General features: G+C 41.8%; 8 protein-coding genes, 1 long non-coding RNA gene and 1 other non-coding gene across 23 annotated transcripts; 5 read left to right on the forward strand and 5 right to left on the reverse strand.

Moving 5' to 3' along the window:
- Positions 1 to 930: 930 nt before the first annotated feature.
- Positions 931 to 18,387, reverse strand: slc30a2 (solute carrier family 30 member 2). Of its 2 annotated transcripts, XM_054762542.1 has the most exons (8): positions 18,219 to 18,387; positions 13,113 to 13,324; positions 12,898 to 13,044; positions 12,180 to 12,333; positions 11,874 to 12,096; positions 7,922 to 8,027; positions 7,707 to 7,841; positions 931 to 5,881 (listed from the first exon to the last, which is right to left on the reverse strand). In XM_054762542.1, the coding sequence occupies exons 1-8, from the start codon at positions 18,299 to 18,301 to the stop codon at positions 5,736 to 5,738; spliced, it is 1,206 nt and encodes a 401-aa protein (XP_054618517.1). In that variant the 5' UTR covers positions 18,302 to 18,387; the 3' UTR covers positions 931 to 5,735. The 2 variants fall into 2 exon arrangements, with proteins under 2 accessions (XP_054618517.1, XP_054618516.1); XM_054762541.1 differs by lacking the exon at positions 931 to 5,881 and having other exon boundaries at positions 7,331 to 7,841.
- Positions 18,388 to 18,635: 248 nt separating this feature from the next.
- On the forward strand, positions 18,636 to 43,615 carry si:ch211-243j20.2 (uridine-cytidine kinase-like 1). 6 transcript variants are annotated; one of them, XM_054761769.1, is made up of 16 exons: positions 18,640 to 20,057; positions 20,847 to 21,098; positions 21,358 to 21,566; positions 25,654 to 25,760; positions 29,018 to 29,188; positions 31,292 to 31,363; positions 34,871 to 35,060; positions 35,931 to 35,992; positions 36,204 to 36,220; positions 37,789 to 37,887; positions 37,975 to 38,068; positions 38,151 to 38,213; positions 40,110 to 40,221; positions 40,333 to 40,440; positions 42,302 to 42,458; positions 42,538 to 43,615. In XM_054761769.1, exons 2-16 carry the CDS (start codon positions 20,959 to 20,961, stop codon positions 42,539 to 42,541), a joined length of 1,605 nt encoding a protein of 534 aa, XP_054617744.1. In that variant the 5' UTR covers positions 18,640 to 20,057; positions 20,847 to 20,958; the 3' UTR covers positions 42,542 to 43,615. The 6 variants fall into 6 exon arrangements, 4 of the variants coding, with proteins under 4 accessions (XP_054617744.1, XP_054617742.1, XP_054617743.1 ...); XM_054761767.1 differs by having other exon boundaries at positions 18,643 to 20,057; positions 40,110 to 40,232; positions 42,538 to 43,611; XM_054761770.1 differs by lacking the exon at positions 18,640 to 20,057 and adding an exon at positions 21,209 to 21,267 and having other exon boundaries at positions 20,949 to 21,098; positions 40,110 to 40,232; positions 42,538 to 43,610.
- Positions 43,616 to 43,819: 204 nt separating this feature from the next.
- mpv17 (mitochondrial inner membrane protein MPV17) lies at positions 43,820 to 51,607 on the forward strand. 2 transcript variants are annotated; one of them, XM_054761772.1, is made up of 8 exons: positions 43,820 to 44,360; positions 44,511 to 44,588; positions 46,606 to 46,721; positions 46,811 to 46,903; positions 46,993 to 47,088; positions 49,355 to 49,387; positions 49,455 to 49,507; positions 51,468 to 51,607. In XM_054761772.1, the coding sequence occupies exons 1-8, from the start codon at positions 44,267 to 44,269 to the stop codon at positions 51,535 to 51,537; spliced, it is 633 nt and encodes a 210-aa protein (XP_054617747.1). In that variant the 5' UTR covers positions 43,820 to 44,266; the 3' UTR covers positions 51,538 to 51,607. The 2 variants fall into 2 exon arrangements, with proteins under 2 accessions (XP_054617747.1, XP_054617746.1); XM_054761771.1 differs by lacking the exon at positions 51,468 to 51,607 and having other exon boundaries at positions 49,455 to 51,461.
- A 2,407-nt stretch (positions 51,608 to 54,014) lies between these two features.
- uts1 (urotensin 1) lies at positions 54,015 to 55,141 on the forward strand. The gene is made up of 2 exons (XM_054761773.1): positions 54,015 to 54,164; positions 54,394 to 55,141. Exon 2 carries the CDS (start codon positions 54,396 to 54,398, stop codon positions 54,780 to 54,782), a length of 387 nt encoding a protein of 128 aa, XP_054617748.1. The 5' UTR covers positions 54,015 to 54,164; positions 54,394 to 54,395; the 3' UTR covers positions 54,783 to 55,141.
- Positions 55,142 to 56,196: 1,055 nt separating this feature from the next.
- On the reverse strand, positions 56,197 to 74,958 carry trim54 (tripartite motif containing 54). Of its 3 annotated transcripts, none has more exons than XM_054761884.1 (8): positions 74,880 to 74,958; positions 70,918 to 71,130; positions 70,577 to 70,755; positions 63,102 to 63,285; positions 57,995 to 58,393; positions 57,894 to 57,916; positions 57,699 to 57,823; positions 56,197 to 57,452 (listed from the first exon to the last, which is right to left on the reverse strand). In XM_054761884.1, the coding sequence occupies exons 2-8, from the start codon at positions 71,122 to 71,124 to the stop codon at positions 57,400 to 57,402; spliced, it is 1,170 nt and encodes a 389-aa protein (XP_054617859.1). In that variant the 5' UTR covers positions 71,125 to 71,130; positions 74,880 to 74,958; the 3' UTR covers positions 56,197 to 57,399. The 3 variants fall into 3 exon arrangements, with proteins under 3 accessions (XP_054617859.1, XP_054617860.1, XP_054617858.1); XM_054761885.1 differs by lacking the exon at positions 74,880 to 74,958 and having other exon boundaries at positions 57,995 to 58,228; positions 58,298 to 58,393; positions 70,918 to 71,943; XM_054761883.1 differs by lacking the exon at positions 74,880 to 74,958 and having other exon boundaries at positions 70,918 to 71,943.
- LOC129172300 (uncharacterized) lies at positions 74,905 to 82,099 on the forward strand. Its single transcript, XR_008566973.1, has 3 exons — positions 74,905 to 75,130; positions 81,266 to 81,446; positions 81,710 to 82,099. It is a non-coding gene; the product is annotated as an uncharacterized LOC129172300 (long non-coding RNA).
- dnajc5ga (DnaJ (Hsp40) homolog, subfamily C, member 5 gamma a) lies at positions 75,437 to 88,223 on the reverse strand. Of its 5 annotated transcripts, none has more exons than XM_054761889.1 (7): positions 88,056 to 88,223; positions 83,596 to 83,729; positions 83,303 to 83,516; positions 83,069 to 83,228; positions 82,732 to 82,910; positions 78,577 to 78,613; positions 75,437 to 77,522 (listed from the first exon to the last, which is right to left on the reverse strand). In XM_054761889.1, the coding sequence occupies exons 2-5, from the start codon at positions 83,718 to 83,720 to the stop codon at positions 82,735 to 82,737; spliced, it is 675 nt and encodes a 224-aa protein (XP_054617864.1). In that variant the 5' UTR covers positions 83,721 to 83,729; positions 88,056 to 88,223; the 3' UTR covers positions 75,437 to 77,522; positions 78,577 to 78,613; positions 82,732 to 82,734. The 5 variants fall into 5 exon arrangements, with proteins under 5 accessions (XP_054617864.1, XP_054617863.1, XP_054617861.1 ...); XM_054761888.1 differs by having other exon boundaries at positions 75,437 to 77,518; positions 83,596 to 83,735; XM_054761886.1 differs by having other exon boundaries at positions 83,596 to 83,735.
- A 743-nt stretch (positions 88,224 to 88,966) lies between these two features.
- Positions 88,967 to 109,373, reverse strand: cad (carbamoyl-phosphate synthetase 2, aspartate transcarbamylase, and dihydroorotase). The gene is made up of 44 exons (XM_054762323.1): positions 108,955 to 109,373; positions 108,379 to 108,518; positions 108,190 to 108,319; positions 107,978 to 108,120; positions 107,752 to 107,893; positions 107,492 to 107,663; positions 106,549 to 106,734; positions 106,352 to 106,461; positions 106,122 to 106,264; positions 104,261 to 104,392; positions 103,954 to 104,187; positions 103,614 to 103,835; positions 100,560 to 100,748; positions 100,354 to 100,478; positions 99,280 to 99,413; positions 98,562 to 98,674; positions 98,298 to 98,462; positions 98,136 to 98,221; positions 97,802 to 98,048; positions 97,634 to 97,732; positions 97,340 to 97,564; positions 97,084 to 97,266; positions 96,783 to 97,001; positions 96,544 to 96,711; positions 96,281 to 96,463; positions 94,808 to 94,912; positions 94,487 to 94,732; positions 94,337 to 94,418; positions 94,085 to 94,251; positions 93,841 to 94,005; positions 93,624 to 93,755; positions 93,342 to 93,543; positions 93,075 to 93,265; positions 92,749 to 92,889; positions 92,605 to 92,682; positions 92,368 to 92,509; positions 92,102 to 92,295; positions 91,955 to 92,029; positions 91,650 to 91,862; positions 91,449 to 91,574; positions 91,223 to 91,378; positions 91,040 to 91,141; positions 90,798 to 90,892; positions 88,967 to 89,461 (listed from the first exon to the last, which is right to left on the reverse strand). The coding sequence occupies exons 1-44, from the start codon at positions 109,055 to 109,057 to the stop codon at positions 89,362 to 89,364; spliced, it is 6,705 nt and encodes a 2,234-aa protein (XP_054618298.1). The 5' UTR covers positions 109,058 to 109,373; the 3' UTR covers positions 88,967 to 89,361.
- Positions 109,374 to 111,327: 1,954 nt separating this feature from the next.
- On the reverse strand, positions 111,328 to 113,292 carry LOC129172417 (dynein regulatory complex subunit 4-like). The gene has a single exon (XM_054762110.1). The coding sequence runs from the start codon at positions 113,214 to 113,216 to the stop codon at positions 111,393 to 111,395; it is 1,824 nt and encodes a 607-aa protein (XP_054618085.1). The 5' UTR covers positions 113,217 to 113,292; the 3' UTR covers positions 111,328 to 111,392.
- A 242-nt stretch (positions 113,293 to 113,534) lies between these two features.
- trnaa-ugc (transfer RNA alanine (anticodon UGC)) lies at positions 113,535 to 113,606 on the forward strand. Its single transcript has one exon. It is a non-coding gene; the product is annotated as a tRNA-Ala (tRNA).
- Positions 113,607 to 116,882: the final 3,276 nt, after the last annotated feature.

A 116,882-nucleotide genomic window follows, 5' to 3' on the forward strand; every position in this document is an offset into this window, starting at 1 on the left:
CAGCACTTCATGAGGATGCCACCAGCCCGCATGCGCAGAACGCCGCTCTATCAACGCTCGCGTCACCGCTAAACCAACGTTCGCTACCGTTAAACCAACGCTAAAGCAACGCCGGCTTCAGCGGTGCACCGCTAGGACAACGCCCGTGTTTTCGATTTTTTTTTCCCATTTTGTGTGCGGTTACGAGCGGTGATGAATTTTTTTCACCGCTCCGCGAACGCTAAAGCAAAGTTCAGGTGGTGTGACCGGGCACACATGGTGGATGTGGCATGGCGACAAAGCTTCTGCCTTTACCACTGACCGTCGAAGTGTCATCATTTCCAGGTCTACACAGCACTTTAAATGTGAAGTATGACCTTTCATCATACGTCATATATCAGTGATCCCCAACCCCCAGTCATTTGGTACCGGCCTGCACAGAAAGAAAAATAATTTCTATGTTGTTTTATTTTGAAAAGTGGCCAGATTCTGTCTGTTACAGCTGTCTCACTTGACGCATGTCCATTGTGCATGTGCTAACTTTCTCTCATGCCGCACAGATAGACTTTTTAGACTGTATTTTTACCATTTTTCTTTCACCTCATATTTGGTGTCAAATGCTGATACTATGTGGGAATGCATAAAGGTAAGTTTTGATGACTTATTGAGTGCTAATGTGCACATTTGTCTCAAGTTAATTCATGCTAGCAACACTGCCTTTTACCACACACGTCAAACAGCCATGGAATAATCTCTCTGGAAAAACCCCAGAGATAAGTGTGATAAGTGTCAATAAAACGTTGACTATTACTTGTAACATGTTGAAAGGTGACATGTTTGTGGTTATTATTTATATTATCGCTCCATGTTCTTAAGTTAAGGTGCCACAAAACGTTTGATTTGGTCAAACTACCAACCATCAGTGTCAAGTAGACAGATTCAGAGTCGGTCCAACATCTTTTATTTGCAAGTTTACAAAAAGTCACGCAGCGTCACGCACAAAGACAGTCTCGGTATTTACACGTGTACACGGGCGACAACGACACGGAGCATTCTCAAACATGAAAAAGCACACATTGCTCATCATTACATTCAGAATATTTACGCAAGGTTCCTCCTCCACCTGGCGCTGCAGCACGATATACACTCACAGCTAACAAGCATGCAAGCACTTGGACCAGAACCAGTCACGAATCTACACGCGATCCTCGATCCCGCAAGCAACGGCATGTTCAAAGTGGCTTCACTTCCTGTTCCACGCACATGGATGATGGCAGTGATGTCGGAATACTGGCGGAGACTTTACAACGGGGCAGGCTTGTGCAAAATTCCCAACTGAACTGAGAATGTCTTTGACATTACATGAATTGGAATTGAATTTTAGTTGAGGTTGCAAACAGGAAGCAGTATTGCAAATCAAACTGAAATTCCAATTGATCGTTATGATGTCTTCCAGACCAGGGGTGTCCAAACGTTTTCCAGCGAGGGCTGGATAGCGAAACATGGCCCCTTTGATATTTTGTGCCGATATGGAAACAAGTTATATATATTTCAAGAAAAAACTAAAAGCAGCTGACAAAAGCCAACTTTCTTCATAAATGACCTCCATAAATTTTCATCTTGTAACATTATGACTTAATTCCCGTAATATTTTGACTTTATTCTAGCGATGTCCGATATTGGCTTTTTTGCCAATATCCGATATGCCGATATTGTCCAGCTCTCAGTTTCTGATTCCGATATCGACAGATACCGATACGTGTCACGTGTATCTCCTGTCGTGGAATTAACACATACAGTATCGGAAACTAATGGATACAGCATCAGTTATTATTAGCTTCCTGACGTGGCTGTAAACATCTCGCATCAGCAAACTATCGTGTCTGCCTGACGCTATTTCTGCGTTTTTTTACATTCCCGCTACACTATAAACATAAGAACGAATGAATGGCGTGCAGGAATACAGTGTTTTCCACAACGTCGGCAAATTATGCTCTGAAAACGATGTTATAATGGCCAAATCATGCAGTCTATGGGCCAAATACTATCAAAGGTAATTGTTAAGTCTTTCCTGTGAAATGTTATTCCCTGGGATTTGGTTTGCAGCACATGAATGAGGCATCTTCTCCGCTCCGACTCTGGCCACACCCAATATGGCGGTGACGTTGACGTACGGCTCATCACTCGATGCGGCATCCACGACTGTTATGGCGACAGCAATGTTGCTTGTGGCGCTTAAAGGGCTATATCGGTTTGCATTATAAGGAAAAAAACGATACAATGACGTGTGTATTCTTGATTCTCCCGGTGCTTTGTCTTCTACGTTTGTTTACTTGTACACCCAAGTCCACGCACAACTACTTGCGTGTGAAAATGTGACTTTATAAGCTTATTATCCATATTCTTCATGTTTCATTTTATTAATTGTTAGCAGCGACGGACTGGTAATCTGTAAATTCTGGAAAAGTCCCGAACAGCCGTCCAGTCTACGGACTATAATTGGTCTTTTTTTTTTTCCGGTCGACCCGCCCTGTCCAACAGTGTAACACCTAGGCCTACCAGCAGATGGCGCTGTAACGATCATTTGTCAATCAAACACAGGCCTACATTCTGTCAAAAAGCCAACAAAGAAGACACGAGTGTTTTGGAAATGGTGAGCAGAAAATGCAACAAAAAAGGTGGATGGCAGAAATTAAAAGAGAAAAAAACAAAGTTATTGGAGAATAAAGCTTCAAAATGTAGGAAGACTGAAAAAAATAGTATGTGTGGGTTTTCAATTATTTCAAAATCATATAGAAACCTCCACCCCCCATCCCCCCAAAAAACGGCGCGCCTCGGTTGGTGGGTGGGCCTATTTGGGGAAAAAGTCCAGGGCCTTTTTTTGGTCCCAGTCCGACCGTGATTGTTAGGAATGGAATATTTTCCCTCCGCGATCAACATGCCTTCAATATGTCAAAGCAAGAGGGAAAATATTCAATTCACTAACACAGTATAAAGTAAGCTTTACTTTAAAAAGAAATTATGAAAAAGACTGTTTTCCATTTTTTTAGTGTTGCTTTCAAATGGAAAAACAAGTGAAGGAATTCTACACGGATTTGAGTTTACTCTGAACCGCACGTGCAGATTTGTAAATATTTGAACCACAGCAGTTTTTCACGGACAATTCAGAATAAAAGCATCTTCTGTAAAACGCATCATTTGATTTCATGTATTCGAACGTTCAAATGATGGAGAAATACTTCCTTTCCCAGGGCGCTTTATGAAAAGTTTATTATTTACCGCAGTTTTGCGCCATTTGTTCATTTTCACATGATAGGAATGTGACGCATTACTCCAAATGAAGGGAATTTGTTTTTAATTTTAGCGCATGTCAAGTATTTTTTTTGTAGTTAAGTCAAAACGTTTGTCAAATTTGACAAATTCTTGCTGGTACCTGCCTGTAAGGAATTTGAAATGAATTGAATTCCACTTCCTGTCATTCCAATCCCACATCCTGGGTATTCAATTCAAATTCCAATGCTTCAAATTAATTGAAATGCCAAATTTGGACTTTTGCACGAACCTGCGACACAAGTGACCAAACTTCTTTCAGCGTGATTCATTTTGATACGTTTGAGTACATTAGAGATGCTATTCAGTGTAGGTCAATATATGCTAAGCTATCTGAACAAAACATCTTAGCTGTGTCTTATAGGTGACAAAGCAAATCAGGCACTACGTTTACATCCAGTCAATACTCCGGTTTCTGAAACATTCGGAAAAACCCTTTTACATGCGTGAGGGAGAAAAAAAAAAAACAACAAAACCGGACGGACAATGTTTGGACGCACGGTAAACGTCACGACGTTTCCGCTTCTTTTTCCTGGATAAAACAACACCGGCACGGCGGAAAATGAACGCCTTTCTTTGCCTTTTGGTGCTGGTAGTGACCCACCACCAGTACTTGACACTATTCTGTCTCACTTTCTACATTAATGGAAGGCGAGAACGTGAAGAAATAGGAAATGGAGTCGCAGCTGTGCCATCCATATCCATGCTATATAACCCCCCCGGACACTTTTGAAGTGTATCTTCTTGCTCACCTTCGAATAGATTTCGCTATTGCCGTACTTTGTACCGTCAATAAAAGACATAATGTTCCTTGTTTCCTCCCGGCTCCACAAGTGTGGGGTTTTGCATGTCGGGATGTTCACAAGTAATTCCTGCCAAAGACACAAGATTCCTTTCGAATAGAACATGCGCAGAACACAAATGAATGTTCCTTTTGATCGGGATATCCCGATAGGCGCATACATGACCCGATTTTCGGGTTCGAAAAGGAGTAACCCAGGGGTAATATTCGTGTTTTTAAAAACCGGATTATGAGCACATTCCAGTTTTTTAAAAGGGTTGTTGGTGTTTACATGGGCGTGCGCAACCGGGTTATTGCTAATATTCCGGTTATGATAGGGTTATTTGACTGCATGTAAACGTACTCACAGTAATGTCTCATAATATATAAAAAAAAAAAAACTAATCAAAAATCAAATTTAAAAATAAAATGTTTCAAAAAATGTGTAATATATATATTTAGTGTTATTTTTTGTACACTTGTTTGCTTTTACCTTGTAAAGCATCTTTAGTGCTGTATAAACAACACTGATTATTGTATCTTATTAATAATCATTTTCAGACTATGATAAGGGCCAAGACAAATACACCAAAATAAATCAAATCTATTTGACAAATAAAAAAATACGATACATTTTTTGACTATTTTTCTATTTTTGTGCACTCATGCTTGTTTGCTTTTAACTTGTAAAGCATCTGAGTTATTGAAAAGTGCTCTGTGAATAACAGTATATCGAATAAATAATCGCTTATTTTCAGAATATGCCGAGGGCTGATACAAATACAACAAAAATCTAAATTTGAAAAATTAAATTCGGAAAATGAAAGTACAATTTATATATAGGTAAGTATTTTTTTTACTGTTATATTTTTGGACACCCCTACTGTAGCGGGAGGATGATGATAATGATGATTGCATCATGTTACGCAATCAGCTGTGATGGTCATGTGATCCACTTGATGGCATCCAACACAAAAAGACACAACCAACAACATGCTGTCACACAACACAACACAACAAACACTGACTGCAAGCTTCAATTGCACTTGTGGACAAACGGTATCACGTGGCATCCGAACCGTAGTTATTTTTTTCTACACACACACTGGACACTTGTTTTAGTAGCGTCATGTGTCGGATCTCGTGAGATGGTGTTCCTAATGAAGTGGCCGGTGTGTGTATTCAACGTGAAATGGCCGAGCTGTGCCTTTGGTGATCAACAAATGTGTTTTTCTTAAGGAGACGCAGCCCTTTTCAATGGATGACGAGCTTTAAAGACGGCAGTGAGCTTGTCTGTCGTTCCGAGGACGTGTTAGGCAGTGAGTTCACCTTCCAATCAGTCGTATTGATCAGATCATTAAGAGTATCGGGACAGCGAGCCTCGAAGTGGACCCGCTTCATCACACAAGCGCCACAACATGTTCCGCATCCATGACTTGATCATGAAGGGGGCGTGGCTTCATGTGTTTCTTTTAAGGTGGTACGATGAGATCAGGCCAGGTGCAGCACTTAAGGTGGACTGGAGCCTCCCACGTGACGTGAATGCTTCTATTTTTGGTTTTGGGGGGGAATGTTGGTGGAAACTCCGGGCCGGGCGCCTCCTGCGCTCTTCCGGGGGTGGGGGCGTGGGAATGTAGGGGGCGTGTCAGTCGCAGGGGTCCTGGCAGAGGTGGCAGTGCCTCATGTCGTCCGAGTAGCGCTCCACCTGGATGGTGACGCTGTGGAAGCCAAACTTGGCGTGGAGAAGCTCGGCGGCCTCCTGCAGGACCGACTGCGTGTCGGCGTCCTCGTCTGGGAAGGCGGAGTCACATGGTCAGTGTTTGTTACCACTTTTTCATACTTAAAAATGAAAGGATGGGGGGGGGGGGGATCACATTGCTCCCCTTGGCACACCTCTAGGACCTAACTGACCCATTAAAAGCTATTTTTATACCGTTTGATTGAACCTGGTGTTCTAAAAATGACTTCAGTTTTCGTTGAACCTTTTGGAACAAAAACCGTGGGACCATGGTATATGCTCTACCAGGGGTGTCCAAAGTGCAGCCCAGTGGCCATTTGCAACCCACGGCTGTTTTTTATTGTCTCCAGGCACATTCATAAAAAATGATTTTACATTGAAATGTTTTTAGAAAAAAGCAGTAAAAATTTAAAAAAATCATAACGATCCAGTGAGAAAAACTTGTAATTTTATGGGGATGTCTTAATACGAGGATAAATAAAATTTTAGTAGCATAAAGGTAAAATATGAAAGATTATATAAGTTGTAATATTCTGAAAAATAAAACGAAGTTGTCATTTTTGTAAAGTTAGGTTGTGGAAAAAAATATGTTACAAGAATGAAGTCAAAATATGGGAATAAAGTCATCCATCCATCCATTTTCTATACCGCTTGACCTCATTAGGGTTGCGGGGGCATGCTGGAGCCTATCCCAGCTGACTTTGGGTGACAGGCGGGGTCCACCCTGGACTGGTTGCCAGCCAATGGCAGGGCACATACAGACAAACAACCATTCACACTCACATTCATACCTATGGACTATTTAGAGTCGCCAATTAACCTAACATGCATGTTTTTGGAATGTGGGAGGAAACCGGAGTACCCGGAGAAAACCCACACACACACACCCAACCCAAAACTCCACACACTCCACAACGGAGAATCGAACCACTAGACCACAATAAAGTCGTATTCTAATGTGAAAAAAAGTTGCAATTTTACAATAATTTTTAAAAGTTGTAATATACAAAAACAAAAAAATTAAGTTGTAATTTTTTCAAAATTAGGGAAAATGTTATCAGCTCAAGATATTATGGGAATAAACTAAAAATATTACGGGAATAAATAAAGTCACGATATGAAAGGAAAATTTACAAAGATCATTTAAGGAAAAAGTAGAAAATTTTAAAAACAGCAGAAATGGCAAAACCAGCTGTAATTGTACGATAATAAAGTCGTATTCTAATGAGAAAAAAGTTGCAATTTTACTAGAATTTTTAAAAGTTGTAATATACGAAACAAATTTTTAAAATTAAGTTGTCATTTTTTTTAAAATTAGGTTGGGGAAACTGTTATCGGTTCAAAATATTACGGGAATAAATAAAGTCATAACATGAAAGGAAAATTTACAAAGATCACTTAAGAAAAAAGTTGAAATATATGAAAAAAAATGTTAAAAACAGCAAAAATGTGAAAAAAGTCAAGCTTTTTTACATATATGACAAAGATGATGCAGTATTTTCTTGAAGTATATATAACTTGTTAGCGTATCGACGTGTGTTATCAGCATTTTAAATAAAATATCAAGGTGGCAAAGTTGCATCCTTTCATTTTGCTAAACTGAATAAAACAATCTTGGCTTTGTATTAAGCTGATAAAGTCAATGAGTGTAATAGCTAATAATCAATGTCATTAATTACAATTATTACGGTATTTTTACTGCAATTGGCTGGCGACCAGAGGATAAACGGTACAGGAAACGAATGAATGTAATTTTACCAATATGCCGAGGGCCAATACTGTACAAAATGAGCTGTGAGCCAGAAATGGTCCCCAAGCCGCGCTTAGGACACCCCCACTGTACAGCTGCTGCTGATGCATGTTGATGTTGGTTTTTACCGACAGCGAGGTGGACGGAGACCAGCGCCTGGCCCAACGTGAGAGCCCAGAGGTGCAGCGAGTGCGCGGACCTGACGGCCTTCACGGACATCAGAACCTCCTTGACGGAGTTGAACTCGATTCCTTTAGGGGAACCTGCAGGCAAACAAACGTGACGTAAGTTTGACTTATTCCCAGTTTACATGCAAGCTTTTGTGTGTTTCCAAGATGGCCACCTTCCATGAGGATGCGGAAGACGTCCCTGAGGATGGTGACGGTGGTGCACAGGACGAAGATGGAGAACAGGAAGGTGCAGATGGGGTCCGCCACTTTGTACTCGGGCTGCGAGGGAGGAAGGAGACCGGTGAGTGCACACACGTCGACGTTGTTTTAAATTCCAGGTTACGCTAAAACGCTCCTCATTGCTTCCACTGCACTGTGTGCACAATTATTAGGCAAGGCAGTATTTTGACCATATTTTCCAACCCCAAGCTGAAGAAACTTGAATGCTTATTGGGTTTAAGCATACCAGGTGATGTGCATGTGTGTACCGAGAGAGGGTGTGCACAGTTATTTGGCAGCTTCTCTTCCTCTGGCAAAATGGGCCAGAAAAGAGACTCTTAAAAGTCAAGAACTCTAAAACATCTTTCGTAGGGTTGCAGCACTCTTGAAATTGCCGAAATTGCCAAGATATTAGGACGTGACCACAGAACCATGAAATGTTTTGTTGCAAGTGCACAAAAGGGTCACAAGAAAAGAGAAAAACATGCAAATTAACTTGCAAATATTTGAAAAAAATCAAACGTGAAGCTCCCAGGAACCCGTTATCCTCCAGCGCTGTCATATTCCAGAAGTGTAATCCACCTGGGGTGTCCAGAAACACGGTCCATGGTGAGACATGGCCAAGGTAAGAAAGGCTGAAACCCGACCATCACTGAACAAGACACACAAGTTGAAAGGCTACGACTTGGCCAAGAAATATCTGAAGACAGATCTTTCAAAGGTGTTGTGGACTGATGAGATGAGAGTGACTCTTGATGGACCAGATGATGGGCCCGTGGCTGCATCAGCAATGGGCAGGGAGCTCCACTCCAACTCAGACGCCAGCAAGGTGGAGGTGGGGTACTGCTACGGGCTGGGATAATTAAAAGATGAGCTTGTTGCGCCTTTTGAGGTTGAAGATGGACTCAAACTCAACTCCCAAGCGTACTGCCACTTTTTTCCACACAGTGGGACAGGAAAAAGTGTACATCTTTCAAGAAGACCATGACTTTTATGCAGGACAATGCTCCATCTCGTGCATGCAAGTACTCCACTGCGTGGCTAGCTTGTAAAAGTCTTAAAAAGGTCTTTAAAAAAATAAATCCTTGCTCACCTGACCTAAACACTAGTCCTTAAACGGAAGATTTACAGTGAAGAAAAAAGGTACACCTCTCTGAACAGTGTCTGGGAGGCTTTGGTTGCTGCCGCACAAAAAGTTGCTGGTCAAATGATCAAGAAACTGACAGACTCCACGGATGGAAGGCTTTTCCGTGTTATTGAAAAGGAGGGTGTTTATATTGGTCACCGATTTATTTTTGGAAATGTCAGAAATTTTAATTTGTAAAGTTTGTGTTGTTTGTTTATCATTGTGACTTAAAAAAAAATGAAAATAAGCAGTGAGATGGGAATATTCATGTTATTCTTCGAGTCGCCTAATAATTGTGCACACGGAGATGCTCTCAACAAAAGCCAAAACCTCACTTTCACTTCCTTAAATATTCAACTTTGAGGTTTATTAACATTTTGGATTGGCTAAATTATGCAGGTGTCATTTAGTTTTGTGTGTGTGTGTTTCTTGCATAATAGTAGTAGAATTGTAATTCCGACAATATGTTCTTATTGTCATAACTGAATTAAAGGTTAAACCATATTGGTAAATTAGGTTTTGTGTTAACTGTATAATATTAGTGGTATTTTCATTCCAGCAGTGTTATTTTCATGGCTGAATTTGATCTGAATCTATCCATCCATTTTTTATGCCGCTTATCTGGGGTACGCTGGAGCCTACCCCAGCTGACTTCGGCCGAGAGGCAGGGTACACCCTGGACTTAACCATTCACACTCGCATTCATACCTATGGACAATTTAGAGTCTCCAATGAACCTAACATGCATGTTTTTGGAATGTGGGAGGAACCCGGAGTACTCGGAGAAACCCGGAGTACCTGTATAATATTAGTAGTAACGTATCTTAATTCCAACAATGTGTTATTATTGTCATCATTTAATTCATGGCTACATTGTATCTGAATCATAAACGCATATTTTCCCCATGTTTCCTGCATAATATTAGTATTTTAATATTATTATTGTCGTCATTTAATTAGTGAGTAAATTATATCCAAAATTTGTTTTCTTCTTCCCTGTATCACATTAGTAGCACTTGGGGATGTAACGATCCATCCGCAACATCGATGTATCGATTTATTGTGTATTCCTATGATCCAACTACTGTACATCGATCTGTGTTCAGCAAGTTGCCATTTCGGACGACATATATCGATCTGACATCGTTTAAAAGGTAATCAATCGATTTGAATCGATACTAGGAAATAAAGCATTGGATTTCAGCACGGCAGGCTTTATATGGACGTGTGTTTATTTAGCACTTTTAATGATAAAGACGTTAAACGTTACTCGTGTAACAGTTGGGCGTAAGTTGATGAGTCATGCCTGTTGAGTGGGGCGCACGGATGACGTCATGTCAAGGCGACAGAGCCGACACGTCCTCTTGTTGTACAGTAGTGTGGCATGGAAACGAATACAGCGTGCTGCTGCACTGCGCTATGAAATTTGCTCTAACTTCTTTAATACTTGGGGTAGAAAAGCGAATGAGGTGTCAAATTAAAGTTCAGGTCACGTTTTATCAGATAGAATTAATCCCAGACTTGATTTAATTCAACCTGTTCATTCATTCATTGTTAATTCAGCTTGGAGTGTTGGTTGCACTTGATTTAAATACAGTGTGAATGCATTGGCTATTAATTGCTGTTTACTCGTTTGTTTTACATCCATCATTCATTTATATCCGATTCCCTGACAAAAAAAACAACAGGAATCTAGGAAACTTCACCTGCGCTGTCCTGTATCCAGGTATTTATTTCACCGTCACACTGGTTGAATTTTTGGCTAAAAACTTACTGAATCGATTTAAAGTTACAGAATCGTTTCGGATCGCGTCGTTCTAAATGAACGGATATTGTCCTCGAATCGTATCGGCAACCACGAATCGTGATACGAATCGAATCATTATTAAAATGAATCTGTAGTATTTTAATTCCAGCAATGTTATTATTGTCGAATTCATGGATAAATGATATCTTAATCATGTATTGATATTCTTCCCGTGTCTCCTGTAAAATATTAGTCGTATTTTATTGTTATTTGTCACAGTTTGCACTCTGTCTGTGCCCTTTGCACTTCCCTGTCTTCTCCTGGGTGTGTCCTCTGTTGCAGGAGCCCGGTCACCGGCTGGAGGCGGGACTACTGGGCGCACCTGCCCCTGATGATCTCCAGCCTCATTTAAGATGAGGGATTACACCTGGGAGACGCTGGATTATTCTCTATGGTTTGTGTCACATCTACGGACTAGTCTGCTCTGACTTCTCTTCCATTACACCCTTGTTGCAGCAAGGGGAACTCTCCTTTCCCTCCTGAGGACCCATCCGTTCCCGGCGTCTCCCAGGGTGTGCGCCCCGTGCTCCCGGCTCTCCAGCTGGAAACCCCAGGTCTCCTCCAAGTCAGGTTTTCATGGTGCATTTATGTTCAGCCTTTTTTGCCACGCACCATCGCCCTCTGTTTAGTTAAAAGACATTATTAAAGACATTCTTACCTGCACACCTGTCTCCTGCCTCTGCATCTGGGGTCCCACGCCTACCACGCGTAACAGTTATTATTGTCATCATTTAATTCATAGCTACATTATATCTGTAATTTTTTGGTGTGTTTCCTGTGTAAAAATAGTGGTATTTAATTCCAACAATGTTATTGTCATACTTTCATTCATGGCTAAATTATATCTGAATAATAAACCATAAATTGATATTTTTCTTGTGTTTCCTGTATAATATTATTAGTATTTTCATGTTATTAAATGTAAATGGCGCCCCCTGTGTACAACCCCGGTAGCGTTCAATGAGCATCTGACCCGGAAGTAGATGATGGTGGCCGCCACCGTGACGCCGACGCTCTGCAGCAGGTCGCCGACCACGTGGATGAACGCGGCGCGGACGCTGGTGTTGCCGTGGGCGCCAAAGAGCAGATGGGCGTGGCCGTGAGATGCGGGACTCTGAGCGGCGTCCTCGTCGATGTGACGGTAGCCGCGGCCGTGAGCGTGGAAGGTGGTGGAGTGGTGGAGGATGTACGCCATGCTGTTCGATCATCACAAAGTAGACTTTATCAGTTCTCAAAAACGAATCAACATTCATCAACCCAGCCTCGCTCTTCAACTCACACGATGTTCACGATGACGGCAAAGGCCGAGGTGACCAGCATCACGTGACCCTCAATCTCGTAGTCGTCACGCACAATCCTCTCGATGGCCAAGTAGACCAGAACCCCCGTCACCATCCAGATGGACATGACGGACAGGAAGGCCCCCAGGATCTCTGCGGGTGCACAACAAGAACGTCACCTCATCTGAGGAATGTTCCGCCATCTAACGTCATGTCTCATAACATTACTGATGCCTCGTGACCACAATACCACATACAATAACAGGCCACAGTCAGCCACCAAGCCGCAATCATTTATTCAGGCCCACAGCAAGCTAAAACTCAACTCTGAACCCCCGACGTCATTTCCTGTCCGCCACCTACTCTGTTCCCCTACAAGGTAAGCTGTTTTTTGTCTGTATATATACTACAGTGAATGTGAATGTAAAGGTGACTATAGGGGTGTTACTTCATGTCTCGAGGGCTCTAATAATGTTATAAATCGTATAAATTTCTGTGCTCTAACTACCGATATATTCCTTTTATTAATATTGAATCCTACATTGCGGTCGGGTCTGGAACCAGTTAACCGGCATAGACGAGAGATTACTGTGCTTGAAACAAAAGTAAGTACTGTACTCAAGTAAAAGTGCAATTTGATGGTTTGAGTGCACTTTCTCCTAATAGTGGATGTCAGTCATCAGGTGTACCTAATAAAGTGTCCCCTGGGGCTCTCACCTGATCTGTGCCAGCCATAGTTCATGGTCTTGGTGGGCGGCCGGGAGGAGATCCAGAGGGAGAAGATGCTGACCATCATGCTGCCAAAGTCGGTCAGCAGGTGAGCTGCGTCCGTCATGATGGCCAGGCTGTGTGCCAGGTAGCCTCCTGTGTGGAGACACAGGTGCAGGTGACCTCTCCTTCTTCTTCTTCATGAAGTGGTCTGTGGACGTTACCTATGACCTCTCCTATCATGAAGACTAGGCAGACGGCTGAGGCGATGTAAAGTTTCTTCTTGGCCAGCAGCTTGTCCACTCCGTCCTCACGCGCCGAGGCCTTGGCGCGGTGGCAGTGGACGCCCACGGGGCGTTGGAGCTCCATGGCGCCCGACATGCTGCCATTCTTAAAGGGGAAGTCTGGGAACTGCTGAGTGGGGTCTGGAAAGGAGCTAAAGGTGGACAAAGGTCAGTGACGATTTGGAGGCCATTCCCCCCATAGGAACCAATAGGAAGATAAATAGTCTGTTACAGCGTCAAACTGTGGCCATCATAAACGCTTTATAAGTTCAACACAGGCAATTTAACACATTTTAACATTCCTAAGTGTCAAACAATTGTAATAAGAAGTGAAGCAGTTAACTTTTCTAGCAAGCGAGGGCGCAAATCACATGATCGGACATTTTGAGCTAACATGCTAATGCTAAAGATGCAATACAATGTTCCTCTGTGTCTTGTCTGCAGCTACACAGCCTGAAAACCATCCTTGGAGCGCCTCTCTCACACACACACACACACACACACACACACACGCATACATACAGATACTGCCATGTGCAGGGGGGGCGGGGCAGAGCAGGGGGGGTCTTTCTGCAATGATGTGTCTAACGAGGTGGAAGAAACCTAATTTGGACTCACTTGAGATAACCACACACACACACATTTCATGTCACACACTTCATGTGTATAGGCGCTGTCTGTGATAACGCTTTATCGCGCACGCACACACACACACACACACACACACACACACACAGAGGAGGAGGATGTCCACTCTGAAGAAAAGCAGTGGAATGGAAAAAGAGATTGTGTTCAATGACACCACTGGGACCAGGATCACACACATACACACACACACACACACACACACACATGAATAAATACTGTTTGTAGCCTTAGTTAAATTCTAATGAAAGCAAAAATATCAATGTTTTTATTTATGGATGAACAAAACAGCTTTAAAGGAAAACTGCCCTTTTTGGGGGGAATTTGGCCCATCATCCACAATCCTTAAGTGAAACATGAACACAAGTCTGTCTCTTTTCTGGGTGTTCTATAGATATAAAAACAGCTAAGAAAAAAAAAGAGGCAGGTACAGTAAGTAATGCGAGTAAAGGGACACCTATTCCGCCTAGAACGCCCGCTATTAAAACACCTCCAAAAACCTCCAACAAGGTTTAATGGTTTCCTGTCACGCTCTGTGAGTTTCGTTTCGCTTATGTTGACTTTCCTGCTTTTGTTCGGGTTTTATGCTCTTATTTTTTATTACTTCCGGTTTTGCCCTGCTCTGTTTTCTGCACGCATTACTTTCGTGTTCTCACGCACCTGCCGCTAATTTGTGTTTCTTAGTATTTAGTTCCGCCGGCGTGCTTGTTCCTTTGTCGGAGCAACATGTGTTTGATACTGCTCTTTGCAGCCAGAAGCTTTGCCCTGCTCTGCAGCTTTTGAAAAATAAACATTTTTCCCTGCAGGTGGGTCTTGCTCCCTGCATCCTGGGGTCGCCGCCACAACACCAACATGCCAATACGTGACAGTTAATCACATGTAATACTTAGTATTTTGGTCACTTTAAGTATTAGCAGAACTTCCTTCCTGGACGCATTGATTTCACATAGAAACATAGAAAGGAACGCTACACTTGGCATTAACCTCTGCAAAGTCAAAAATAAAAACACAGCAGCAAGGGCGGCAGCTCCAATATGTAGCGTCACTTTTTTTCTCGTGGCATTGTGAGCGAGTGTGTGGTGACGCTAGCCGGCTTGTAGCTAGCCGGTGAGATGTGGCGAGGTGTCACTATGCCAGAAACATGGTTCTTGGGCGTAACAATGTTCATAATAATAATAACAATGTTGCTGTAGCATGGTTAATACGCAGTTCACAATATGTAAATGGTGAGTTGTTTGCATTTTTGGAGTTTTTTTCAGAAGGCTTTACAGGCCAGAACAGTTGCGTTCTATTATGTGTGTTCTCAGCTGTCTAAAAAAGCGCACTTTTCCTTTAATGTCAATATTATGAAGCACTATGTAGTTGTACATCAAGTACACAATAATAATTGTATTGTTTCATGACAACCTTTCTGAAGTCAACATTTTATCACCGTGAAATGTGAATGCTTGTATTGATTCTCGTTGCCCACATTTCCATCATGTAGTTTTCATTATTAAGGTTGGCCAGGTTGGGGTTTATCGCTTTCTTCTATCATTTGCTGCTATCCGGTCTACAGTCGTCCCTCGCAATATTGTTTTTTTTTTTTTAGAAGTTAATTAATTAATTAACGATGGCTATTTTGTGGTAGACTTTGGTCTATTATTAGTCAAAACTTATTGAAATAGAAGCTTTAAGTAGTATTCTGGTCACTAGGAAGGGAGTAATGACACAAAACATTGATGAGACATTACCTTACATTACATTACCTTAACACTGCATCAAGTCAGCCAGAGTGGAAAAAAGTTATCCTCCCATTCAGTGTGGAAGTGGTAAGTTTTTGGCTTCTTAAGTTGAGAAGAAATAAATTAGCTTGGTAGCTACCAGCCGTCTCGAGTCCTTGCAGCATAAGCGTTGCGCAATATGATGTAAACAGTGAATAATATAGTGTGAAGGTGATTTTAAGCGTGTTATTTCATGTCTACAGGGGTGTAATAATGTTTTTTTTCAATTATTTAGAAAGTCAGAAACAGGTTTTCTGTGCTCTAACTGCTAGTGTTGTGAACAATAAACCAATGCAATATCTGGTTTCGCAAGCGAGAGATGGGGCTGCATCGGTAGCAGCCTTCTGGATGGATAGGAATCAGCCAGGAATCAACCGCTCGCATCTACAGTACTTCCGCGACGGAGCGCCGCGGCCATCTTGTTTGCGTGTTGTGTTCCACAGCGGAAGAAGATGCGAGTGTCTTCGTCACATTCACGTGAACGCACAGGCGACAGTGCCCAGGGATACGGCGGGAGACAGACATAACGCCGAGCGTTTTGTGAGGTTTGAGTTTTTTGAGAAGACATTTTTGTTATGCAAATGTTTTAATATTTTGAACGCGTGTTGTTGTGAGAAGCCAAACTCTTCACTTAATTGTCCCCAGCAACTAAGTGGAACTACGTTCTTCATCACAGAAATCTGACCAGAACTGGACTAAGGAGACCAAGTGTTAGGTGGGTAAGTCGCTAATGATGGGGATGTCATACAACTTCATGTAAAAAAATCTGAACTATGCCTTTAAAGAGGGTACTGCAATGCAATATGGGGAAAACTGATTTCCTTGAAGGGAAACTGTATTCTTCCAACATGAACGTATGCGCTAATGTGACTGACCTATGCAGGCGAGTTTTCAGGTGCCTGATCAAATTCTATGTGGTTGATCCAGCGTCCTTAATCATGGTACTGCCGTCTTGCTTGAAGTTTTTATAACCAGACCTAATTACGAAGGGTACAGCAGCAGCTGCGTGTGTCGGTCGCCATAGTGTCATCTGAGGTACTAATGCGTGGGGCAGCTAGCTACGCACCCGATGCGTAATATGGTTACTAGGGTTACCATATCATTATCATCAGACGTGCTTCTGAAGTCTTTTGAGTACGAGTCCAAGTCAAGTCTGAAATCTCTCTGTGTACTCGAGTCCCCATCTCTGGTTTCTGTCAGTGTAAACATGACATTTACCTTTGGTATCATGCATTAAAAAATAAAAGACATAATCGGAATATTATCAACACGTGAAATTCATCATTTTCTTTCTTTCTTTCGTACTTAACAGAGTGCCATCTTCTCAAGTGTGGCCACTGTGGACATTTACCGGTGGAATAATTCACCAAACACTAGGAAATGACACCAAATTAGCAGCAATAATAAGATGTCAAATGTCTTTCCATCAGAGAAAACAAAACAAAAAACAACAGCAACAGCAACAACATGCACTCCCAGCTGCAGGCAAAAAAAAAAAACCTGAAGGCAGACCGTAAACGCGCGCACGCGCCGTGCACGTCACAAATGATGCGTGAAATCCCAAATGTTGAACCATATGCACACACACACGCAGTCCCAAACTCGTCTTTTTTTTTATAAAAGAAACCCTGCAGAATAATTACTCACGTGCAAGGTGAAATAAGTATGTGTATAAAAGAGAATATATTGCCATTCTCTTTATTTAGGCCTATAATGATATTGTAAATAAATAACATTTTATTTATTATTTACAGGAGAGCGGGGTCCACTTAAAAAAACATGGAAAAATGTGAGCGTTGTTATTTTTCTTTTGCATCGTTGAGGGTCAATCAAGCCTAGTAAGAAAAATAATAATCATAAAGGAGAAGACAAGGCCTTTCCATGCGGACTTTGCATTCCAGCTCCCGTTTTCCTCGCGTTAAATTCATATGTCGACCTGTCTTCGCGTTTAGAAACAAACAATCTCTATTCGCTGTTTCAGGATGAAGTTTAAATGAATCATACTGAAATGTCAGATTTTTTTTAGGCCACAACATTGTGAAATATTCCCACTTTAACTCATATGGCCATAATACTCTCGAATAAATGTAACATCATCTCATAATGATGACTTTTGATGGACACCGTCAGAGAATATTCATTTAATGAACAATATGTTTATTATGGTGGTGTACTTTGCAGTGGTTGTGCGACGGCGCTGCAGGGGTGTACCTAATATTATGGGCTGGACAAAATATAAAATGGAGCATTTGAGTGCCGAATGAGTGCATATAGTTCATATAAATCCCACTAAACTAATTCATAGTCATTCAAGACATTTTTACACCATTGTTACTAAATGTTTTTTTTTATTTTTTATTTTCTTGCACAGGTAATGCCAATGCATGTGTTTTATCTTTTGAAATTATTATTGTTTGTCGGGCGCAAGCAGACTACACGTGCACGCGTGGAGGCAGCTTTGCTCAGTGAAGTGTCCATGCACGAGGACGCGCCCGCCATTTGTCACGCAGGTTGTCAACGAGCGAGCCATGCGTGGAAATGAATTTGCTCATCGGCATAAAACACTCTTCTGCATGATGGAGGGGCTCGAAGAACAAACGTGCACTTCTGAGTGTGTGTGTGTGTGTGTCTCCCCCACCTGTGCACGCGCTCACAGTACGTCCTGTGGTTCTTGTCGTGGATCAGCTGAGACTTCTCGGAACTTGCAGCCTTTACATCCATGAGGAAGAGGAGGTGATAGAGGTGCTGAAGGAGGTCCGGATGCTGCTGATACTGAGGAGGAGGAGGAGGAGGAGGTCCAGTCAGGTTCAGTGTTGGTGAAAAAGTGGAAGCAGGGGGGAAAAAAGCTTCATTGCGGAGTTTGGAGGCAGGGGAGGGAGGGGGAGCGTCAAGAGTGAGGGAGGGTCTTCTTCCTCTTTATTTTTTGTAAATTAGTCTCCAACATGCAGCGACACTGCAGGACACAATAAATACACTCAAAAATGACCCCGTTTTTTTTAAATACACACGTTGAAAAGGAATAAACTGGATTTAAATCACACCTATGGAATTCATGTCATATAAAATGCACCATCAGCGCTTTCAATTTGTCTCACACTTTCCTAATTGCTCATTATACAACACTCAATTCCCCAAAATTGCAAGGGAATTGGACTGCTGCACAAATGAACAATAAATAAGGCAACAAATGAGACATTCATTAAGCACAAACTGTACAACTAACATGACAAATCCATTTATTATAGTGGAACATTTCTCCCATAGTATGATGCAGCAAATATTTACATTAAATATATATACTTTGCAGGAATAAGGTACAATTGACTTAAACAAAACAGTAACAATACCTTATCCTCATATTTGAACATGCTCCAACATTATTACTTTAATATATTATTATGATATTTGACTTCTTTCTCTGCACCGAGCATGACAACAAATGCATGGATGAGATATGAAATATTGTGGTCAGCATCGGTGCGGTAGAACATTCTAATGGGAGTAGCTATTGGAAATCAATGCATGTACACTTGTACATTAGTGCACGCCTCTGTGGCGCGTGTACATGCACATTTTACACACACGTTTAAAAAAAAGCACGTTTTTGTAAAACAAAATAATAAAATCTTTGTCTCCATAGAAAAATGCAAAGATTCATAATAGATACTGTTACACAGGACGCATGATTACTGTAAAGTCAGTTTGCATGAATGTGTTGAATACAAAAGCCTTTACGTTTATTTTTCAGTTGCACACTTGCTGTTTTATTACTGGAATGCATGTAAAACACGAGCGCTGATGTAACTAAACTACCATATTCGCTGCAAACCGCCATTATAAACATTTTTACCTCTCTGGCGGTTTCTATTAACGGTGAGCATTGTTTATTTTATGTCTTAATGTACAATTTATTACGGCACAGATGAAGTATAGCGTAAAAATATTTTATTATTTTCAAAAAGGTGCTGCATACGTGTGAGGTATAGTAAAAAAATAATATATATTAACATATATATTTATATAAAAATACATACACCAACAGAAACCTGAAAAAATTGTATTACAGTATAATTTTATTGAACGTAGCAGTAAAGTTGTAAGTCGACAGGTGTCAGGTTGTGGTGCGTTCAGGGTATCCGAAGTGAATTGTACATTTGAGAAGCCATGCTTAGCGCCTGTTAAAAACCGTCTTTGCCTTGTCAAGTACAAGTTGTCATGTGACCTGTCATGCGTGATCTGTCATGCGTGCCCTGCTGCCAACACACGACGTGTGCTATTCAAGTTGACTGTGGAATACACGTACACGAAACAAAACCACGCTCCCTATTTACGCGCCCTGACGTCATGACGTCATCCCCGTTTGGTTTCCCCCGCCTCGCCATTACCCGGCAGACATGAGCACATTGAGCTCGACGGACCAGGATGGGCAGCCGGCCGACAGTGGCAGGGAGCCCGACAGAATGTTCCGTTCCGACAGGTAAGGACGACCTGCGGGGAGGTGTTTGTTGTTTGGGTTCGAGCGCTGTGGCGCCAAAATGTAGCGGAGTCTGGCAACGGCAGCTAGCAGGCTAACTCTGCAAGGCTAGCTGCCTGCGCCTTGCTAGCAGCAGTGAAGAAACAAAAGAGACGTGATACTTTTAAGTTACAATAACTTTCAAAGAGAGTAGCTTCCACGCACATTATTACGTTAATTCTCCTCAAGGGTGCACTTTTTGTTTTGATTTATTTGGAGATAGTGCTACTTTTACAAACGTTACAGTATATGTCATGTGTAGTCACTTAAATGAAAATTCTGTACAGTATTTTCTCATGTAATTATATTTTCAGTTCCCACTGAATCGACATGTGTTACAAATAACCTTGTAATTTCATAAACGTGCTGTAGGAGAGGGGCACCTCTCATAGTCTGAGAAAATGTTTGTTTTGGAACTACACTATAGAAGCATAACACACACTGTCATGGTTATTTCAGATCCTTTCAGCCAAACCTTGCAAAGCTAGTCGGAAATACAGTATATACTGCATCCCAAACTTAGCTCAAAATGCTGTTTTTTTCTCTCTCATGTAATATTTTCAAGCACATTGCCCATATAAAACAATACTTAAAATGAATATATGGTCAAATTTGCCTATATTCATAAATATGTGCTGGAGTGAAGGATTGTGTGAGAAAATGTTTGTTTTGGAAGTACAGTAGCATATTATGCACTGTCATCCAAAACCTTGCACAGCTAGGCGATAACACAGTGCATGTACTGCCTCCCAGGTATGCAGGGCTTGAAAGAAGCCATTCATTGATTGTCCATGGCGTCGCAGACCAGGAAGTCCTTGCTTGTTAGCTGGTGTTTCTGCTACGTGATGACAGCCTTACTCATGCGATGGCGGCCCCGCACGTCAGCTGCCTCCATCGGGCATCGTTGCGTATTCCTGGGGAGGGTCGGCATCTCTCACCGCCCTCCCCCTCAAGCGCACCGACAGCAGAGCAGAGCCACTGTGGGGGTTGGAGGGGGATCCTAAAGTGAGTGGACTCCTTATCACCTCCACAAGACAGTGGGGGCGACTGCAGGTCCCACAAAGTTTTAATAAGACAATTATTAATTTATTTTTCACTCTTTGTGGACCTTGTAGTGGCCTCCCCCATGACAAAAATGCCCTGAAAGGAGCAGCATGGGGTCGACAGTGAGCACGTAGGCATCTCTGATGGCACTCACACTAACTGGGTATTGTTAAAACTCAAGCGCTGTTGCTAGCATGACTGCTTTTTGCCTTATCTTCAGCGAGAGTGGAGAAGATTCCTTGCATGGCCTCCCAAACTGTATCCCTCGATGCCCATTGACCCCATCCTTGTCGCCACAAAAACGAAGCACGAGCCAATCCAAGACAGAGCCCCCGCTGCTGAGGACCAACAAAAGGACCATCTACACAGCTGGGCGGCCCCCCTGGTACAATGTTACCGGGACCACCTTCAAGGAGGCCTTCGTCATCGGTGAGAGAACCAGAGAATTATTACTTTTCTTTAGTAGGCTTGATTCTTGTTAGCTTTTCATGCTCAAATTATCCCAGGCCAATGTGCCCCAGCAGAGCTGATGATGCTAATGTATGATAATGTCCTCCTCGTGTCCCCCCCTTCCAGCTGGTCTCATGTGCTTAAAAACAGCACAAACAGTTTGATGTTTGCGCACACACACACACACGCTTGTCACACTTCATTTGGCAGCTGCTGAGACTGGTCCTCAGGCGGACGTTGAACTGTGTTCATTCGCGTGGGGGGTGGGGTGGGAGGCCTGCAGTGAAGCTGGAGCTTCATCAAGCACAAAATCCCTTTTTATCGCAAATAATGTTTATATTGCAAATAATAATAAACTCCAGGCTAGTCGGGAAAGATAACCTTTGTTTCTCCTCCCAGATCAACTTGTAACAGTGCACGGAATCCATGACCCCCTAGCATTCATTAGCATTCAGTCATTTTTCTCCTTAAAGGGATAGTTTGGATTTTTTGACATGGAGTTTTAAGATTCAAGATTCAAGAGTTTTATTGTCATATGCACAGTAAAACAGGCAGTTATACTATGCAATGAAATTCTTATTCTGTTCATTTTCCCAAGAAAAGAAAGAAAACACAAGAAAAAGAATAAGAACATAAACATAAATACCATCATAAGAAACATAAATACCAATAAATGAAGCAACAACAACAGAAGAGACATTAATTATGACATCCCCATCAACAGTGGACTATATCAACAGACCTCAGACCTCACAAATCGCTTGTCTCCCGGCGTGTCCCTGCGCACCGTCGCCCCTGCATTTGCGTGTATGCAATGAAGACGCTCGTATCTTGTGTGGAACACACGCAAACAAAATGGCCGCGGCGCTCCGTCGCGGATGAAGATGCATCATCACATACACACGAATGGAGAGGCGACGGTGTACAGGGGCACGGCGGGAGACAAATATAACGCAGAGCGATTTGTGAGGTCTGATTTTTTTTTTGAGGAGGAGGAATTTTGGTTTTTATGATGTTCATTTTCACTTTCATCGTGATGGCTTTCCTTTTCTTTGGCGGAGACATAATGAAGTGCAAAACGCTAACTCCAAAGTGTGGCCTGCGGCTGTTTTTGTATTGGCCCGTGGCACATTTTAAAGATATGATTTAGATTCCAATGTTAGCAGTTCCTTGTTTTTTCTTCTGAATAGCTGACTTCCAGCGTACTTCCTTGCAGCTTTAAATGGCTTTATACTCTTATTACGAGGGTCCTATGATTTCCGTGTTAACGGAACCGCGGACGGAATCGCAGAATTTGCCAATAAAAACGGAATTTACTGTTAAACTCCTAATCTCGCCATAATTGACATAATGTGAATGAAATGCTGTCATCGTGAGGTGAAGGAACGGCAAGTATTTCCCTGATGGATGGCTCACTCGTGGTGGAATCCCATTACACACACTAAACCGCCCCCTCCCCTGTATATGTTGAAGTGGTGACCTAAAACACCGGCAAAAGTGGGCGGAACCTCCTCTTACGGAGTATGACTGGAAGCTTGCGGTGTTAGCTTAGTGTTAGCTTAGCATGCGAGTGCAGTTGTGTGTGTGCAACCCGGGTTGGATGAGCATATCTCCATCGTATTGTGTTTTACCGCTTTAGTGCAAGGAGCGTTTTACAGTGCCACATGACAACGTGCAGGTTCTGAGTCAAAACAGATGAGAAACACGTTTTTTTTCATGCAACCAGCTGGTCTTAACCGTCAACAGACATTCTCAAAACACACAGAACACACTTCTAGCTTTCAGAATAAGACTGCCGTTTGCCCCATGTCTCTCCAAACAAAATAAGCGTGTCATAAAACATATCTTACATATGCAGTTGGAATTGCATCGATGACTACATCTTCCTTAATCACAAGCATTGCAGTTAGTTGAAGATTTTTTAGCAATGTGTGCAGAGGCTGACATCCCATTAGAAAAGTTTGCCAAGCGACATCAATATCCGAATTACTGGGAATAATTGCCCATTGATGTATGGCATCAATAAATATCAGGATTTTTGCATTAAATTAATTCACTAACCCAAAAAGCACAAACTCTATGCTGGTAAAATAAGAATACACTAGGTCCCCAACTTACGAACACCCGACTAGCAAACACTCGCGGATACGAACACAAGCCGACTGGTCTATATTTTATTTTATTTTGCCTTGTAGTCAGTCGCTCAATCAGTATTTATACTGCTACTGTACATGCTTGACCAGTAGAGGGCACTGTGACACTGCTAATGCAGCCTTAGAGCTAATGAGACCAACAGAGAAAGAGTTAGACGCTGGGGAGATAAAGCTTAATGGAAAGCTAAATTATACAACCCGGACAGAGCGTGTGATTAAAGTTTATGAAGAGTTAATAGGCCTGCTTAATTCTACACCACCCACAGAACACTACCTCTTTTAGAAGAGTCTAACCACGACGACCATTTGTCCTTTTTTCAATAACTCCTCCTCCAACTCCACCACAACGACGTATGCTCGACCACTCCTCTTCAAAGGTAAATAACATTTATCATTACGTATTATTATATCACTTTTATTATTGTTTTTTCATTAATTATCCTCGTTTAATATTACTACTGCATCCAAAATCATATTTACATACATACGCATATACTGCATATGTATACACGTACATGTAGTACCTATATCATTGGTAATATTACCTTTTCCCCTACTTAAGAACAATTCAACATAAGAACGGTCGTCTGGAACCAGTTGTGTTTGTTAGTTGGGGACTTAGTATAAAGTGTAAAAAAGGGAATTCTAAAAAATTTAATCTGAAAAAACGTAATTTTGAAAAAAAATTAAACTAAATTTGGGGAAAAATACAACGAATTTCATATTACCCAAAATAGTAGACAGAATAAGAGTAAATAAAACTCCTGCTGGAGCAGTGTCACAGTAAGAACTTCAGTGACCAGTCTGTTGCCTGGCTCACAGAGCACTGACACCTAGTGGCCAATGTAGAATACAGTATTACATTCACAATTACAGTGTTTCTTCTGCCCTATTTTTGTATTTTACCGTGCTTCATTTAGTTAGATCATTTAGCCATTATGCTTGAAAAAGCTTCATTTAGGCCACACATACTGTAAGTACAATTTGCTTAAATATGCATATTTTTTGTTTTACTAATAATAGGCCGTATTCAACCACAAAGCTGTCATCATTTAGTAATTTTGTTAAAAACCCGATATAGCGAGGGAGTGATAATTGAGGCTTTTTCATCTATGTAACAAAGCTGAGATGCAGTTGTTTCTTGAAACGTATACAAGTATAACTTATTAGCATGTCTACTGTACATGACAAAATATCAAAGTGTCCCTTGCATCCTTTCATTCTTCACTATGTGGCCCTCGCTGTCATAAGCAATGTTAGTGAGTGTGACTGTGCAGGCACACAATGTGACAACAAGGCTAATTGATATTTACGTAGCGTACTTCCTCAAAGGCCTTCCTTTTATTGAATGCTGTTCCCTGGTGCATCGTCCACGTCCTTTTCCCATGAGGACAAACATACATTCCCAGGTGCACAGTCATGGATAGTGGATCAACAGAGACCTTATGATTGTAAATGACAATTCGAATTTGAGCCGCAGTGTTGTTCTTCCCAGTCAGCAGTTTGCTTGACGGAGATCGGCGTGCGCACAATGCATAGGGAGCTCAGAGAGCCGTTGGTGCTCTTGGCACGTGCACGTCTGCGCACAGCAATATACATTGTGGTCACAGTCTGCTGGCACACTTCCCGGGAGCGTTGCCCTGAAGGATGGCCTCTGCGCTCGGCCACCCGCAGGCTCTACTTTGTATTTACATCTCCACCGTGTGTGTTTTATTTCGTTGGCAGCCCGACTGAACTCTGCTGCCTTGGATTCAACTTCATCATTCACTAAATGACTTGATGAGTGATGACAGTTGATTTACGCATCAAGTCTGTCCATGCATGCGATTGTGAAAGCGTGTTGGGTGACTTTACATATGATTTTTGTGTTTTTAATTTGTGTTCCATTGAAGCCAGTGTGGGTCTTCTTGCAGGTCTGTGCGGAGGAAGCGCTTCGGGAAAAACCACAGTCGCCAATAAGATCATTGAGGCGCTGGATGTTCCCTGGGTGGTTCTTCTCTCCATGGACTCCTTCTACAAGGTGATGCTACAGACTGATATTGATGTTTTTGTCAAATGTGCAGGCCAGAAATTCCACTTTCCTTTTCAGTTTTTAACTTCTTTATGGGTCAACACTTCACAGCTCCTTTAGGGGGCGCCACAGTAATCCCTGCTATTCGCAGACTTTGTGACTTGAGACCACAACGCCAGGAATTCAGACATTAAACTGTCTATTATAGCTCCTCTTACTTTGATTTCGGATCAACTTTTGCAATAAGAACGACTCTTGTAATGATTAGATTAGATTCAACTCCAAAAACCCTCCACATCTCTCTTCAATTGCTGTTGTTCACTCGCGACAAACGGCGCTATCGAGTGCAGGGGTGTCCAAGGTGCAGCCCGGGGGACATTCTAAAAACACAATTAAACAAGTAAATAACATAAAATGGGAAAAAACAGCAGTCATTTTATGAGGAAAAAAAATGTCATTTTATAATATTAGGAAAGAAGTAATTTTTGAAAAAGCATAAATTTGAAATATTAAAGAAAAAGATGTTATTTTCTCAAGTCGTAACATTATGAGAGATATAACAAAGAATGAAGTTGCACATTTTGGAAAATTAGGTTGGGAAAAAGTTACAATATTACAAGAATAAACTCAAAAGAAAAAAGAAAATGTAAACATTTTGGGGAAAAACAACAAAAATGGAAAAAAACAAACAAGAAAAGTAATTTAAACAGAAAAAGTTAATACAGTAATCCCTTGTTTTTCGCGGTTAATGGGGACCAGAACCTCCCGCAAAAGATGAAAAACCGCAAAGTAGGGTTTGCCCACCCAGGAATTTTCATGTACTTGTATATGGGTACCAGAATGTTTAAAATATGTAAACAGTATTTATACTTAACATATTTGAGACAAAGATTACAACAGTACATGTATTAAATCTTTAACTAAAAAAGCTTATACAGTAATTAACATTCATGAACATTCCCTTCTGAGAGAGGCAATGTGTTGGTGGCGGAGGAGTGGCTCTCACTTTACTCGTAGAGGCTTTAGGTTCACTCGGAGACTTGAGGAGGCGAATCACTCCTGGCAGCGTTAGTACTGGCTTGAGGTTCGTCAGCATCTTCTTCAGCCTCTTCATTGTCGCCATCGGGCAAGATTTGATCGTAGAGAGCTTTTGCCTTTGTCCCGATCATATTAGTGTCCAAACTCACTGTCTTTTTCCTGCAATCAGCAATCCACAATGCCAATGCAGCTTCCATTTTCACAATTCTCCTATTACGCTGAGTTACCATACGTTTCGCTTCCGTATTGAAGGTTATTGAAGCGACATTGTAAAGGCTTAACTAATCAAAAAAAGTTATTGTAAACACAACACCAAGATACAGTATGCTAGCCAGTCAACAGCGTGGATGAAACTGGTGAGACACAACAAGGGAAGCTGCTTGTCTGAGTGCCCGTGGCATGTACAGTACAGTACAGTACAGTACAGGCATTTACAAAGCCTCTGAGTCAACTCATCTCTGTGTTTGGCACGAAGGGAAACCTCCTCTCTCACGCAGCAACACGAAACAACGCCTTTTTCCGCAATATGGCTGCTGATATGGCTGTAATTTTTCCGTTTTTATTTTTGGATGATTTTGGTTTTTTTCCTATGAATATTTTGGAAAAACCCGCGAAGCACTGAAGCCGCAAAATGTGAAGCGCGAAGTGGCAAGGGATTACTGTAATACACTTTTTCACACATATCACAAAGCCGAGATGCAGGCTGTTTTTTCTTTAAATATTTGAATTAAATTAATTTTATTTTAAATTGTAAAATAACTAACGAATGATAATAGAGGATGAGGATGATGAAGTCCAAGAAGACCTCTCCTGCAGCAACATGTCTCATCTGTGTAACATTACTGACATCTAGTGGCCAAAATACTACATAGACTGTAGCTTGTCTTTCAATATTTTTTTGACTAATAGGCCATAGTCAACCACAAAACAGCCATCATTTATTTACTAATTGATTTTGTAGCGAGGGACAACTGCATGCGTTCATCTGTGGCAAATAAAAGTCAGAAAGCATGTAGCACAGGGGTGCTGAGTCCTTTCAAAGTAAAGTGTATCTAGATGTCCTTTCAAACTAAAACCCTCTGTGACATTCTTTGAACAATCAGTCAGTCTCCCCAACTTTGAGAAACTCCACCTTAATGCTTCCTCTCCACACAAACTGCCTTTTAGATGTAAATGTCCTTTCAAATTAAAAGCTCCTTTCCAAGGTAAAATGACTATTGCCAGAATAGTTCGACATTTTCCTCATCCTAATTTTTCAAAAATGACAACTTTATTTTCTTTTGTTTGTTTCTCATATTACGACTTTAAAAAAAAAACATGTTTTTTCTTTAACATTTCAACTCAATGCTACTGAAATGACATTTTTTTCTCATAATTTTACAAGTTTATTATCGTAAAACAGGGCTGTCAAACTCATTTTCATTGAGGGCCACATTGCAATTACGGCTGCCCTCAGAGGGCCACTTGTAACTGTCAGTTTTTATGAATCTAAATATGAATATAACCTCATAATATTATTACACAGTTGCCCATGCATTAGATTATTCTATTTTTACTAACAAATTGATGGATAACTTGCTTCAAAATGAGAAGTGAAGTGAGAATGTCATGGTGACAAGCAGACATTCAAGTATTTGTTTTTGAAAAATGCTTGGAATATCTTGCTGCATGATTAGATAATACTGACGTTTAGAAGAACCGCATGCAGTACAAATTTTCTGTCAAAATGACGTATCAAATACATTTAGAAGGGCAGAGGTAAAGTGCATTATTGACATGCATTATTCCAAGGGCTTCGCGGGCCGCATAAAATGATGTGGCGGGCCACATCTGGCCCCCGGGCCTTGTGTTTGATACCTGTGTCGTAAAACATAATATTGTATATAATATCTAATATTGTTTTTTCATTTCTGCTGTTTTTTTTTCTCCCAACTAACTGAACTATCTTCTTGTACATTTTCTTCTCGTAAATGACTTTATTCACACAATATTTTGACTTTATTCTTGCAGCTTGTTCTCCAACCTAATAAACAACTATGCATTGTTTTGTTTTTCATAATATTACAACTTTAAAAAAAAAATCTTTAATATTTCAATGTTTTGTTACTCAAATGACATTATTTTTCCTGATGATAATATTACAGTGTTATTCTCACAAAATTCAGACTTTTTCTTGCATTAACTTTTCAAATGGTGGCTAAATGCATGCATGATTGTGTGCGTGCAAGGTGCTGGATGAAGACCAGCAGGAGCTGGCGGCAAAGAACGAGTACAACTTCGACCACCCCGATGCCTTCGACTTTGAGCTGCTGGTCAGTGTCCTCCGCAAACTGAAGAAAGGAAAAAGCATCAAAGTTCCCGTCTACGACTTCACGTCTCACTGCAGACGCAAAGAATGGGTAGGTGATCAAAACCCGCGTATTCAAGTCTGCGCATTGTGCACTAAAATATCACCGAAATGTAGGAGAAAAAAGTGCCTTTCGTTTATCCAAATTTTGTAATCATGCTTTTTGGTGTCAACTTTACATTATAATAAGCAATGACCGCAAGCTAGCTCTTTTAAAATATATTACAAGGGTTAAAGGAGAGTCAGTATTGTCATGAATGTGCTATCGCAGCATGTCATCCAGTGTGTGTAGGCGCTGCTGTGGTTGACATCATTAAAAGCACTTCCATTGATGTGATAGCTGTGCTAATTATTAAAACTTAACCACAAACACCCCCACACTGAGCAATCAATCCAGCGGCGACAACTGTTCCCTATTTCTTTGCGGTGTAATTTTATGGCTGAGAGGCGCAAAGCCACATGGGAAATGGCCTGCCGCCACTCACAAATCCTTTTATGGGCCTTTTGCACCGGCTGCTTGTAATTAAAAGCCCTCTGCACCCTTCTACTTGGCGGGGGGGATGCTGAGGTCTGCACACACACAGCTAGAGTGTGCCTTCTCCTGCTGCTGCTGCTGTGGTTCATCAGGAAGCCACCTTCAGTCTCCAGGCGGCCGCACTTGAACATGTTGACTAACCTTAAATCAACTCTTAGGAGAGGACACCGAAATTACCAAATCGATAAACACTCATCTGTTTCTTTACAAGTCACAGCCCTCTCCTCTCCTCTCCTCTCCTCTCCTCTCCTCTCCTCTCACTCCTTCTTCTCCTTCTTTCCCTCTCCCTCTACCCTCCTGCTGCACTCGCTTTGTCTCTGTGCCAGCTCCAGATCAATGGAGCAATGTCCTTTTTATTGACTTTTACGCGATGCTGATGGAGAGACTGGAAAAATGAAGCTGCGCCATTTTGTCTCTCGGTGCTCCAAGTTTAGTATTTGTAAAGTCACCGTTATTCACATGGCACCATTCCATCTTAAAAATAGTGCTGGAGCAGCGCTGCTTTGTGCGTATAGTTATACACAGTGGAACCTCCATTTTTGGTTTTCATTAAAAACATTTAGAACAATATTGCACGTGACAAATTAGAGCGTTTGCTCCATACTGTATCATAAAGCAAAATGGAGTGGCCATGCAAAGCACCCTTCACCGACTCTCCGTCTGTGCATGTTTTATTGAGTGCAACTGCTAAATAACCCACCATGGGGCCAAAGAAAGTTGTGTGTGGCCGTTGTTTCTCAACTTCCTCGTCAAACACGATTGAATTCAGTCTCACCAGGATGTACGGGAAGTCTGCATCATCAATAACTTTCATCCATTCCTCATTTTTAATAGTTTTGTGTATGTAAAACTATACTTATTCTATCCATGAAATAAATAAATAGTGAAATAATTATACGCATTTTTACATTAAATGAAGTGATATTTTAATTTACACATTATTTAATTCCAATTTGAATTAATTGTCACATTTAAGTAATTATTGTGTGTTTATGAATTGAATTAATGGCACATTTAATAACATTTATGCATTTGATTCCAATTCTGTTGAATTAATGATACATTGAAGTAGTTATGTAATGGTGTATTTATTTATGAATTGAATTAATGGCACATTTAGTAACACAATTATGCATTTAATTTGAATTTTAGTTCATGTCAGATTTAAGTAATTATTTACTGGTGTATTTATTTATGTATTGAATTAATGGCACATTTAATAACACATTTATGTATTTGATTCCAATTTTCTTAATGTAATGAGACATTTAAGTAATTTAAAGATGTATTCATTTCTTCTTTTTCTATCATATCAGAGGCATTTATTTAACAATGTTTAATATGTTATGCTTGTGCAAGTGTACTGTACCATACAGAGAGCTGTCTCTCATGTTTTAACACTCGCATATCGCTAAATAAGATTACCAAAATATTAGAAACAGTTGTCAGTGTGACAGAGTCAATGAAAACTGAGTATTATTATCTTTGAAAAGACGAACCAAATGATGTAGCAGCAGCCACACACATTGACCACCGTGGCGCTCTTTTGCTATGATTGTTTTAGCTCGCAAACTGTATCATTCATTTGTAAACAAACCAAATGTGTACTCTTTTGAACAGAAAACTGTATATGGGGCCAATGTTGTCATCTTTGAGGGCATCCTGGCCTTTGCCAACAAGGAGCTGCTGAAGGTGAGTTTGCATGTAATGTTTTTGACTTGTAAATATTCCAAGGTTCTTAAAGATGTACATTTTGAGGGAAGTTCCCGCACAGCAGACTATCCCGCATCACTGCGCTTTCACCTGAGAGAGAGCTGGGCCGTGGCGATAAGGGCCGGCAGCCACCCCGGGAGCTTCCTGTGACACTGTTACTAATGGCCGCTGTCGCCACGGTGATTAATTGCGTTTGGTTGAGTCCATCCTTGCTACTCCCAATGATATGCTAATGAGGTGCGCCGCTGGGACATGGGGAATATTGGTGCTCAGGGGCCACTAGCCTGTAGTCTATTGGCCGCACATCAGGGGTCAGAGATGTGCAAAGTGTGCTATTTTAAAAATCTAATGAATTGATACCCCGCCTGTCGCCCGAAGTCAGCTAGGATAGGCTCCAGCATGCCCCCGCAACCCTAAAGAGGAGAAGCAGTATAGAAAATGGATGGATGGATGATTATTCATGAGATATAAGATATTAAACTTATTTGCTTTGTCGTCTATCGCACAAAGCTAGTACAAAATGTACTCGGTGGCACACTGCATCCTTCAATTATTATGTTGAAGTTGGCTCTGCAGCACTTGCGTTGTTTTTGGAGAAGCTGAGCAGTGGGCTTCTCCCACAAGCTGCCATCTTTTGGTTGGCGGCTTGGGGAGATTTACAGCAGGTGACGCTTCTGCCTCGTTGTGCCACTGAGTTATACGCTGGACTAAATCACACACCAACACCTTTTCATCTCATCACTCGTCAATAGGTCCTTTTTGTCGGCGCCGCCTCGTTGTTCTCCTTCGTCGCCGGGATGCGTCCACATTGATTTTTTCTGCTTTTTGCTGAGTGGATGCTTAGTGGCAGAATGGACGGTCCACTTTTTTCTTTTTTCTTTTTTTTTAAGAGGCAGTGACACCCGACGCCTGCACTTCTGTGTGGAAATAAATACACTCTATTAATCCATTTCAAAGGGTCCCTCAAAAACTGAATCATTTTTTTCCCATAGGAAATAATGTCAATCCAGTTAATGTGTTTTGGACACCCCAAAATATTCACACAGAGCACATTCTATAGAGCAGTGGTTCTCAACTGGTGGGTCGGGACCCAAAGGTGGGTCGCAGGTTCATTCTGGGTGTATTGCAGGCGGTGTCCAAACTTTGAAAAGATGAATGGTCCACTTTTTCATTTTCTAAACCGTCCCAAGTAGATAAGCCAAGACGACAAAGTACAGTATTAGTACAGTATGAGTTTTTTCTCCTTTCTCCTCATTTTTTTGCTGTTTTTTTTTTTAAATAACTCTTGACTTTCTTGTAAATTTTTTTCTGTTAATGTTTTTATTCTCATGATATTTAGACTTTATTATTGTAACATTATAGCTTTTACCCAACCAAATTTTCCTAAAATTGCAACGTCATTCTTTTTGTTTCTCATAATATTACGCTAAGTCCCCAACCAACGAACACTATTGGTTCCAAACGACCGTTCTTAAGTGGAATTGTTCTTAAGTAGGTAATATTACCAACGATACAGGTACTTCATGTACGTGTATACATATACCGTATATGTGTATGTATGTAAATATGAGTTTGGATGCAGTAGTAATATTAAACCAGGATAATTAATGAAAAAAACAATAATAAAAATGATATAATAATATGTAATGATAAATATTTATCTTTGAAGAGGAGTGGTCAAGCATACGTCGTCGTTGTGGTGGAGGAGGAGTTATTGGAAAAAAAGGACAAATGGTTGTCGTGGTTAGACTCTTCTAAAAGAGGTAGTGTTCTGTGGGTGGTGTAGAATTAAGCAGGCCTATTAACTCTTCATAAACTTTAATCACACGCTCTGTCCGGGTTGTATCATACAGCTACAATTTAGCTTTCCATTTAGCTTTCTCTACCCAGGCTTCCTGTACCTGTTTGTCCCATTAGCAGTGTCACAGTGCCCTCTAGTGGTCAAGATGTAGAAGTATAAATATGGAGTTACAGTACTAAAAGGCAAAATACATGAAAAAATAGACCAGTCGGCTTGTGTTTGAATCTCCGAAAGTTCGCATGTCGGATGTTCGTAAGTTGGGGACCTAGTGTACACCTTTAAAAAATAAATAAATAAAAATAAAAAGTTTAATATTTTGGCTTTATTTTTTTCTGTTATAATGACTATTTTTAATATTGTCTTTATTCTCGTAAAATGAGTAGTATAAGCTTTATCTTCTAACATTTACTTTTTTTGCAGTTTTTTTTACAACTACTTTACATTATTTTCTACTTATATTATGTCTTTATTTTCGTTACATTTTGCCTTAACTCATTCAATACCAAAGACGTGTTTGTACATTTTTATAAACCCGAACGCCTGATCCCAAAGACATATTTACATGCATTTTACGTTTTTTTGCACAAGAGGCAAAAAGAGTTGATGACGCAATTGCACAGCAAAAGATTTTTAAAGCACTTTTAAAGCAGTTTTAAGCCATAAAAACGGCCACAATGTGGCAGAAGTGCATTTGAAAAGAGCTTGGCATGGATCGTTTTTTTCATTTCTAGTTTAATTGTATTTTTTGAATCTGCCGAGGGCCAATACATTTAATTTTTTTATATTAAACTTGTATTTTTTTTTATTTTATTTTCAAGTACAATTGAGCAATATTTTAGTTATTTTCATCTGTGCTGTCTAAACATTGCACAGTTCTAAGTGAAATTAATCAGCTTGTATACATGCAGTTAGCATGTTCCTCTGCATTTCCTTAGTAAAATGCCTTATATGGTCTTCCAAATGCACTTTGAATATGTGATGTGTATTTGTGTTTTAAAAGATTACCGTCCAGTTAAAAAGAAAACAATTGTATTTGCATTCTTCAACTTAAATAAAAGTGGGTCTCGACTTAATGAGCCTTGAGAAATTTGACAACCTCTGTTATAGGGAATTATAGTTTTACATGCACTAACAGTGCAAAATAGATATAAATGAACATGTAACATCACATCGACTCAACATTAACATTGACGCTTGTTGGCGAAGACGGCGATAAGCGGGGAGAGTGGAAGGGAGAGCCACCCGGACACCACCTTCCTGTTTTGCTATGACTTTTTCTTGAATCCAACAACCTTTTCTCACTTTTCTTATCAAAATGCTGGCACTTGCGATGTTCTTTGGCCCCATGGTGGGTTATTTTGCTCAATGGAAAAAAAGAAACTTGTGGCGTAAGTGTGTTAGCAAAGAACTACAGAGTCAACCACTGATGACGTCCGAGAGGGGCAAGGGACCTGGGGGCCAATGACTTCTGGGTGGGAGTTTTGTGATAAAGGCACGTTAGGATGACGGTTGGACTCGGGCAAGACTGACTCACCGACGCTTGGGATGTTTTGTTTGGGCACGCGGACACATGACTAGTTTGTTAGGCGCAATATTTGGCAGTGTGATAACTGACATATTTTTGGCAATTATTTTCGTCGAAAAGCGACTGTATGGTCTGACCTTGGAGTCTCTTCTCCTGGCAGCTACTGGATATGAAGGTGTTTGTGGACACGGACTCGGACATTCGGCTCATCCGCAGGCTGAAGAGGGACGTTTCTCAGCGTGGGCGGGACATCGGCGGCATCATCAAGCAGTACAACAAGTTTGTCAAGCCGGCCTTCGAGCAGTACATTGAACCCACCGTGCCACTGGCAGACATCGTGGTGCCCAGAGGTCCGCCACGCCCTCTAAAGCAGGGGTGTCCAAACTTTTTCCTGCGAGGGCCACATAGTGAAAAATAAAAGGGTGCAAGAGCTACTTTGATATTGTGTAAAGCTATGCTAAAAAGTCATATATAATTTCAAGAAAAAAATACATCTCAGCTTTGTGAACTTTGGTCTTTGCTCATTTTTTTAAAACCCATTTTTGCCTCGGTCTTTTAATTATTTTTTTTTAATATTTCTACTTTTTTCTTAAATAATCTTCATAAATTTTCTTCTCTTAATATTATGACTTTATTCCCAGAATATTTTGACTTTTTTCCTTTAATAGAATAACTTTTTCCCCAACCTAATTTTTCAAAAATGACAACTTTTTCTTTTGTTTGTTTCTCATATTATGACTTTTAAAAAACAAATATATTTTTTGTTTCATATATCACCTCTATGCTACTAAAATGAAATATATTACGTGTCTATTCTTTTAAAATTGAAACTTTTTTCTTGTTAGAATGACTTTTTTATATATATATATTTTTTTACTATTTCTGTGGTAGTTCTAAAAAATAAAAAAAAAAGTTTTCAACTATTTCAGCTTTCATCTTGTAAATTTTCTTCTCGTAATTTTTCTTTGTAATATTACGTCGGTATTCTTGTAAAATTACAACTCTCCTAATATTCTTTCTCCTAATATTTTGACTTGTAATCTTATGCAGCTGTTTTTGTTTTTGATAATTATATTTAATATTATATATATATTAAATTATATTTTTAGTATGTGCCGCCAACCACATATGGCCCCGGGCCCACTTTGGACACCCCAGCTCTAAAGTCAGATTGTGGCCACCTTTAATGGATGCTCCAGCGAGCTGTTGTCTGTCAACAGGTGGAGACAACTTTGTGGCGTTGGATCTGATCGTTCAGCATGTTCACAGTCAGCTGGAGAAGGTAACTAATCATTCTCCACTACATGTACTTCCTCTTACTTCCTCACACCATCAACAGAGCTCCGGTACCAGATGAATAACATCTTGTAGCTTTTTCATCACACACACACACACACTTGTCTTGAAGGACTTTCTATAACGTGTGTGTGTGTGTCTTTGTGCGTGCCCCACCGTCCCACTTCGCCGGGCTGAATGCTGTGTAATCATTCCAGCGCGAGATCAATGTGAGGTATGAACGTTTTTACAACTTTACAACACCTCCCTTTCAAAGTAAAGTGTGTTTAGACATTCTTTTAAACTAATATCATCTGACATCCTTGTGTTGTCCTTTGGACAATCACATTCACTGTCTCCCTAAATTTCTGTCGCTCTTTCCACATTAATGCTTCCTCTCCACCCAATTGTCCTTTCAAATTAAAAGTGCCTTTCACAGGTAAAAGGAGCTTTGTCTTTTAACCCTCTTTAAGGGGTGTCCACATTTTTTCCAGCGAGGGCCGCAGTGAAAAGGGCAACTTTGATGTTTTGTAAATATAAGAAGTTTATGTATGTTTCAAGAAACTTGGTGATATAGGTGAAAAAGCCTATTATTACGTAGTTTTAGTATTTTTTTTTTAAGTCGTTTCCAAATATTTGAACTTTTCTTTTAAATAATCTTTGTAAATATTCTTCTTGTAATATTATGACTTTATTACCATAATATTTTTATTTTATTTCCATAAAATTATAACATTTTCCCCCACCTCATTTTCCAAAAATTATAACTTTAATTTTGTTTTGTTTCTGACATTACAACTTTTAAAATGTTTTTAATGTTTCAACTCTATGCTGCTAAAATCATTTTTGCTCATAATATTACGACTTTTTTTCTAGTTTGAATACGTTTTTCTTGTGATATTTTCACTTATTCCAATAAAATGGAAAAAAGAGATGTCATTTTCTCATTAAGTTATGACTTTTTATTGTTAGATTACAACTTCTTTTCTCTTCATATTTTGAAAAATGTAAAATTTTTGCTGCTTTGTTTTTTGTAGTTATTAAACTATATTTTTAGAATGCTTCCAATAAATAATTTAAAAAAAAGTCTGCAGCCTCGCCTGCTGTAGCGTAATGGAAGTACATATGTTTGTACAAATCTTGCATTTTGCTGACACAACCAAGCCACCAGACCAGTTGATATTTCACTCGTAAATAAGAGACAAAGACGTGTCATGTTTCTATTTCAGCTGCGTCGATTTGATTTGTAGGATTCATGGTCTTCTTTTAGCGTGGATGAGTGGAAAAACATTTCTTCTTCTGTCTCCCAACGGTGTCGCCACTTCCTCCTGTCGTGACCTCCTTCAGGGGGAGCTGCGCTGGGATATGTGAGGCAACTTGTTGCCCTCTTTGTTTGCTCTGAATTTTGACCCCCGCTCCCTTAAAGCTAGTGTGCTACTCTACTGATATGTAATAACACCAACATACATCCTGTGTTCAAGCAACTGTGTGCGTGTGTGTGTGGCTGCTCACACTGTCAGCATGTTTCCGCTGTCATTTGTCAACATGTACCTGCTTCTTGCCTTCAAGCTAACCTGCTAATTTTAAGTCTGACTGTGGTTTTGCATCTCCCTTCTGTGTACTCAGTAACAATGCAATCGACTCATCTTACTACAGCTGAGAATTGCACTGAAAGACACTCAGCGCCACCCGCTGGCGAAACAAAAAATAATTTAATGTATCAGTGCACATGTTAGCTGTGTGTGATAACTCCGTGTTGCCAAGGTAACAGCAGGCTCCTGATGATGCTCGTGTTGCTGGCAGGTCGGCACTGGCCTCGGCCCACCAGGGTCAACCTTTACCCGAGACCCTGAGCGTCCTGAAGAGCACGCCGCAGGTGCGCGGCATGCATACCATCATCAGGTTGGCATCGTTAAAAAAATCCCACTGATAAAAACATCAAATGTCATCATCACTACCACCGCCACCGTCGTCTGTGCTCTTGATTAGGAACAAGGAGACAAGCCGTGACGAGTTCATCTTCTACTCCAAAAGATTAATGAGGCTCCTGATTGAACACGCCCTCTCCTTCCTGCCCCTCAAGGTCTGCAAACCCAACTTAAACTCCACTCAGGCGTCTTGTTGTAAACAGCAGGGCTCCCTTTTTTTCTTCCTCTTCTGTGCAGCCCGTATCTGTGGAGACGCCGCAGGGTGATGTCTACGATGGCAGGGGGCTGAACGGTAAAAGAGTACGTCTGTTTTCTTCTTGCTGTTTAGTCTGTGCAGTCTACTGGTAAACATCAATGGTAAAATAAACAGTCGATCGCCTCTATATAGAGTATATATGAGAGGGGTCCCTACACAACATCTTCACTTCGATCTGATACCGCAGCCTTGAATATCTGACGATATCGATCTGATATCAGCATGACTTACACTTTTATGACACATTTTGTCATGTGGAATGTTACAAAAGGCTTCATCACGTGATATTACTCAGAACAATAATCAGCAACAGTAGGTATGAATGAAACAAACGCATTTACTTGTTGCATGCAGGGCATAGTTTTATCAACACGTAGTGGCGGCTAGTCATAACATAGCAAGGTTCGAGGTGCTGAACTAAGCTTTTAAACCGGACTCAACCCCAACAGGGGCTGGTCATCTTTTCTGTTGCAGCTAATGACCTCTCGTCGTCGTGAGAGTTTCCCATGTGATGTTACTTCAAATGAGTTTGGTAATATTCAACTTCGCCGGTTCTGTGCTACCACGGGAAACTTGTGCATGACAAGTTTTGTACTCGGCCGCAACATCTTTTTCAGACATTAATGACAAATACACACAGCCGGCAGCACTCCTACTCCTTGCTTAAGGCGGTAGCACACGCTGCTGGATAGACATGCTGGGGCAGAGTCTGGAATCGACTGCTTGTATCGGAGTGGCAATATCGGAGATTTTAGATGCAGGCCGCTATAATCCAATACAGTCTTCCCTCGCAATATCGCGGTTTGATTATCGCTCTCTTTCTCTATCACAGTTTTTCAAAAATTAAACTCTCTTTTTGCTGATATCGGTCCTATAATATCAATATCAGATCGGGACACCCCTAGTGTATATGACACACCCATTAAAATGTCTTACTTTTGACACTCTTTTTCCCAACAAGAGTCTCCGATAAAGGTAAAAGTGATGTTAAATGTTCATTTATCCATTTCATTCCTCATAATTAGTAGGAGAACCGCAGGATCAAAACGTAATGAGATTTCCCGTTTGGAGAAACGTGCAGGCATTTTGTCCCCGCAGCGGTACGCAATTTTGTAAATTGGTGTCAAGTGTGTGTAAACTGTGCGGGGCTGCTTACCACGGTGCAAAGAAAATTTTTAAATTTAATGTGAACTAGTTGTGACTGCAATGTGAAACCACAGCAAACGCACCGCAAACTATGTGCAAACAATGCGTGCGGTGCCTATCAAAGCGTGCCTCTGCGTGTCTTACTCACATGAATGGGTTAACTTTTCCACCACCTCTTGGAGCAAGTCGGGGGGAAATTCTCAAGTAATTTCAGTAGTCTGTTGGATTTTCCCTGTGAATTTATGTTAAGTGATCGATTAGCCCAAAGTCTTCTAGTCAGAAATTCCCTCTCCCACACTGTCGGTGTCTCTTTTCTTGATTTATTTTTTATTTTATTCTGAAAGAAAATATAGACTTACCTCTCTTTACTGCATGAGCTTCTTCTCTGGAGTTCAACGTCATGTAGGTTCCATGCATACATGGAATGAAGCTCGGGGTGATGCCTGCTGTTGCGTGGCATCACGCGGGACCAAATAATGCCTGCGGGGGAAAAAACTGCCTGTTTACAGAGTGAAAATAAATACATTTTAAAAAGACATTTTTGGAACAAAAATCCACAAATGATTTGGAACATTTTCTAACTGTGCTTACATGCACCAGTAATGCTGTCTTCTTCCATTTTGTCATGTGCCAACTAGGCAGAGCACGTGCACTTGACTTTAAATACATAAGACAATCCCGGCCATGTCCGGAGGGTTACCTTGTGGTCATCTGCTGTCATCATCGTACTTATGTGGAGTAGAACGGGAGATTGAATCTTTGTGTGGAGCTCTCCCTACTCATATTTGTTTTAGATCACAGGCGTGTCCATACTGAGAGCAGGAGAGACCATGGAGCAAGCGCTCATGGCCGTGTGCAAAGACATCCGACTGGGAAAAATCCTCATCCAGACCAACCACGACACAGGTGAACCCGAGGTACGCCGACCGGCAACGTGGCTACTCTCATTCGACACAGAAGGCGTGTCACGTTCAGAGTAACGCTGTGTTTTTGTTTTTTTTTGCTTTGTCGCTGTAGCTGCACTACCTGCGACTGCCCAAAGACATCAGCGAGGACTACGTCATCCTGATGGACAGCACCGTGTCCACAGGCGCTGCTGCTCTCATGGCCGTCAGAGTGCTGCTGGTGAGCATTCAAGCAAATACTTTCCATCAGTACACTTCAAGAAGTATACTGTCCCACATCCATAACGCCCGTACTTAGCGGTAATGACAATCTCAATATTTGCCTTCTTCTTTTCTCCCTTTTAATGGTGAATTGCAACCACTTGGTCGCCTGATAAAATATTTGCCGGATCTTTTTCGCCCTACTTCTCGATTTGATCAGTAATTAATAATGAATTTATTACTGTTTCTCGCTTGCGTCTACACAATTTTGAGAGCATAATCTGTGTACCTTAATCCCTCGAACTTTGCGGCCGCGCTCACCGTTTTTCAAAAATATATTGATAAATGAGGCTGTTTAATGGTTGAATACGGCCTATTAGTCAAAACATGCTCTGATTGATCTGTATCGGCCGATTTCCATGAAAAAGCATGGTATCAGCATATCCCGATAATTGCATTTAAACGCCGACCCCCTTCACCGATCAGCTCCGCCTCCATTGCAAAAGCCAGCCTATAGAAGACCGTCTCCCACCCACTTTCCCTTCACAAAGCCAAAACAAGCATATCTGCCATGTAGGGCGTCCTGTTGTGAGAGCGATATAAGTTTTGCACATTGCAAAACACGCTTTAAAACTCTTGACTTTGGTGCGGCATTTGGGAGACGAGCAATTGGGTGGTGAGTTTTCGTGGCTCGCGCTGTGATCGTTGGTCGGGCGGCGGCTTATTAGCCAAAACGCACGACACTCGCCCGTGATAGCCCGAACAGTGGTTGGATTCATCCGACTGGATGGCCGGACGTCGGTGGCGGTGGAAACTGGGTTTGCAACCTGCCTCGGGTCCTGCTGGAGCGCCATCAAGCTGCTCTTGCATCCAAAGTCTCCTGAAAGAAGACCCCTAATTCGCTAAGTTTCACCAGTGATTTTGAAAAAATAAGTCAAATATGTTTTTGTCTCAATTTTATGGTTCCCCTTTCATATGATTATAGCGCAGGGGTCACCAACGTGAGCCCCACACGACCACATGAGGCGCCTGCAAGCCTGCTTTTTCATTCAGGTTTTCAGTTAATAATGTGAGAACAGTAGAAAGAAATGCATTCTGAAATACAAACAAAATGTGAGCTGTGGATACCAGCATTTTGTTAATGTTCTGGTAAAACAAACGTATCCGCTTTGTTTGGCTTGAAATAAGCTATGAAAATACATGTTTTGAAAATTGTTTTTCATTTAAAAAATTTACATTTAATGTAATCACTATTGGTGTCCGTATCGGCTGATTTCACTCAAGGATGATTGGTATCTGTATCAGCAGCATAAACACCTGATGGGAGCATCCCTAATAAATAATATTGTCTGGTTCTCAATTTTTCTTCAAACCAGGGGGTGCTTGGGAAAAAAAAAAAAAGTCTCCCCTAAGTCATCTTCACTGGAGGTACTACCTCAAGTGGTTGCAATTCACAGTTAAAAAGGAGAGAAGAAGAAAAAGCGGATAAATACTGCGATCATCATTTGTGTTAAGAGTAACAACAGCACAGATCCCTGCACATTTGCGATTCGGCCTACATGGCCCCAACAAATTCACAGAATTTTGGTTTTAAAAAATTATTTTTTTCATGAAAATAGACCTTTTTTTGCAGAAAACACATCTCATTTATCATAAGTTGATCTTTTATAAATACTTGATAATACAGGTAAAATATACAGCATACATGTACCACTGTTAAAGAGCAACGTTTATGTCTTGATGCTTCCATTTCCACCACACTGCTCTTTGTACGGTGGTCCTTGAACGCACCCTACTTATTTGCTATGGAAGCACCAGCTTCCACAATCATAAGTCCTCATTCAAAAATAAAAAAGTGTGTTTTGTGTTGACGTGTGAAGGACCACGACGTGCCGGAGGACAAGATCTTCCTGTTGTCGTTGCTGATGGCAGAGATGGGCGTCCACTCGGTGGCCTACGCCTTCCCCAACGTGAGAATCATCACCACTGCCGTGGACAAGGAAGTCAACGAGCACTTCCACATCATCCCGGGCATCGGTGAGCATGATCTTCATATGCCGGGGGGGAAAAAAACCCACCACACAGCTTCAACCCTCCCTCTTGTTTGGCCGTGCAGGTAATTTTGGCGACCGTTACTTCGGCACAGACGCACCGTCGGACTGGTGTGAAAGTGACGACAGCGTGGATTTTTGATGAGACACGTGTGTCTCTAGGAACGCTTTGTGCGTGGACATGAGGTCAGAGGGCTCCTTGTTGCCCCGTCCTGTGTGCTGCTTGGGCACAAACACATGTGCCACCAAATACTTGATGACTTTGCATCAGCACTAAAGAGAGCATTTGTGTTTTTATCACTTTTTAAACCTCAGTGACACTTCTCTCCTATAGGGAGAACCCACAGCTCTTATTTCATTCCTTCTAAGGAGAGATTGACTTGAATCCTTGTTTATTTGTTGTCTTGTGTACAAGTTTGTATGACAATGTTGTTCCAACTTTCCATAAAATGACAATTGTTCATACTTGAAGTGCAAGACAGACCAAATTGCTTGTTAATGTGCAGTGTGAGTTTTCTGCTTTATTCTTGTGTATACTTGGCAACACTACCTTTTTCGAATATTGTCGAAATATATTGCCAGTAGTTTAAGCAGCTGCTCATGTCTGTGTTTAGTTCTGACTTTGTTGCCTGGTGTCATGGAGACGAAGTTGGGGGGGAAAAGTGTACTAATACCTCATCTATAGAATTTTCTCTTATCTTGATTGAAAACAAAAACGGAACCACGTGGAGCGCCAACTTGTTAGCTGTCATTTTGGATGTTTTTATTTATTTTATAGTTGTAAACGGCATTACAGTTTCTTATACAAAGAAATCCTACATTTTTACTTCACTAAAGTGAGAACATGTAGTTCTCTGCTCCACAGAACCACTTCAAGGTAATGCCGTCATTATCATTTGAAGTAAATTTTGTAGTATTTTGCTGTAAAAATGTTTTTTTTTTTTTATTGTCCTCTAAACATGCTCAGAATAAAATGTAACATTTCACTTTATGCTACCTGAAGTGTTTGGGTTTGTCCGCTAGGGGGTGAAACTCGTCTTTCTTGTAGAGCGGAAATGACGGAAGGTAAGTTCCAGTGAGGCCTTCACCGACTATAGGAATTAACTGGAGCGTGTGCCGTGCGGTAAACAGCCAGGTTAAAAGGTAACAGCACAACTGTTTTCATGGGCGCCCTGTTTTATTCCTGTTTCGTACTAGAGTAAATTTTAAAAACAAAGAGTTGCATATATTTGTAGTTAAGTTTTGAGGAGTAGCTGGATAACAAATCTGGGCAAGCGAATGAACGTGAAGGCATCATCAGCCCATTGGGAGGCAGGCTCGTCATCAGCAGGCTTGTAACATTTTAATTCTATCAATTACCTTTTGTATATTGATTAAATACATCAACAAGAGCCATGATCTCGTATTAACGTCTCCTGTTTTGACTGAACACAAACCTAAAACAAAAGTTAGCTTCTGGCGAACTTGTCGTTTTTAAGCTAGGCGACGTTGAAACTTCACGGGTGCTGGACGCCGAATATCATCGAGGAAGACAATCATTTGCAGTTAATGCTGTTTTTGCGCACATCCTCGTGTGCTACGGGAAGACCATGTCGTTCCTAATTTGTTTTAGAATTAGCTCTTTTATTCGGCGCTATGTTTTTGTGCAGTCCTCGTCAGTTATTCAATGTGTTGAATGACGGATGGCGTATAGTGGAGTATTGTAGTTCCATGTATAAGGTGTTTAATTTGGGACGTATGCATCTCCAATTGTGGCCGGGAGAAGCAGACTAGTTAGTCATAATAAACGATCCAATGTCACTTATTAGCGCACTCAGCCTGAGTGGAGTCACGTTGCTTCAATCTCAAGTGCCTACAGGATGCTTAACAGTTTGTACTGGTGTACAAGGTGCATTAACAAGTCGTCTGGCACGCTTCTAAATCTACTTGTCAACAGCTTAATTGACTTTTAATGAGTATATTGTCTAATAACTTTATATACTTATAAGCGATTCCCCATCGTTTTACTCATTGATGTTTGTGTTGTTGTGTGGAGCAGAGAGGATGGCCAGCTTGTGGCGGTCCTACCAGGCCCTGATGGCAAGACACCCGTGGACTGTGCAGATTGTGACGGCAGGTAAGAAGAGTGCACACTTTGACCTCGTTGTCTGCGTTGGAGAAGACATTATGACCTTTCTGAAGGCAGCCAAAGAACTTTGAACGTGTTTGAGCACAGGTTGACTGGATGCACCGCAAATATCACTTCTGTACATTCACCAAATGGACATAAATTCTCAAAGAGACGTTTTAAAATCTTGTAGAAAGTCTTAGCTGCAAAAAGGGTCCCAATACACACATTTGCGGTTACTTAATTCACATTTCACTTAAACAAGCACGGAAATGTGTTTTTTTTTTTTTGTTATTTCTGCTACCACAGCACAGGAGCGTATCATTTTATGCAGTACAGCACCTCACCACTGCATAGAGGCAGAGTGTTGTCCAAACTAAGTTGGTTTCTTTGTTTTATGACAAAGAAGTCATCACCTTTCAGGACTACGACGCAGTATTAGGGCCACATTGGGGAAAAAAATAATCAGAGATTTCCAGAATAAAGATGTAAATGTACGACCTTTTTTTTTTTTCCTCTAATTTATGACTTTATACTTTTTTTTTTTTTAAATGTTGAGATAAAGTCGTAAATTTACGAGAAAAAAGTCATAAATGTACAACTTTATTCTCAAAAGCTCACATTATTATTTTATTTAATGTGGCCCTCAAACTTAATTGGAATTATGAAACAATTAAGAATATAGTTTATATCCGTAAAAAAAAGAATTAAAAATATTTTAAAAGAACAAAATCAAAATATTTAGAAAAAAGTCATAATTTTACAAGAATAATGGCATAATATTATGAGGAAAAAATAACAATTTTAGTAGAATAAAGTTGGAAAAATAAAGGAAAAAAAGAAATAAAGTCAGATGAAAAACAAGTTGTAATTTAGGAAAAAGTTATGTTATTATTGTAATAAGGTCAAAATATTATGGCAATAAAGTCATAACATTACAAGAAGAAAATGTACAAGAAGAAAGTTGAAATGGTTAGAAAATTTTAAAAAACAGCAGCAAAAATAGGACCGAAACAGCTGTAATTTTACGAGAGAGTCAAAATATCACGAGAAAAAAGTCGTATTCTAATAAGTAAAAAGTGGAAATTTTACAAGAATAAACTTGTAATATGAGGAGAAAAAAGTCTCATTTTAGTAACACAGATTTGAATGATTAAAGACAACATGTTTTTTGTTTTATTCGTTACATTATGAGAGACAAAACAATGCTGTAATTCTTGTAAAATTAGGTTGGGGAAAAGGCAACCAAGGAATTTCCAACATGTTTGAACACACGTGGACCGGGTGTACCGCAGATACCACTCATGCTTGGTTATTTGCATTCACCAAACTTTTTTACTCTATTTAAAATCTGGTAGAAGGTCTTCCCAGAAGTGTGGAAGCTGTTCCAGTTCCTCACTTGTGACTTCCTGGAAAGGGTCCCGATACTTTTGACCACACATTTGCAGTTACTTAATGAATATTTCACTTTAACAAACACGAAAATGTGCTCTATTTGTTGTTCATTTTTGCTATGACAATACTGTACACAGCAGTAATTTTCTGCAGTACAACATCTCACCACTAGAGGGAAGCAGAGCGTCCTACATCTGCGGGCCAAACTTTAAGTTCCTTTATTGATTTATGACAGGAAGTAAGGCATCTACTCTCTGGACAATTATGAAACAATTAAGAAATGTTTATATAATTTTTTTTTCAATACAATACATGCTGTGGGCCGCAAATGGCCTGCAGGCGAGCGGTCCGTTGGTGCTGATTGTAGAACTTTTTGTGTGTTTAACCAAAGGTTGTGTCACACGTGTTGTCACCTTGAACCACGCCATGTTGCTTGTGTAAACCAGAGCAGGGGGCGGCAGGAGATGTTTGCTAAAATTGCTTTTGAGTGACAGGACACCTAAGTGATGACATCACTGACTTTTGCCACTCGAGGTGCATACTTTTGTAGAGTTATGTTTAAAAAAACAAAAACATTGAGCACCAGTGTTAGTTGACCTGTTGTGTCTTCCGTCCAAATGACGTCTGTCAGGCTCGCTGGTGGGCGTGGGCGACGTCATTTCCCAGCAGTTGATTGAGAGACGGGGACTCGCTCGTCACAACGTGCGCCGCACCGCCAAGATGATGAGCATTGGCTTCTTTTTCGTGGTGAGCGTCCCCTGAATGTGTTTAACAGTCAGTCACCCAGGTGACGCCATCGTCGTCAGCCAGCGCTTCCTGTGACTTCCTGTCTGAAGGGTCCGGTCATCGGAAGCTGGTACAAAGTCCTGGACCGACTAGTGGTGGGAGGAAGCAAGAGTGCCGCCCTCAAGAAGATGATGGTAGATCAGGTGAGCAGTCAAAGTTCTCCGAGAACCTCACAATTCTTTTTGTTGTACTCTCTGTGTGTGTGTGCGTTTGTGTGTGTGTGCACGTGCAGTTGTGCTTCGCCCCGTGTTTTTTGGGGGCCTTCCTCGCTCTGTCTGGTGTTCTAAACGGACTGACGGTGGAGGAGAACGTCGCCAAGCTGCGCAGGGTGAGAATGATTCATTATTAACCCAAACCATAACGTGCTCTGATGCAGTACCCACTTTGTCCTGCGAGGGCAGCATTGTGCCATTCAGGCTGATGGAAATGAAAAGTAGAAGCGAAGTTAACTAGTAGCTTTTGTGTCCACAATTATCAGCCATAGTTGGCTGGTCAGGAACACGGATCCCAAAAGATCACTCAGTATAAGTGGGAGGAAAAAAGAGCCCCGATTTCTAGTTTCACGGATTGTCATGAAATTTCAAGGAAACGTCTATCATGAGAGGACGCATGAAAAAGCCACGGTCAAAAACAAACTGGAAGTTGGCCATTTTGGTTTGGAATGAAAATCGTGGTGGTATTTTGCTAAACTCCTCTGAGGGACTTTGACCAAATGAGCCCAAATCCGTACTACGGGTGCTCCACAGATGCCCGACGATAAACTGTGGACGGTTTTAGGCTGCGATGTGGGATGAGCCTTTGAATCACTAAGCAGCGCAAAACTTAACAATGACTCAAATCCACAAGATCAAACTTCCATAATAATTGGTGTGTGTGATGAAGATGCCACCCTGGTGCGATGAAGGTCATGACCTGAAGCGATCTAGTTATTATTAACTCATTCAATCCCAGCCATTTTTCAAAAGACAACCCCTTCACTCCCGTCCGTTTTAGGCAATTCTGACAGAATTCAAGGCCCACAGAATATTGTGTCCTATGGCTATATAAACATGGACCCCACCAAAAGAAAGGTTAGACTTCCGTCTTTCATCAGTTCTTTAGTAATCAGCATTAGAACGTAGGTAAGTTTCAGGAAAATATCAGTTTCCGACTAAAACAGGGAGAAAACCAGCTTTTTGTAAAAAGACACATTTCAAGCATAACTTTCACTTTTGCTCCATTTGTTTTGCTTTTGTAACAGCTCAAATATCTAAACTATACTGGACTATACCAGGGGTGGGCAAACTACGGCCCGGGGGCCACATCCGGCCCACCAAGCGTTTCAATCCGGCCCGCCAGTTGCTTCCGAAATATTTAATTTCAACCTCTGACATACCAGCTGGCAACACGACTGGCAGGTTGTCAGCGTAAGTCAATCTGGGACAACCTTTTGATGGCGCAAGTAGCTTTTCACATGCGGCGATCCAGACAACCGCCTCACCCCTGGTGCCAACAAGTATGTGACACACAACTTAACCTACACACCTGAAGTATACCAACGTAAACAACACTAAAAAGGGTTGTTTTACATCAACAGATGTAACACCATTTTCACATTTGGAGCTGAACCGGGTTTGTGTGTGCATGCGTTAAAATTTCCCAACGATGCGTGTCCTTCTGCATGCTACACCCCTCCACGTTCTTTGACTTCCTCCTTGCTGTCATGTATGTTTGTTTTTTTTTTCCATTCAAATTCACATGCCGAGCTCTTATCAAATGCACTTCTGCCACCTTGTGGGCGTTGGTATGGCTTTAAACTGCTCTAAAAGTGGCATCCATTAGTGGGCAATTGCGTCATCACCTCTTTTTGCTTCTTGCGCAAAAAGGTGTATAAATAGGTCTTTGGGATTGGGGTTATTAAAACGTTTAACTGTGTTTGGTATTGAATGAGTTAATAATATTATTATTCACAGGACTTCTTCCTGTGATGCAGCCAGAGATGTGAGAGGGAGGGGCTGAGCGTTTGTGACTCATGTGACTCGTGTTTGTTCAAACATTGCGACCGCCTAACAGGCTGATCAATTATTGACGTTAGGAGGCGGTGATGTGGCGGAGGACAGCAAATAAACGACACAGCAGACGCTGATCAAACACGCTGTTGGAACTGGAGACGACTTTGTGTTTGAGAGCGAGCCCCGCCCCCTTCCTGCGGGCACACGTTGTCCGCCATCACCGTGTGGACAGTTGCCGTCCACGTTCAACTTGTAGAATGACCTCCCCCAAGGCCCAACAATAAGTGCGGCAAGCTTTTTTGGTCTCCACGGCTCCATCTGGTGGCTCTTCTGTGTCGCTGCTGCGTTTTGGGGGTTTTTAGTTCCTCGGTGCGGCGCAAGTGCCGTGACTGTCGTTGGTGTAGTTTAAAAAAAGAAAAACAAAAACGTGTGAGTAGATAATTAGAAACATGTTTTACTCTGAAAGGGTTGAGGGGGGGGGAAAAAAGGGGTTGTAAGCAGGATATTGGAATTTTGTTTCTGGGCGTCCAAACGTGTCACGATGACCTTTTAACTACACGACACGAGTGTGTGTGACGTCATATACCTTTGATGTTTTCACAGGACTACACCGACGCTCTCGTCTCCAACTATTATGTAAGTTTGACTGATGTTTCATCTTTGAAAGTCAGATGCTAATATGCGTGGCGTTTGTGTGCGTCAGCTGTGGCCGCCCGTGCAGATTGCCAACTTCTACTTCATCCCGCTGCACCACAGGTCAGTCCAACGTGAAGTACAACCACTCGTTCACTGGCTACTTGTATATACGGGGGGGTTCCAAGTGTGGCCGGGGGGCCATTTCTGGCTCCTGGCTGTTTTTTTTTTGTTGTTGTTGTTTTGTTGTTTTTTTTTTGGCCCATGGCACATTCTAAAAATATCATTTAACATGAAAGCGTAAAAAAAACGGTGAAAATGGAAAAACCAGCAGTCATTTTACAAGAATAAAATCAACATATTTAAGACAAAAAGTGGTAATTTTCCAGCATACGGTAATGGAATATGAGGAAAAACAACATAGTTTTAGTAGCATAAAGTTGAAATATTAAAGTTTTGAAGTCGTATTATGAGAACTAAACAAAAAAAGTTTTAAATGAGGTTAGGAAAAAGGCTATGGGAATAAGGTCAAAATAGTACGGGAATAATATGAGGAGAAAAAGAAAATTGTTGTAAAAAAAAAAAAAAAAAGTAGAAATGGGTAAAAAAAAAAAAATATTTTTTTTTTGACAATTAAATAAAAATATTAAGAGGAAAAAAAGTTGCATTTGACAAGAAAAAATGGCAATTTTACAAGAATAAACCCGTAATATTATGAGGAAAAATAATGCCATTTTAGTAGCATAGAGCTGGAATATCATTATTTTCAATTGTAAGATGAGAAACAAAGAAAAAAGGCTTTAAATTACTTTTGGGGGAAAAGTTCTACAGTAATATATTATGGGAATAAGGTCAAAATATTATGAGAATAAAGTCATAATATTATGGGAATAAAGTCATAATATGAGAAGAAAATTTACAAGAAGAAAGTTGAAATGTTGGGAACATTTCAAAAAAGGTGGCAATTTTATGACAAACTATTGAGGAAAAATGTCATTTTAGTAGCATGGAGTGTAAATATTCAAGCCAAAATGTATGTGTTTGGGTTTTTTGTTCATCTTAATATGAGAACCAAAACTAAATAAAGTTGTCATTTTTGGAGAATTAGGTTGAGGAAAAAGTGAGAATTATGGTAATAACGTCAAAATACTATGGGAATTACGGTAAATCATGATATGGAAATCAAGTCATATTACGAGAAGAACATTTGCAAGAACAAAGTTGAAATAGTTGGAATATTTAAAAAAAAAAAAAAACAGGAGAAATGGAGAAAAAAACAGCTGGAATTTTAGGACAATAAAGTTGTATTCTAACGAGAAAAAAGCAATTTTGCCAGCATACACAAAAAAAAGTTCATTTTAGTAGCATGCACTTGAAATATTTAAGGCAAAATGTGTTGGTTTTTTTTATTATTATTAATTTAATTTGAGCATGCATACAAGTTCCAATGGAAAACATCTCATAGAACAATTCACATTTGCACATGTCCAAAAGGAGTAGGAAGCAAGGCTTATTTCATCCTTTCTACTGTTGCCAAGTAGTATCATTTTAGTGATAATCTATTTTTATCAAACCCCCTTTTTAGTATGGCCATTTGAGCTGTGACTTTTTTTAATTGACACTTTGTGTGCTTTTCCCCAGAACGAAAAGCAGTAGCATCATCTGCAAATAATACTAACTTGAAGTCTTTCGGCACTTTACAGCTGTCATGACTATACAAGGTAAACAGTTTTGGAGCCAGTATTGACCCCTGGGGTACTCCGCACATGACATTTAAACTAGCAGAAGTGTATTCTCCTAGCTTCATATCTCTCCTAGCTCCTAGCTGTTATAGGAATACAGGCGTATTATTACGAGAAGGAAATGTAGAAGCTGTGAGCCTGCACTTTGGACACGCCGACATAGATGGCGTACCCGTGTGAGGACACGCAGCAACAATGAGTGCGTGCTGGTACTCCTCGGTCTCCACTTTGCAGCCCTCAGTCTCCCCTTGGATAACATTAGTAGTGGAGGAGGGCAAACATGTTCTTGGGACGTGCTCGCTTCACCGCCACCTTTTTATGAGTGCATCTACGCTTCACAGGTTGGCTGTGGTGCAGGTCGTAGCCGTGGCGTGGAACTCCTACTTGACCTGGAAGGCCAATACAGTGTGACACGCACACACACACACACACAAACACACACACACACATACTCACTTCCTGGTTAGTTTGTGAAGAAGCAAAGTCTGGAACTGGAAGCGGCGCTGCTATTAGTTTGCTTTTCTTCACTTGTTAACATTTCTGCTGTTTTTGTAGAGTGACAATAAATGGAAAGAAAAAAGGAGCCAGAAAAATCTATTCAGTCCACCCCCCACCCCCCATCTCTCTCTCTCTCACTCACACACACACACACACACGTCGTCTTCTCAATGAAAAATTAATTTCTCAAGTGCTCTTATGTAAATGTTTAGCAGGCACAATAATAGTGTGACCTTATTTGAAATAGAACGTGTGTGTGTGTGTGTGTGTGTGTGTGTGTGTGTGTGTGTACACACACGCTAGCACACATGATTCAGCACTGTGGACAGCTCCAATTTTTCTCTAACATGCCCGTGTGGAGGGGGGGGAGGAACGTGCGACGTCACATCCAAATGTTTAGGGCAGGGGTGCCCAAAGTGTGACTCGTTGGTTATTGGCCCACGCCGCATTCTTAAAAATAGCATTTAACAGGAAAACTTAAAAAAAAATAAATGTTGAATGGAAAAAATCAGCAGTAATTTTACAAGAATGATGAGAAAAGGTTGGAATCTAACAAGAAAAAGGGAAACTAATGTCATGTCAGGAACATAAAGCTGAAATATTAAAGAAAAGACTTTTTTATAGTCATAACATTAGAGAAACAAACAAAAACTAATTAAAGTTGTCATTTTTTTTTAATTAGGTTGCAGAAAAACGGATAACGTTACGAGAATAAAGTGAAAATATTGTGGGAATAAATCCACCATTACAAGAAGAATATTTACAAGAATACATTTGAAACAGTTTCATCATTTTTAGCAGAAACGGTAAAGAAACGAGACGTTTACGAGAAGTGTGATGTCAATTCAATAGCACGGAGTTGAAATATTAAAGTTTTAAGTCGTAATATTGTGAGAAAGAGAGCGATGTGCGCAGCATGACTGAAATATTGATACCTGCGATACCAGCTCTTGAAATCGATACTCAAAATATTGATCCTCTTGATACGCGAGTCATGTGAGGTCATGTTTGTCTGTTGCAACGATGACCGATCGTAAACGTAGCCTTGCGGGAAAGTTCTCATTCTGATAGTGGTTGTTAATAATTCATTTATTCATGGTTTCATTCATTGAATTACCTTCTTTTTTGTATTGTTTAAGATACCATTTTCACATATTTTCTGGGATTTTGTCCTCGGTTTATTCTGTTGTTGACTTGACTATGTTGGAAATCACCGTAATTTACTTCAGGGTTTAAATATCAATAAATGACTTAAATTAGTCATGAAGTTCATCATTTAATTGATGACTAAATGAATGAAATGTCTTGTATTCTTTATGTTGTGACATGAAGGGGAAGCGGCATAGAAGATGGATGGATGGATGGATGGATGGATGCTGTGATATGAAAAACACTACTAAAATTACAAAACACATTAGGTGAATTTACGCAAAGTATCAGTATTGCCGATACCAGACTGAATTTTAAACTAAATCAGTGGCAACAAACAACAAAAATTAAATTTTTGGAAAAATATGTCTGGGGAAAAAATATTATGGAAATAAAGTCATAATGTTGCAAAATGAAAACTTGGAAAGATTATTTAAGAAGAAAGTTGAAATATTTGGCAAATGTCATAAAAAAAAAATGGGGGAAAAAAGAGTGAAATTGATATTAATAATAGGCTTTTTTTACCTTTTTTTTTTACCTACATGACAAAGCTGAGATGGAGTTTTTTCTTGAAATATAACTTTTTAGCATATCTACATGTGTTGCTTTAGCAAATATTAATGAAAAATTACAAAAAAACTGCAGAAATGTAACAAATTTTATGAAACTAAAGTTCAACTATTAAGAGAAATAATTAACATGTAAATAAAGTAGAAAAAAGTCACACTTTTACAAGAATAAACTCAAGATTATGAGGCAATAAAATTGTATTTTTTTTGGAAAATTACGGTAGGAAAAAGTTATATTATGGGAATAAAGTCATGATGTCACGAAAAAAAAAAATTATTTGGGAGAATTGGAAAAAAAGGGGGGAGTAAAGAGTGAAGTTGATAGTAATAATATGTTTTTTCAGCGATATGCCAAAGCTGAGATGCAGTTTTTCTTGAGCTGTACAAGTTTAACTTCCTGGCAGATCTACGTGTGTTGCTTTACAAAATATCAAAGTTGCATCCTTTCATTTTTCACTAGGAAAAACCTTCGGACAGTTTTAGGGCCAACTTTCAATCCGAATCCATCAAATACCACAAAAAATTTAAAAAAAAAAAGTAGATGAAATGTCAAATTGAAGATATAAGAGTCATATTTTGCATCAAGGGAGGAAAGCGTGCACGTGTGGTGCCAGCGTCTTTGGCCTTACTTGAAGATGAACGTGTCTACGACCTCCCTCCAATCTTGGGACCCCCACCCCACTCCTCCACCTCGGGACGATGGCGATGGCGGCCAATGACGTCACAGGCTGCCTGGATAAAAAGCTGCGTGCTTGCATCCCTGCGCGCACACGCACACGGACCCTCCACCGCGGAACTCTCGCGCACGTTCACCTGCCACAAGTAAGTTGGGCTTGAAGAAAATGACTGCTAAAGTTTTGTTTTGGAATGTGCTTGAAATAATAATGTTTTTGAAAGCATATGGATTTTTAATAGTTGCTCGCCCTAAGAGTTGTGTGAAGTTTGTGCACGGCGGCAATAAGAGACCTTGACCTTTTTAAATGTAGCGAATTTTGGTTCATTTTGCAGAAATATTCCTGCGTCATGCATCATTTTGTGCATTTCATTGCAGCCATGAACTCAACGTCGCTGCTCGTGCTCCTCTTCTCCACGGTGCTACTCCCTCCCGCCGCCAGCAGAGGGCGCCCCCTCCGAGACAGCGGCCTCTCCAGCAGCCTCCAGCCGGGCCAGGTGCTCCTCAGAGCAGCCGCCGCCGGGGATGGCACCGCCGCCCGCCTGCTGGGCTTCAGCATCCCGAGACTATTCCTCGGGAAGGAAGAGGAGGAGGATGGTGATGATGAAGGGGAGGAAGGGCAGCTTCTGAAGCGCAGCGAGGAGGCTCCAATCTCCATCGACTTGACCTTTCACCTCCTGAGAAACATGATCCACCTGGCGCGGACGGAGAAGCAGAGGCAGAGAGCCCACTTAAACCGCAAAGTGCTGGACGAGGTCGGCAAGTAAAAGTCGTCAGCGCCATCACGTTCCTCTTTTACGCACGCTCACTTCCTCCTGACGGCAACAAATACTGTAAATAATCAACACGAATATGACACACATTGTGGTGTTTGTGTCACGTGATGGATATCTCTTTTGAAAAGATTAAAACAGTTCTCACAATGCAACGATTAACATGTTTTTTTTTACATAAAAATGTGGAATATGAAATGTTTGACACGCGTTACTGCAGCTTTGAACGTTCAAACGACAATAAAGTCGTCTTCGAGCATCAAACAGTAAGTTTCCAGACTGAAAGTTGTATTAAAATGTCATTCATCACCGTTCTCTCTGTGTCCAATGTTTATGTTTTCCAATAAAACCATCTTAAAGTCAAATCTTGGCAACTGAGTCACTGCAACCTCACAAATCTGACCTCACTTCACATTTGTGACTTTTATTTATATATATATATATATATATATATATATATATATATATATATATATATATATACACACACACACACACACACACACACACATGAGAAATAGAATTTCTGTGACTGGACCATCTTATGAAACGCTGGGACCCTCCCATGAAGCGCAAGGGGCCCAGGAGTCTTCTGAGGGGAGGTGCAGGGACACTGTGGACCAACCACAATGTCCTCGTGCAGCCCAGGGAAGCGAACAAAGCGAGGGAGCGCGTGGACCTCATGCATTGCGATCATCTCGTAGAGTGCACACATCTTATGTGTGAAGCTACATCAGGAACAACACCACATGAAAAGCATAAAATGAATTCAGAGTTACGTTTCAGAGTTACCTTTTACAATGTCGCTGTTCGATGCGCGTGGTAACAGGCAGCGTGCTATAACATGAATTAAGTTGTTGTGCACCCAACAAATATGCACATCAGCACTCAGTGACGTCATTTATGCATTCCCTCGTGGTATCAGCATGTGGGAGCAAATATGAGGTGAAAGAAAAAGGGGGGGAATACAGCATAGTAAGTCTGTGCAGCGCGGCAGAAAGTTAGCACAAGCACTCAACTGTGGTGCGTTCAAGGACCGTCGAACAAAAATCACCGAAACACAACGAAACAGCAAACATGCAAAAACTGGGGGTTTTCTAACTGAATATGATTTTTTTAAATAAAATAATGGCCTATATTTCCAAAATGGATGTGCATTTGCATAAAATGTAATATAGTTATTAACAATGTTTTTTTGTGTGTGTGTGTGTTTTTTTTATCATTGTGCCTGGAAGTTTCCCAGTGCCGGTCTTTGGGCTGGGCCGAACCGAACAGAGCTGCGGTCAGGTGGTTGGGGACCCCTGTTCTAGAGTGCAGGGATCCAGAGTAGACGTCCTAGGGGTGTCCAAACTTTGTTCCACCAAGGACCGCATATGAAAAAGTCAAAGGATGCTGAGGCCATTCTGACAATTTTTATTGAGTAAAAAGGAAAAAAAAACACGACTTTTTATATGCAAAGATAGCTTTGTGATTCTGTGACAAGGCATATTATTATTAACACCTTTTCTTTGCGGTGGCCCTCTTGAAACTACGTTTATTATTGTTCATTATGTATATCGTGGCTTTTCTTGCATTTTCGAGGGCCTTAACATGCATGAAAACTCACCAAAATTTGCAAGCAAGCGTCAGGTTTGGAGAAAAAGCTGATATTTCAGGGGTCCCGAACACAAACCTCCAAAACTAACCCCAAAATGATCCCCTGCTACCAGTTTCACAGAACATCGTGAAGTCTGGTGGCGACGTCAATCATGACAGGACGCACGAAAAATCCTCAAGAACCCGCGTTCCAACACGACCGGGAAGGCGGCCGTTTTGTTTTGCGGCAGAAATTTGGGGTTGTATTTGAATGAAGCCCTCGGTGCTTTGACCAAATGAGCTTAAATGAAAGTCACGGATACGAGACAGACAAGCGATGTCATGTTGGGATGGATTTTAAACTGTTCCATCAGATGTGGGCGGAGCATGGCAGCAAAGTTTGATGACCAATCAGACAATTTCCCACTAAACTGTGAACTCTAATAACTCGGTTCCACAAGGTCAGATCTTCATCATAACTGGTACGTGCGATGAAGACGACACCTTGAAGCTACACGTACGTCACGTCCTGGATTTGTCTCATCGCCACCCAGTGGCAACAGGAAATGCCCTCCCACTCACGTGAACCCTGAGTTGCGTGGGGCTGCTGCTGTTTCTTTTTATTTTTTTGGTGTTTAATTTCATTTCTAGAACGTGTCATGGGCCAATAAAAAAAAACAAGCTAGTTTGGACACGCCTGTCCGAGAGCGAGCGCCTTTGTCGAGCTCATAACGAGAAGTCCCTGAAATGAAACAAAGGAAGGATTTGTTTTTTTATGTAAGACAATTCCAGAGTGCTTGCCAACGTTTGTGTTTTGGAGGTGGAGGATTGTTGTTGTTGTTGTTGTTTTGAGTCAGCTGCTACCGTGTGGGCGAGGGGAATCCGTCAGCTTCCTGCTCGGCTTTTTGTTGTTGTTGTTTTTTTTATTTCTTGTTTTCACGCAACGTGTGACTCAGCCTGGATGCGTCTTTTGTCTTTTGAGGCGATGGGGGGGACGCTTAAAGGCGTCGCACACAGACCTCTGTCTGGGGACGGGTCAGTCCAGCTCGGAGTCGTCCTCGAGGTCGTCTTCGCCGTCGCCCGCCGCAGCTGAAAGACAAGTTGGACTCATTCAGAAGTTCTGGGAATGGAACCGATCTGTTCCAGGGTCAAAGTGTGTCCACAACTGAACTGTCATACGCGTGTAAAAAGAAGTCAAGCGCCGCGTAATAAAAGTAAAATAAAGTAACGATTGTTGCAAGCTGTGTTCTGATTTTGAGGCAAAATGTTGCCTGGGACACTTTGGTTGAACTCTGAATTGTACCACGTTTGAGGTGTGCGGAGTAAAGTACAAACTGTGGCAGAAGTCGATGCTGGTCAACATGTCAGCGACGTCGTCCACGTCGATGACAAAATGGCTCATGTTGTCATCGTGGAGTTGCGGACGCAGGACGTCGGCGTCTGGCGCGGTTGCAGACATCCTGAGCACGAAAACGCACACCTGAGCCCAAAGTGTGTCATGACAACGTGTACACACAACACGCAACTTACTTGTCCAGTATGACGGTGGCGCTCTGTGAGTGCACAGACAGATATTGAAGGCGTTATTGGAGTGTTACGGTATTCATGTTTCTGGGTGTCATGTGACTGGCCTGGATGAAGAGCGCCATGTGCGGCTCCTCGGCGGCGTGAATGGCCGACTCCACCAGCGTGACGGCGGCCTCCAGCCGCTCGCCGTGCTGCCGGACGAGCGCCCGCACGTGCTGCAGCTTGTCGTCTTGCTCCCGGGTGATCAGACGCACCAGCTCCTGTTTGCGCTCGTCCAAGATGGCCGCCAGAGTTTCCAGCTGGCTGGCGATCTGCTCGCGCCGCTGGCGAGCGTTCTCCTGAGGCGGGGAAACGGCATTGAACGTTGCAAATGGGTCCGGCGGGAATATCAGGGCGGCTTTTGTCACCTGGATGGCGTCGCACACGTCCTCCATGCGCGTGATGGCGGCCTGGATGTTGTCGTTGTTGGCCACCAGGCTGGCGATGCTGTCGCTAAGTTCCGTCTGCAAACGCCAAGCAAACAACAACCTGCAGCAGATGCCCCTTTTCACACTTTGAAAGGACGCCGCCAGCCCCGTTCACGGCCGGACCGCATCGAGTTGTGTCACTTCATCTCCATTTCAGATGAGTGAATCAGCGAGCCTCACGGCGGCCAATTGTGGCCACCGCCATCTGCAGACTGTCTTTGTCCTTGTGTGACTAAACCTTTGTCACTTCATCCGTGCGTGTGTGTGTGTGTGTGTGTGTGTGTGTGTGTCTTTGCGAAGTTTGTCATCTTTCTCGCCTTCTGTTGCTGTGCGACGTCCCTCAGGGTTCTCTCCTCAGACCCATGTTGTTCATTCTAATGCTTGCTTTACGATATTTTGTGCTTGTGACACAAAAAGGTAGTTCCGACCTAAGCCAGGGGAGTCCAAACCTTTTCCAGCGAGGGCCAAATAGTGAAAAATAAATGGATGCAAGGGCCACTTTGATATTTTGGGGCTAAGAAATTATATCTAGTTCAAGAAAACCATCTCAGCTTAGTGATAAAACTGAAAAAGTGTTCCTACAGGCCGAGCCTGGCCCTTTAAGAAGAACATTGTGGGAAGATGAGTGTGTCTCTCTTCCCTCACTCGTCAGTCTGCACCGCCCTTTGTTTTCTGCGTCCTGATTGGCTGCAGACCATTGTCAATCAATCTCCTTCGTGCCGCCCTGCCGTGTCTCCCGTGTCATCGCTAGCTTGCGTGCTTGCTAGCTTGTAAATAAATCTTCGGTTAGAAGGAGGATGTTTTAAGAATGATGCAAAATCGCTGCAGCACAGCGGAACGGCGCCTGGACGAAAAGGCACAGGAGTGAAATACGCGTGAGTGAGGAAGGTCTGAGAAATGATCATTGTAAAAAAGAAAAATGAAGTATTGTGGGCTATTTTGGGAACCTATCCCCCACAACAAACGAGGGAACACAATATTATGACTTTATTCCCATAATATTTTGACTTAATTCCGGGTCCGAATATCCATTCTTCCATCTCCCTGTGGAGTTTGCATGTTCTCCCCGTCCGTGCTTTATCTTGAACTGCATAATTCATTATTTAACAGTTGATTTCCCACGTATTGGTATTACTCCAAATAGTACAAAATCATTTCACACAAAAAAAGACAATCCGCCCAAACATTTATTTTTGAAATATTACCTATTTGCCAGAGGCCCTTGGAATTGTCTAACCTGGCCAAGAGCACTCATCATAAATACATTTAAAAATCTACAGTTAATCCATGGTATCGGTAACGGTATCGGTAACGGTATCGGACAACCTCACTCATCTCCCATAATATTATAACTTTTTCCTCAACCTAATTTTCAAAAATGAAAACTTTATTTTGTTTTGTGTGTTTCTCATAACTGTAGAACTTAAAATATATACTTATATTTTTAAAACTTTTTAAACTCTAGGCTATTAAAATGACATTTCCCCTTATTAGGGGTTTTGTTCTCAGAAAATTGCACTTTTTTTCTCTTTAGAATACGGTGGTGTGAAAAAGTGTTTGTACCCCCTTCCTGATTATTATTTTTTTTGCATGTTTGTCACACTTCAATGTTTCAGATCATCAAACACATTTAAATATGAGTCAACGACAACACAACTGAACACAAAATGCAGTTTTTAAATGAAACTTTTTATTATTAAGGGAGAAAAAGCATCCAAATCTACATGGTCCTGTGTGAAAAAGTGATTGTCCCCTAAACCTAATAACTGGTTGGCCCCCCTTAGCAGCAACAACTGCAATCAAGCGTTTGTGATAACTTGCAATGAGTCTCTTACGGCGCTGTGGGGGGATTTTGTCCCACTCATCTTTGCAGAATTGTTGTCATTCAGTCACATTGGAGGCCTTTCCAGCATGAAGCGCTTTTTTAAGGTCATACCACAGCATATCAGTAGGATTCAGGTCAGGACTTTGACTAGGCCACCCCAAAGTCTTCATTTTGTTTTTCTTCAGCCATTCAGAGGTGGACTTGCTGGTGTGTTTTGGATCATTGTCCTGCTGCAGAACCCAAGTTGGTTTCAGCTTGAGGTCACCAACAGATGGCCGGACATTCTCCTTCAGGATTTTTTAGTAGACAGCAGAATTCATGGTTCCATTTATCACAGCAAAGCAGCAAAACAGCCCCAGACCGTCACACTACCACCACCATATTTTACTGTTGGTATGATGTTCTTTTTCTGAAATGCGGTGTTAGTATTACTTTTAGGCCACATGTAAATGGGACACCTTCCAAAAAGTTCAGCTTTTGTCTCGTCAGACCACAGAGTATTTTCCCAAAGGTCTTGGGGATCATCAAGATGCTTTCTGGCAAAATTGAGACGCGCCTTAATGTTCTTTTTCTTCAGCAGTGGTTTTGGTCTTGGAAGTCTGCCATGCAGGCCGTTTTTGCCCAGTGTCTTTCTTATGGTGGAGTCATGAACACCTACCTTAACTGAGGCAAGTGAGGCCTGAAGGTCTATGGATGTTACTGTGGGGTCTTTTGTGACCTCTTGGATGAGTCAGGTAGGTATGTATTTTTTTTCTCCCTTAATAATAAAAAGTTTCATTGAAAAACTGCATTTTGTGTTCAGTTGTGTTGTCGTTGACGAATATTTCGTCATTGATGAAATTTGTTTGATGATTTGAAACGTGTAAGTGTGACAAACATGCAAAACAAAAGAAATCAGGAAGAGGGCAAACACTTTTTCACACCACTATATAACTTTTTTTCTCTGATTATTTTGACTTTATTCTTGTAAAATTGCTGTTTTTTTCATTTCCAAGTATTTAAACTTTGTTCTTGGAAACGTTTACTTCACTAACTTTTTAAACTACTTTTCCAAAAATTACAACTTTATTCGTTGTTTTGCTATTCAGGCTATTACAACCCGTTTTGTTTTTTTTTAAGTGTTTTTTTTGTAATTATGCTACTAAAATAACATTATTTTTTCTCATAAAATTACATTAATCTTGTAAAATTACGACCTTTTCTCGTTGGACTACAATGTTTGTCTCTTAATATTTTGACTTCATTCTCATAAAATGTTAACTTCCTTCCACAACCTACTTTTCCAAAAATTTTAATATTAAAATATATGATATTTAAACTTTATGCTACGAAAATAACATTATGTTTCCTCATACAACTTTTTCCTCTTAATATTTTGACTTCATTCTTGTAAAATGACTGCTGATTTTTCCATTTTTGCTGTGTGTTTGTTTTTTAAAGTTTTTTCTTGTGAAATTAAATTTGTAGAACGTGGCGCAGTTCCCACTTACTAATAATTTTCACAATGTGGGTGTAGCAGAGTAATGTTTAACACTGATTGCCTTCATCCATATCCTATCTGATTAAATGTTTGTTGTTAGTTCCAGCAGCAAGAGTACAGTAACATTATGGATTTGTGTTCTAGGTCCTTGTGGTGTATTAGAGCAATCTATCAGTGCTGTGTTGTGTGTCTGTTAGTGTATTTACTACAGCTACCAGTAGAGGGTGTTGTATACTTATGTTGAAGACGTGTGCAGCTCCACCTGCCTGTGTGTTGACGTGCCTGGAGAGCATATTAGGAACCCGATATACAATAGCCAGCTAAATATAGAGGCACAACAGTCCTTATTGGCCAATGGAGAACCCGCCCATTGTGTTCTGCGTCCTGATTGGCTGTAGACCATTGTCAAGCAATCCCCTTCGTGCCATCGCTAGCTAACTGCATGAGCTGCTTGCTAACTGCCAATAAACAATAGAAGAAGCAGAAGAAGACTCTAACCGGCTAAAGGAAGCTTCAGTTGAAGGAGTAGGACGAGGAGGAGGAAGAGTGCAGGAGGAATATGTTTTAACAAGGATGCAAAAACGCTACAGCTGAACGGCACCAGGACGAAGCGCGGCCATGCGTGAGTCACTTAATAATTTCTTGTGTCCAACCTAGTAGATTGATCATTAAAATTCCAAAGAAATTTGAACTTTGAGAGTGTTGAAAATGTGAGAAAATGTTAATGCCTGTCTGAGAAAAGTGTATAGGGTTTCGCAGCCTATCCCCGCGATAAACGAGGGAACATTGTACCAGCAATAACAAGTCATTGCAACACTAAAGAACTCCAGCAGGGGGCGCCTACCGCTTTTGAGCTATACAAAGGACACCTTGCTTCCTCCTGGGTAGTGATGTCCCATACAACTGACTTCGTTTCTGATCCCATACTGAGTAAAATCCAGGCTGGCATCGGTGATACCAATTCGATACCGATATGTATTTCATAAAGAATACAAGGCATTTCATTAAATAAATTATTGATTTAAATAAATTAAGAACTTCATAATTTAAGTCATTTATTTAGCTTAAATCCTGAAGAAATACTCTAAGAAAGAAAACTTTATTGACAATCCACACATGGCTCTGTTTACCAGCGGCCATCGTTTCAACAGACAAACATGACCTGAAATGAAGTATACACTATACAGCATGTGTGCAATTGGAGTTATGTATGATGACAAACGAGCTAATGCTAAAGCTAATGTTAAGGGCACTGCCATGTTTATGATGTAATACTGTGAGGCGTTACCGTTGTCTTACTAACGTGTGTGTGTGTGTGTGTGTGTGTGTGTGTGTGTGTGTGTATTTGCTGGAATATGTGTGACTAATTGAGTGCACTCCAACAACTCCACCCTCTAATTTTGCCAGTGAACGTCAGCAACCATCAGAGGCGAGGTTACCTTGAGCCTCAGGTAGACGCTGCTGAGCGGCGCCACGTCGCACTCTTTGTGCCGGCCGAACACTTTGCACATGGAGCAGGTGGGCGCCTGGCAGGAGAGGCAGTAGATGTTGATCTTCTCGTCCTCGTGCTCGTCGCACGTCAGCTGCTGCTGCTGCTGCGTCTCCGGCTTGACGCTAACCAACCTGCCGGGATGGGAAGTCATGGTGGGCGTGTGTTCTTCTACATCAGGGCTTACCTGGGGGTACTCGACTGCCAGACAGAATTGAGAAGTTACTGGAGTGTCATTTATACAGTGGTACCTTTTGCACGTGTAAGTAAATCCGTGCTTTCAAGAATAATGTGTCTTCTGTGGGTGTTGCGGTCGCTTGTTTCAGCGGCCCTTGAACACACCATGTGTGATGCAGATTGAGACTTTATGTGTATGACTTTGCACAACGCTGCATATTTTCTATTCTTCCCTGAACCTCGTCCCTGTTCACAAGTGTTAATGCTGTGTGTAAATGCACTGAGGTGAGAAGCACAGCGCTAATTAGCTCTGTGCTGCTGTGCGTTTTTGCTCGGTGCATGATCTCATGCTATGTGCTCACATGTCCATTTGGCTCAGTAATAAGCCTCATATTGAATTCATTTCCTAATTGATTCCTGTACGTAATGTGCCTTTGTTTCTATAATTATAATTATTACATACCATGTTGTTGCACACAAAGCGCAGCAAAAGAGCATAAAAATATAACGTAGTGTATGATTAATAAGAATAATCATAATCTAAATGAATTCACCAAAGAGAAGGCAAGTTTAAAACCCTCTGTTTTAAAATAATAGCCTTTGTGTGCAGTTGAAAAGTGTTTATTATCATGTGCACAATAAAGAAACGCATTTCCGTGTACAATGAAATTCTTACTTTGCTGTCCACTCAGGACACCAGCATAAAAAAATATTATAAGTCGTATAAGTATAAGAATAGGTCAAACAAAAGTGAAATACTGTAAATCAAGATAAAAATGAAGGCATCAAAATAGTATAGACAAATGAAAGACGTGTGTTCTGTGCAAAAAGAGTAATATAAAGTGTCTGTAGTGCAATATTCTGATCAGCTGTTTAAGAGTCTGATGGCAGTGGCGTAGAACGACTTCTTTAGACGGGTTGTCCTGCATTTCACACTCCTGTACCTCCGTCCTGAGGGCAGAAGTGTGAACAGTCCATGTTGTGGGTGGGTGGGGTCCTTGATGATGGAGGCAGTTCTCCTGTGGACTCTGCAGAGAGGGCAGTGGAGTCCTAATGATCCTCTGAGCGGTCCTAACCACTCTCTGCAGGCGTTGGCGGTCCGTGGCTGTGGTGCTGCCGTACCAGAGAGTGATGCACTTGGTCAAGATGCTCTCCACGACGCAGCTGTAAAAGTTGCAGAGGCTCTTGGGCGACATGCCAAACTTCCTTAGCCTCCTCAGAAAGTAAAGCTGCTGTTGAGCCTTCTTGACCTTCTTGAGTGTCCATGTGAAGTCCTCAGTGATGTGGACCACGAGGTACTGAAAGCTGCTTACCCGCTCCACTTCAAGCTCCTGGATGAACAGTGGCGGATGAGGTCTCCTCTCCTTCCTCATGTCCACTATCATCTCCTTTTGTCTTCTCCGTGTTGAGGGTGAGGTTGGTGTCCTCACACCATGCCACCAGACTCGTCATCTCCATCCTGTAGGCCGCTTCGTCCCCCGCAGTGATGCGTCCGATCACTGCAGTGTTGTCGGCGAACTTCAGGATGATGTCGTCCTAGGTTGTAGAGGATGGGGCTGAGGACACATCCCTGAGGAGTTCCTATGTTGGTGGTGATGCTGGCTGATGTCCTGTTACCAATCCTGAGAAAGTCCAGGAGCCAGTCGCAGAGGGTGGGGTATAGTTTAGACAGTTTGTGGGTGAGTCTGTGGGCGATGACCGTGTTGAAGGCGGCGCTGTAGTCCACAAAAAGCATCTGATGTAGGAGTCTTTGTTTTCCAGGTGGGACAAGGAATGATGGAGAACTGCTATGATGGCATCTGAGGTGGATCTATTGGGCCTGTAGGCATACTGCAGGAGGTCCAGGGGGTCCGGGATGCTGCTCTCAATGTGGGCGAGTACCACTCTCTCAAAGCACTTCATGATTGGAGTGAGCGCTATCGGTCTGTAGTCGTTCAGGCAGGTGGGCGCACACTTCTTAGGTAGGGGGACAATGGTTGTGGTATTGAAGCAGGAGGGGACTCTGCTCTGGCTGAGGGAAAGGTTGAAGATGGAGGTGAAGACCTCCACCAGCTCGTTGGCATGGTCAGGGATGTTGTCTGGTCCTGCTGCCTTGTGCGGGTTGATTCTCTTCAGATGAGACTGTTGGTGGTGGTGAGGGGCTTGCTGAAACTTCCTGACTCGTACTTCCTGACTGTGCTAACACCCAGTCACATCCTCAGCATAGTCCTGCATGCTGACAGAAGAGTCCCATTGTGTGGTTTATGTTTTTTAAGTGTGCAGGAGTAGGGGGCACATGACTTCCAGTCAGATGTCGGAAGGAGTACGCGATTGTGGAAAGTTTGGGAGCCACTGCTCTCGAGTAATTCATCATTGCACCCTCATTATGGTTGTTTATATTCAAATATTACTGCATTTTATGTGTTGTTTTATTTTTTTTTATGTATGTTATACGTATCCGGATGACATTTACGCCTGCGCTACATGCATTGCACACGTTTTTACGTAGCTCAGTCTTGGTGAATAAGGACGACAGAAACATCTGCATGCTAAACAAGTCTTTTGATTAGAGTCAGTAATAAAATAACCCCACAATATATTACATATATGAGGTATGGTCACTGACCATTTCTGTTCATACAGTTAAAAGAAAAAAGAACTACCACAGCACGTGATGTCGCAAAACTTTGCAAAAGGAGGAAGTGACGTACGTCCTGCTCATGCGCAGAACCGATCGGGTTTCCAGTACAGATTGAGTAATAACAGGGACCATGACCGAAGATGAGAAATGGATGTAAATAGCATTAGCAGCGCTAGCATTAGCAGCGCGATAGCTAGTCACTGGCAAAGACTGTCAACACATCAGCATAGCATACGTACATTATAGTGATCTGATTGATCTTATTTATTATGCATTGTGTAAAACTAAGATAGGAACTAAATCAAATTAAAAGCACGAAATGAAGACAGAGCCACCATCCACCAGTACGAGCCCGGACTTTGTTTTCAGAGAGGTGCACCGCACAACTATACACTTTGGCACTCAGTGAGGTCATCAAATCTTACCTTTATGCATTCCCACTTAGTATCAGCATTTGGGACCAAATATGAGGTGAAAGAAAAAGGGTAAAAATGCAGTATACAGTAGTCAGTCAGAGTCCACAATCGCACATCCAGCTCAAGAATTGTGAGCACTGGGACCCCACAGGGGTGTGTGCTGAGTCCGCTCCTCTACACGCTCTTCACCTACGATTGCGTGGCCTCCCAGAACAACACCAGCATCATTAAATTTGCGGATGACACTACAGTCATCGGCCTGATCACTGGTGGTGTTGAAACATCATACAGAAGAGAGGTGGCGGACCTCATAGCTTGGTGTCATGATAACAATCTCCTTCTCAATACAGATAAGACCAAAGAGATGATCATTGACCCGAGAACAAGGGAAAAGGAGCCGCATAAACCCCTGTACACTGTATATTGATGAGACTGAGAGGGTGAAAACCTTCAAGTTCCTTGGCACACACATCAGCGAGGACCTCACCTGGTCTCACAACACCCAACAAATTATGAAGAAGTCCCAAAGGAGACTGTACTTCCTGAGAAGACTGAGGAAATTTGGCATGTCCACCACAATCCTGAGTTGCTTCTACAGATGCACTATGGAAAGTGTCCTTACCGCCTCCATCACTGTTTGGTACGGTAACTGTACAACACGTGATAGGAAGGCACTCCAGCGGGTGATCAAGACCTCACAGAACATTGTTGGGGCAGCCCTCCCCTCACTGCAAGACATTTATAAAACTAGAGTCCTACGCAGAACACACAACCTCATCAAGGACAGCACACATCCACAACACTCATTATTCACACTCCTACCGTCAGGCAGACGCTACAGGAGTTTGAAGTCCAGGACCACAAGGCTGGCAAACAGCTTTTACCCACAGGCCATCAGGCTTCTCAACGAAGCACTCACACACACCGCACGCAACACACGCACACACTCATAACACTTTATTTATTTATTTGTATTAATGTCTCTTCTGTTGTTGTTGCTTAATTTATTGGTATTTATGTTTCTACTGTTCTTATTCTTTTTCTTGTGTTTTCTTTCTTTTTTGGGAGAATGAACAGAACAAGAATTTCATTGCATAGCAGAACCACCAGTTTTACTGTGCATATGACAATAAAACTCTTGAATCTAGTCTATCTGCCCCGCGTGGGAGAACGTTAGATGATGCGTTCAAGGATCGTCGAACAAAGTCGAACAAGTCATTGCTCGCATTAAAAATGCAAAAACTGGGATTTATCACTGTATATTATTTTTTGAATAAAATAATGGCCCATATTTCCAAAATTAATATCCCTTTACACAAAATTAGTTGGGTTTTTTTAAAAGTGTTTTTTTTTGGCGCATTGCTCCTAAATGTTTCCTGCGGCCCAGTGGTTGGGGACCCCTCCCTTACAGCATGCTTGGGGATATGATGTGCTCTTTTACACATTTGTAAGAATGCCACTTTTTACAATTGGCTCCTTTACTTTATAATGTAAGATTCATGTCTGCGGCAACAAATGTAACCGTTGAATCGAATCGAATCGTTCTGTTTTTATGAATCGTTTTTTAATCGTATCGTAACCTGTGTATCCTGATTCCAATGGAATCGTCTCTCACAAAAGAGATTTACATCCCCAATGTCAAGTAGGGAGCCACATGGTACGGTCCTGTGGGCCGTGAGTTTGATACCCCTGTCTCTACAAGACACTTTGCAGCTGTAAATAATACCAGTATGGAGAAAATATGCCCCGAAAGTCAAACTAAACTTTGTTCCAACCATCACCGTGCAGACATCCGCTTCTTTTTACACTTGTATGATCATGACGGGTACAGGTTGAGCCCACAAAAGATATTGTTTCACTTTCTTTTACTTCTTCTGAGTTAAAAAAAAAAAAAAAAAAGCTCCTGGCCATTCCTTTCCTCAACGTCTTTATCGGTGACACGCTTTGACGTCACCGGGTGCCAACACGGAGAGCGTTTGTTTGGCCGGCGCCAAACGCTTTGTTGTTTGTCATCTCGCAAGCAGGAAGGTGTCACTATATGGCAGCCATGTTTTTCTCTCTCTCTCGCTAAACGACAATGCTGACTCATCTTCTATTTTTACAAGCCACTCTTCAGCTTTCTAGCTATCTACAGCAGGGGCGGCCAAAGCACAGCCCGGGGGCCATTTTTAGCCCGCAGCTTGTTTTTTTTGTTTTTTTATTGGCTTTAAAAAAAAAAAATCCAATGAATTGATGATTAATGAGATATGACACTAATTTGCGTTGTCAGTTATAACACACAGCTAGCTAAGAAGCCCTTGTTTGTGTGAGCAGGAAAAGGGCAGCTCTTGTGTTGGATCTCATCATTACATTGTGTACATGTCCTTTGACGTAGGCGTGTGTGATAATAAGATGATTAAAAGGACATTTTCAGCTATTTGTCATCGGGAACAATCACTTCTATTATCGGGGGACTCCTCCATCGGCCAAGGCTGTGACTCACTCAACGTCTACTTGGCCATGAAAGTGACAAATGTGTGTGTTTGTGTGTGTGTGTCTACACTGAGACGAGGGTCATTTTGGCTGCGCCCTTTCATGACTACAGTCATCAGCAATTAAAGACAAATTTACACAAATTAGCCCCTTCTTTCTCCTTGCTAGTTCTGCAGGTATGCTGCTGTTGTTGAGGTATGACGTCATTAATTCTGCCATATCTGTTTTGCATATTAAGATCATTTGTCCTATTATCTTATATATTACATTTTTGTTGATTTATGAGATTTGGGGATTTAAAAAAAAAAAAAACTTTGGGAGACACAATGTTTTATATTGTAGGGTTACTTTGTTGGGTGTACATTCATTTTTTTTTACCTGTTCTGTTCAGGAAAAAAAGACGACCAAAACATGTAAAACGACCAATCAAATGTGTCACATATAATTGTTTTTTTAAAATTTTTTTTATCCAAAACGGAACGGAAAAACTGCATTCAACACTAAATGGAGTGCAGTATTGCCATCTAGCGGCGACAGTCATTGTTACAAGTACCTAACGACGTTATTGTGTTAATTTTGAATTAAAAAAAGACAGGAAAAATGTATATTAATACTAAAATAAATACAAAATAAAATAAATACTAATTATTTAATATTATAAGTAATAAGTATAAGTAATTTAAAAAATAACAGTTTTACTGAAATTACATTATCTTAATGATTTTTTTCATTTTAAATATAATACTTTTTCAAATGAAACACATTTTAAAATAAAATGTATTAAAAATAACATTATTTTGATAGTAATTTAAAATAAAAATAAATACATTAAAAAATAACATTTATATTGTAAGTAGATTATTTTGATTATTTTTCATTTAAAAATACATTTAAAAATAAAATGTTTGAAAATATAAAATGCATTACAAATTATGACATTATTTTGATAGCAATTTTAAAATAAAAATACATTTCAAAAAGTAATTTGAAAAATAACATTGATATTGTAACTACATTATTTGGATTATTTTTCATTTAATAATACATTTAAAAAATAAAATATGTTTTAAAATTAAATGTATAAAAATAACTACATTATTTTGACAGTAATTTTGTATCATTATTACAATTAGTAATAATAATAATAAACAGTAATGTAAAAAAACATTTATACTGTCACTACATTATTTTGATTATTTTTAATTTTAAAAATAATACTTAAGAATAAAATATATTAGAAAATAAAATGCATCAAAAAACACTACATTATTCTGATTTTAATTCTAAAAAAACTGTAAAAAAAATTATACTGTAACTACATTCTTTTGATAGTAATTTTTTATTTTCAAAAATACATTAAAAAATAAAAGTGCAATAAATTGCATTAAAAAAATAACTACATTAATTAAAAATATTTTATAAATATGTTTTTAAAAAATAATTACAAAATTGAAAAACAAAATAAAATACATTTAGAAAATATTGTTATTTTGGAAGTTTTCTGTTCTAGATTTTTGTTCTGGAACAAGCAGCAATGTGCACACATGAGATCATGAAAAAAAAGCTACAACTACTGTCTAACTGGATGTATTGAGTGAGCAGTGGTTTAGCATTTGTCAGTGATTTGTGCAGGAAGGAAAATGGCGCCAAATGAGTTGATTCATTGATCTTCCAGCTGGTAAAATGTTGTTGAAGTGAGATGTGTTGAATGTAAAAGTCAAGTTGTGTACTTGTTATTACCGTGAGGCCTCCTGGCGCCTGTACACGTCGATGATGTTCTCCACCAGCAGGTTCCTCTGCAGGCCGTACACGCCGTGGCGGTCCAGGACCACCTCGTGACGACACGACGGGCAACGGAAGCGACTCCCGCTGGCGGCCACGCTGGACGAGCTTCGTGTCTGCCACGCCGGGTTGGACGACTGGACAACAACACAAAAACACACAGCAAACACGTCAAGACAGAGACGGTGAGATGCTGTCGTTTCTAAACAAATGGAAGGAATCTGTTCCAGGGACAAAGTGTGGCCCCCCCCATCAAAGCTTGTAGGTGTAAATAGTGAGCTTAGCGAGGGGTGACTGGCCTGGAAGATGTCGTTGGCACACTTCCTGCAGAGGTTGTGCTGGCAGGGCAGGATGACCACCGGCTTGGAGAACATCTCCAGGCAGACAGGACACATGAGCTGCTTCTCCAGGTTCTCCATGGACGCTCCGCCGCTGCCGCCGGCAGCCGCACCGCGACCCCCACGACTGTGACCCGGACTGCCAGCCGGCTGAAGGGCAAAGTTCATCACCTCCTGGGGTCAAAATGAAACACGGAGAAGGTTCTGGAAACTTGGAGGGAGCGTCTTTGCTGTTGAATTCCACGTCAGTTGAGTCCAAATGATCACTTGAAGACTAGTTTGTCCAGCTGTCCATCCCTTTTTACCCTCTGCGCCATCACTCCGTGTAAAGACCCCCGCCCAAGCCCAGAAGTCCCTGTCCCCCTGACTGGAGCTATTCTTAGCTGCCCAGTTTGTTCTGGCTTCAATTACTGGAATTCCATCAGCGGACCACTGGAAAGTCCAGGCGTGGCCGAGTGTCCCTGCTCGCTTCAGTGTTTTCATTTTGTACGACACATCAGACGTTTTTTTGGGGGGGCGGAGATTTGAGAATGTTGCTAATGTGATGCAACTGGTGGCAGCCATGTTTCAGGCATTTAAACTGCTGCTTGTTATCCTGAGGCCAACGCGGTGGACTAGTGGGGAGCAGGTCTGCCTCCCAGTCTGGACATTTGTGTGGTTTCTCAGCGGCTAAGCAGGCTTCCTCCCACATCCCAAAAACACGCATGTTAGCATAATTGGAGACTCTAAATTGTCCATATGTGTGAGTGTGATTGGTTGTTTGGATGTACGTGTCCCGTGACTGACCCCACCTCACCCAAAGTCAGCTGGGATAGGCTCCAGCTCACCCAAGTAGGACAAGCGCAATAGAAAATGGATGGATGTTATCCTGAGTAATATTATTGATTGTTTTTGTTTTGTTTTGTTTTTTTAAATCAAACCTACCGAAGGTAGACAGCCAGAGGCTCTTGACAGCAGCACAACCGAGAAAAATGCTTTAGGGATGTTTTAGGGATGAAGCTTAGAGTGATGCTTTTCATCACAAATAGGTGAGTATTAAAGCGGTAAACTCTATGAAATGTTGCTTAATGTTCTTATCAGTTACAGTGTTCCCTCGTTTGTCGCGGGGGATAGGTTCCCAAAATAGCTCGTAATAAGCAAAATCCACAAAGTAGCCGACTTTATTTTTTTACAGTTATTATATATGTTTTAAGGCTGCACGTAAAACCCCTCACCAGACACTTTATACACTTTTCTAAGACAGGCGTCAACATTTTCTAACATTTCTCTCTTGTTTAAACACACTCAAAAAAGTTCAAACCTTAGTTTGAATTTTAATGATCAACCTACGAGGTCAGACACAATAAATGATTAAGTGACACACGCGTGTTTCACTCCGCTGGCCGTGCCTCTCTGTCCTGGCGCCGTTCCGCTGTACCTAGCATTTTTGTATTCTTGTTAAAACATATTGCTCCTGTCCTCGTATTTTCCTCCTCTTCGCCCTCGAACCGAAGATTCTTTTATTCCGTCCAGAAATCCAACTTTTTGTGCAACGGTTAGCATCCTCCTTTGCCTTTTGGGTGCGACCACAGGTGCCTTTGACGGTGCCTTTGACGTTTTGTCGACATTGTGGGCGTTGTCGGGGATAAAACTTGCAAACACACAACACTCGAGAGTCACACCGTTAGCGATCGATCATTTATGTACAGTAAATTTGGCAAGCCGAACGCATTCTGTACTGCACAGGAAGGCACGGAGGAGATTGCTTGACAATGGTCTTAGCCTATCAGGACGCAGAACACAATGCATGTTCATACGCTGTAAAAAAAAAAAAAATTTTTTAAAAGCACTAAAAAAAATTGCAAAGCAGTGAGTCCGCAAAAGGTGAACCACGATGTAGGGAGGGAACTGTAAAGTAAAAGTGTTGAGACGATTCACTTGTTTGGTTATAATAACCCCCCAATTCCACATCCTTCATTTTTTTAACTTCAATTTTTTACAAAATGTGAGTATGTAATTTTGTCCACTTTTTTCCTGCTTTTGAAATACGTGACAGTTATCTGTCAGCTTAAGTTCCTCGTTACATGGGCATGTTTATTTACCACCCCAAAAACTATTTTAATTCATGTTTATCATCTACTAACAAATATGAATATGAAATGAAATGCTCCTACTTCCTGCCTTAAAATCACCCTGGGAGAATATTATTACCTAACAAGTGAATCATGGCAACGCTTTTACTCTAACTGATAAGAACATTGAGCGACATTTAATATAGTTTCCCGCTTTAATACTCACACCTTTGTGATGAAAAGCATGACTCTCAGCTTCACCTACTGCATTCTCTTCCACTGACACCGACATCAGCGGTGCTGCTGTCCTCGTGTCTACGTTTGTCACGACTGTGGAAAAGGTTGACACCTTCGGTAGTTTTGATAAAAACTGTTTTCCATCCCCTTCCCCGCTCCACTAGGGTAACTCCACGCCAACAACTTGTTTCACTGCCGTCTTCCAGAAGCAATCTGCACATGCACAGTAAGATGGAATAGTCCATTGCATTAGAAGGGAGGGAGAGCAGTCGAAACGATCATGATAGATTACGCATTTTGATATAGTTTTAAACGGAAAACTGTACTTTTTTGGGAATTTTGCCCGTCATCCACAATCCTTATGTGAGACATGAACACGTCTTTCTCTTTTCTGCTCCGCTTATAAGGCCTTCTGAAAAAAAAACAACCCCAAACAGCGCCACCAACGCTCCATTTGCATATAATGTGATGTGCATATTAACCAAGTAACAGCAACACTTTTATTATTATTAACATTGCTACACCGATCGAACTACGTTACTGGCGTAGACACCTTGTCACAACACACCGGCTAGCTACTAGCCAGCTAGCGACTAGCTTCACCACACACTCGCCCGCTCACAACGCCTCCGGCGACTACCAAAGGGTAAAGCTACATATTGAAGCTGCTGCTGTGTTTTTATTTTTGAGTTTGGAAAAGTTAATGCTAGGTGTAGCGTTCCTTTCTATGTTGCTATGTGAAACCAATGTGCCCAGGAAGGAAGTTCCAGTAATGCTTAAAAGGACCAAAATACAACAAAATGCTGTAAGTATTAAATGTTATCATGAGTGTACTTATTACTACATAATCACAGCATGGATATTAAACCATAAAACCTTGTTGGAGGTTTTTGGAGGTGTTTTAATAGTGGGCTTTGCATGCGGAATAGTTGTGTCCAATTTTGTGCATTAATAAGCTGTCTCTTTTTATCTGTTTTACATCCTTAGAAAGCACAGAAAAGAGAAAGACGTTTGTTTATGTCTCACATAAGAATTGTGTATAATGGGCAAAATTCCAAAAAAAGTGCACTTTTCCTTTAAGCATGTGAATTAAGACTAAAACAGTTATATGTACTTTAAATCAAAGGGGAAAAAATCAATAATGAGTTTTATGAGATGTTTGGGGCCGCTGGAAATCTCAGGGCGCTAGGCGATTGCCAGTGTTTGCCGAATGGTAAATCCGTTCAAAAACAGGAACAAAGTGAATTAAGAAAGAAGTAAATTACATACTCACCTTTTGTAAATAATAATAATAATAATAATAATAATAATAATAATAATAATAAATTGAAATTAAAATAAATTTTACAAAACTTTTGTCAGTGCAATACGATGTTGAGGTCCCCAATGACTGAGATTGCCTTGGTCACCCAAATGACTAAATACGCCCCTGAGCAGCTTTAATGTTACTAAAAATAACGTTCCTTGTTAATATTTCGTAGCGCCTACATGTCCACGCTAAATATAAAATGTCCATGTATCTAGAACGATATTGTAATTTATAGCTGTATTGCTATAAGAGCTTAAAAAAAGAGTTCAAGTTGAACAATTAAATCGTAGTAGTAGATGTGACATAAATAAGCAGTTAATTTAAACCTGTCTATGTTGTATTCATCAGGTCAAGACGAGTCAATCACGTTCTCCTAATGTCGCCACTATACCCTTTGACCCCAGCCACGCGTCTGGAGAGCGTGCAAGGCGGCGGTAAACAAACTAGCGACTTGCTAAAGCTAAGGGACAGAATGGAGACGACCGACTAAGAAGACTCAGCCACTTACGGGATTATCGCTCTATTTATAAACATGGAAGCAGCGCTGGAGTCAACACACGAGTGTTCACATTCACTGGTGAGTGCTTGCACTATCTACACTCAAACTGGACAAACTTGCATATGACACATTTACATTATAACCTCCTTTATCTGCCTACAAAACGTAGCATGGACTGTGAAATAAACCACTCTCCACAAACTAAACACGTTAACACTGATTGAGTAACAAAACAAAACGTCATTTTATTTATACCTTCATTGGCAGGAACATTGCCAGGCTGTGCAACTGTCATACACACCAAGAGTCGCCACCTGCTGGACGGGAGGTGCAAAACTTATTGTTGCATACAAGACGAACGGGGAATTTTATATATTCATTTTTTATTTGGTTGAATTGCAGAGCACAAAAACAGATGGACATTCAAACAAAAAAATAGTTATATTCATAACTATCATGTCTGCTCTTGTGTCTCATTATCACTTCTCAAAATATTTTTTTTAATGAACAGTTAAGACTGTCCGAGTGATCAGCTTACATGAAGCTCCTATCTCAAAACACGCTAACAGGTTAGCATATGTAATGCACCCCAAAAGTAAACCATCATGAATAAAAATTCACTTCAAAATGCATATTTACTGTTGTAACAGACATTAATAAAAACGTGCCATGAGGTGTTATTTACATCAGTCATCATGTTTTTTGTTATTGTAAAATGACACATTTGGCTAGATAAATGCAATGTAAATGTATATTTATACTTTTAAAATGTCCATGTTTATTGCAGTTCAGATGGTAAAATGTGCTTCTTTTTTTAACAAAACATCACAATATGGCCAACAGAAACATAACTTTCACATTTAATCTTTTTTTGTGTATATATATATTCACAAGTGACAATGATGTGAAATGCTTCACAGCAATTATCATAAATGATGTCACATAAAAAAAGCTGCTTTGATTAAAATAGATGATGATTTTGCATAGTGAGTGTCCACACTTCCAACTGGACCAGTCAAATAATTTACACCATTACAGGAAGAGCACACGATTGGCTAAATGAGGACACTCCTCTCCACTCGACATGCTAATAGGGGAGGAAATGGAATGCAGCAAAGGAGTCCGAGTGGCTTTCTACTTGACGCTTGTTTCCCATACAAAAGGACCACAGATTGATTTAGTGCTACAAACATTATAGTGGGACTGTCTGTGTAGCGTGTGGTTCCAACTCTGTCCAGTAGATGGCATTGAAACGCTGTTTCTTCACACACCTCATATGCATCTACCACAACTGACTTGGTGGTGCATCAAAACACATCTGTCCATCAGTATAGTGATCTATTGGCTGTACAATCACATGTACATTACCTTTCAAATCAGCGCACGCTTACACAGAGCACAGAAAACATGACTGTTTTGCGTGTTATAAGGCGTACGCACGCAAAATGAAACTCAACACCCGTAAGTCAACAATAATAATAGGTTTAAAAACATGAGACGAAGTCTCACATTTCTTATGACACAAACCAAAAAGCTCAGTTTTAACCGTCCACGCACACACGCACGCACGTGTACACACCAAGTTGTTGTTGGGTTTTTTTTTTATCTCCACTCTGGCCGGAGTTTTGTGTCATGGCCAATTATGCAAATTACACAAGGCCATGCCCTGCCTCCCTGCCCCCAGCCACTCAATGCCACAGACACCGCGACAACAAGTGTCACACTGCACTCCCCACCCCCCCAAGGCACAACACTTCCTTTAAAAGCTGAGGAAGAAACACCTTCCTGCTCCTGTTGAGCAAGAGTCGCACATTTTCCCTGCTGGAGCTGAGTTTGCAAAGAAATCAGCTGCAGGCAACATGGACTGTACACACAAATGACAGCATTGCCTTTGAGGGGCTTGGATCCATCCAAGTGCGCTGGCTGCATGGAGCTCTTTGACAAGCAAGAATACACCTTTTTCTCCGACTGGACTGTAAAAATGTTCCGTTAGTCAGGGTCGGTGACGTGGTTCACTCAAGCTGCTGGCTTTGTTTTGCTAGTTAGTGGCACAAGACGACGGGAGTCGTTTGGGAGCACAGTTGGCAAGTCTGCGTGGGACTGGAGCGCATGCATCCTGACAAAAACATGCTTTCTTGCCTCATAGCCAAGTCTGCTTCAACATGACCCGGTCCCAAGTGAGACCAAAGGGAATATTAATCATCGTGAATGAGAGTCACCTTTCGGAACGCCTCCCGTGTTGCATCATGACTGGTCCTGGAACGGTCCTGACCCGCATGCTGAGACATGATGGAGGAAGAAATCCACAGCAAGGACGTCCGTCCTCAAGAGGAAGCACCAAAGCTTCCCTGCTTTGGACTTCTCCTTTGGGTCGGGGAAGCAGGATGGCGGGCCTTAGCCGGCTGGTGGTTTTGGGCTGGTTCATCTCTGGCACGCGAATGTGGCTGAATCATGAAGGGGGCGGGGCTTCCTAATGAGGAGAGAAGGTTTAAAACACACAAACACAACAGGTGTGGCCCAGCTTGCTTTTTATTGGACCTCGGCATATTCTAAAAAATAAAATTTCATTCATTGATGTATAGTCGTCCTTCGCTACATCGCGGTTCGAACATCGCACGCTCACTTTTCAAAAATTAGTAAATGATCGCTGTTTTGTGGTAAAAAATAAAAATATGCATATTTAAACAAATTGTACTTACTCTTGGCCTAAATGATGCATTTTCAAGCATAAAAATGGCTAAATTAACTAACTAAATGAACTAAAATACTAGGCAGAAGAAGCATTGTGAATTTAGTATTGTACACTAGGTGTCAGTAATTTTTTGATGAGACAAGCACCAGACGTCGGAGCAGGCACTGATTTCAGTTGAAATGACCTCACAATAATAACATAATAATAATAATAATAATAATAATAATAATAATAATAATAACAACAATGACTTACCCCCCAGTTGGTCCCACGAACTCTTTACTTAAATGACCCAGCAACTAAGCGGAACTATGTTCCTCATTGCGGAAATCCGACCAATTGGGGGGTAAGTCACTGTTTATGTACTACACTGCTGATGGGGATGTCTTGCAACTTCATGTCAAAAAATCCCAACTGTCCCTTTAAAAGGCGTATTTACTCTTATGTCTACTGTATTGGGTAATACGAGTGTAAAGCCACCATTACAATACATTGATGAGACAATAGCCACCACAAGAAGTATGCTGTAAAGAAAAATACAAGATAGTGCTAACATGTGAGGATGGTATCTTATTTATGTCCATTTATGTCTTATTTTCTTTGATTCTATCTATTATATTGGACTGTAAAGGTGACTATATTGGTGTTATTTCATGTCTAGAGGGCCCTAATAATGTTAAAAACCCATTGTAAACATATTTTCTATGCCATAACTACAAAAATATTTCATTTATTAATATTGGGGTTATATAAAAGTTTGATTGGACTTGTCACTTTAATAATGATGATGATAATAATAATAATAATAATAATAATAATAATAATAATATACCTGCCTGCTGTTGTTGCTGACGTCCACTATCATCTTCCTGAGAGAGGAGAGCACATTATTTGCATTACATCAGGGGTGTCCAAAGTGTGCCACATTATAGACACAACATTAAACAGCGTAAATGGGAACATTAGCGCAAAAAGGCACAATATAAAGAGAAAACGTTGAAATGCTGACACTAATAACAAATAATAACACAATGCTTTGTCTTTAAATACATAGGACACGTTCTCAGAACCTGCAGTGATCTTTACGAGGATCTTCTATATTCAGTGGTGGCCAAAATTATTACAAGGCCTGACAGATCTGATAATACTGACCTTTTTTCTTGTGCCTCCAAAACATGATTTCATTTGATAATGTCCTTGAAAAATGCAGATTGTTGCTCTGAGCACAACAAAGTGAGTCCGACTGTTTGAACTTTAATATTCGGCATGTCCAACTTTTGCAGCAATAACAGCGGCACCTCTCTCTAGCATAGTGTCAGTATATTTCCTGAGAACTTCAACACGAATGTTATCCCATGCCTTCTGCAACCCAAGCCACAGGCTTTCCACGTTTCTTTTCCAAGTTGCCCCAAATTTGCTCTATAGGGTTGAGGAAGGAGCATGATTGTGTGTATAGTATATGATGGTTGTATTTATTTTTGTGTAAGTGCATCCTGTGGAAGTCATTTCCGATGTGCTGTTTGCAAACTATGCCCACAACCTCTGCTGCACACATAATATCGACGCAGTACAGGAACTCTGGAAATCCAATAACAATCGTTACCTTTTATGTACGCTTCGTTAATTAGCGTGGGAAGCGCCTTGAATGAATGCCTTCTGTTTTGCTTCTAAACCCATAGCAGCTGTAAAGCAAGAATCTAGGCTAGAGTTAACGGGGCCAAATGACTCCATGTGGTTATAAGTTAATTATGTATTGATTAGGGCTGTCAAATGATTCAAAATTTTAAGTGTTCACATTAGTTAATCATGATCAATCACCATTTGTAACTATGTGTGAAATATTTTTGCCTGTTTTTTCTGTATTTTATGAACAAAAAGATATGTCAAAATGCTCATGCTATAATATAGGTACAAATGCCAACAGCATGCTAGCAAACACCAGGCAAGACGTTCACAACACAGGGCATGACCATCAAAATTTCCCATGGAAATTTTCTAGTTAATTACCCATCCATCCATTTTCAAACCGCTTCTCCTCATTAGGGTCGCGGGGGCATGCTGGAGCCTATCCAAGCTGACTTCGGGCGACAGGCGGGGTACACCCTGGACTGGTCGCCAGCCAATCGCAGGGCACATATAGACAAACAACCATTCACACTCACATTCATACCGATGGACAATTTAGAGTCACCAATTAACCTAACATGCATGTTTTTGGACTGTGGGAGGAAACTGGAGTACCCGGAGAAAACCCACGCTCACACGGGGAGAACATGCAAACTCCACACAGAAATGCAAGAATCGAACCCAGGTCTTCCCGATCTCCAGGCTGTTACTGTGTTGGCCAACGTGCTAACCACGAGACCACCGTGCGGCCCTAGTTAATAATCCAATTCATGAAATATATACATTTTTTAAAATATTAATTTTATAGAGAATACTTATTATGCATTTGATATGCAGAAACAAATAGCTAATAATAAACAGGGCTATCAAATGATTAAAACATTTAAATCAGATTCATCTGTTTTTAAATTAATTAATCATGATTAATCACCATTAAAACAATGTCGGAAATATGCCCATTTTACTGTTATTTAATTAACAGAAAGAGAAATGACAGGACAGGATTACTGTAGAAACATTTGTAAAAATCTGCCTAAAACTAGTCTCTTTAATAGCAGCGCAACATTTGAATCACAGTTTAACCGTGTTATTCTGAGCCATGAAGAGTCGCGTTCCAAGCCACCAAGTAATTTAAGTTGAATTCACATGTTTTGAGTGTATGTGTATTTTCTGGGATTTCTGAGCGTACTTATGTCCAGAAAATTGTACTTCGGCAGGAAGAGTTACGTTAGTGAATGATGAGAATATCCACGTATTGTTTTTCCTTTGTCTTGCTGTTTATTTAGACCACACATACACGCATAATAAAAGATAGTGTTGTGGTTTTCCGAGTGTCTGTGAATGCATCTCGCTGTGGTCGAGTGACAGTGAGGAAGTATCGTTCCGAGGAAGACTAGAGACGTGTTTGTGAGATACATTTAAGGTGTTGGAATTGTACTGCTGTTGGTTTTCAGGTCAGAATAAAGTTCTAGAAGGGCATCAGACTCCATCTGCCGTCATAAGAGAGGTGTGGCTTGACATGATGCATATGCGTTAATTACACTAAATGTTTTAACGTAATTAATGAAAAAACTACTCACCGCCGTTAACGCTATTTTTGACGTTAGTATTGATATCTAAAAAAACGTGTCCAATCATCACCACTGTTATCACTGACATGTATTTTGATGAGTGCAAAGTTTTATTTGCCTCTATTTTTCATCTTAACATTGTACAGTTATCTTTTTATGTTATTTTTATGACGTGGTGGTGATTGAACACTGCAAAAATGAGCATGTTTCGAGTGCCCCGCAACTTGACAGTTGGACTCTCTTAAGGCTTTAGTCAGCGCATTTGGAGAACATGTCCTACCCAGTGGTGCATTTTTAGCATGTTTGTCACACTTAATGTTTCAGATCATCAACAGTGAGAGCCATTATCCACAAATGGTGAAAACATGGAACAGTGGTGAACCTTCCCAGGAGTCGCCGGCCAACCGAAATTGCCCCAAGAGAGCAGCGACGACTCATCCAAGAGGTCACACAAGACCCCACAACAACATCCAAAGAACTGCAGGCCTCACTTGCCTCAGTTAAGGTCAGTGTTCATGACTCCACCATAAGAAAGACACTGGGCAAAAACGAAAAATACTCTGTGGTGTGACAAAAGTTGAACTTTTTGGGAGGTGTGTGTCCCATTACATCTGGCATAAAAGTAACGCCGCATTTCAGAAAAAGAACATCATAGCAACAGTAAAATATGGTGGTGGTAGTGTGGTAGTCTGGGGCTGTTTTGCTGCATCAGGACCCGGAAGACTTGCTGTGATAAATGGAACCATGAATTCTGCTGTCTACCAAAAGGAAGGAAGGAGAATGTCCAGCCTTCTGTTGGTGACCTCAAGCTGAAACCAACTTGGGTTCTGCAGCAGGACAATGATCCAAAACACACCAGCAAGTCCACCTCTGAATGGCTGAAGAAAAACAAAATGAAGACTTTGGAGTGGCCTAGTCAAAGTCCTGACCTGAATCCTAATGAGATGCTGTGGATGACCTTAAAAAGGCGCTTCATGCTGGAAAACCCTCCAATGTGGCTGAATGACAACAATTCTGCAAAGATGAGTGGGACAAAATTCCTCCACAGCGCTGTAAGACACTCATTGCAAGTTATCACAAATGCTTGATTGCAGTTGTTGCTGCTAAGGGGGCCCAACCAGTTATTAGGTTTAGGGGGCAATCACTTTTTCACACAGGGACATGTAGATTTGTATTTTTTTTTTCCTTAATAAAAAAATTCATTTAAAAACTGCATTTTGTGTTCAGTTGTGTTGTCGACTAATATTTAAATTAGTTTGATGATCTGAAAGATTGAAGTGTGACAAACATGCAAAAAAAATAATAATAAAAGAAAAATAATAATAAAATCCGGAAGGGGGCAAACACTGTGTGTGTGTGTGTGTGTGTGTGTGTGTGTGTGTGTGTATAAAATGTCAAAATGTCTGTCAACAAATAGAATGAAATAAATAATGGTTCTATCTTTCTTTTAAAAATATATGAAAATATAAAAATGTATTCTTTGGTTTTTCACTGTGCTCACTACTCGGTGGAGAGGGTTGCATGCTTCATGAGGTGTCGAGTATGTGCAGCTTTCAACAATGGAGTGTGAACGTGTGTCCTGTGTCGTCAACACAAAGACGCTAACAATCGTTGGCATTGAATACTGCAAGCAAGTGCAAAGTGAAAGACGTGCGGCGTGGAAGGTGAAAGCAGTTAGTCGATGACGAAAAGAGAGACATGCACAGGACAAGCGGAGTTAAGGACGTAGCGGCGACGTGGCGCTAAGACGACAGATCAAACACACAACGGAGACAAACGGCGGCTCTTACGAGTCATTTCGACTCGGGCAAGCTCTCTCCTTTCTCCTGCCCCTCAGATGGACGGGTCGAGGGTGGCGACTGGGGGTGGGGCGTCGGCATGGGCATGGGCAGGGGGATGGGCTGGCTTTTGCCCTCTGGGGTCTCCCCGCCCCCACTAGATGCGGGCTGGCTTATGACTACTCTGGGACCTGCAGGAGAGACATGGTGATGGACCATCTTGAGGCTTCTTGGGACATTTTTATCATCGCAGTCGTGTGTTTGACTCAGAGGTCCGAAGCTCCACACAGGGCATTTCCCGTTTCCCAGTAGTCTTGAATGCAGCGTGTGGAAAAACGTGCTCGCTTACCGCTGTCCTGCTGCTCCGCCTTGATCTGGGCCTCCAGGTCCTCGGGATCAACATAGTGGTAGTTTTCCTCGTCATCGGGGGGCTTGCACTTCCCGCAGCAGAAACAGCAGCAGCAGCAGCAACAGCAGCAGCTGAAGAGCGTGCAGCACAGCACCAGCGTCTGCGCCACAACATGGTCAACGTGGTCATCACACCACATCATCATCATCATGACTACAGTGAAGCCACGCCCACCTTGAACCACCATTTGGACATGAGGAAGTAGTACTTGACGCTTTCCTCTCCAAACTGCTCGGACACGTAAAGGCCCATGGAGCCGTACTCGTCGTAGATCTTCCTCTTGGTCTCATCGTTGAGGATGGAGTTGGCATTGTTGATCTCCTTGAACTTCTCCGCCGCCTCCGGGTTGTCCGGGTTCTTGTCCGGGTGGTACTTCAACGCCAGCTTCCTGGCAGGCAGGCGAGGAAGAAAACGTGTGCTCAAGTGAAGGAAGCGAGCAAGGAAGGAGACTTGACACGAGTCGTCACCTGTAGGCTTTCTTGATGTCCTCGGCCGAGGCGCCTTTCTCCAGTCCTAATACCTTGTAGACGCTCTCACCGGCCGTGGACATCTTCCTCTGGGGCCGCGAGGGGTTGGGGTTTGGGTCAGCCATGGCTCACCTCTGCTCCTTTCACACACACAGACGCCACAAAAGACAACTAAGAGAAGATCAGCCATTGATGCAACAATTACTTTTAACACAACAACAGTGCGGGAGGAGTGAATCACACACATGCACGCACGCACACACACTCTCACACACGCACGCACAGTGCCAGCCGGGTCATTGACCAAAGAAGATTACATTTTGCTGACCTCGCAGATTACTCGGGTGCGATCGGAGTCCATTCAGAAGGCCGCACACAAATGACACGCGTGCTGCCATCGTTTAACAAGATTTCAGTGAAGGTCTTCATCGTCATCAAGTTATTTGACACCACCCTGATGCCGTGCGTGTCAGCGCCGCTTGGCAAAGTGAGCAGCTGCAGGCTGGGAATACCGTGCATCCCGCTTGTGGAGAAGTATCCCGCCGGGTGCCATCGCCATGTGCTTTGGGTCGACTCCCCTCGAGTGCACAGCGTGTAAAAGTAATTAAAAACAAAAACCCCACAGAGAGGAGATAAGGAAGGCCGTCATTTTAATCAGCCGTGCCCGCGCCGCACACCCCGATGGCAGTCACGCTGCACCGCTAAATCACTGGCAAAGAACTACAACATGGGTTGTAGTTCTTAGCTGTTCCAACAGCTAAGTGCACTGACTACTTTCTTGTACGTGCGTACTGCATTCGTGTATACCTGTGTGCATCCACCCAAAGGTTATCTCCTGTGCAACTCAAGTAATGCAAGTAACGATACTGGCTTAGCCGTCCCTCGTTTATCAGGGTTAATTGGTTCCCGACCCGACTGCGATAAGTGAATTTCCGCAAAGTAGGATTCAATATTAACAAACGGAATATTGTCGTAGTTAGAGCATAGAAAACTTGCTTATGGCTTTCTAAATACGGGTTTTAACATTATTAGAGCCCTATACACATAAAATAACATCCCAATAGTCACGTTTACACTCCTATTTTTCTTTGTTTATGTCACATTGCGCAAGGAACGGATCCATGCACATAACAGACGACCGCTGCTAGCATAGCAAGCTACCGAGCTAAATAGTTAGCCTCTCCAATTTACTTCTTCTAAACTTAAAAGTGTTTCAAACGGAGTGGGGAAGAAGGACATAGAAGCCAAAAACGTACCACTTCCACTTGGAATGAGAGGAGAACCTTTTTTTTTTTTCCACTCAATGTCAGCCATGGCATGTCGGCTGGGCTCTGCTGGCTCAGTAGCCAGTCTCCATGTAGTGTGCTACTACTGTTCAATTATTTGAATTATATTTAATGTTTCACACAGAGGATTTATTTATTATTCAGTTGTAGTATCCCTGCTGTGATTTGTCAACTTTTAATTTGTGTCATTTTGAATGACACAGACCGGACCGTATCAATTAGAGCGGCTACGTTGCATTGGATGACGAAGTTAACTTGTGCTAGTAAACGCGTCATCGTGTGCTCGTCATTCCCTTGCAGATAGCAAGGTTGACACTTTGTCCCTTATTAACGTGAAAATGAAAAATAGTCTGTAAAATATGGAGTCAATCGACGACAGCTTGTGACAGTCTAAACATCTCGATGCCAGCGTGTGTGATTGCTTACGTTTCGATCGACTTTCCAACCATCTTTGTTTACACATTTGGCCTGGCTCTCGTTTTCTTCTGTTTCTCTGGTGGCAGCTAGCTAGCTACAGTTATCCACCTAGCGTCTGGTCCACAGACTCCAAATGTGACTTATTTTGGGTTGTTTTTTTTTTACCGCGGTAACATTTTGTCTTTAAAACAAACAAGCAATGCGGTTCGTTCGGAGCTTGTTTTCGCCCCACAGGGAAGCTAGGATGGCTGGCACGTTCATGGGGTACGTGCTAACTTTTAAAAAATGTCACTTAACAACCTTGCTCTCTCTGCTCTGATGTTGAGTAGCTCACCAAAGAATATTCGCTTCAACTCTTAGTATTTTTAGAACTCTTCAAATCAGACATGATGCCTGTATTTAATGACAAATGAGCACAAAATAGCATAAAGACAATGAGCACACTGTTTGAGTGGAGATGTGCTTTGTAAATAAAGTATAACTGAAATGTTGCCAGTCACATCAAAACAGCTCGCCTCTCCTGTCTTTTTGTCAAAGGAGCTTTAATAGTGCTGCAAGTTGGATACACCTGTGCTATCATACACCTGGACACTCAATTTATACTCTTTTACGCCGTCCTGTTTAAGCAGGACAGATTTCTGAGAAAGATATTTAAATCGTTATTTTATTCTGTTTTGTTATTTTTAACAAAAAATATATTACTGAACATTTATGTATTACTGTATTACTCTAGTATTACTCTAAAACTGGCATCAAATCGCACAATTAAAAGGCGGGTTGGTTGGCCCTGCCAACAAGGTGCCCCTTATTTATTGTTTGCTGTTGCTGACAAACTTCTGCTCCACACTTCAGCCCAGTACTTGACATTAACACGCAAACAAGGTAGTTTGCCTAAGGACATTAACTCCTAGAGAGGAGGACAGGAAGGCGGGCCAATGTGTGTGAAAAGAGAGCAGTATTGGAGTTACTAGTATTTGTCAGTAATACAGTGAAACTATAGGGCCATGTAGGTTTGGATTTTTTTTTCCTCCCTTAATAGTAAACGTTTCATTTCATAACTGCATGTTGTGTTCTGTTGTGTTGTCATTGACTAATATTTTAATTTGTTTGATGATCTGAAACCCAGTCCAGAGTGTACCCCGCCTCTCGCCCTAAGTCAGCTGGGATAGGCTCCAACGTACCACCGCGACCCTAGTGAGGATAAGTGGCATAAAGATGGATGATGATCTGAAACATTTAAGTGTGACAAACATGCAAAAAAAAAAAAACAAAAAAAAAAAAAAGAAATCAGGAAGGGGGCAAATACTTTTTCACACCACTGTAACTAATATTTTTTGACTAATAATTGGCCATAGCCAACCACAAAACAGCGACCATTTATTATGTTTTTGAAAAACCATGAGGGAGTGATATTCAAACCGCGATATATACAGTATGCTAAATGTTTATATTAAGTACTTTGGAAGCATTTGGCAGCATAGTTTAGTTTGCCCACCCCAGGTATAGCCAGGACTATTGTGCACCCACTACTCATAAGCGCTCGTTATTAATATGTGCACGGATGAGACAGAGAGAGAAGGCGCAGTGCTGTCTGTCCTTTGAAAGTTGGTGTCTAAGTTTAGCTACTCTTCAAACACTGCAAGAGACAAAAGCTGAAAAGCACAAAGCACCTGACCAAACATTTTTAGGCCTAAACCTTCTTTCAGGACCCTTGCAGGAAATTAACGCTGAGATTCCTTGTTACAGATGTATTTTAATATTGCATCCTGGCAGATGCATGTTATGCTAGAAGGCTTAACAATGTTTTTCTTGACAAAGAAAATTGTAAGAGAGGTATCAATTGAATATTAATTATTATTATTATTATTATTATTGTTACTGTATCAGACTGACACCTGTTTCTATTATTTTGACCCTATAGTGTAGATTGTGCTGGTGTACCCAATGAAGTGTCCAGGCTAATGACTACCAGGTCAAGGGGGCGGGGCAGCCTACACACGCCTGTGAGGCCACAAATCTGGGCACGGTGCAAAGGGGTCACCTCCTTTGTTTCTTAATGTGTTGACTAAAAGATAAATCCTAATGTGTTGATTACAAATGTTATAAAGTCATGACCTCTTTTGTAGCATATTCGGCGTTCATGTCTTCCTCTCGTGAAGTGTCACGTTTGGAAGTGCCACAGCCATCAATGTCGCCCTTGTCCTTGCCTGGCTAGACCTAATCCTTTAGCTAATGTTAATCTCAGCTCACTAGGACAATTAACTACTTTCTATTTTTCCACCTCAGTCAGTGAGTGCATGAATACATCAATATGAAACAAAAGCCAGTATTTCACCTAGCTACCTATTCACCTAGCAGCTACAACAAAAACCACTGTGCCACATAACTGCATTCGACATTTAGTGAATTTAACACTTGTTGTCCTTTTGTGGCAAAAGCATTGCGAGCACCATCCACATATAAGGGGTAAAAGTATCAGCAGCGAGAGGGTCATTAATTCGGCACTAATCTCAGCAACATTGTGTCAACACATTATCACAAAATATCAGTTTGATACAAATGTAAAACAATTAAGTGCACGCTGTAATTCAACGAGATGCTCAACAACACCCGGGAAAAAAAGAAAATAAGTAATGACTTCTTTGTTGGATTGTTACCAGCAAATTAACGTGTCAGATTTTTTTGAATGGAATTCGGCCTAATGGGCGCTAGCCTGAGCCGGTTAGCCTTATGCTAGCTGCTGCAGGCTGGTCTTACCTGATGCTAACTGATCGCTGTCTGGCTCGCCGGGGTGCTAACTGGATCATAGAGGCATCAGGTTCACGGTCCGGACCTCCAGTCATGGGCTCGGGGTGCGGAGTTCCTGCAGCGGCGCCGCAAGCGGAGGAGCGCCGGTGTAATCACAGCCTGCTCTCTTTCCAGGGAATGACGAGCACACGATGACGCGTTTACTGGCACAAGTTAACTTCGTCATCCAATGCAACGTAGCCGCTCTAATTGATACGGTCCGGTCTGTGTCATTCAAAATGACACAAATTAAAAGTTGACAAATCACAGCAGGGATACTACAACTGAATAATAAATTAATCCTCCGTGTGAAACATTAAATATAATCCAAATAGATGTAATTGAACAGTAGTAGTAGCACAGTTAAATTGTAAAATACTAAGTATTTATCACACTTGGCCTCCTCTGAGATACTCACTTCAGCATACTATCATAGTAATATCATCTCTTTGTTTAATTAAACATCACTGTTTGTACCCATTTGACTTACTGTCCTTGAATGCAACATTTCCAGCGCTCACCTATGCATTTTATAAACTGGCAATGTCCAAACTGCAACCTGGGGGTCATTTTTGGCCCACAGCTAATTTTTTTAGCCCCCAGCATGTTCTTAAAATTTCATTTTTAATGATTTGTACTTTTATAAATTACACTAATTGGCATTGTCACCTACAGAACAACACAAAGCTAAGATGTGGATATTTTGTTCAGATAGCTAAGCATATATTGACCTATATTGGATTGCTTTTAGCATCTTTAATGTACAAAATGTATACATTTTTATGTATTTGGCCCTCAGTAGAAAAAGTTTAGCTATGATGCTTCACATCAGGAAAAGACAAGTTTATTATTATACTTACTTAAATATCCACAATATCAAGTGCAAAGGGAAAACGTGATTTTTTATTATTTTCTCCACAATACAAAAACACTCTCCAATACTAGATATCATAACACAACTGACATGTTTGACAAACCTAAGACAAAAAAAGTGGATGAGGTATATAATAGAAGGAACAGACCTAAATGTCACTAACTCAGGATCACAAACAAGCTTGTTGTTGATAAAAGCAGCAATGTCTCAAGACACATTGGTCCCAAAATAAGTTTGATGGCAACTTAGCATGAATGACAGCAAAGAAGACGACAGTGGGGAAAAAAAGAAAAAAGTACAGCAGCATGGTATTGGTTTCTAACTGGCTCATGTTTTCTAACTCGAGTGGGTGGTGCTGTGGGGTCAACAACTTCCTCCCTGCAACCAACATTAGGCACCTGTCTATCTGCCAAGTACGGTGGCCAGCAGGGCCATTCGGATGTACATGCCGTTCTCGGCCTGGCGGAAGTAGGCCGCCCTCGGGTCCGTGTCCACCTCGGCACTGAAACACAACCAGAAGATTCTCAGCAAAAAACAAACAAAAAAAACACCTCAAGAGAGCAGTCTTTCCTTAAGTACTTATTGTACAGGACAAGTACGCCTGTCATGATAATCAAATAAGCGCACGATATATTGACATGTACGTGTTTGTTTGTTTTGCATCTGGGCACGTTGGTTCTATAACGGAATGAACAGAGGGAGTGAACCCTCTGGTGAACACACACACACACACACACACACACACAGATAGCGAGTGTGCACTCCCTGTGTGTGTCTTGTGCTACACGATCGAATACTTTTTTGTGCCGGTTGTGTATAATAAAACACGATCCGATGTCAATTTCAGCCCGTTTGTGCATCGTCATTTTGTGACATGAAAAAGTTTGCGCCAAAGACAATTAAATAATACCAAAACAGTCGGAACTTGCGTTTCAGCTGCCGTGTTTCCTGAAGTATAACACCTTTGCTGCAACCAAAACATGCACTTTGACCAAACTCAGACAAAACATTACACCTCATTAAATGTAAACAGGGTATTCCCCATACAATGTTGCTAAAAGTCAATCAAGGAAGTGTATATGCAAATGAGCTAACGTTTGCATTGACACATAATGTCAACTTCAGAGTATTTCCAGGTTATTGCTCCATTTTTTTTGTCACTATTCAGACAATAATGAAAGTGACATTCAAAATCAGGAATATGGCATAGTGTCCATGATACGTGTTACGTTTCGTTTTTTCTACTAATTATTTTTTCTCCTCAATACACTTAGATCATGTTTCCACAGAAGGTGAAATGTGTTACTCTTGTGCTAACTAGCATTGCATTGAAGTGCAATTTTATTTATAGAGACTTGATACTCAATCTTATTTGTTTTTATTGTGTGTCTTTTTCTATTTTTCCTGAACAGAGATAGGGTCTATTTTTTTTATTGTTTTTGGTTACAATTTTAAGTACAATTTTTGCTAAAAGAGACCTAGTCCATTTTGTTTTCATTGTTTTTTTGTTTGATTATGTTGTTTGTTGATTATATTTAAAAGCTATTGACATTCTAATATTTATTATTTTTTATATTTCTTGTCATTACATGAATGAAAAAATGGTCTAAAAATAATGATGACAATAATATTGTTTATAGGCAATCATTTGTAGGACAATCATCCAGCAAAATTTGTTATCGTGACACCCATTGAAAATCAACCTCAGCTTTACAGATGCCGCGTCTCCCGTATGCCTACCGTACACACGGTGGTATCAGATGTCATAATCACCTCAGCTGATGTCACTAATACAGCTAAAGGCTTTCATTGTGTCTTGTTCAACAGGTGAGTCTCACCTGATTTCGTTGACTCGGGGTAGCGGGTGCATGACGACCATCTTCTTCTTGGCTCCGGTCATGATGTGAGGGGTGAGGATGAACTGGCCGAAACACTGGCAGGGACACAAGGGACTCAAATTTACTCCCTTCTAGAGGACGGGTGTCAGACTGCAGCCACATTAGCACGAGGGTTGTACTCAAGAATGTATTCCATTTGATTATTATCCATTTAAAGCAGCAACAAACGAGTGTGTACTTACGGCCTTGTACTCCTCTTCAGAAGCAAACCTCTCCTTCTGAATCCTGGTCATGTAGAGTACGTCGGTATTGGGCAGAGCTTCCTCGATACTCTCAAACTCCTCCTGCAAACACACAATACTCGTCCTGGTGAGTATTGAAAGTATTCCATGATGACATGTCAGTGAGCATTTTGTGTCCGCTACCTGTTTGATGCCCTTGGAGGCCACGTAGTCTATGATCTCTGCTGGCATGTGGAGGTTCCTGGGGGCCACGTAGCGCAGCATGATGCGGTACTGAGTCAGCAGCTTGGCCAGCGAATGAACGGTGCGGCCGTGTTTCAGGTCGCCGACCATTGTTATCTGGCGCATTTTAAGACAAAGAATACGAGTTTAAGTCCCATTTCCTATTTCCATGAGGTTGTCGCCTCACCGTCATGCCGTTGACCGTTCCCAGCTCCTCTCGGATGGTGAAGACGTCCAGAAGAGCCTGGGTGGGGTGCTCGCCCACACCGTCCCCAGCGTTGATCACCGGCTTGCGGCAATGGCGTGATGCGCTCTGTATGATGAAATAAAAAAAATTAAAACACATGTAAACTCTAAAAACATGCATCACACGCCGTCAAACTCGGACCTCCACGGCACCGGGCGTAGGGTGTCGGAGCACCAGCACGTCTGCGTAGCAGCTCATGGTTTGGACCGAGTCAGCCAGCGATTCTCCTTTCTGTGTGGACGAGGTGGACTCGGAGAAGTGGACAACAGAGCCGCCCAGACGCTGCATGGCCGCCGCAAAGGAGCTGCTGGTGCGAGTGCTGACCTCGTAGAACATGGACGCCATCACTTTACCCTGGAAGGAATGACGTGGTCACTAACAAACGTGCACGAGGTACACTAAAGCTAGCTTAGCACAAAAAAAGACAAACACAGTCCAAGACCAACCTTCAAGATGTCCAGGCTGCGTTCTTTTTGAACCATCAAGCGTAATGTGTGTGCAATGTTGAAGAGGTGAGACATCTGAAAGGACAATAAAGTTACGTTTTGTATGCTAAACATGGATGATGTGCAGTTTTGGGGGGTGGCTTCTACCTGCTCTTTGCTGAACTGTCTGACAGACAAGATGTGCTGGCCTACTAGGGGGTGCAACAGAGGAGACATGTGGTTGTGGGACAGCTGGCCAGCAGGGATCTGTCCCAGCCCGGCCTGAGGGGACAGCAGCCTGGACAGGGGAGGGGGGTGACTGTATCCATCAGCGGCCCCCGTGGGTGGCAGCATGACCATCTCTGCAAAGAGAACTGCAACTTTTAGGGATGGTCAATTCATCAAGCGTTACAGTATGCAACATTTGGAAGCACCTGGCGGCAGTCCTGGGTCGGAGGAGCGGTGGACGCGAGGGGGCAGCAGGTAGCGACCCTCTCCTGCAGAGCGGCGAGGGCTGGGGGCACGGGTTCGCACCAGGCCCTCGCGGGGAGGAGTCGGCCGGGGACGCTCAGGGGTCTGATGCAGGGTGGGGGTGGGGTGTGTGACACGTATGACATGAATGCAAACTACATTTTCCATATCTGATCTGCTTTTCCACCATGATTTCCTACCATGGGGCTCTCAGGAGAAAGGACTAAAGCTGCCGGCCAGCTCTTCACATCTTCACCGTAACCTGGTGGCACTAACACCTGACACAAAACAAATCAAGCTCTCATCATCATTCTCGAGACAATAAAAAGATGTTAAGGACCAACCTGTCCATCGATGTAGGCCACCTCTCCTCGTAGGACCACACGCCGAACTTTGCCCTTCACCTTCATGCCGCTGAAAGGCGTCCACTTGGACTTAGTGAACTGCATGGTCTGAGGAATAATCCACTCCTGCTCCAGGTCCACCTGACACACACAAACTTGACTGGTCACATCCTGAGATGCTTTGCCAGGATATTCCCAAGCATGTGTAGAATTTGGGGATATACGATATTGGACGATATCGGTCAGGCAGCCGATATCGAGCATCTCCAGTAGAATTCCTAAACCACAGTGAGGTACACAAAAAACCATCAGGTGCAGACTCGTACCTCCACATAGGTGTTGTCTTGCACCGGGAGATTGAAGATCCTGCGTGGGTTATCGTGAAGACGCCGCACGATGTCGTCCAACGTCAGACGTCCATCACCCACGGCTGTCAGCAGCAGTGGCAGCATAGTCTCCAGGCCGGGATAACCTGGAGGAGGATGACCACTGCTCTTCTCCTCCACAGAGTGAGGAGCTGAAAACATCAATAAAAAAAATGTCAACTACAGCCGGACTGAAGACTTCATCCTGGAAGTGAGGATGTTCCTGACCATGGTCTGTGGCAAAGCAGTCAATGATGTCCAGGTTCTCCCACAGCGCCTCCATGTCCTCCTGGGTGCCCAGCATGGGTCGCACCTGCGCTCGTCCCTCACCAATCTCTATCACGTTGTCCTGGCATAGGAAGAGGTGATGGGGCGCCACCTCGCACGTCACCTGGATGCCCTTCTGCTTGGCGGCTCGGATGATGGAGATCTGAAGAAAAGTAGCAGAAAGTGCACAAGCCTTCTTCGGTAATTCTGTTTTCTTGCTCTGCAGCGTGAAGAGCGTGTTACCTCCTCCTTCTTAGCCACGTGGCAGATGTGGACTGGTCGCTGGTAGAGCTGAGCCACCATCAGGATGGCGGCCACCGTCTGATTCTCAGCGTGCGCCACGATGGGCAGATGCTTTGGCCACTTCTCAAAGTGCTTGAAAGAGAGGAAACAGTAAAACATGATGCTTTCTTGAACCTGACTTTCAAGTGTTTGCAGCTAGCATAGCCGCCACTCGCACCTCCATCCACAGGGAGACGTTATCCATCTTGAGCGTTGAGTAGGTGTCATTCAGATACATCTTCAGCCCAACAGCCTGGCCGGCAATGGATGGCAGGGTGGCGGCGTTGTCCGACGCGGCGCCCAAGTACAGGGCGTAGTCACAGCGGCAGCTGGCTTTAGCTAGCTGTGACACAATACGAACACTTGGCTCGCATTTCCTTTTTACAAAACGCAGAAGAGACGTTGAAAGGGTTTTGGCGTACCTTTTGCATGAGGATCAGAGACGTGGCGTCTGTAATAGCGGGGGAGGTGTTGGGCATGGCGCATACCATGGTCACGCCCCCTGCCAGGGCCGCCGCTGTACCGGAGGAGAAGTCCTCCTTGTGGGTGGCACCGGGCTCACGCAAGTGCACGTGGACGTCAATGAGACCTGGGATTCCAAGATCAGAAATGATGGGCTCAAAGTTCAGAGTTATGACATGGTAGTCTACAAATATCACCACTTAGCGGCTCACCAGGAAGACGGACCAGTGTCTGCGATGTCATGCTGTCAATGTGAGTTTTCACTGGCGGGCTTCTACCAATCTGACGAAGGGCCTGTAAACAATCACCTTGCTTTTTATTTCTCTGTGACGTATAATGATCCATGAAGTCAAAGCACGTGCCTGAACAAAGAGTTTGATGCACTTGATGTCGATGATAAGCGGCACAGAGTAGTCGATGGCCATGCGCCTCGTCCTGTAGCCTTTGGTGACGAAGGACGACAGGCGGCGACCTCCGCTGTTCCTCATGGAGAGGTTGACCACCAGGTCAAAGTGGTTCTCCTCCAAATAGTTCATGATGCTGCGCTGTTTCTCCTTGGTGGGACACTCGCTGTCGTCCTCCTCAAAAGGCCAATCCACAGCTGTCACCTGCCGTGACACCAAAGACGGGTCATGTAAAAACACATCTGGTTCTGGTGGATTGGAAGAAACCCGCCAACTTGCCTTGACGCCATGTTCCGTGTAGAAATCGGCGGTGCCCAGACTGGCGTACAGGTCGTAACCAAGCGACTCTAGGGCTTGAACGGTGGGAAGCAGCTCGCTCTTGTTCTACAAACGTAAACAAAACAATGGAGATGCTTGATATTGGCTTTCTTACAGATATCCAATATTGTTCAGCACTTTATTACCGACACAGGCAGCAACTCGTCCCTCAAACTAATGTGGTATAATGAACACATGATGTGTTTCACAAATAAACACTGTGGAAAATAAGAAATACCGCAATATGCAATACACGCTAGTGCCAAAACGCTGTGTGTGACTCAACAGGGGGGTCTAAACTTTTTCTTGTGAGACATACTGAAAAATGAAAGAATGCAAGCGCCACTTTATGCTAAGAAAATATGTTTTAAGAAAAAACTGCATCCCAGCTTTGTCATACAGGTGAAAAAGCATATTAGTATCAACTTCACTTTGTGCTCTTTTTTGCCCATTGATACTGTCCCCCCCAAAATATTTGAAATTTCTTATTAAATAATCTTTGTAAATTTTGTTCTTGTAATATTCTGACTTTATTCCCAAAATATAATTTTTCCCCAACCAAATTTTCCAAAAATGACAACTTTATTTTGTTTTGTTTTTTCATATTATGACCTCAAAACATTTTTTTCTTCAATATTTCAACCCTAAGCTACTAAAATGACATTATTCTCCCTCATAATATAACAAATTTATTGTCAGAAAATTGCAATTTTTTTGTCCTTAGAATATTACTTTTTTCTCTTAACATTTAGATTTCATTCTTGTAAAATTCCAGCTATTTTTACCTAACCATTTCAACTTCCTTCTAGTAAACTTCTTCCCCAACCTAATTTTCCCCAAAATTACAACTTTATTCATTGTTTTATTTGTCATTATTTTAGGACTTAAAAAAACCCAAACATTTTTCTTTAATATTTAAACTTTATGCCTTTTTTCCGCATAGTATTACAACGCTATTCTTGTAAAATCATGACTTTTTCTTGTTAGATTAGAACTTTTTTTCCTATATTTTCTCCTTTTTTTGGTCAAATTACCTTCTCAGTAGTAGTCAGTACTGCTACAGTATTTAGGTGGAGCCGTAAAAAGCAAAACTTAACACCTTACAGTCATTGCAAATTACATATTTATAATCCAAAGGCCAAACTTTCTTTGTTGCTCTGTGGATGAAGTATGTCACCAAAACGTAAAACTTTACAGTCATTGCAAGTTACATATTTACAATCCTAAGGCCAAATAATTCCACAAGGCAGACAAGCTGTGTTTGTTGCTCTGTGGAGGATGTACGTCATCACTTGCATGCCGACATCATTATCAGATAGACAAACCAATAACGAAATTACAAAGCGATGTCCAATATTATCGGACATCCTTACAAAGCTACATTGGAATCTGAGGTTCTTAGCAATGTTGGGATTTTACTTCAATGTCTTGTACCTTATAGCTGCCGATGGAGAGCAGAATGTTCTTCTTGGGAATCTTGAAGCCAGTGGAAAGCATAGCTTTGAGGTAAGCCTCGTAGCGGTTTTCGCCAAAGCAGGCCACTTCGCCAGTGCTCGTCATCTCCACGCCCAGCACCACGTCAGCCCCCGCCAGCCGTGAGAAGGAAAACTGAGGGACCTGAGAGAAACACGCAGGCAGGTGATGTCAACAAGTGACGACAAAAACATGTGGAATCAAAACTCGGCGTGAAGCTTTACCTTCACCCCCACAATTCCCTTTCCTCCCATGAGGCCCACCGGCTCCACCTCCTCGCCCATAATGACTCGCGTCGCCAGGGCAACGAGGTCCACACCCAAAGTCTTGGACACAAAGGGGAAGGAGCGGGAGACGCGAACGTTGCACTCGATCACCTTCAGCTGGTCATCCTAGCAAAGGAGGCAATCGATTGGTCACAGACAACGACGTCATTTCATGACAAACAATAAAGTCTTGTCACCTTGGCAATGAGCTGGAGGTTGAAGGGTCCCGTGACCTGAAGCTCCTGCCCGATGGCGTGGACTATCATCTTGATTGTCTCCATGGTCTTCTGGTTGAGGTCTTGAGGAGGAGTCACTAGCGTTGCATCACCAGAGTGCACGCCAGCATTCTCCACGTGCTCGGACACCGCGATGGCCATCACAACGCCGTCACATGCCACGGCATCGACATCTATCTCCTGTTTGATGACAACATCATCCATTACCTCATTGCTACACATTATTTCATTAACTGCAATAATTTTACTCTTTTTGCCTCACCTTGGCTTCCTGGATGAACTTGGAGATGACAACAGGGTGCTCCTTGGACACGGCCACAGCGCTACTCAAGTACTTCTCCAGGTCACAGTCGCTGTACGCCACGTTCATGGCAGCGCCGCTGAGCACGTAGGATGGGCGGACCAAGCAGGGGTAGCCCACAGTCTCGCAAAATTTCACAGCCGACTGCAGGGAAAGTTGGAATTGTTCAAGCTTCGGCGGTGAGTGTTTTAGAATGCCTAAAGCAATCAAAGGTTACCTCGGTGTCAGACAGTTCCTTCCACTGGGGCTGGCTGATGCCGATGGTGTCCAGCATTCTGGAGAACTTGAACCTGTTCTCGGCGGAGTCGATGAACTCGGGCGACGTTCCCAGGATGCGGCACTGCTGGCGGTGCAGCGACATTGCGATGTTGTTTGGCAGCTGGCCTCCCATGGACAGGATGATGCCTTCGGGGTTTTCCATCTCATAAATATCCATCACAACCTGAGACCAGCACAAATGCCGTCTTCACAACTGACGGAGACGTAAAAAAAAAAAAAAAAAAAGACGTACCTCGAAGGAGATTTCATCAAAATAGAGGCGGTCACACATGTCGTAGTCTGTGCTGACTGTCTCAGGGTTGTAGTTGACCATTATGGTCTTGTAGCCCATCTGCAGGAGACAAGATGAACGCCATCAAGCGACCATGATGGACCGCTGGAGTGGCTGTTAAGGACGCACCTTCCTGAGCTCCGTGATGCAGCCCACCGCGCACCAGTCGAACTCCACGCTGCTGCCGATACGGTAAACACCCGAGCCGATCACCATGACATGCAGGTCGCGGAAGTCCAAGTCGTTCTCCGTCCCGTGGTAGGTCAGGTACAGGTAGTTGGTGAAGGCCGGCCACTCGGCGGCCACCGTGTCAATCTGCTTAACCACAGGCAGGATGGACCAATCATGACGCAGCTTTCTCACTGCCAGCTCGGTGCTGAGAAGGCAAAAAGGAGGCAGGTCTTCAGTGTGACCCTGATTCAATAGCTGTCAAAACAATCTGTGGTGTTATTCCTTCATTCACCTCTGTATGGCGAGAGCAATCTGCTTGTCCGAGAAGCCCAGCTGCTTGGCTTTTCGCATCACCTGTGGCGGCATGGCGCTCTCGTCCTGCACGAGAAGAACCACAGAAACGATTGATAAACTGAAATGTGGCCCTGAGTCTTTTGTCAGAAACTCCTCCCACCTGGTTGTATGTCTCTAGCAGCCGCTCATGGTCGGCAATGTTCTTCATCTTGTGCAGGAACCAGCGGTCGATCTTGGTCAGCTGGTACAGCTGGTCCACCGTGTAGCCGGCCCTCAAGGCGGCGGCCAGGACAAAGATCCGCTTGTCCGTCGGCGTCTGCAGCTCCTATGAGCGGGAAATGACATAAGGGAGCGGGAAAGGTCATAAGCAAGCTATCAGGCCCTCTGCCATCTTTGTGACATCCTACACAAGCGAGATGCTCACCTGGTCAGACACTGGCTTGATGGTGTGGTCAAATCCTACACAGTTCTCATCCACCATCCTGAGAGCCTTCTGGAAAGCCTCCTCAAAGCTGCGGCCAATAGCCATCACCTCACCTGCACGGATCAAAACAGATTAAATCTAAAGGCATGTGTGGATACTGTCGGGAAAAAAATATTTACTGGGTGGGTAAATAATTATTTACAAGTAGATTTTAGAATAACTGTTTGCATTAATGTCTATTGATTGAATTATTGTTGAGTGCCTTAAAATAAGTACAGTATAGATTTAACTGTTTAATCAATTAATCTAATAACTTAGTGCATTATTACAAGTAGTTTATAGAAATAATAATTTTTAAAATAATTACCTAAGTAGATGAACATCTGTTTAAGTGTGTCAAAACAAGTATAAAACGGCAGATGGGATGATCGATCGAGACTCTCTCCAGTACATCCGGAGGAGCAGGGAACCGGTGTATGAGACCGGGTCCGGAGCGTCGTAAACTGCGGAAGACATTTTGTAAATCTAATTTGATGTGTGAGTCTTCTTTCCTTCTCATAACTGGAGATTAACGAACACGTAAGGGGGAGGTGAAATGAAGTCTTAATTTCCAAAGTGGTCCTTTGACCTTTAGTAGGTTGTGGAGAATTTCATCTCCAACAATACTGAAACATGAGCCAAAATAGCACAGAAAGAACAATAAAACTCCGCCTCATACCGACGCTCTTCATGGAGCTTCCAATCGTAGTGGAAACCCTCAAGAACTTGCTCAGATCCCAACGAGGCACCTTCACCACGCAGTAGTCCAGACTGGGCTCAAAGTTGGCCGTGGTAGAGTTGGTCACAGAATTTCTGTAAACACACATTGCTGGGATTATCAACACCAAAATCTGTATTTGTTAGCATTAGGGATGCTCCGATCAGGGTTTATGGTACCAATTCAGATAATGCAGGACTGAAATCGTCCGATCACATGAATTAATTATACATTTTTCAATGTATTTATGATGAGTGCTATTGGCCAGGGGTGCTGTATAAAAGGGGAAAGGTCAGGATAATTCCAAGGTGCCTTGACTGCCAGGGGCCCCAAAAATAGGCCATTACTAATAAAATTAGTAATTAATAATAAAGGAGTGAGGAGACAACGTGATGATTTTTTTGAGTCACGCACATACAGGCGAGTGTCTACATGGCTGCATTAGCTGTCGTTTGACTGATCACACTGTGAGCCTCGAAAATTCACCATACTCAGTCATGTGTTTGTTCAAGATTCAAGAGTTTTGTCATATGCATAGTAAAACAGGCAGTTATACTATGCAATGAAATTCTTATTCTGTTCATTCTCCCAAGAAAAGAAAGAAAACACAAGAAAAAAAAAAAAGACAAAAAGTTCTCCAAATGCCCTATCAAATTAAGGCTTTTTAACGTGCTACCCCCACAATATAGTTTTCATGGCATGTGTTTGTAGTCCAGTTCCACATGGCAGACATGATTGTTTTTGTTTTGGCATGCCTGCGCAGTGTGAAGGAAAGTGGGAGGAGGATGTTGCCTAAGACGTTAGTTAGGGCAAGACACTACACTGTACGCAGGGATCGCTTTGGGCTGCAATAGTACTTGCCACAGGTGATCGGCTTTTGTGATCAGCATTGAAAGGCATTTACTGGCATATGCCCATCACGTGATGTTTCAAGGAAATCGGCCGATACTGATCGGTGGCCGCTCGATCGGAGCATCCCTACCCGAGTTAGCGTCAGACTTGGAAGAAACGCCAGCGGCATCTTTCATGACATACTTGAGTTGCGGCAGCGGGATGCCCAGGCCAAGTTTAGCTGCCACGTAGGCTAGAGGATAACCTGTCGCCTTACTGGCCAGGGCGGAGCTCCGTGACAGGCGAGCGTTCACCTCGATGATGTAGTACTGCCAACAGTTCAGACACGCTCAGGTGAGAACAAGCACGATCCAACTGCGACAGCGTCACTTGTTTTCTAAGTTGCTCACCTGGTCTGACTCGGGGTTGAGAGCATATTGGATGTTACACTCGCCCACGATGCCGAGGTGGCGGATGACCTTGATGGCGGTGTTCCTCAGCATGTTGTACTCGTGGTCGTTCAGCGTCTGACTGGGTGCCACAACGATAGACTCTCCCGTGTGGATGCCCAGAGGGTCAATGTTCTCCATGTTGCACACCTGAACAGGAAGACAGCATGGCTGAGTATGCTTCAATAAAAGGACATTTAGGCTACGGTCACACCACAATTTGGATTTTTTATTTAAATCCGATTTTTTATGTGGTCGTTCACATTACCAAAAAAAATGCGACTTGTTAATGTGAACGCAAAGCGTCCGAGAAGTGACGTGCATGTGCAAAGGCACGACGTCACACGCGTTACCTGAGTTTACGGAAGTAAAGATTGCTGCAGTGTGTGCTCTCATGGTGTGCGATACCACCGATTTCATTTCCGATCCGATACTGGGTAGAATTCAGGCTGGTCTTGATGATACCAATCGGATACTTTGTGCAAATACACCTAATGTATCTGGTAAATTTTGAAAAGTAGAGTACAGTATTTCAAATCATAACAAGGCATCATAATAATGTATTGAATTACTTTAAACCCTGAAGTATTTTGAGGTAGTGGGGTGATTTACAATATAGCCAAGCTAATATACAACAACGGAAAAAAGAAAGGACAAAAATCATATATCTGAAGTATCAAAAGTATCCATTTTTTTTTATTTGACAATCAACTTCAGAGCATGATGAGCTGTTAGCGGAAGTATCGGCATTTCAGTATCATCACTAGTGTGCTCTCTAAAGCGTTTTAGAGAAAGCGATTTCAAGGATTTTGTGCCACGTGAGTCAATATTTTCTCAACCAAATGATTCTGTGTTAAGAAGAAAGAGGGCAAGAATTTGGGCTACGGCAGTTCGTAGACAACTTGCTGCCACGTCACACATTTTTAAAATAATTTTCAGATAAGAACTTTTGCCTACATCGGTGAGTACATTTATCCAAGTCTTGCACGATAAACCACGCCTTTCCATGACGTACACTACAGGGAAGGTAGTAGGTACTCCAAAACTTGGAACACCTGGAGGAATTAGTTGCACCAACTGTCAAGCCTTGATCAACCTTCATTTCTGCAGAACATTTTTAAATTGATGACCAATTTTGTGGTCCCTGAAACAGGCCTTTTTGTATAATTCTGAAATATACATTATTTTTCAGTTTTGGGTATCTATACCTTTTTATTTTTAACCTCTGGCTCTTCACCACTTACCTTTGTAACATTACAAGCTATTCATTGGACTATAACTGGAAAAATTGGGGTGTTCTAAAACTTTTGACCGGTAGTGAATGTGTCAGATATATGTGACCTGACCGCTCAGACTGCAGTAGCATCGGATACATAGAGGCCTGAGCCACATTTGGGGAAAAAAAAAAAAAAAAAAAAAAAAAAGGGAATTGTACTGTTCACATCAACATGAAAAAAAAAAATCACAAACAGGTCATAGGAGCAAAAAAATCGAAACGGACCTGCAGTGTGAACATAGCCTTCGACATTGGCATGGCTATTACAGCGGTACCTGGGTTTTCGTACACTCTAGTATTCATAGGATTCCGTTTTCAACAAAAATGTTTGCCAAAAATATCTCGGATTTACACTGTTTACAATTTACATTGTACACTGACTCGGTTATCGTGTGGTCAAACTAGTTTGTTTGCCGTGTATCATTCCGGTAGTAAAGTAAGAAGGTAGCATCTGTTACAATAGGATTGTAATGTATGGTTCCCAGTTAACACAACAGAGAATGCTGCTATTTTAGCAGCATTCTCTGTTTATCTACTCCATGTTTGTTTCTCATTTCGAATACTGTATTACCAAATGGTCACTGACAGTTTTGACAACTTTAAAATTAATAGAATCACTTTTTCAAAAGGCTTTTAAAAGTATTTGATGGAAAACCGTTGTCGTTTCATCATTGTCTCATTCTCCAGAAATAGAATATTCTTAGTTTCGCTACTCTGACAGACGCATAACATTCAGCCAAAAGGTGTTATCAGTCACAAGGTACAGAATCCTGAACATCCCTGTTGCTATAAGAGACTCTACTACCTTTAATTCATTTAGAACCCATCTCAAACAATGGCTCAAGAGGAACCACATCTGTAACCATTCATTTTACCATAATGCTTTATTTTACTGTTGTATGTTGTTCTTGTGTTTTATTGTCCATGTACTGCCTTTTGTCACACAGTCCTCCTCACAGTTTGGTGTTTTTTTTTCCGTTTTCTCATTCTTTGACCTACCAGGGACTACAGATAGCCTTTGGGCTAATTCTGACATATTTACACGCAAGTGTTCATGAATATGCACTGTCCCTATTTTAAATAAATAAATACAAATGCAAACACAGGTTGCAGGGGGAAGGGTGGAAGGGAGACACAACAGATACTGATTGAGGCCAGTGTGTGTCATGATGATTGTATACAGCTGTATACAGAAGTATACAGCTCTCAGTTAACAGACGAGAATGAAACAGCACCAGAGTGGCTCTTCCATCCCTTCCCCCCTCCACTCATCACCGTGTTCACCAACAAATCTTCAATCAAAAAGGTAAAAGCTATGGTAAATGTTCATTTATGCATTTCATTCGTCATCTTTATGTATTCCGCATTGTTTTCTGCATGTAAATCTATAATTTATCACTTTATTTTATCAGTATCACTTTATAATTTATCAGTATAATAAAGGATTACAGCTACCATGCACATGACAATAAAACTCTCTTGAATCTTGACTCTCTTGAATAATTATTCTCTATCAAATGTGTTTTGGGTGTCTGAAATGGATAATTTTATTTTATTTTATTATATATATATATACTGTATATATATACAGTATATATTTTGTTAGATGTATTATATCTATACAAAAAATTTATTTGGTTTTTGGTCAGACCTTTTGGAACGTGTTCATGATGAAAACCGAGGTGCCACTGTACCCCCACCAAGTATGAGAGCACGAAGGCAAGTGAAATGGGACTCACAGTGACACAGTTGTCGTAGGCGTCCCGCACCACCTCGTACTCGATCTCCTTCCACCCCTTCAGCGACTTGTCCACAAGCACCTGCGAGGTGTGAGCGAAGGCCGACGTCACCAGAGAGGTCAGCTCCTCACGGTTGTTGGCAAACCCGGAGCCCAGGCCGCCGAGGGCGAAGGCCGAGCGGACCAGGACGGGGTAGCCCAGGCGCTCTGCAGCCGCCACCGCCTGGAAAGAAAACACATGATGTTCACACTGAAATGAATTCCCAGGATGCTGAAGCAAAGGGCGACGCCGTATCCTATAGCCATGAGGCCATTTAAGCACTACTCAAAAGCCTGATCACCTGCTCCACAGATAGAGCCGCTTCGCTCGGGGCCACGTGCTCGTTGATCTCCTCCATCTTCTCCACAAAGATCTTCCTGTCCTCTGTCATCTCGATGGAGGCCACCGGCGTTCCCAGCACTTTCACATTATACTTCTCCAGCACGCCCAGCTTGGTCAGCTCCACACCGCAGTTCAGCGCCGTCTGCCCACCAAAGGTTAAGAGGACGCCGTCGGGACGCTCGTTTTTGATGACCTGAAACAAAAGCAAGGTGAACAGTCAGTGCAACGTGAGGACTCTCACGCATCATAGCCAAGACGACACATACCTGAGTGACATACTCTGCGGTGATGGGCAGGAAGTAGACCTTGTCCGCCAGACCTTTGGAGGTCTGCACGGTGGCGATGTTGGGGTTGATGAGCACCGTCTGGATGTTCTCCTCCTTCAGAGCTTTTATAGCCTGAAAAGAGAGCAGAGGGCCATCTTAAAGCAAAACTGCACTTTTTTTGGAATTTTGCCCATCATCCATAATCCTTATGTGAGACATGAACACATGTCTCTTTTCTGCTTGTTCTAAAGATTTTAAAACAGATAAAAAGACACAGATAAGAATGCTCGTAATGGAAAACACATTTATCCCGCCTATAAAGCCTTTTGAAAAAAACTCCAAAAAGCGCCAACAACGATCCATTTACATACAATCTGACATGCATATTAACCAAGCTACAGCTCCATTAGTATTATTAGTATTATTATTATTATTATTAACAACATTGATCAAACTACGTTACTGGGGTATTGACACCTTGCCAAACCACACCAGCTAGCTACTAGCTGGCTAGTGACTAGCTTCACCACACACTCGCCCGCAGCACTTCCGACCACTACCAAAAAGGTAACGCTACATATTGGAGGTGCTGCTACTGCTGCTGCTTTTATTTTTGAGTTTGGAAACGTTAACGCAAGTTGGAAGTGTTTGTTTCTGTTGCTATGTGAAATCAATGCACCCAGGAAGGAAGTTCTGGTAAAAAAAAAAAAAAATACTGTAAGTATCACATGTTATCATGAATGTACCAGTTACTACCTGGTTACAGCATGTACCTGTATACAAAACCATAAAACCGTCTTGGAAGTTTTTGGAGGTGTTCTAAAGGGATAGTTCGGATTTTTTAACATGAAGTTCTATGATGTCCCCCCATCAGCATTGGACTATATCAACAGTGACTTACCCCCCCCCCCTTTGGCTTCTCAAAACAATATGCAAAAGAGCAATACATTTGCATCATAAAAATGCCTCCTCAAAAAAAAAAATAAAAAAATCAGACCTCACAAATCGCTCGGCGTTATACTTGTCTCCCGCCGTGTCCCTGCACACTGTCACCTCTCCATTTGTGCATATGCGATGAAGACATTTGTATCTTCTTCCGCTGTGGAACACACGTGTGGCTGTGGCGCTCCGTCACGAATGTCTTGTCGTTTTTGACACCCAAAATCTCAGGTCTCCCTGAATGGACTTTTTCAAGATTTGCATGTTATGTTCTTTGGTACCTCTAAGATGCAATATAAAAAATTAGGAGGGTGTTTTTCCTTAACCCCCAAAATTTTCATCTTGAATCTTGAATAACTTCGTATGCATTGAGAATATTGTAAGACTGAGTTATGATTTTAATTCTTCACGAAAAACTGCCCTAAAGAGCAAAGTTTGGTTAACCTAGCACCAATAGTTTGGAAGAAAATAAGGATTATATTGAAAGATAAATGGTCACGGCTGCAGCAAAATATTCCATCCTTAATCACTCCCTTAACAATTGGAGTTTTGAAAAAATCTTTCTGATTCTTGGTTTGTATGGCGCAGAGACTATTTTATGTGAATAAGAGCAAAATCTGAGGGGGTGTGATTCCACCCATTGGTTGATTTGACATGGAAGAGTCCAGAAAAGATAAACATGTGTGTTCATGTCTCACATGAGGATTGTGAATGATGGGCAAAATTTAAAAAAAAAAAAAGTGCAGTTTTCCTTGAAGACAATCAAAACCAGGACAAGTCAAGCAAGTCTTAGTGTTCCCAATAATTTGACAATTAAATACAATCATGGCCCTTTGTCACTTCCTGGACAATGAAGGGTAAATTAATCTTGAAAAATTGGAAGGATCCATTCCATCTACATCAAACCAACGCTTTTACAGACCTGAGAGCCTGAGTAGTCAAACTCGCCAGCTTGGCCAATGGACAGTCCTCCAGAGCCCAGGATGAGGACCTTCTTCGGTCGGGAAACCTCTTCGAGCTTCGGGAAACCCAGGTAGGTGAGATAGTCCAGGAGACGCTCCTTTACTGGAAGAACCAAAAGGCAAAACCACGTGTGACAAAGACGCCTGACATGATTACATTAGGCTGATGGTGAAGAGCATGTCTGGTTACCAGATTTGCCACCATTGCCCTCTTTGTGGTCTCTGACGGTGCTGAGGAACACGTCAAACAGGCCAACCAGATCCGTGGGACCAGCCATGTGCTCGGGATGGAACTGAACACTGGGAGGGGGAAGAATGTGTCACACTTGTTCATCATATAGAGGCCGACTCAAGGAAGGCGTGACTAAGCCAGCTGCCTCGTCTTACCTGAAGAGGGGTTGCGTGTTGTGCACGATGCCCTCGTTGGTGTGGTCGTTGGCGTTGGTGAAGAGGACATCCCAGTCGCTGGGCAGCGTGTCAGGGTCAACAGCGAAGCCGTGGTTTTGACTGGTGATGAAGCAACGGTCGGTGCCCTTGTGGATGCAAGGCTGGTTGTGGCCACGGTTACCATACCTGGCAGACACAAAATGGACTAACTTATTAAGTTTGAAATGCCGGAAGAGGAGATGATTTGTTCCAGGACTGTTCTTGAGAAAATAGTGTGTTTTCCCACAGGGACAATCTGCAAGTTGTCATTCCATTTGTCTAACAGGTCATCACGACCTTCGATGCACCTAAACCCCTTCACATCATTAGATGCTTTATTTGTTCTGTCTTAATCAAAACATGGTCGCTCAATCAGTGGCAGATGGCTGAGAACAGCCAAAAGACGTGTTTCACATCAACAGAGTGATCATGTGATTGGTTGATAATGAAGAAGTGTTGTGTCACTGTTGTGGACAGCGATATGTAGCCGTACAGCGAAATGTGTCCGTGGTGCTGGAATGGAAACTGCTGTTGTCGTATCAAGGTATAAATAAAGTTTAAAAAGAGCATCAGACTGCGTGTTCCTCTATCCCCTTGAAGCACTTGTTGGAGGTGGCTGATTCTCTACTCACTTAGCACCCAATGAGGCACCGATTGCCACCTAGTTTTTCGGTTTGGTTACTACTGTTAATATTAAATCTGGAACTGGGTTTCCGTACCCATCCCGAATCACAACAGTGCATGATATGCTACTACACATTAATCCCTGTCTTCCTGGAGTTTCCAGTCCAAACAGTACGGCATGATCAAGTGAAATCTGACAAATTTCAGTTTTGGCACCATCAGGCAGACTATGTGTTACTATGTTTTATTGAAGTGCTTTCAATGTTTTTGAGCCACTGACTTCATCTTGTAGGTGTTTGCGCCAATGACCAAGGAGAGCAGCTGGTGTCCAAGACAGATACCAAAAACCGGCTTAGGGTGATCCACGCACACCACCCTTCTCACGTTGTGGATGGTGGCCTGGCAGAGTTGCGGATCCCCGGGACCATTGCTGATGAATAAACCATCAAAGTCTGGGTAGGACAACAGACAAACACACCAGGAAATGTATCGAAATGTCAAGTGGCACCAACACTGGTCAACAATGCATGTGATGCTAGCCTGCGCTCTCCAGTGGGTGGTCCCAGGGTACAACGGTGACGCAGGCCCCTCGCTCCGCCAGGCAGCGGATCTGGTTGTATTTGATGCCACAGTCCACCACAGTGATCCGCAGATTTCCGTTGGGGTTGAAGACGCGGGTCTCCTGGTGGAAGAAAATCAAGCACTTTAAAAGGAACCCAACCTTCCTTTAAAAAAACAAGAGGATAAAAAAAAACTATTCAGGTACCGTCATGGACACCTCCTGGACCAAGTTGCTCTTGTGGGGATTATACAGGGGAACGCTCTCCTCGGGGGTTTCGTCCAACACCAGCTTCCCCAACATGGTCCCCTTCTCGCGGATCTTTTTGGTCAGGCAGCGAGTGTCGATGCCTACAAAGTTACACAACAGGCTCAAACTATGTCCAGCGTCTGCCGTCTCATTTGCATCCAGCTTCTGACCTTGTATCCCTGGAACGCCTTGCTCTTTCAGCCACTGGTCCAGCGACTTGACTGAGCTCCAGTGACTTGGACTCTCCGACAGCTCCCCGATGAGCAGAGCGGCAGCATGGATCTTTGACGACTCAAACCACTGACAGAGACAAGACAATTACGAGATGTTCCATATGACTTTGTTGTTTGAAGGCCAACCTTGCTCAGTCCAAATGCGCCCTCTTCGTCCTCCGGCACGCCGTAATTGCCCACCAGAGGGTAGGTGAGTGTTAGCAGCTGGCAGTGGTAGGACGGGTCGGTCAGTGCCTCGGGGTAGCCCACCATACCCGTCTGGAACACTGAGTGGAAAATAAACAAAACATACTTTCATGAGGAAGATGGCCTTTGTCATAGTATTCCAAAGATATTCCAATGATATTCCAAGTTTACCACAAAGGCAACCAAAATATGAGTACATTTGCAAATCCACAATAGTACAAATATTGATACACAGACAGTATCAATCATTTGAATCTCATAAGGTTGTGTTGTAATGTAGCATCCTGTAAGAAGTCTTTCACAATGTTTAAAACAAAAGTGACTCATGTTCGGGTGGTTTCTTTGGCGCATGTTGCATCTCTTCAACCAACATGTTGCGTGAAAGAACAACTGGCATGAAGACATGTTCCAGCATGGTACATGACCGAACAGACAGGCTTGGTAAGATGGCTTTACATGTCAACATGACGGCTGAAAAGACACTACTAACTGTAAAGGACAGCTAGGCTCACGTACCAACTTCTCCACACACAGACACTTTAGCGCCAAAAAGGCGGCCTTCGAACCTCGTCCCGTCCTCCAGGATCAGGCTCGCCGTGGTCCCCTTCTCCTCGGACATAATGATTGAAGTTATAGGTACCGGCTGGATGTCAGGGGTTGACTTCTGGACGTTGCGACAATCAGCGGCTCTCCACGTGAAAGTCAAGACGCCGCGATGGAGCAGAAGATGGTGCTGTAAGTTCAAAAGAACACGGTCTCCGTCGGCGGATGTTAAGTAAAAACGGCGGATGTTTGAACTAATCCGAGCGGCAAAAGCAGCGGCTACTTGATTTTTTTGCTCCCGGTTGGTGTTCTCTTGCCAGCAGCGGCCAGGTGTCTCCCACGTGCGGCCACCACTCGAAGTCCACTCTTGCCTGAACCAGCAAGGTAGACGCAACAGCAATGTTGTTTCCGGTTAGGGTTTTCAAAGTATTCCTCTGTACTCCGGTATTGCTACGTTTTTATTTTCTTCTGAATTATTCCTTATACCGTTTTCTAATCAATACATCTTGTCATTGTATGCCAAGAGTTTTCACGTGAGAAACCTTTTATTGTAATTTACGTGTCCTCCGTACATTTGAATGTACAATAGTCTTTTTCAGGTACAATTGCGAGGCTGAAAATATTTTGCCACGCCCCCAACGTCACCCCACAACGTCAAATAGAGGTGGTCCTCCTGCTTCCCATCAACTCCTCAGCAGCTGGAATTGGTGATGGAAATTTCGGCTCTTTTGAGACGGTTTTTTCACGCGGCTCACTAAAAAGAGTCAACTCTTTCGCTCCCAAGTGGCTACTCTTGATTTTTTTGTCTTTTTTAAAGTAATTAATTACCAAATTATTGTGTAAAATGAATTACTAAAGTGACCCTAATGAGGAGAAGCGGCATAGCAAATTGATGGATGGATGGGCTGGTGGCCCTCCTTTCCATCTAAAGAAAGAGACAATAATATTACTAATATAACAAGTATAAATATAATAATGTTGAATATGTGTTTTCTTATAGCTTGACATGCTTAATGTTATTGCTTGTTTCACAGAATCCCAATACTGTACTTATACATGAAACAGTGCAGTCAGCACCAAAATGAACATCAAGTTACAATTGACAATTGCTAGACGTTTACCTTTATCAAACCAAGTGATAAATGTGACCTAGTCACCAGAAACTGTATTGTTTATCAGGTAAAGTTCAACACTGACCAGCTCTGATTGTACCAGGGGTCAAAAGTACCTTATTCATTTTTTCATTTTTATCAGTCATTGATGAATTTACTGTCTCATCAGAGGAAGAGAACCAACTTTCTAGCAATCGTAATACAAGAAAAATCTTGGTTTAAGGGTCAAAAAGTAGGCATGTGTGATTTTTCTGGTTGTACTGTACAGTATTAACACAAAAAAAAAGCCAACTGGACTGCGATGATATTAACACATTTTCTGAGCTTGGTCTGCCTTAGTTCTAGATGATGCAGTATTACTGTATACTACATAGTCTCCACTTTGCTGCAGCTGTCTTTTTTCCTGCTACCCCCAGTCTCTATTTTTTTAATAAAATAAGTCTCTTTACCATGGCCAACAGACACACTCATCTCCTCAAATGTTCTTAGGGGTTGTCCACACAAACGTTTTTGGGTCAAAAAAAGCTAAGTATTTTATTTTCAGCCTTTCATCCACACGGAATTGGCGTTCTGGGTGCCCTGAAACGCTATTGTTTCAAAACTGCTTCCAGAGTGGGAAAAGCTGAAAACCCCGGCTTCTTGTTGCCATATAGACACCCAAGCCACTACTCTGAAAACTACATCATTGCCCCGTCACGTGACCAGAAGTGACAACACAACACACCAACATATCTGAATATTTCCGACTGGCATGACACACCCTAGTTGACATTGATATTTAGCTGTCTTATACACCAAAATAACTTGACTACTTCGTCGTCAGTCTAAACACGCGGAATATGACAGACTTATGCGTATGCGTTCTTTCTTCTATAGTTTTGTATCACATGGTTCCATCTGCGTGTCTTAACGAGACACGTCGGTGTGCCTTGTGTATTACATCGTTTTCACCCAGTGATTCCCATCTGAATGTGGCTATTTACTAATCTGGCACAGTGTGGACGCAAATTTATTTGAAACAGCCAAGAAAAAACAACCCAGAAACGTTTCCCTGTGGACATGGCCTAGTGTGCCTTAGTATGATTGTTTTCAATGGTACTATTTGCAAATGGAAAATCGACCACTTCAAAGGAAGCAAGCCAAGCTGGTAAAAGTCAGACGCACATGAAGAACATCACTTCAAAAGTTACTTTATGAATCATCATTTCATAATTGAAGCTCAACTCTGTAAAAAAATACAAAAAATACATCTGGAGGTGGTGGGGCACTGCCTGACGTGCCCTTGATGCAAGATGGCTGTCACATTATGGTTAGGAGCAACAAAGCCTCATCTACATTGAGCCTCCTAGCTGCAACTATTTTCTGCTTTTCTAGCTGCAGGTTGGTGTCTTTCACTTTGCGTTTGACATTGTGCAGCTGGTGCGTTTTGTCATTCAGTAGCAAGATCAGCTGGGTCCGCCTCTTGGTGGCCAACTCTGCATGACTCTGAAGGAGCTCCTTGGTGTTCCTCAGCTGCCTGTCCAGGACCGGGTCAAACATCAAGGTTCTGAAATTGTCCGAAGGATTCTTGCAAGCGATCCTCACAATCTCATCCATCAGGCCGCCTATCGGCTGGCCGTCGTCCTGGAGATGGACCTCCGGTTCCACAGGTTCCGGAGCAGAGTCCTGCAGGACCGTCCCTGAATTTGTCTTTATTGCCTCTGCAAGCTGACAAGTGACTTTTTGTAGCAGCGTCCTTGCCCAGAACAGCTCATCGATCTTTTCATTGATGAGTTTGATCAGAGCAGTCCTCTCCTTGACTGCAGTCTCAACATCTCTCTGCAGAAGCTCTTTGACATTTTGCAGCTGCCAGATGACGGTCTGGTTGAGTCTGGTCCTCCGACTCCAGTGATCTGGGACAGTTCCTGTGTCCTGTAAGGCTTGGTTGTCCCCCGCTTGGTTTACCAGTCCACCCAGGGAGCCGAGGTCGATGCCGAAGAGCTGCGAGCAAACCCGAGCTTGCATCCGGTGGAGTTTGTCCGTCAGGGCGCCGAGTTTGGCTTCCAGTTGTGTGATCTCTTCATCCGCTCTATGCTGAATGTCCTGGATGTTCTGCTGGAACTTCTTGTGCAGCTCATCAATGTCCTGCTCAAGCTGCTTCAACTTCTGATCGTGGACTTCATGGTCTTGCTTTAATTCGCTCAGCTCCAGGTGTTTGATTTTTTCATTTGGGTGCTTCTTCATGATGGGATTTCTCAGGAGCTTCTGGAGTTTTGTGATCTGCGTCTGTACTTTTTTTTTCTCTTGTTTTAACATGAGGACGTCCAATGATCCAACCACACGTTGTTTTTTTTTCTCCTCCGTGGCGACAAACACTTGAATTTGTTTGCTCACCTTGTCTTTGTGGCGCAAGTCCTTCTTCTTGCATTCATTGAGGAAGGCATCAAATTCGCTGTACCGTTTGTCGTGGTCTTGCTGGAGACTGTGGATGAGGCTGCTCCAGTAATGCTCTCTCTCACTCAGCTTGGTCTTCTCTTTGTTTGTCAGGTCATCTTGGAGCAGCTCCAGTTTCTTTTTGTACTTTTGCTCTGTTTGCAGCAGTTGTTCCTTCATCTCTCCTCTTTTTTTGGCCATGTCATCGTTGTGCTTCATCTTCAGCGTGTTGACGGTGTCCTCAATGTCCAGCTGCTCGTCCAAAATCATTTCACTGCGCTCCTTCTCATAGGGCTTGACCTCCACGTCCTCGTTTTTGTGCACGTGCTTGTAAAATCCCTTCTGATGCTTCTTGAGGTCCTCATTGTAGAGTTTGATTTCTCCCAAATACTCTTTGATGTCTTGTCTGTTGTTGAGCTCGTCTGTTTCAATTTCGCTGTACAAGTTGATGAGCTCCGCGTTAGTCTCCTCCAGCTGTTGGCCCGTCGCCTCCCAGAAGGTGCGGATCATGTCCACCTCCAGTTGGAATTTGTTTCTCTCCTTCACTTCATTCTCCACATCTTTTTGGAGCTGTTCAATTTGCTTTATCATGGCCTTCACCTCCTCAGACAATTCGGGCGGCGGCTCAGGCACTTCAGCTGCTTTGGCCGCTCCTCCCTTTCCCTTCCCTCCCTTTCCATCTTTTTTGCCTTTGCCTTTTTTAGGAGGCATGCTTGCTATGCTCACTTGCCGCCTGACAGAGAGTTTAAGAGCTTGTCGCAAAGTGAAGACACAAATTCAGTGCACACCTCAGCTTTGGAATGTTGCTGCACACATTGCAACAAGCCATATTGTGAACATGCGTGACATCATCAAAGCTTTTACAAGCCATAAAGACTTGTGACAACAAAGACACATGTCATGGCTGACTTTTATTTTGTCGAGGAGGCACCTAGTTTAACCATTACAATGCTCATGTTATAAAACTAAAACAGTAGAATAGAAAGATATGAGTACAGATAGCAAAATAATAAATTGCAATGACAGAAGGGGGATGTAGCTCAGTGGTAGAGCGCATGCTTTGCATGTATGAGGCCCCGGGTTCAATCCCCGGCATCTCCACTTTTTATGTTGTCCACTTATCTCAAACATCCCCAAACCAAATACTTGTATTTTAATTTTTTTTTGCCAACACAAAGTATGATTATTCATTTTAATATACAGACCTGAGCTCACACGCTGCACTCACCTATTGAAATAATTTCGAAACATTGTTATATTTACAAACGGCTTCATTAAATATACATGAGAATGTTTATTTTTCCCCATTAACATACTGCATACAAACATACCTGTCAGAGAAAACACTAGCTTTGTCATGTCAGCGGTAACTAAGGAGACCAATCTGTTTACAAGGCCGCCATTTCTCAACAATGGTAGTACAGTAATTGTTATTGACGTCATCCGTCAGCGCCACGGTGCATTTTCAAAGTACCCGGATGTTTTCCCTCGAACGTCTCGAACGAGGTCCAAACACGTTAAATATGTCCTTTGTATTTAATTTGTTATATAGTAACAATCTGTCTTCCATATTACAATAAATTAGAATTTGAAATAAAAAATAAAATGATGGCGTCAGATTTACGACAACCTTTCGCAAGGCTCTTCGTGACGCCACGAGGCAGGAAAGGAAAAGTGACAGGATCAAAACGGTTGTGGAAGCGGCAGAACAATATTTAAACATCAAAGACGTGAAAGCAGAAGAAATACATAGTATGTTGACTATACATAATGATGCAGGACCTCAGAACGGTAATTAAAATCACAATGGTACTCCACATCCTACAATGGAATGCAAGAAGTTTAATAGCAAATGGACAAGAACTTAAGAAATATATAACAGAAAGTAGGAAAAGACCTGATATTATATGTGTGCAAGAAACGTGGCTTAGACCACAGCTGGATTATGTGTTGAATGGCTATGAATCAGTGCGATTCGATCGAAAAGAAAACCAAGGGGGAGGGTGTGCAACATTTGTGAGGGATGGAATAATATATAATAGAATAACAACAGCAAATGAAATAGAATGTGTGATTGTTGAAATACATCAAGCAAATACAAATATAATCATTATTAATATATATAACCCCTGTAAACTACTAGATGTTGAAACAATGGAGAAGATAATAAGGAGGCATGGTGGTAGAGAGATCTGGTGTGGGGACTTTAATGCACATAATAGTTTATGGGGAAGTAAGCAAACAGATCACAATGGAATAGTAGTAGAAGAACTCATGGATATCAGACAGTTAGTATGCTTAAACAAGGGAAATGGAACAAGAATAGATATACGGTCAAATACAATGTCATGCATTGATTTAACTCTGGTCTCACATAGCTTGGCAAGTTCCTGTGAATGGTATGTAAATGAAACCACAAGTATAGGAAGTGACCATTTTCCGATAAGTTGTACAATAAACGCAGAAGTAGATATCAAAGAAAGACACAGACATAAAAAGTGGTGCTTTTCAAAAGCGGATTGGAGAAAATTCAGGGAGGAATGTAGTAAAGCAGCAAATTCAATATCAATGGAAGGTGGCATAGAGGAATGCACAGTTAAGATCACAAATAAGATAATAGAGGCAGCAATGAAAAGTATACCGTGTAAGTCAATTGGAGGGGAAAGGAAAATGGTTCCATGGTGGAATGAAAAGTGCACAACAGCTGTAAAAGAAAGAAATTGCGCATTAAGAAGGTTAAGGAAGAACCTCAGCCAAGAAAATGTAATAAATTATCAGAGGAAAAAAGCTATAGCCCGAAGAGTAATTAAAAACAGTAAACAAAACGCATGGAGGGATTATTGCTCTGCCATAGGAAGGGAAATTAAGATAGGAGATGTATGGTCAATGTTAAAGAAGATGAGTGGGAAAAACGTGTTTACTAAAATACCTATATTAGAAGATAAGGGAACAATGTATGTGACTGATAAAGAAAAAGCAAATGTGCTGGGGAAAAAGTTTGCAGGGGTGCATAGTGGAGACCATCTGGATGAAAATCATAGACGAGGGAAGGAGAGGATGATAAAAAAGAATAGGGATGTGTTACTAAAACAGGATAGTGAGGAGAGTGTGATGGATGTTGAAATTAATATCAATGAATTGCTAATAGTATTAAATAAAAGTAAAGATACTGCAACAGGAGAAGACCAATTGAGTTATATTATGTTCCAGAATCTACCAGAAAATATGTTGGGAAAAATATTAGATTTATTTAACAAAATATGGGAAGAAGGGATAATACCAAAGCAATGGAAAAGTGCATTAATTTTACCATTTAATAAACCCGGTAAGGATCCAAAACACCCTGTGAATTATCGACCTATTGCTCTTACATCACATCTATGCAAATGGATGGAGAAAGTTCTAGTCAGAAGACTTAACTATTTCCTTGAAAGTCGAGAGTTACTTACAACTTATCAGTGTGGGTTTAGAAAAGGACGATCAACAATGGATGCTGTAGTTAGAGTAAGTAATGAAATAGAGAAAACCTTTAAAATGAAAGAGTTGATGAATATTGTATTCTTTGATATTGAAAAGGCTTATGATTCCATGTGGCGGGAGGGTTTATTGATTAAGATGAATAGGATGGGAATTAGAGGTAGGTTCTATAACTGGGTCCTTGATTTCATATCGAACAGAAAGTTCAAAGTTAAAGTAGGATCAGAGATGTCAGAAGAATACAGTATAGCAAATGGTATACCACAGGGGAGTGTAATTAGCCCAGTTTTGTTTAACATAATGATAAATGATATATTCATGAATCTGGATAGAAGGATTGGGTCGGCCCTATATGCAGATGATGGAGTGATTTGGGCAAGGGGACGAGATTCTAAAAATGTGACAAGTAAAATGAAGGAAGCAATAAAGAAGATAGAACAATGGTCATATGACTGGGGATTTAAGCTATCACCCAATAAAACATGTTACATGACGATTACCCGGAAAAAAGGCATAAAAAATCAGAACCTGATGCTATATGGACAAAACATGATAAAAGTAGATCATTTTAAATATCTTGGTATGTGGCTAGATCAGAAAGGCACATGGAAGACCCATGTGGAAAAGGTAGAAGAGAAATGTAAGAGGATAATAAACTTAATGAGAGCTGTTACAGGTAAGGAGTGGGGAGCAGATAAACAGTCACTAATATATATATATAGAGCTTTGATGAGAGCAAATATAGATTATGGAAGTTTTGTATATGGAGCTGCAGCTAAAACACATTTAATGAAAATAGAAAGAAATATTCACAAAGCATTTAGGATATGTACAGGTGCAATCATATCAACACCAATTAAAGCAATGCAGGTTGAGTTAGGAGAAGTACCGTATGACCTG

The sequence above is a fragment of the Dunckerocampus dactyliophorus genome, chromosome 19 (assembly GCF_027744805.1).
Source record: "Dunckerocampus dactyliophorus isolate RoL2022-P2 chromosome 19, RoL_Ddac_1.1, whole genome shotgun sequence".
In the NCBI taxonomy this organism is placed as follows: domain Eukaryota; kingdom Metazoa; phylum Chordata; class Actinopteri; order Syngnathiformes; family Syngnathidae; genus Dunckerocampus; species Dunckerocampus dactyliophorus.

Bases quoted from the DNA above. Each gene is read 5' to 3' on its own strand.
- LOC129172417 (XM_054762110.1), bottom strand. From the start codon at position 113,216: ATGCCTCCTAAAAAAGGCAAAGGCAAAAAAGATGGAAAGGGAGGGAAG.
- cad (XM_054762323.1), bottom strand. From the start codon at position 109,057: ATGTCCGAGGAGAAGGGGACCACGGCGAGCCTGATCCTGGAGGACGGG. The intron at 97,565-97,633 runs GTACGTCTTTTT...TGCTGGTCTCAG, and splicing joins TTGATGAAATCTCCTTCGAG to GTTGTGATGGATATTTATGA. The intron at 94,419-94,486 runs GCACGTGCTTTG...GATTGTTTACAG, and splicing joins GCATCAAACTCTTTGTTCAG to GCCCTTCGTCAGATTGGTAG.
- uts1 (XM_054761773.1), top strand. From the start codon at position 54,396: ATGAACTCAACGTCGCTGCTCGTGCTCCTCTTCTCCACGGTGCTACTC.
- trim54 (XM_054761884.1), bottom strand. From the start codon at position 71,124: ATGAACTTTGCCCTTCAGCCGGCTGGCAGTCCGGGTCACAGTCGTGGG. The intron at 70,756-70,917 runs GCCAGTCACCCC...GTTGTTGTCCAG, and splicing joins GTGCCAACGACATCTTCCAG to TCGTCCAACCCGGCGTGGCA. The intron at 58,394-63,101 runs GTAACCTCGCCT...TGGCGTTTGCAG, and splicing joins GCGTCTACCTGAGGCTCAAG to ACGGAACTTAGCGACAGCAT.
- slc30a2 (XM_054762541.1), bottom strand. From the start codon at position 18,301: ATGGATGTAAAGGCTGCAAGTTCCGAGAAGTCTCAGCTGATCCACGAC. The intron at 13,325-18,218 runs GTGGGGGAGACA...GTCCACCTTTAG, and splicing joins TACTGTGAGCGCGTGCACAG to CTCCTTTCCAGACCCCACTC. The intron at 8,028-11,873 runs GTCAGATGCTCA...CCTCCCTCGCAG, and splicing joins CCACCATCATCTACTTCCGG to CCCGAGTACAAAGTGGCGGA.
- dnajc5ga (XM_054761889.1), bottom strand. From the start codon at position 83,720: ATGGCTGACCCAAACCCCAACCCCTCGCGGCCCCAGAGGAAGATGTCC. The intron at 83,517-83,595 runs GTGACGACTCGT...CCTGCCTGCCAG, and splicing joins GACATCAAGAAAGCCTACAG to GAAGCTGGCGTTGAAGTACC. The intron at 82,911-83,068 runs GTAAGCGAGCAC...TCTCTCCTGCAG, and splicing joins GGCGGAGCAGCAGGACAGCG to GTCCCAGAGTAGTCATAAGC.
- si:ch211-243j20.2 (XM_054761767.1), top strand. From the start codon at position 20,959: ATGGCGGCCCCGCACGTCAGCTGCCTCCATCGGGCATCGTTGCGTATT. The intron at 21,099-21,357 runs GTGAGTGGACTC...CCTTATCTTCAG, and splicing joins GGTTGGAGGGGGATCCTAAA to CGAGAGTGGAGAAGATTCCT. The intron at 37,888-37,974 runs GTTGGCATCGTT...GCTCTTGATTAG, and splicing joins GGCATGCATACCATCATCAG to GAACAAGGAGACAAGCCGTG.
- mpv17 (XM_054761771.1), top strand. From the start codon at position 44,267: ATGTCACTTATTAGCGCACTCAGCCTGAGTGGAGTCACGTTGCTTCAA. The intron at 44,361-44,510 runs GTGCATTAACAA...TGTGTGGAGCAG, and splicing joins AGTTTGTACTGGTGTACAAG to AGAGGATGGCCAGCTTGTGG. The intron at 46,722-46,810 runs GTGAGCGTCCCC...TCCTGTCTGAAG, and splicing joins GCATTGGCTTCTTTTTCGTG to GGTCCGGTCATCGGAAGCTG.